Source organism: Cheilinus undulatus, linkage group 15 (genome assembly GCF_018320785.1).
Source record: "Cheilinus undulatus linkage group 15, ASM1832078v1, whole genome shotgun sequence".
In the NCBI taxonomy this organism is placed as follows: Eukaryota; Metazoa; Chordata; class Actinopteri; order Labriformes; family Labridae; genus Cheilinus; species Cheilinus undulatus.
Window position 1 is genome coordinate 42,961,765 of NC_054879.1, and position 134,449 is coordinate 43,096,213.

Genomic DNA, 134,449 nt, shown 5'->3' on the forward strand with positions numbered 1-134,449 from the left:
TGAAAACAGTGATTCTTTATGTTGTGAAGCAAGCATGTAATGCTGTGAAGGATATCAGAAAAATGTCTGTTAAACGACAGTTTATTTGCAGGGTAAGTAAGAGTTGCTCTCTGAGGAGGAGGTCCAGCTGAAGAAAATGTCTGACAAGTTTTCAGAAATGTTTTGGTAGTTTTTTACTACATCAAGTATTTGGCTTCTCTGTGAAATCATATCAGCACCATCAGTTAAAAGCTAAAAATAGAAAATTTGAAAATGTCCCAAAAGACCTCATGCAGCAAAAGCAAATATATGCATGATACAGCATCTCGGTTGTGTCCTACTTCAAAGCTGCAGTTTATAATTGTATTTCATTAAAGTTTTGGCTAGACTAGCACATTTTTAATGTCACTATTGAAGTGTTCCTTTAAATGATTAATCTGTGTCTGTCAGTGCTCTCCTGCCTTGTGTGCCTAATTTTGTTGTTGCTGATCATCAGGTCTTAATCAACAAAAAAACAAAAAAGCAATCAGGTTTGATATGCAAGTAACTTTCCAAATAACAGTGAAGTTTCAAATGGCAACATCAGGATTCTTTGAGTATATTAATGACCATGTCCTTGAGACTAAATGTGCAGTAAAATCAATCTTACTGTATTTAATATGAAAAATAATGGAACCACAACACAGACCTGACAGATGATTCTGCTTTTGGACCCTCAACAGACCCTGGAAAAAACTGCAGACTATATAAGACTGGATTTAAAGGGAAATACATTCTGAATCTGAATCGTACATCCTGGTATTCAGCACTCATTGTTTGGCTCACATATACCTTTTTTCCACAATAAAAAAATCTTACAAATCAACAAAAATGTATTTATGCAGCCCCTTTTTTAAATGTAAGCTCCTTTTCTTAAAAAAAAGAAAGAAAAAAAAAGACCTTTTTTGGTAATGTGAACAATGTGGATGGGTACACTAAACTAGACGATAGTAAAGTAATGTGAAACTTCAGAGCTAAGCCATAATGTGAACAATCATCAGGTGCCAGAAAATGAAGAAACTGATGCAGCTGAAATTGTGAAGAATGCAGTCATTGTGAAAAGTAGCAAATGTGGTAAAACAGGCATATAAAATGGCAAAATTGGGTGTAAGTGGCAAAAATGGGCTAAAAAGTCATGAAAATTGGACTAAAAGGTGACAAAAATGGGTTCAAAGAGGCAAGAAAGGGTGAAAAGTGGCAAAATTGTTTAAATGTGGGTTGAAAGTAGGATAGATAGAAATAATAGTGAAAAGGCGTTACGAACGACAAAATGGACAGAAATAGTGGTGAAAATGGGTTATAAAGTGGGAAAAATAGGTTAAAATAGGCAATAATGGTGAAAATGGGTTAAATAGTGGTTTTAGGGATGGGGAAAGAGATGAAAAGACATTAAAAAGTTTTAAAACTAGTTTAAAGAAGCAATAGTGATACAAATGTGGCAAAACTGGTTAAGTGCTGGTTGAAAGTAGCAAACGTGGATAGAAATAGGGGTGAAAATAAGTTGTAAAGTAACAAAAATAATGGCTAAAAAAGGCAATATTGAGTGAAAAGTGGTAAAAGATGGTTAAATATGGGTTGAAAGTGATAGAAATGGACAGAAATAGTGGTAAAAATGTGTTTAAAATATGGAAAAATTGGTTTAAACAGTCAAGAGAAAGTGAAAAGTGGTAAAATTAGTTAAACGTGGTAAAAATGGATGGAAATAGTGGGAAAAAAAGATTTAAGAAGTGGAAAAAGGGTGAGATATAGTGGTAAAATGAGGTTTAAAATTGGCCAAATTGATTTAAAAAGGCAATAATGGGTGAAAGGCAGCAAACTGGTTAAATATGGGTTGAAAGTGGTAAAAATGGCCAGAAATGGTGGTGAAAAGGGGCTAAAAAGTGGTGAAAATGTTTGTTAAAGAGGCAATAATGAATAATAAGTGACAAAATTGGTCTAATATGTGTTGAAAGTAATAAAATTGGTGAGAAATAGCAGTGAAAATTGGTTAAAAGTGTTAAAAATGGGCTAAAAGAAGCAATAATGAGACCAATGTTGCAAAAATGGTTAAATGCCAGTTGAAAGTGGTAGAAATAGACAGAAATACTGATGAAAATGGGTTAAAAAGATATGAAAATTGGTTCAAACAGTCAAGAAAAAGTGAAATATGACAAAACCGGTCAGACATGGTAAAAATGGATGGAAACAGTGGTAAAAAAGGGTTAAGAAGTTAGAAAATGGAAAGAAATAATGGTGAAAAGTGGTTTTAAAGTGGCTGAATTGGTGAAATAAAGGCAATAATGAGTGAAAGGTGGCAAAATTGGTTAAAAATACTTTGAAAGAGGTAAAAATGGCCAGAGGTGTTAAAAAAGATGGGAAAATCATGAAAAGTGGTTAAAAGGTGTTGAAAATAGGTTAAAAGAAGCAATAATGAGACCAATGTAGCAGAACTGGTTAATGCCAGTTGAAAGTAGTGAACATGAATAGAAATAGAGTAAAGGGGTTAAAAATTTACAAAAATGGGTTGAAAGTGGCAAAAATAAGTAATTTTAATATCAAAACCCCAAAATATTTTCACACATATTTCAGATCCAAAATGAGGTAACTATTAGACGGCACACGTGCTAGCATAGTTGTTTCTGTTACAATATACATGCATTGATATGAACTAGGGAGGCCTTTTACTTGGATTTTCAGGGGTCCAGACCATTCTTTGGGCAGGCCTGTGTATAATATTTAACCCTCGAAGTAGCCCATGTGTCACTTATATTTCAGACTCATATCATCATTATTTTTATGTTATTTAAGTGTTTCAACTGCCTGTGTATGATATGTGCTCTTTAACAGACTTTATTACTCTGGTTGTGTTTTTACAGATTAATGGAAACTGAAGGGACTCTTGAGAGAGGCTCTTCTTGACTTAATTGGCTTAACAGCAACAGTTTCCTTTTGAAGTTCTTTGAATAAAGTTAGGTTAGAAGGAAAAACCACTTGGGTGGATCTTATACAAGTTCACTGGAACTCCCCATACAAGTTCAAAACAGGGCAATGACTAGTGAGGGGTCACGACTGTTTAATTTTAGACAAAAGGGGAAGCCTGTCCATAGTCAGCCTACCATGGCATGTTTGTATTTGTTGGGCTGTTGTGCACTGTGACATGCTTAAATGACTTCTGTTAATTAATTAAGCAAAACCTATACTGGCCTGAGACTGCTGGATTCCTTTGTGCCAAGGACACTGTGTCAGTTGTGGTTTGCACACTTAACTTATAAAGTCTATGATAGTAGTGTTAAGAAACTTCTTTTCAGCGAAGTACATTTTCACTCAAGTAATTTGGTACTGATTTATAGTTGTGCAAGAGGCCTAATTTAGAAGAATGGTCAAATTTGTAGAGTTAGAGATGTTTATACAACTACAAAACATTTGATCCTACATTTTCCATGATTCAGCGCAATAGCATTTTTTATTATGTCTCTTCAATGACAACTGCTTTCAAACTCTACACTCCACATAACAAGGCAGGCTCTGTTTTAAGCCAAGATAAGCATGATGACATCACCAGGGCCCCATTCAGAGCCAAAGAAGACATTAAACATCTTTTTACAAGCTGTGTAGCTCTCTTTCTGTCAGGTAAACTCAACTTAATGTGTAAACTCCCTTCACAATATTGCAGCCATCACAGAGAACATTTGTAGAAAGGTTGTAAGTTAGGGCTTCTTTAGAGTACATGCCTATTTTAAAACATCTGAAGTTTTGCATAACTTAAAGAGAGTAAATTACGTGATGTGAGCTGTTTTTGTTGTCTATGTGTGGACTTTTGCCCTCTGTAGTTGTCTAGGTGAGCTTTACTGTACAGTGAGCTCTTTCCCACGCCTTTTTCCTACAACTCCTCGTGTATGTCTGCGCTGCGCTGGGGAGAAAAAGGGAATAGGAGGAGGAGTGAAGTGGAGTGGTGGGTTACAGTCCTGGAATGTGCGCGCGCTCCCGATTCTCTCTCTCTTTCTCTGTTCTCGTTGGTGGCGGCGCGCGGCAGAGAGAGCGCCTGTTGTGTGTGCGCGCGCAGCCCGCGACAGGTCTGGAAGTGCAAGGAGGAGGCAGGACAACGCTGCTGCTGGAGCGGGGAATGATGGCGGTGAGCAAAGACGAAGGGGCAAGTTTGATACTGTAGAACCGGGGCGTCGAGGGCGATATTTTGGTGCCTTACACGATAAAGCAAAGAAAGGTGAGAGTCTAACAAAGTTTTCTGCTTTCATGTGGTGTTGTGTGCGGAGTGGGAGTCCACATTTTCAACGGCTCGTACTTGAAATGCCACAATGAATTGTTCAAACAGGCAGTAACGTTCGAGTTGTATTGAAGTTTTAGCGCTATAAGTTTAACTTTAATGCGCATTTTTTCACAATATGTGGCGTTGTTAATTAAACTGACTCTTTAATCGACCGAAGTAGTGTAAAAAGCTCATTTGAGTTACTTTCATGCTTAACTAGTCTGGTTAAACGTTTGCTAGCGCATGAGTCAGACACTCATCGAATTCCATACCAACGGCTGTGCATGCTAACGTTAACGTTAAAGTTGTTTACAGTTGACGTTAGACTCACGTTCTTCAGGTACGAAAATGACTTTTGCTGCCATACTGTGATTTGCATGTAGACGGACATATTTGTGTAACTTAAATTGACGTATGTTAGGCATAGTGAGATAATGGTATCCGGTCTCTGTACTAACAGATACTACTGTCCCTTTTTCTCTTTAGATGACGCCGTTGTGAGTGTGAAGTTGAGACAGAAGTGCTCCAAAGAAACGCCGCCGGACCCATGGCACCACTTTCATAAAGTTGACTGAAAATATTTTATCAGCCTGAAGCAAGCGTCTTTCCAAACCCAACTTTTTCTAATTGGGCTACAGTCATTATCAAGCAAAAATGATCAAAGCGGAAAGCAAAGGAGGCGACAGGACCCTGAGGAGCGCGTCCCCTCACAGAAATGCATATAAGTCTGACTTTCACGCCATTAAGTGCTCCTTTGATGGGCCAAAATCCGATGGCTCTGCCAAATCATATGCAAATGGTTCCAGTGACACCAGGGAGGACTCAAGGGGGAGGCCCTTTGGGACTAGAGTGAACAAGATCAAGAACATTTTCCTACAGATGGATGGCCAACAACAAGAAAGCCAAGAAGGGAAAGTAACTGTAAAGTCTGATGCAACCCCTGTGTCACCAACAAAGGTGCAGTTTCCAGTCAACACTCACAGAGTTAACTTCAACAGTCCTGCAAGCCCAGAATCACACAATTTAGATAAAACACCCAAGGGGGAGGATGTTGAGATTGACAAAGTGGCTTTGGCGGAAAAGTTTTCTGTGACCAGAAAACTCTTTGAAAGGGGCATCAAAGAGCAGCCTGCAGCAGAAAAGCAGTCACCAAACAGAGTAGTAAACCGATTGTCCCTTGGAAGTGCTTCTGATGAGGGGAAAAACACAAGGAGAGTATCAGGATCCTCTGAGACCACTATAAAAACAGACCAGACTCCTACTTCAGCAGTTGAATGTCAAGTAGATGGGAACACAGATGGCGAGAAAAAGCATGCATCTAGAGTGTCATTAAATGCAGGACCCATGTCCAAAAGGTTAGAGAATTATATGGCTGAGAATGATTCGGAAGACGTGAACAAAGCCTCTGTGAAAGGAGGAACTGTGTCTGCTAAGCAGCAAAGTACCACTGAACACCTACTGCCTACGTCTCCAACAAAGGAAGGCTTGCACAAACCGCCTGTGAAAGAAGCCACTAACTCTATGCCTGTGACAGATGCCACTAAGAAAAACACATCACCAACTTGTCTCAAACCAACAACTTTGGGGTCCACCATTGGGCTCAAACCTACATTCCCAGCTACCAATGCAGCATACAAATCTGTTTCTCCAACAACAGATGCCACTCGGAAACCCCTCACACCAGAGCAAACAACCCCAGTTAGCCACGGGTACAAACGCTCATCATCATCTGGTGATGGATTTAGGACATCTGTTGGTGGGGATGAAGGCAAACCAGACAGTATGCCCCCAAGGGATGTGAAGCAGCCTCCAGCATCAGTTGGTGGGGTTCAAAACACCAACAGGTCTAAATACTCTGAAAAGGCCATGACAAGTGACAGCGTAATACAAAGTTCCACTAGGGACAAACCTCCCAGTCAGACCTCCTCTCTGGACTCCAGGGGGGTGGGTATGGTGCGGGCCGAGCTAGTAGTGGTACAGAATGAGTCATCAGAGAGTGAAGATGAGAATGTTGAAGACAGTGTGTTTGAAGAGAGGAAGGCCAAAAGCCCCACAGATCAGCCAGATGACCTAAAAACCTCTCCAACTGAAAAACAGAATTGCCACCAAGTTCATCAAGTCTTAACTAGAGATGTAGCAAAAGAGACACAAAGGATAGCAGAAACTGTGGGTGAAGGAAGAATCTTGGAGGACAATGATCAATTGGGGATGAAAGAGGAGATCTCATTTGTGAGTCAAGATGGTGATGCTAATTGTGAAGAAGATGAGGAGGTAGCAGAGGAGGAGAATGAGCTGGAGGAGCAGGTGGACCAGGGCATTCCGAATAGAGTCTCACCAGTGGTGTACGGTATAGAGAACGCAGCATTTGTAGATGACAGAGATGTAGAGCAGGTCCTCAGGGAAGAAGATGAGGAGGAGAATGAAGAAGAGGAGGAAGATGGAGTATGTGATGACCATTATGAAGCCCCTGGTCTGTCAGATGAAGAAGATCCACCCGCTAAGAGGAAAATCAAGTTCTCCACAGACCCCATTCAGGTAAGCATTTTTGGTGTTGTTTACATCTGAACTATTCTTGGTTAAATCTAGCACTTAAATTGTATTGCACAGCACTATTATTATAAACCACTGTCTCACTGACTCAGCAACTGTGTCTGACCCAGGTGGTTCCCAGCAGACATGCCACAAATTTGTGGTGGCTGAGAATTAATGCTTTTGTCAGGCATGCTGATGTCACAGCAGCTGCACTGCCATTAGATAAGCTTGTCATATTTTCTAAAGTCTCATTAGGGAAGTAGGTTGTTAAACAAACTAATTTCTTTTGGCCTAAACCGTGCAAGGACGGGAGAAGTTTGGGGATAAGAACGGACAGCATTTCCTGTGATATCTTTGGAAAGATTGATGATTGTTGTCATTGCTTAAGAGTTTGTGGAAGCAGGACCGCAGCTGAACAAGGGCAGCAGTGACACATAGATGTGTGTAACTTAAGACTTTACAGAAAAAAGCATGGGCACCCCTGAGTCACTGCATTGCATGGGTACTTTTTTTTTAAATCACCTAGAGTGGTTCCTATCTGTCCATGACTCAAGGATCCCACTCGTAAGGGACTTTTTACTTCTCTTTTGCAAGGATATGAGGAATACAGGCCTTTTATTCAACTATGATCTAGACTATTGCTGAGTTATTTTGTCACTGCTGGTTGCTCATATTTGCTATACTTCAGTTTTGTAGGGTTTTGAAACTTCTGTACTTTGGATTATCTTATATTGTTGGTATTTACTGTGTAGAGGTCTAATACTTGCTTCTTGAGGATGGAAGCTGAGGATATTTCTGTTTGTCTGTGTATGATGCCAATATATCCGCATAATGCAACCCAAATTCCTCAAAGCTGAGGCACTGTGTAAAATGTAATAAGAAACAGAATGCAATAATTTGCAAATCTCATAAACTCATATTTTATGCACAGTAGAACATAAACACATCATATTTTTGAAACTGAGACATTTTCCTATTTCAAAAATATTAGCTCTTTTTCAATTTGATGGTGGCAACACATCTCAAAAAAGTAGGGGCAGGTTTACCACTGTATAGCATCCCCTCTTCTTTTAACAACAGTCTGTAAATGGGTGAGAAGTGAGGAGACCAGCTGCAGGTTTTGGGAGAGGAATGCTGTCCCGTCTGATGTGGGATTCTGGCTGCTCAACAGTCCTGGGTCTTCTTTGCCTGACTTTTATTTTATGTTGTGCCAAATGTTTTCTCTTGGTGAAAAGTCTGGACTGCAGGTAGGCCAGTTCAGCACCCAAACTCCTCTGCCAAGCCATGCTGTTGTGATAGATGTGGTATGGGGTTTAGCATTGTCTTACTGAAATATGCAAGGCCTTCCTTGAAAGAAACATTGTCTGGATGAACTCATTTGTTGTTCTTAAACCTCTTTTTACTTTTCAGTATTGATAGTGCCTTTCCAGATGTGTAAGTTGTCCACGCCATAGGCACCAATGCAACCCCATACCACCAGAGATGCAGGCTTTTGAAGAGTGCACTGATAACAAGCTGGATGGTCCCTCTCCTCTATAGTAAACCTGATATGATGTCTGTGGTTTCCATAAAGAATTTCAATTTTTTTATCTGACCACAGAACAGTTTTCCAATTTGCTTCAGTTAATTTTAATGAGCCTTGGCCTATAGGAGATAGTAGTGTTTCTGGATCGTGTACTTACATGGCTTCTTCTCTGTGTGATTTAGCTTTAACATGCATTTGTGGAAATACTCTATTTATACCCAGTCATGTTACTAAACTGCTGCCAATTAACCATATTAGTTCCTAAATTCTCCTCCAGCTGTTTTTCATTAGCATCGCCTTCTTTTCCCACCTTTTGCCTGTCACTACTTTATGAGCCGTGTTGCTGCTATCAAATTCAAAATAAGCCAGTTTTTTTCCATGAAAGGGTGAAACATGGGTTTATAAGATCTGGACATCATTGCATTCTGTTTTTTTACATTAAACATAGCACTTCAACTTTTTGGGATCGGGGTGGTATACAATTGATCTTTATTTCATCCTCTGTTGAACCTTTACAGATTTAGCAGAGAACTCTATCAGAAAATGCCATTTAAATTACCTGGAATTACATCATTAAACTCCAGTTCTTGTAGAAATAGTTACTGAAGTCATGTGTTGTTATTAGGGCTTGGTATCATTTGGGGTTTTTCCAATACCTGAGCTAAATCGCTATTTTTTAAAAGGTGCTGGTGCCTAAAAAGTGCCTGAATTGGTACTTTTAAGAGAGAAAAAAGAATTTTGTGAGTTGGCAGCAGAAGAAACCTAATTCAGAAATAAACAGCCAATAGAAAATATAAGTTTAACAGGTGTTTAACTTCTTCGCCTAAAATACGTGCTTTTTGTTTGGATGACGGGTTGCATTGTGGTGACGAGTTACTAAAATGAATCACCGAAATCTGTTTTTTAATTTGGCACAGTAGATATGGGATGAGTTGGTACTGGTACTATTTTGATACCGGGTTTCGATACTCATCCCTCATTGTGATGGCCATTACATGCACTCTATACTTCTGTTATACTTTGTTTTTCCCCTTGTAAATAGTTTGCCCAGGTGGTGTAATCCCTTTTGGTATTGCCCAACATCTGGTGTAATCATTGCCAGTAGGTGTATAAAGGGTGTGGTGGAACTAGAGGTGATCTTCTACCATAAATGTTCCACCATTATCACATCTACACAACATTTAGTTAAATCTAGAGGAAGAAATCATTCCAATTCCATTCTCATTCCAGAAAGCTTGTGAACAGCTCACTGTTTATCCAGGCCATAAAATGCACTGTTATCTCTGGGTGTGGACCCCCCTCTATCCCAGTTATCCTGGCAGGGGGTCCTGGGAGAGGGGACCAGAAGCTGACCTGGAGCAGAGGACAATAACAACAGTGAGCCTCCCCTGCTCAGTGGAGCAGTGACAGTCAGAGATCAACACAGCTTTGTAGTTCACAACAGTATGCTAGACTGTGTCCTCTTGATAGCACTTCACACTTGTCATAACAACTGCTAGTATAATTTTACAACTCCTGGCCTAAAAGAAGCACACTTTCAGTGTCCTAAGTTTTTTTTTCATGTTCTTTAAATAGATGTGGATTGTGGATAATTGTGGATATAGTATGCATATTAAGTATGGAAATGAACATTTTATTGTTATATTTTTCATTTTATATCTCTTATATAACCAGATTATTAATCTATTGCCTTTGAACTCATTTGTAGGATTCTTTTCAGAACCATTTGGTTTACACAGTTGGACAGATTTTCCTGTAGAAGTATTAAAACTAAGATGTATATTTTTAAGCCTTTTTGCTAGCGAAATGTTTACATTCATAATTTTAATTAACTTGAAAATAAGGAGAATTTATGGGGTGCTGAATAACCTTGGTGTTTAAGGCATGTGTCCTGTGTTTTGGACGCTGTTTGAGTCTGACCTATTTGTCACATTTATTTCTCCCATCTCTTCTGCTGGTAATATCCATTTCTCTTCATTGTAATATCAGTAAATGTATAAAAATAGCCTGAAATATCCTTGTAAAATTATTTGGGTGTTAAGAATTAGGGGTACAGTTGAACTCAAAACTGAAGTTTTACATTGTTCAAAGATTCCTGACAGCAATGTGCAGAGCAAATTAGCAGCAAGTCCATTAATGCGCGAGTTCTCTTTTAAGTTTTCAATTAGCGTTTCATGTGATTGCATGACTGGTTGCATGCAATAGGCAGGTTGGAAAGACCACAGAAAGATTTGTCCAAACAATGACATGCACTGAGATTAAACCATGGGGTCCAGGTTACGAGGTATGTGCATTAGCCAATTAAGTCACACAAATGTCACTCAGCCAATCTTTCTACCTGTGGTCTGGCTAACAAAGGCCTCCCGCTAGCACTGCATCAGTCTCCACAGTCCACTAGTCAAAACTGGTACTGGAATGAAGCACACTTGAATGTAGCATACTGTGAGAGAGGAAGTGCTTTGTGCTTCCGGCTCTAAACAGGATTACGTCCCTACGTAACCTGAGTCTGTTTGATAGAGGAGGTGTCCTGTGTGGAAGAAAGGTTCTTTTGTGAATTTCCACAGATGTCTAGTTTCAACATGTATCGCTCTTATCAGGGTTGAAAGACGGTTTCTGTCAGGATTGGTACACAAGAGTTTAACTCCTAAAAGAGAGTGTCTTTGGTCCAGTTTGGGAAGTTTATAAGGAATAAATGTATACTGTTGATTTTTTGTGTTGTATTCTTGAGCAAATGTTTAATGTTCTTCAATCAGGGCCTGTGCCACACTCTATGTTTTGTGAGAAGATTCTTCAGTTTACCACAGAGTCACACTTTAGTGAGCTGTTGAGATGCTGCACTCCCATTGCTGCTGTGTCAGTGTTTAAGTTTGCAATACCCTCTGGCTGTATGAGCACAGTATAAATATTGCACCACTGCTTCAAATTATATCTTTGGTCTTTCTGAGGAGGGTTGTTTCCTTTATAACTGCAAATAAAAAACAGTCCTGTTAAAGTAGAATTGTGTGTCTGGGCTTGTCTTTATCCAGAGGAAGTGGTAAACTTTAGATCACTTGTGTTGAGCAGTTGGAGATGTTGGCTCTACTGGATTTCACTTCCATCTTAACCCCTATGTTTGGCAAAAAGCCAAGAGTAATTGAATGTCAGATGTTCCCTGCCTCAGGTATGTCATCTACTTGGGGACATTTCAGAGTAGATATGTGAGACACTTGGAACAAGACAGGGCCCATGTTTTGGCACAGGATTGCAGAATCTCACACAAAATATTAAATTCCCACAAGTGTGGCAGTTGTAGTGCAGGAAGATTCTGCATCAATTAACAAAGCCCCCACATGCATTCTTGCAGGTTTGCAGGCAGTACCTGAGGCGACTGTCTGATAGTCTAGTTACAGTTACATTTTTATAATTTTTTTTTATTGTTTCCCCCTTCAAATTTAACTATCACTACAAGCCTTGCTCACCTCGGAGGTGGTGCTAGCTGTAATCCTGTATGCACTGTTTATACATTTTATCATCTAAATAATTCCATCCCAACTTTTACTTCAGAGTTTTAATGGTATATAATACTGGGGCACATTGCGTCCAGTGTTTAGCTGGCAGTTGTTTGAGACCAGTTGTCTTACTGTTTTTGGCTAATCTGAGAAATTGTGTTGTATGGGTTATTTCAGTGTGCAGACTCTAAATTGCTGTCTCTTTGCTCACTCAGTCACGTTAATCATATATGTGCATGGGAACCTAGAAGATAAAAGTGTCCTACATACATTGGGATGGTTGTTGTGTGTATTATTAAATGAAATCCTGGTGGCCCCACTGGCTCAACCATGTAGTTTATATTTCTGGTCAGCCTTGGATATTTGCTGACCATTTAAGTGTGGTTTTACTTATCTGCAATGGATGAACTAGAGCGTTTTTTTTCCTGTTCTCCCTGTGTATGTGTTGTAGTAGTGCTGATACATTCTCTGCATCATGCATTGTTTGGATTTGATGTGTTAGGTGTCATTGTAAACCTTGTCCACAAGCAAATCAGTACAGACCTGCTTGAAACATCTCAAAACTTTATAAAACATTGAAGTATTATCATTAGATCGCACACACAAGCAACAACCCCCACACCCCTTGAAAAAAATCAGGTACTGCAAGAGTCAAAAACCAGTTGACTATAACTAACAGAAAATGTCTTGAACCAGGATCTGCACCTGCTGCTTTGCCCATCCCCCACAGAGTCGCAGGAAAAACCACCAGCAGTTGTTGGACAAGTGAACTAATTTCAAGCATACTTGCTCTGTAGATAATTACACTGAACACTCTGTTACTGAAGCTTGACGCATGCACATCCTCACACATCCTTTCCAGAAACTTTCAAGGATCATCAAATGATCATCAATTGGTCATCATTTGGGCTCAAGGTAGTGTAGGTAGTAGAATTTAATTTGCAGCAATATTCCTAGACTGTTATGAAGTATTGATACCCTGATGCACATTCTGACAGCCAATGGCTTTGTTATTTTTATTGATAGTGGAAATCTTTGGGAATCATGACTTAATTTCCTTTTGGTTCAAACATTTCTCTGAATTTTATAAATAAAATGGGATAATCAGAAGTAAGACTCTTACTCCATTAAAATGTTACATGAAAATTTAATTAAGCTTGCTGTTCATGACGACGATAACCTGGCAACATTTGGAGAAAATTATGCATGTGTGATACTGGTTTATAAGGTGAACTGCAATTAGATGAAGGTATTCATCATTCTGTGTTTGATAATAATGAAATGAAATTTTTTTACTCTACCAGCCATAATGACAAATGATTTTTTTAATGCTAGATTAGAAAATTGTGTTTATAGTGCTCCTCTGTGTTGTGAACTCTTTGGTAAGGATCGGCGTATCAATACTTTGATTTTTATGAAGTACTGTTTTGGTATTCAGGTTCTTTGAAAAAAATGATTGCATGAATACTTGAATAAAATCTCAGCCAGAGCTCTTCTTCTTACTGTTTTCAGTCATTTTCTGTAAATATAGTGACAAATCAGCAGTGCTTTCCATTAGGTCTGAGCAATTTGCTATATATAAACTAGGGATGTAAAATTTGGAAATTTTTTTTATTGCAAATATTTTGGCTCATATTGCAAATTTGATATCAATAGTAGCTATTATTATATCTGGATGATAACTTTTATGTCTCATATTGATTAACAAAAAGCATGCAAAAACACGAAAAGGATTTTTGTAGACTATTAGCTATATGTAGAGCATGAATTAAACCGCTATTCTGACACAGTTCAAGTTAAAGAAATATTTCACTGTCTGCAATTTGAAAATGATCACTCCATGTTGATCACAGTTAATTACGTATACAAGGACAGGCGGGTGAGATACTCTCTCCATGCAAATCGCTGTTTCATTGCAAACCAGGTATTTTACATATAACCTGTTCTGTATGCTGAATTGCATTTTTAGGCATGTTGATGTGCGTTTCACTGCTTTATCTCATAAAACATCCCAGTTGTTTTAGGCAGTGAGGCTTTTATTTTGGTAGCAAACATTAGTGTTTTTAATTTGTCCATATGAGCTTTTTGTATGCTACAGCATTCAACTTTACCTGCTGAGTCAAATGTAAGAGAATGATAATGTTTGACATACAAGAATAAGTCAGGTTACTTGCAGCAAGAGAAGAACAATTTCAGAATGCACCAACATTAACAGTGTACAATAACTGTCCAAGGACGACTTCTTTTTAATTTGCTTCCTGTTTTGACATAATGTTTACAAAATGTTGGGATATGTGATTAGTGGTTTTTATTTTGTGTTTTATTTTGAAATTAACCAGATATTCCTTGTGTTTCTGTGTCTGTCTTCCTGTTTGAGCCGATCTGTTCTGCTCAGTTCGACGTGTGCTGGCAGCAGCTCCTTGAAAAAAGACTTGGTGCGTTCGTATAGAGTGGAATTGGGCTTCTTGGCTATGCAAGTCACAGACTTTGGCATGTAATATGGGTATACCAAGCTTAAATACAAAAGATGAAGTTTGCTCTGGAGTGCGTATCACAGACAGATGGCTGCACTGACAGACTACAGAGACATTACAAGTTAGAATAACGGAATAAAACACACTTTAATCTAATGTTATTTCACACAAGACATTTAGACATTTCTCTAAGAACTTAACTTACATTTCTAAGGTGTCTTAGACAAGAAGATGCTGCTATAAAAAAAGTCTAATCTGCAACACTGTCTTTGAGTTTGAAGATGTTAGAGGTGAGATTTTAGTGAGCAAAAGCAACAGGCAATGCTGTTGGTAAGAAATACCAGTAGTGAAATAAGTTCTGTGTCCTACTCTGACTGCAAATATAAAGTCATTTTGATTTTTTTTTTTTTTTTTTTTTTCTTTTTGTAAGTTTTTTATCATAAGTCTTCTTGCTAAATATGCTTCTCTTAATTTCAGTAGGGAGTGCTGTATGCTAGTTTTATAAAACTGATTAGATCACAATTAGATTTTTTTCCCAAATCATTCAGCTCTAGTACATAGATTAATCAAATAACCAGAAATGGCCAAATTAGTAGCTGTAGGGTATAGAATACATGAAAATAAGTGCCACATTGTTACCGTACTTGTAAACAATTCAAGAACTAGTGAAATTATGACAGACATATGAAAGCACAACGGTCATAGTGGAAAGTTATAGATTGTCAGTAATATTATGACTTATGTGATTTGCCTTCGAGTTACTGAGTTTGTTTGTTTTTCATTAAAATGCATGATAATGAGAATTGCAAAGGAATTTTAAGAAATGTTTGGTATCAGTATGAGGAAAATCCAAACAACAGTAACAAATGCAATTTATTTTTAAGTTTTCTTGATTTAGGACTAGATTTTTCCACAGCAGCATGTAGGCAGATCTTTTGAAATTAAATGGTAAGCAGATGAAATTATGTCACTGTAATTGTTGTAATTTGGTGAAATGTATCTAAAAGTGCTGTTACATTATTTGTGTAACTGAAATGCCCACTGCAAAGTAACTATTCTGTAAAATCTTCAGGTGCTGTACTTGTTTAGACTAATTACAGCCAGACAGAATCCTTTTTTGTCTGTTTTTTATGTGACTGGAGAGAAACAATAGAAATATACTCTAAATTTGGACTCTGGCCTCTGAAGCCACCCCATCCCAAAGTGTTATGCTTTCCATTTCCTTTTTGAGATGGGTCTTCTGTTGGCCAGAGGAATGTGTCTGACAAGTCTCCACCCTCATCCAACCAGCAGACAGGCCCTCCCTTGTAGGATCCAAGTTCACCACAGCCACCTGGCTGAGTGAGTGACTATCCAACAGAACATGGCAGAATACTAATGCATGCAGCTCAGTGCTGTTCATTAAACTGCTCAGGATGGGATAAATCTCAGGCTGATTGTGATTGCTTTGAACAGTTTCACTGTGTGATAACAGATAAACACATTAACAGGTGCTGTGTATTTTCTCTGAAAGATAACACTAAATGTGTTCAAGCGTTCAGCAGCCTTCATATGACAAAAGTAGCTTTTTTATGGGCCATCTATATACAAACCTGTTTAACCTGTTTATGTTTGCACTCTTTTTGAAATCTGATTCCATGATCACACTCTGCTTCTGTTCGACTCCACCTCTTCCTGTGTTAGGTCATATGTTAACACCTAAAACATAAACAATGGAGTCTCTGTGACAGTCAATCAGTGTCTGCTGAACAAAGTGTTAATAATTCCAAAGACATGTACAAAGCACAAGATATATATTTTGGTCTTTCTCTCTGTATGTTTACACAGGATCTAAAAACTGGGCCCCATGCCTTCTATGATCTGCGGCAGGCACCTACCCCTGCCCCAGCTCGCTCTCACTGTGTGTTTGGATTTGTTGTCTTTTTGTAGGCCTACTTACATTACAATCTCCCCAATCCAGTGGTCAGCTCACATTTTGCACTGGCAAGAGATTTCTCTGGTTTGCTTTTCCTCACAGCTGCTGACTCATTTCCCACATTGGTATTCTGTTGTGGGGAGGGGGATGAGGGAAAATAGGGGTTTAGTTTTGGGTGTGGGCATATGTACATCTGTGCGTGTGAGCGCATGTACCCAGACAGACCGCTGTAGTGGTTGAAGATAGATGAAAGGCCCACACATACTGCTGGGAGCTGGGGTTTGGGAGAATGTGATCACGTGAAGATAGCAAAGACGTCTACCTACCCACATCGCTACCTCAGTGTCTGTCAGTGTAAATAAGGAGAGGAGAAGTGGATTAGAATGAAATGTCAGATATATTAAGTTCAAGATACTGCTTTTGTCCCTCTGTGTTGTTGGAGTCAGTCTGTCTAATCAACAGTTTACTGTTTTGGGGTTTGGCTGATCTTAGCCTAGGCATGTGCTGAACCATGAAAGAATGGCTATTTGGTCTGATAGCTGGAGACAGTGATAAAAGTGAGCTGTGTAAAAGCTTGTCTGTGTGAGAGAGAGGCTTATAAAGAGATTGATTTCTGTCTTTTTCACAAAAAAAACAGTGCTTGAGTGATTAGGTTTCAGCACAGAACAGAACATTGTTCGAAAAAGGCCTGGGAGTCCATGGCAACAGCAAGTCAGACATGGGAGATTTTGGGGGGGGGGGCTTTCTGAATGGTAGGAGCGGCTCAGATACTGCTGAGGCCGAGGATGCAGTGGGGATGCCTATTTTCTATTAGCCTACATTCAACCGTAGTCTTTTAACTCACATGCTTCTTTATTAAAATTTTAAAGTTGTAATCTTTGACATTCTTTTTAAGCTTGTACAGAGACTTTCAGAGGTGGTTATAAGATGCATGTCAAGCAGGACAAAATGCCCTCATGCTTGTTTGTTTTAAAAAGTGAAACTCTCCAGTGTTCTGTTCATTTATTTAAAAAATACAAGTTCTAACTTGTGAAAAAGTGCAATGCTTGGATCATGCTTATAAAAGTATGAAAATAAATTTAAATGAGTGTAAGAGGAAGGAGAAGTACTGGCTTGGGTTAAATCCCTGTGAACAGCATTCCTGCCTGTACCACAGTGCTGCAGTTGTGTCCACAGTCAAATTTGTAATCTTCTTTCATTTGAGTTGGGAGGCTGCGTGAGACAGATGTGTGCCAGAAAAACAAAACTGTGCTTGTACTGTATATCCTGCTTCTTAGATAACAAAGTGGGGTTGTACTTATTATGTGAGTGAAAATCAGCAGCCTGTAAAACAGAATTAGTTGCAATAATTTACTTGGAAAAATTGAGCAGAGTTTAGTGTTTCTGGCAACCCTGCTATCTGCACTGTTTGGGCTTTGTCCAAAAGCTACAAAGTGAAGAGACAGAGGGAGAGAGTGATTGTTGGTTCATCAAGTCCTGACACACTGTAGGATCCAAACCCCAGGCTCTTATATCTAGAGTTGAGATATTTACTTTATTACATCATGCTTCCTCATCCCAAGGTTTTATCATGTCCTACAATCCTAAAACGGGTCATTTTTTATTTGGTTATCATTAAACATTAAATATCGTTAAAGTTGTAAGTTTTAAGTCTGTCCATTTAAAGCACAGACAAAGTCATACTTTATTCTACATATGCATTTATGGAAATGAAATACTGAACATCTTAGTAGGCATCCAGGTAGATCCTAGTAAATTACTTTATGCCTAAGAAATCCATTGGGAGCAATTACACTGTAGCAATAGGATTGTGTAAATTGTGTATATGTTTGATTTTATGGCCTCAGCTTACTTAATGTTAAGTCAGTGTTAAAATAACAGTAACTCCATCAAGATTATGAGGTATTTTGGTGAACAATAAGTATTTGTCTAAGGCAAAAATTCAAGGGGTATCACTTAACTTTCAGCTCCTCTAACCCTGTTATTCTTTTATGATAAGTTTCATATTTTTGGTCACCTGTTTTAAGAGGAATTTGAGGCCTGTGAATTTGTCACCTTGGGCTCTGAGAAACATTTTTTTTCTGCTGTGATCCCCAGATGGACTCTCAACTAATATAATGGAATAACTGAGTGACAACAGGTGGACATTTTTATCCATTTTGAGAACTGGTATGCTCATATTTGCGTGACTCCAGGAGTGGATTACAAATACCAGTTCTGCCTGTTATCAGTGGTATCCAAGGTAAATAGCAGAGATTTGTTGTGCATATTGTCCCTCAAAGCTGGAGTTGAATACAGGGTCAGGCTCATTGACTGAAGGTTAAGGGATTAGTTTTTCTTTGTATTGTTCTTTATTTTGTTGGTTTTTTATAGTGATAATGACAACACCAGTTGCCTCTGAGCATTGATCTTTGCTTCATCCACTGCTTAGCTCTTCCCAGCTGTGCCCTACTTTCCACGCTGCTCATGTTCTGCCGCACAGTGTGTATTAGCTTTATAATTCCAACCAGACAACAGGCCCTGAGACACATCCAGTGTTTATGCTCGGCCTGCCTGCAGAGTTCACAACTTCTTAAAACTTGGTTGAGAGTAGTAAGAGTATGCATGCATGCATCGTCTGCACGGTGTTGTTGACACTTGATGTACATCAAGTAAAATTAATTTTTCATGCAAAAAGAAGGGAGCCTGCTGCCTTTACAGTTGTTCTGAGAACTTTTGGGCTCATTTCCTCTGACACTAAACTGAGAGTACTGGCCACAGCCTAGTTCTGCTGGCACCTTAATTCCAGGAGCAGCTGCCCTAAATATGAGAGTAACTCAACCTTTTAGATGTAATTCTCTCAAATGGAGAATTGTTTTATAGAAACCTTCTTCACCCCCTTTTAATACCTGGTAAAGACACAAAAGGTTGTGTGTTAATGTGATGCACTTTTAATATTTTACTGATGCAGGTCTTCAGTACTTTCTCCAATGAAGAATATGATCGGCGTAACGATGATGTGGACCCAGTTGCAGCATCTGCAGAGTATGAGCTGGAGAAGAGAGTGGAGAAGATGGACGTGTTCCCTGTGGAGATTGAGAAAGGTCAGTTTAGCATTATTTAAATGTATCTGCGTACACTTCCTAAAGATTCTAACAAAAATGGACTTCCTTATGTTTTTTTGTTTGCATGTTAGAGGGCTGTGAAATACATTTAAAAGCCACCACCTATTTTTATGCATTTCTCCATTTATCAAAGCATCCATATTTGCTCTGTAACAGGAGACAATGGACTTGGCATCAGCATCATAGGAATGGGAGTGGGAGCCGACCAGGGTTTGGAGAAGCTTGGCATTTTTGTGAAAACCATAACAGAGGGAGGAGCGGCTGAGAGTGATGGACGGTAAGTTGAAGCGCTGACTTTTTAGAAAAAGCAAATTCAAATCACATTTTAGTTCAAAATATATATACAGTGCCTATAAGAAGTATTCACCCCCCATGGATGTTTACCCTTTTATTGATTTTATAAATCAATTGTGGTCAATATATTTTCCACTTTTTTGACCAAAATAAGGCCAAAAAAACTCTTGTCAAAGGGAAAACATTTTTAATGTAACATAAGTGACTACATTAACATGCACCCCCTTCAAATTAGTATTTAGCACTGAAAGACTGTCACTGTTGTGACAGCACTGAGTCTGAGTGGATAGGTCTCAAACAGGCTTGCACATGTGGACACTGCAATTTTACTCTATTCTTCTTTGCAACACTTAAGCCCTCTCAAGCCCAATAAATCTTTGCCCAAGCCATTTTTTCTTGCATACTGAATAAGATTGCCCTCCAAAATTTTCCTATATTTTGTTACATTCATTTTGCAGCATCCCCACAGCATGATGCTGCCACCACTGTGCTTTACAGCACAGATTGTGTGTTTGTGATGATGTAAAGTGTTTGGCTAACAAAGCATCTTGTCTGATGGCCAAAAAGCACCATTTTGGTTTCATCAGACCAAAGAACTTTCTTCTCTCCCATGCCTTTTTGGTGAACTCTAGTCAAGATTAAAATGAGTTTTCTTCAACATTGGCTTTGCCACTCTCCCATAAAGCTTTGACTGGTGAAGAACCCAGGCAACAGTTGTTGTATGCAGAATCACTCCCATCTCAGCTGCCGAAGCTTGTAACTCCTTCAGAGTAGTCATAGATGTCTTGGTGGCCTCTCTCACTAGTCTCCTTCTTGCACAGTCACTTAGTTTGTGAGGAAGGCCTGATCTAGGCAGATTTACACATGTGCTATAATCCTCCACTTCTTGATGACGGATTTAACTGAATCCTAGGGGCTGTTCAGTGCCTTGGAATTTTTTATTGTATACATCTCCTATCTTATACTTTTCAATAACCTTTTCTCTGAGTTGCTTGGGGTTTTCTTTTGTCTTCATGGTGTAATGGTAGCTAGGAATACTGATTAACCAGTGACTGGACCTTTCAGACACAGTTGTCTATACTGCAGTCACTTGAGACACATTCACTGCACTCAGGTGATCCCCATTTCACTAATTGTGAGGCTACTGGCACCCATTGGCAGTCAGATAGGTCAGTCACTTTAAAGGGGGTGAATATTTAAGCAGGTGTTGATTTAATATTAGCCTACATATTTTGTTAATTGACATTACTTTGTGGAAGTCTGTTTTCACCTTGACATTAAAGAGTATTTCTGTAGCTTTTTAGTCAAAAAAGTCAAATTCTATTGATCATGAGTGATTTATAAAATCAATAAAAATGTAAAACACCCAAGGTGGTGAATACTTTTTCTAGGTACTGTATATAAGCAACGCCTACAATGTTTGTATAAAACCGGAAATACAGCACACATTCTCTGTAGACTGCACAACCACAACAAGTCTTAATGTCACACTCGAGGAATTACTCATCCCCTGAGGGCTCAGTGACACACAAGACACAAACAACTGGATTTATTTATAACTTCCCAAGGAAGCTTAAGAAAATAGTCCTCTACTTCTGTTTCCCAAGCATTTTTTTCCAGATTTATTTCATCACCAGCTGAATGGAGGATACTGTATTTTTTCCTTGGCGAGGATGTGTTACTCCACTGTATTTTTAGGATGTCTTTTTGTAATTTCTGTCTTCTGCATCTCCAGCATACAGGTGAATGACCAGATAGTAGAGGTGGATGGTATCAGTCTGGTGGGCGTTACCCAACTGTTTGCAGCTACAGTCCTGAAGAACACCAAAGGCACAGTGAGGTCAGCTCAGTCTGTTTAGTCCAAATTAGAACAACCATCTTGGACATACCTTGTTAGAGAACAAATCAATCACTGTTGTCCTATTTAAAAATCACTGGTAACATTAGACTTTGAGACTGACAAATTGATTTATTTTCCTTTGTATGGATTAGGTAATGGGAAGTATTGTTGCATGTCAATGCTTTACAATAGGGTAATTATTCACCTACTCATAATGGGAACAAGTCCAAACCTCATGACACAGGAAACCTGTAAAATGTTTCAGTATACCTCTCTTTTACACACTGCATCCTAAAAACAGGTTCCTGATTGGACGGGAGAAGCCAGGGACACAGAGTGAGGTAGCTCGCCTCATAAGTGAAACACTAGAGCAGGAGAAGAGTCAGCAACAACAACAACAACACCTGGATGACCCCTATGAACACTCAACAGAGGAGGTGAGTCATCTATGCAGGAAGTCACTGGAAAGCCCAGTCACTGCTCAGGCTCATGCTGTGTTCATGTCTTGTTGGGTAGTAGTCAATAATTATGATAAGATCTCAAATTAGCCATTTTTGAGTATGTCATTGTGGAGGTTGTATGAGTGCAAAATCACTCGTGAGGATTAAAACAACAGACTATGGCTGATGTGAGGCATCCATGATTATACCTTGAATGTTTCTGTGAATGCTCTTTACAAGTCAGAGACTCACAATTACGATAACTCTGACATGATATGAACATAGCATTACCCCCTTTGCCACACCTAGTTTGAATCCCACTCAGCTTAACCAGGAGCAGGGTGCAGCTGGCTGTGAGTAAGCCATGTGTCACAATTCTTCTGCTGTGTCGAAGGTGTTCTTTCAACTGCTGCTTGTCTGCAAGAGTTGTGAAATGTTTGCGTTCTGAAGTTCAGGCAGCCAGCCACAAGCCCCTGGTTTTACAGAATTGAGACTGGGCAGAGAGCACATATGTGGGATTTACTGGAGCAGAAAAAGGAATGTGGCTGAACTGAAAATGAGGAAGTGGTAACTGTCAGCATGAAAGGTGTGATTGTGGTGTCGTTCACTGAGAATAATGTTTACCGTAATGTCCGGGACATGCTGCAGTCAGTCAAACTGACCATCACTGTTTGATTATGATGTACTGATTATAATGTTTCCCCCAGACTGTCGGGATCAGTACTCCTGGGAGTGTTGTTGAAACATGCTGATCATGCTCTAAGCCTTGTAGGGGTGTGCTGTTGTTTGCACTGCATGATGCCATGTGTGATGCCATATTTTAGGAGGAGCGCTATGAAGAGGAGGACGGGGCAGATGAGAGGATTCTGTGCTCCAATTTCTCTCCAGGTCGGAACGTAGAAGTGTTTGAGCTGCCTGATTCAGAGGCTTTGTTTATGCCAAGCAACATGGACAGCTCTCAGATGGCCTTCAAGTTCAAAGAGGTATCACCTATACTCTGACTCCTGTGTGAAGAAAATAGAAATCAGAGCATTTAATTTTCTGTTTAGACCACTAAATCTAAATTTCACCAATTAAAAGATTTTGCCAAACTTAAATTTGCCTTTTTTCTTCATAGCTGCAGCTCAAACATGGCATTGCCACAGCAGAAATAAGTCAACTAAAGGAAAAGGTATGATGAAACTGAAATCACATTTTCTTCTGATTTTTTTTTTCATGATGTCAGAAATATCCGCTCATAATAGAACTAAATTAAATGTTAGATAAACTAAATGCCTACATTTATGTGAAATTTTGAGAATTAAATCAAATGAGCTTTATAGTTCTGTTAACATTAAAGTTAACGTTGATTGCTGACCTAAACAAATTCAGTTTAAGAGTACCAAGTAATGTCACCTTCTCTCTGCAGCTAAGAGCTTCTGAGGAAGACAGATCCCTGTGGGAAGCCAGGGAGTCTGCACTCGAGCAAAAGATAGAGGATAGCAACGAAAAAATCCTGAAGTTGGAGAGTTACTGGCTGGAGGCCCAGACTCTGTGCAAGAGTGTGAATGAACAATTAAGTGAGGTGCAGGCCCAGCATGAGACCCTGGACAAGAAGTACAACAAAGCAAAGAAAATGCTCAAGGACTACCAACAGAAGTAAGTTTTTCTCAAGTTACAAAAAGCTTCTCTGTTGCAGAGTTCTTTTGGATTTACTGGTTTAATCAAGGCAGTTTTATTTTGAATAAAAATGCTGTTAAAAAAGTATTTATTCCACTTATTCAGTTATCAGTCAACATAATATTATATTGTCAAGTCCAAGTACGTGAGAGAGTGATTTCAAATGATGTGAACTATGCTTGTTGTGTTTGGTAGCCATTTTATTGGTAAAAACTACAAGCAAGGAGCCAAAGACTAAGCTTACCCAAATACAAATGTCCCATACCCCTAGTCATTTATTCTGGTTTTATTTACTGAGGTTTTGAGATGCTGATCTCTGAGGTTTCTGCTGCCCCCAATACAAAGGCCTAAAAGAAAGTTTCTTTGTGGTGTCCAAAGTATTAAACATCAACAATTGAAAGCCTGTCCAAGAAACAATGATTTTGTTTCTATATATGCAGAAAAACAATGAATTTTTTTTTTTCAATCTCTGTAAACTGTGTCTGAAATGTTGTTTTGACAGTAATGTGAACCTCAGAATAAACTATGGGTTAACAATCATTCTGAATGATGAGAGTAAAGTCTCTCAAAATCCCCTTACACTGTGCTTAGGATATCTTTTTTTTAAGATTTATTTTGGGCATTTTTGTGCCTTTATTTGATAGAGGAAGACAGTGGATAGAGTTGGAAAAAGGGACGAGAGTGGGGTAGAGACATGCGGTAAAGGGCCTCAGTCTGGATTTGAACCCAGGCCGTACGCATACATGGGCTGGCCAAAAACCACTAGGCCACATAAGGATATACTTTTTTATTCGTGCAAGACACTAAAGCATGGAAAAGGAATCCAGAGTCTATAGATTTGAATATCCTGTCAGGCAAAAAGGATCTAGGACAATGATACTCAACGCTTGGCTCTGGAGCCACATGTGGCTCTTTTGTGGTGATTTGTGGCTCTTTTATGTCTCAATTTGAATATTATTCCCCCAGAAAACCAAGTCGCATTAATCAGTTTGTTTTCCACACTTATACAGTAAACTTTAATTGTCAAACTTAATTGTCAACCTTCTTTTTTTGTCTGTATACTTCTGTTGCCCTTATTTGCATTTTTTTGCCCCATTTTGCCACTTTTAAACCATGTTTGCTGTGTTTTGCCCTTTTTGCCACTTTCTACCAATTTTTGCCACTTTATCCTGTTTTACCCTTTTCACAAGTTTTATGCCTCATGCCACTCTGCTGCTTTTTGCCAATTTGATTCACTTTTCACTCATTTTGGCCTCATTTTTGTAACTTTTGGATGATTTTTGCCATCTATAACTCTTTTTTCTCTCTCTCTCTTCTCTCCCATTTTTTGTCACTTTTTACCAAGTTTTTGCCATTAAATGCTTATTTTGCCTCTTTTCACCCATTTTTTGCCACTTTTTGATCATTTTTCTCCACTTTTCACCAATTTGTTTGTGGCTCCTGCAAAGGTATTTTTCATCACTTTGGCTCTTTGGTTGAGAAGGGTTGAGAATAGGCCTGGGCGATATGGCCTAAAAATCATATCACGGTATTTTTCTTGCCTTTGACAATAACGTTATTATATCACGGTATTACAAAATTAAAAAGAGATAATGCTTTTTAATCCAAATTCAAGTGTTATTAACCCCCTTCTCCCCTTAAAACAAACCTTTTATGGCATACTCAATTTATTTCTAAGTATAGGAACACAGAAAACATGTTTATTTTTTTAAGTTTCTCTAGGTTTACTTCTGTCTAATTGCACTCCAAGTTTGACATTTCATCTCTAACCTGATGAGGTGTGTGAAGCTGCTAATGACTTGAACATATTTCCCAGTGAAGGCGTTCACAATAAAAGCGTTTCAGAAAAATAACAGCCGTGTACTTTTATTTTGAAGAGCTTGACGGAAGTATTGTGTTTAGCATAGTTAGCTTAGCTTTGGCTGCCGTACCGGGGAACACGACTAGTTTACAGCAGCTTTTCTGACCTCATTTAACATCGCAGCCTGTATCTTTGACTCACTGTGGACTTAGAAAAGAAAGTCATAAGTTAAAATAGACTTTTTGTTTAAGCTGTTGTAAGAGGAAGAGCTGCAGCACTAGGCTCTGGAACCAGCCAAAGCAGCACTTAGCTTGTGTTACAGGCCCAGGCAGGCTGACAGAGACAGCACACTGACTTAGTTGCGGCACAGCCGTCGGACTTTGAGAGGAAAAAACACTTGTTTTTGCCTGCTAACTCACACTGAGGCAGATACGATGACGTCATTAACAAGCATTATCGCGATTGGTCGGTAGAGTCCAAATCTCTACTGTAGGCCAAATTTATATCATATATACCGTCTACCGCATATACTGCGCACCCCTAGTTTAGAGACACTGATCTAGGATCTTAAGTAGTTACTAGGTGGTTTATCAGGATGAGTAGTAACTGTTCAGTCCTGAATGACTAAATCAACTTAATCTACATCATTCAATAATCTGATTTAAATGTTATTTAGCTCATCCTGTAGAACCAGATTCGAACCTAGAGCAGAACATATGTTCAAGATGAATGACTGATGGTTCACTGCTTTTCCTTGTTTCCTCCTCAGAGAGATCGACTTTGTGAAGAAAGAGGAGGAGCTGAAAAAGACACTTGATGAAAAGGAGAAGTGGTACATGGAGCAGCTGGAGAGCTTGCAGAACAGGGTAACCTCCAGCTCTTAGGCCACAGTCTTCAAGAATACACAATAACACAAACATTGCAATGAACCTTTAGTGTTGTCCACAGATAGCTGTTCTGGAGTCCAGTGGAGCCTCGGGTGCGGAGCCTCAGAGTGGTCAGGACTCTGCAACAGATGGGACGTTAAGCGTCACAGACTCAGTCAACAACTCACAATCTGTTGACTCACTGCTAGGTACAAGGAGTCACCAGAATGAAATTGATTTGATAGCGGAAACAAAAATATCATACTTGGATAGTATCATCTGTTAAACATTTACAAGTCCACATCATCAGCTCCAGTGACCCTTGTTAATGATTAAAATGGTGGTTGGTATGTGATGATTATTTTTGTTTTTCTCTTTTGCAGAGCAAGACTGGAGTGACTTGGTCCCTGAGACTGAGCGCTTGGACACCAGTGCACACAGAGCAAAGGGCCTGCTGGCTCAGAAAGCCAAACGTCAGCCCCCTTCTCGGAACAAACTGAAAGAGAGCCTTGCTGTGACTTCAAGTTACTCTCAGGTCAGCCAGGATACTGAGGCCACAGTTAAAGTATGAAACTGAAACACTTAAGCAGGTTTATGCTTAAAAAGTGATCCCAGATCAATTAAAAGGTGACAGTCTATGCCTCTCTTCTGAAGAGGAAACAGAGCAGCTGTTAACTTGAGTAATGTTTAACTTTGAAGATATGAGCTGACCTGTCACGTCAAACAAGGAGGGATTTTATGCAGGGAATGTAGTTGGCAGTTTGACCCTCACTGCTGCTGTTGCTCAGCTGTCTTCTTGTCATGTTTAATGGAAAAGTATAGAAAACTCAGATCTTTCAGCAAATAGAATTAGCACTGTGTGACCTGCTGTTGTGCAGCTGAAGCCTTAGTTTCCCTTGGAAAAAAATCTGAATTACTCACAGCTGTTCTTAACACAAAACAGGGATTGTTCCGAAGTGTCTCTTTCCTTTACAATAAAATGAAAAAAAAATATGTCTGTATTATAAAACAGGAACTTCTGACTCATTAACGTCTATAATGATCCTTAAAAATGTTGCTTTTGCACCAATAGGTATACTTTGAGCTTGATAGAATGATATAAGTGGCTGTTATACAGTTAGTGCGTACCAGACTGAGTTAATCAGAACTGAAGATCAGAGCTTTTATGTTTTATAAATAGTGTCCGTCTCCTCTTCCGTGGATTGTCCTCATAAATAATTAGCTTTGTCCCCACAGGAAACTGAAGAAGACGAGGAGGAGCAGGAATCTCCCAGGAGGAGGAGGTCTATCCAGGAGGCTCTATCCCTCCCAGTGCCTGTCTGCTATCCTGGGAATGGACAGAAAGATGATCCAGGAGAGACAAGAGATGTATCCAAGAGTAAAACAGAGCTGTCCAGCAGCCCGTCTTTGTCTCACTCACTGGGAGACAGTGTTGAAAGCAGCGGGAGCCCCTCTCTGTCCCCTCCAAAAGACACCTCATCACCACACTCTCCCTCTCAGTTCATGCGCAATGTCAAGAAGAGGGAGTCCAAAGGCAAGGGCAAAGAGCTCAAAGGTATGCAAGACCAAAACGTGATGGCTTCAGCACGGAGGCTCTCTGCTGCATTATTACTGAACCTTGTTATTAATGTTTGATTTCAGAGGAGCTAAATGAAGCTTCATCAGCAGGGAAACCTAAGAGAAGATTTCCAGACTTTGGGTGAGCCTCAGTAGTCATCGCTATCATGTATTTCCCTGTGAGCACAATTTCTCCATTTACTAACTACAAATATTTGTTTATCATCAGGGGGCTGCGAAAGTCTGGTGGAAAAGGAAAAAAACATGATAAGGAAGCAATGAGAGCATCACTGGACAGCAGGTATGTTATATTTTTATTCTTAATTAACAAACTTAAAGTTGACATGTTAGATTTCAGTTTTTTTCATTTTTGCAACTCTAGTTTGAATCTTTAAACATTAAATCCCAGAGTTTCAGCTGTAGTGCATCTGCCATGGAAGGGAGGGGGGATAGGACACTCCCACTCCCTCTTTCATGCTATCCCCTTATCATGTAAAACGTGATCTGGAGCTTTTCCACTGTGCCGATCCAAGCCAAGCCATGCTGATTTACTTTTCCATCTGTACTGGGCTACACTGAGCCGCATCCATGATGGCCCTGCTCTGGAGCAGGCCCCAAGTGCGGCCACCCCGCCTCCAAGCAAGCTGTGGTGATGTCTCAATGGTTTTTCATAGTTTAGGGATGCCTTGCAGACATGCTGCAGTATACTTTGAAATACCTCCCAGATAAGCAATACAAGAAGAAACTTTGGAGAAACAGTTGGTGCTTCTTCCTGTGGTGGAACAAAGCAGTGCTTACAGAAGCGCAGCTATTTAACAACATCAACTCAAAACGCTGCACCATCAGCTCGATGCGCCCTCAAAGAGTAGCTTGGTTGTGGTGAAAAAGCGAATCCCCAACGCACTGGACTACAGTGCTGAGTCGAACTAAGTATAGCCACGACCAGGGCTCTCACTGTTCTTGAGAAGCATTAAAATGTCTTAAATTGAACTTTTGAAATTAAAGGCCATAAAAAGTCGGACTAAGTTTTATTTTATTAGAAAAAGGTCGTTTAGATTTAAGAAGGCACTTTGACTAAGATGTGTTTTTATCCTTTTTTTATGTTTTAAATTTTAATCTTTTTTTTCACATTGTTTAGAATCAACTTAGCGGTCCTGCTAAATTATATTATGATAAATGTGGAAACAGTGTATGTCTATTAAATAGAGGTATTAAATGTGCCAAAGATGATCAAATTTGGGCATTTACGGCCTAAAAATGTCTTTGTCCCATAACATTTGACGTTTCATAAACCGTGTTTTTTGGGCCCTGGCCCAGTGTACCGAAAAATCTTGCATGCCTTTCATTTTTGGTTGGTACTGCTAACTAGTGACTTTAATGATCATTTTTTAATAAAGATGGTTCAAATTGGAAAATGGATGGAAGAGATATGATAATTTAGAGCAGTGGTTCTCAACTGGTCTAGCCTCAGGTCCCTCCAGTCTCTCTTACCACCAATCAGGACCCAAATTTCCCCCAAAATTTTAAGAACACATGTTTTGTTAATTTAATATGTTGCCGTTCTGAGCATGATTGGACCAAGTACATGATATGAAAAATGGGCAGAAAAAAATTGATAAGTTTTACACCCTCTTTCCCATCATTATGTGTAAATTTTTGCTAATTTTGTAGAGATCTGGAGAAATTACTCCATTATCATGAGAAAAGTAGCCTTATTCATTTCAAGAAAGGGAGATAAACTAGTTGAAATATTGACCAAACATTTAAATGTACCCAATTTCATGGTAAAACAGGGTAAAACAGAAGGTATCGATGCATGTCCATTAAGGACTTTAGGACTTTTTACCACCATTCTTTTTTTTTTACAGACACCTATATGCAACCCACTAAAAACGGCTCTGCAACCCACCTCTGGGTCCTGTCCCACAGTTTGAGAACCACTGATTTAGAGGACATAATGGAGTTTACTATCGACTTTCATTTAACTGTAACTGTTGAGCTCTGTGGTGACGACAGATGGTACAAGATACAGTTGAAGAGTTATACCAGACAGTTCAGTCCTGTAGAGGACAGTCATTATGCACAATTTTAACACAAATGATTGAAAAGATTTTGACTTTAATTGATCAACAGTACAGCTAAATCCCCATAATACATATGTCTTCGTCTAAAAAGGTGTTGTGATGGTTTAGTCACTCTTAAAGCATTCCTGCAGATGCTACATATCATCAACTAACTCTGTGTTGGTTTCAACGGCAGTACTGATGAATTCTGTGCTTCTGTTTGGATGTTAATATTTAGCTTTCTACTTTCTTGCTCACAAATCTTCATATATCCACATTTATCTAATGGTTATTGTTGAGTCGTTGTTAAAGGAACTTGTCCTACAATAAGCTGACTCATTTGTAATCTGTAGTGTTGTGTTGCTCTTTTTCTCCAATGTCTAGGGGATCAGCAGAGTTACTGGAGGAGTCTGGAGGGAACCTGTCTCCTGCAGATTCCATGACTTCCATCCCCACCTGTATGCCCTTCTCCTGGTTTGGAGACAAAGAGAGAGACAGGGATAGAGATCCCTCCTCTTCTAACAGCAGTCTGCCATACACTACTGAGACCAGCAGCGAGCAAAGCCAAGACCGCAGGAATAAGGTATGTTGGTGAAGCTGAAAACGGAGCGTAAAAGTAGCCACAGGTTTGTCCTATTCTGTATAGTATGAATAGAATTCAGATAAACCAAATGTGCAGGCTTGTGTCATCCTCACTGTAAGAGTAAAACTAGTAGACCCATGATTGGAAGCTGCTTACAGACACGTGCCTTTTTTTGGTTTGGTCTAAAAATGAGCTTCAGCATACATGAGCTACCATAACTGGATCCATATGTAAGCCTTCAGAGAGAGCAGGGATGATCTGGTGGCTTTTCAATGAGCTTGCAAGTAGTGACACATCAAAAGCATCCAGAGAAATGCACTTACATCCAGGCTGCGGTTGGGCCAAAGCTCCCATGATGCCATTTAATGAGTTCAAGACAGACCAAGCCCGGCGGGAAGATATGATCACTTAAAGAAAAGTTATTTTCTTAGTGCTGTTTATGTCAGGCTAATATTTGTAACACTTTCCTGCCTGGACATTAATCTGTGAACCGTGTTTCCTTCACACAGACAAATCTCTCCTGGTCCTCTTTATTCAGTCGATCAGTAGATTTGGTACAGTATAAACACATTTTTGCTTCACCTTTGATTCTAGATGACACTGTAGAGCACTAACAAATATGTTTGAGATGAATCATTTCTCACCTCAATACATCCTGCCTTATGTATTGAAATGTTCTCAATTTTTGTAGTTGGTATGTGGTGTCATAACTAATCACTCACAGACACAATAGAAAGATTTGTCTTGTATGACACGATGAAGCCTAAAGTAGTTTGTGCAGGCTCATTGCACCAGCTGATTAGAAGCTTGATTTGTGTTTCACATAACAATCACTGCTACACTGTAGCTAACTTGTGCTGTGCAGCTTGTTTTAATTCCTAAACCTGTTCTAGGATGTATGGCAACTTTCAAGATGCTGGTGCAACAGCCTGCAGTTCAGAAAAATATTCACTTTCTTATGATTCAGTTATTAGTGCCTTAATTCAATTGAATCACTTTCTCTGCTGCTTACTTGACTAAACCAGAAACATAACCTCATACCTGAAACGTGTGTGCTTGTTTCTACCAGTAGAGGTAGTGTGGTGGTAGTTGCTGTAGATTAGGAGTTGTTGATGTAGTTTGGTGGTGGATTGGTTTTGTCACTGCTGTAGTAAGTAGTTGATCTTTTGTCTTTTGCTCACGTTGACTATTAAAAGTCATTCACTGCTCACATAAATGACCAAGATTGCTGCCACTGCATTAACAGTTTTTATCATTAATCCTAATAATTCAAGTTTAACTCATCCCTTACGTCTGTTATTTTGTTTGCTGCTCCTTGGTGTTGTTTACTTCAGTAAATGCGTTCCTTGTTTCCACTTGTTCCAGAGTTTTTCAGTCATAGATGATTCTAACCCTGCCAGTCCCAGTTCAGACATCTCTGGGTTAGTCGCTGAACCCAATCTGTCTGGGCGCTCACACACTTTAATCTTCTCTTCCAGCGAGGTGAGTGCTCTCCTTGTTTCAGTTACAAAAGCCGTGTGGGACGCCTTGATGCAGCTGAAAGGGGACATTCTCAAGCATGCTCTTTGAGCCTCTCCCCGCTTCCATAGCTGAGATTAAACAGTGAATGCAGAAGGAGCAGAGCAGAGCTGCATGTGTGTGTCAAGGCTGTGTTAAAACAAGTGTTGTGGCTCAGCTTTTCTTTAGTCGGCTGTGATGTTCAGAGCTCGTCTCTGTTAGAAATGTCAACCAGTGCTTTATGTTCTTTACAAGCTTTGGCAGACCACAGAAAAATGTTGAGTGCCCTGCTGTCCGCTCGCTGGTGTTTCAGCATCTGCTCTTTTTTCAAATGCTAGTGTCAAGTGTCTCAGTCTTAGTAAAACAGTATACAGATGCACACAGAGCTGCAGCTGAGAATGGGTTTGGTATTTTGTTGTCATGCTTGCAAATTTATTTATTTATTTGTTGTGCCAGCTTGAGGCATTTGTACTTTTTTGCTCTGTGTAAGTATTTATTTTTGTACAGATCTACTGTTGTTGTCTTTACTTTTGTTTCTGGTCCTTTACCCCCTCCGTCCTCTTGTTTGTACTGCTTTTTAGGCTTTTGCTCCACCCATTGTGTCAAATATGAAAAAAATTATTGTACACCAGGAATTTAATTTAAGATTTATTTAAGCTTTTTTTTTTTTTTTAAATTTCCATTTTTTTATTAAGAACAGAGCCATAACATTCCCTATCACAACTCGGCCACAAGACTTCCTGTTCCCTTTTTTTTTTTTTTTTCAGAAAAACAAAACAAACTGAGCCAAAAAGGAGGTATACAACACAATAATAATGATAATAATAAATAATCAGTGAAGTCCTTGGCCCTTGGCACATTTTCATAAATAGCACACCAAATAAAGATATATAATAAATGAATAAATAAACAAAAATTGAAAAAATAATAATAAAACACAATTAAATTGAATGAAGGAAAAAAAAAGTTTTGACATCAGACAATTGTGTAAATATTTAAGCTTTTTTTTTACAGAATATTTTTTCTGAATTTCACCACCTGTCAGAAACTTAGCACATTGAGCAAGGAGTCCAAAATTATTAACAGTAATCACTTTTATATTTTTTGCGGATCAGGCTGATAAATTTTGGATAAACAAATAAAAGCCACAATTTAGTTGATGTCATGAAAAAGAAAATACACATTTAAATCTTTTTAACATTTACTATAAAATGGCTAAATATTTCAGTTAAGTATATTAATTATTAATGTTTTTGTAAATTAATTACCTAGTTTTGATTCAGTACAATAGTAGTATATTATCTGTTATCATTCTTTCATGATTCAGTGTTACTTTCCCAGGATATTAATAATATTTTGTCTTCTTATCAACTTTAACATGTTTTTTTGTTGTTTGTGTCCTCTGTAGACTCTGGATGATGAACCAGTAGCTTCAGGTAAAGAGTATCAGTGGCAGAACCGGCCTGTGTGGGAATGGACCAATCAGCAGGTCTGTCACTGGTTGATGGGCATGAATATGGACCAATACACACCTGAGTTCACAGCCAAGGGAGTGGACGGCCAGCAGCTTTTACATCTGGACAGTGACAAGTTAAAGGTAGAACAATCAAACCTCCTCTTAGTGTTACCATTTTAAAACGATGAACTCTGACCTTGTGCTGTAATACTTTAGTACTCAACAGATTTCATTTGTTTGGCTCTGCCAGCTTCTGACTGCCACCTTGTGGCTGGTGAGGTTTTCCTTTGGAAACATAAAGATGTAGATGATTCAATAATTCCCATTCTCTCTTTTATTAGAGAGAGAGGGAGTGTTGTCATGTCATGACTCAAACACATAAATAAGAGTGAAACTTAAGAAATTAGAGCATTTCTTATTAAACAAGAGCCTAGAGGGCTTTATATTTCATGTGTTTTGTGTTTTAGAAATTTCTACTACACTGACACATTCATCTATTCATGGTGCTAGTTTAGAACAGTGGAACCAATAGAGCTGCCTTTAACAGAGAATTATTTAGATCTGAAACTGCCAGCTGATCAAATAATAAGAAAAATCCATAAACTTTTATTGTTGATGATCTACAGGAGAGGATTAGGGCAAGGGGTGAAGGAAAATATTGCAGTGCACTTCAAGTTTAAAGATGAAGGGTCCAGAAAAAAGTTGAGATGTTGACAATAAAGTCAGATACAGTTTTGAGACAAAAGTTGAAATGAGAATAAAGTCAAAGCTTCTTACTAGAACTACAGCTGATCTTAGACTCTGTGTTTATAAGCTAGCAGAGACAAAACCTCTCAGTTCTTAAGGTTAGTTTCACATGTTCATCTGTACTAGGCTGTTTGTAGAGATGGTCAAGATTCCCTGTTTGTTGTTGTGTAATACTGTTCACATGATTAGTACTACCTGTTGACCTCTGATTATTTATGAATTACCCTGTGATGTCAGTGTTTGGTGCAATGCATTCACTTGATAAAAAATGCGATGTAAACAAATTTACTGATATTTCTGAAGGAAATTACTTTATTATTTGCAGCAAACAGTCCATTATCAATCTTCCTTTGCGCTCCCATTAAGTCAGGTCTGTCATCTGTGCATTTGTGCAGCTGATCAGACAGAAAGAGGAAAAGATAGATGAGCCCTGTTGTGTCCCAACTGCAGGGCCACATACAGAAATATATAGGAATGGTGGGGCCGCTTTCGCATACCAAACCTTGAGGATATTTAAATTAGTAAAACCAGTCTAATATAGGTAAAGACATTCGTAGTGATTGTGAGTCCTCATATCGGTAGTTAGTGGTTGATGAGGCAAATAGCGAATCAATTCAAGGCCTTTTGGGGAGGCCAATCAGATGTCAGGGGGCCTTGGTTGGCTACCACTGACTATGCTCCTGGAATGCTATTGGTGCTGCCGTTTCCTGTGGTGATCAATTAGGGCATTATAAATTAAGATATTTTTATTTTGGTTGCCAATATGTTTTACCATTTACAGTGTCGTCTTGGTTTAGTCACAAATTAAAAAACACATCAACAAATGCTTCTTGTCAAAATGTTTGTTTACAGAATTAGCATGTTATCACCGCCTTGTGCTGAAACAAAGAAGTATAATAGAGTCAAGCAAAAGCTTCATTTTCTAATGTGGGCCATATTCCAATATATTTTTTTCAATTTACTGCAGGCCAATCAAAAACAGATCATGGGCCACATTTGGCCCCCCAGCCATAGTTTGGATACCCTTGCCCTACTGTATAAAAGAAGTGAAATGTCTCATGCTAAATATAAAGGTTTTTTTGTCTTTTTTACTTTTATGCTGTTGATGTTATTATGTTCTTTAATTTTGCTTCCTCCTGTGCTTTATAGTTTATTTATTCTTTAAAGCAGAAATGCTAACAGAGATTTACCTGAAAACTTGAACTAATTTTAATCTTGGAATTTCACTGAATCTCTTTCTCCTCCAGGCACTCGGTGTGTCGAGTCAAAGCGACCGTTCAACCATCAAGAAGAAGCTAAAGGAGCTGCGTAAAGCGCAGGAGAAGCTGGAGAAACAGAGAGAGAAGAAGGAGAAGGAGGGTCGACGCAGCGGGAAACTGCCAGCCAGTACCGACTCGGTCTGCTGAGGAGGACGTAGCTCGACTTTAAATGATGCAGCTCATGAAGTTTATCGCTCACAGAAGCCTGAGCAACGTGGCTTATTCTGTTGCCATGACGTTTTTGACACATGGAGGCTGTCAGTGATGTTCCTGGGCTGACTGAGGTGCCAGATGTGATTTATGTTCAAACTGCAGCTCATTTTTCATCACTTCCAAATATTTATCTAGATTTCATATTATTTTAACTGGTTGTTTTAAAGTTGGATACGTGACCAAAAATTAACATTTTTACCACTATAAAGCTAGAGGCTGTTACTAGAAGACCGTTTAAGATCAGGTGTAGAGTTTGCAGATCATGCACGTGTTTACCTATGGAGGTCAGATGTATTCTGCTTTATCAGCATTTTATATTTTTGCTAGAGGAACGGTTATTGTACAGTCAGATAAAAGCACTATATTTGTCTTTTAAGCTTCAAAGGGCCACAAGGTTTTAAATGTATGAATACGTTTTATACATGTGCCTATTAACTGCATATCTTTTTTTTTTTTATACTTAAAGACCATTGTCCATTTTATATGATCTAATTTCTACTAAGTAGAATAGCCACGCTGTCGATTTGCTGAATGAAAAGCAACAAACAAATCACATAGGGACGATGTAAATGCTGCTCTCTCTGTCCCTGACACGGGCTGTGCGTCACTGAGACGGGACATTGAATTCACACAGCATGCAGGTCTGCTACACACACTCCTCACAGGTTTGTAAGACACGCCTACGACAAGGACTTGTGTGAGTCAGGAGCACAGCGCCACGTATGAAATGTGAGGCTGAAAGATGAAATATTAACAGCCAGACTTAAGTGCTTCTTCTTTTTCTTAAGCATGACTCCATGTCCTGTAAAGAGTACGACATGCTGGACGGCAAGAAAATCGTGTTTTCGCATCTTCAACCAGAAAGACATTCTTGGTACATACAGCATCAATAAACTAATTCTCACGTTGTGTTTGTTTCAGTTTCCTTTACTATCAAAACTATTAACAGATTATTGACATTAAGGACATAAGAAAATGTCTGCTTACTAAGATTGTTGAGATGTTTGATATTTTTCAATACCAGGTTTTAAAATTACACAATCTGATATCTCAATTATCATCAATATCAAAAAGTACTAAAGGTCTAACGAGACATCTTTGTCATACAACAGGTGATTAATAAAGGCATGAATCCTCCAAAAAATATTTGCTAGCAAACTCAGCCCATCTTTACTGCACAAATACACGAACAACATCTCAGCATCAAAACGTTACCATTGTTTTTGTCTTTGTTGACCATGCAGGAGTCTGCTTGCAATTTTTGATACTTAAAAATGAGAAATTACCCAAATTTGAGGTCCTAGGTTTTGTGTTATTATTGATTTATCAAAGCAGTTATTGATGCTGTTTGATTATTGTTCATATTGTACCGAAGTTTAAATGCTGGTCTCATGTCAAACCTGCTGACACGGTAGATTCATGATTTTCTGCTCTTGAGGCTGTGGCTAATTTTAGTGTAGATACAGTATAATACACGTGTTTGGTTTATTTTCTATCTTCCGTAATGTACTTATTCAAAATGAACACTACCTAGAAACACAGCCTCACTGGATATCAGAGACCTGCGTCAATAAGGAAGTCTACATTTTAGTTTAATGAGGATAAGTTTTAATCTTTATAGCACTTTTATATGACAGCAGTGTGTAAATTCAGCTCTGTTTATTTAAGTCTTACATTAATGTGGAAAATCCATGATCAGCTGTAAAAAATGCATTCACATGCCCTCCTATGATTCATCCTTTTGGATAAATACTGTAACACTCTTGCTATAATTGCAATTAAACACCTTCAAGTAAATGCTGTGAGCATTGACTTCAAACATTCGTCACCGCACATTTCAAACTTAAGACTGCAAAGTTTAAAATCAGCCCTTCCAGAGCCTTGGCTCTCAACTGTTGGGTTGGGACCCAAAAATTGAAAGCCATTTTCAGTAAGTCATGGATGTGTGCCTGGAAAACAATGTGGCAAAAAGTCTATGACGTGCTTTTATTTTGGAGGATATTTTTCCATCTCTTTGTTCAATCACATCTTTGTTGCAGTTCAAGTTCAAACTGCCCCATTTGTCATGAAAAACATTTGGTTGTGATTGAAATATTTAAGAAATTTGGGTCATGATTTGTAGTTGAGGAGGTTGTTGGTCCTGACGTCAGACCAGTTGGGAATGAGCGCTCCAGTTAAGTGAAGGCACACCTAAGATCAACCACAATCTTAAGGCACGCCATGTTTGTATCCACGCAAAAACTGCCTCTTTATCAAAATCCTTACTTGATGTTTAGGTCGAAGTTATCGTGCATGGTTGTTCAAATTCACAACGCACACCTTGACATGCCTTCAGCCGGGGACCTCCAGCAGGCATCGGGCAGTTTGTGGCCGAGTGCGAAGCGGTCAGGATGAGGGTCAGCACCTCCAAGTCCGAGGCCATGGTTCTCTGCCGGAAAATGGTAGGTCTCTCCCTCCAGGTGGGGAGGGCATTTTTGCCCCAAGGGAAGGAGTTCAAGTACCTCGGGGTCTTGTTCACAAGTGAGGGTAGAAGGGACCGTGAGATCGACAGGCGGATCAGTGCAGCATTTGTGGCATTGCAGACGTACCGCACTGTCATGGTGAAGAGGGAGCTGAGCCAGAAAGCAATACTCTCAATTTACCGGTCGATCTTTGTCCCAACCCTCACCTATGGTCATGAACTCTGGGTAATGACCAAAAGAACAAGATCGCAGGTTCAAGCGATCAAAATGAGATTCCTCAGGAGGGCTCAGCCTTAGAGATAGGGTGAGGAGCTCGGACATCCAGAAGGATTTTTAAGTAGATCTGCTGCTCTTTTGCGTCTAAAGGAACCAGTTGAGGTGGTTTGGGCATCTGATTAGGATGCCTACTGGTCGCCTCCCTTAGGAAGTCTTCGGGGCACGTCCAACTGGAAGGAGCCCCTGGGGTAGACCCAGAACTTGCTGGAGGGATTATATATCTCATCTGGCCTGGGAACGCCTTGGAATCTCCCAGGAAGAGCTGGAAAATGTTGCTGGGGAGAGAGATGTCGGGATTGACTTGCTTAGCCTGCTGCCATAGCGACACGTCCCCGGATATGTGAAAGAAAATGGATAGAATATTGATACAGATACATGCTAAAATTTCCTTTTTTTTCAACATACATTTTCAGCTGTATTAGTCTTACTTGCAGTTGTTGATTAAAGCAATCTGTTGTAGCAAATTCAAAACTTTTTGTACCTCTTATTTATCATTTTCTCACTTAATGATGAGAAACTTATGTAACAAAAGCCCAGATAGACAATACCAAAAATCCAGCAGAAAAAAAAAACAATTCTAAGAGGTCAAATTTATTGATCTTAAATATCAAAAATACCTGTGAAAACTCATGTCTCTTTTGTTTTTGTATTGTTGTAGTTATTATTATTATTATTGTTGTACAATTTCCCATGGCACACCAAGGCTTGCATTTACATTTGAGAACCACTGCTCTAAAGTTAACTGCTGTGATCCTTTGTCTTTATACGATACATAAGAGGAAAACTCTTAGCATGACTAACAGAGTGACAAAAAGTGCTGATCTTTTAACAAACAAAATCCACAAGGTTAATAGTCTGTTTTTATTGAACATGACGCATAAATGTAACTGTTAACATGGAACCATGAAAAATAGCTTATCAAACAGGATGAGTCCCAACCACATAAACCAGAAATACTACGGCTGTCAAAACATTAAAACTTAATCATGAATAATCTCAGAATTTCTGTAGTTAATTGTGATTAATCACACACTTTTATTGCATTTTAAAATTCAGTTATTTTGCATTTAAAACAGTTTTTTTTGTGTCTTTTTCTACTGTCCTAAACCAAGGTAAAAGACTTTCTGCATTTATAGGTAGATTGAAGATTTTAACATAACTTCCCCACAAAACAGGAACTTGTTATGGATTGAAAAGGAAATAAGGGCATGTCCGATAATACTAGGTGCAGATGACTTTTGAATGTCCATCGAGCTATCTGTGAGTTTTTAAAGGGAAATGAGAATTTAAGGAGCAGTGGCGGATTTAAGCCTTGTTCACACAACGTTATGCTTCGTTTTTCGTTTCCTTTTTCAAATAGTTCCATGTTTTGAAAATCTCTGTCTTCACAAGACCACAGGGAACACAAAAGCGCTGTAGTGAAGTGATTTACTGCACAATAAAACTCTCTACAAGGCCAGTAATGCACATTCACTGTTTTTCATGTGTTTTTGGCAGCGTCTAACATTTTTATTACACACGGTTGCATGAGAGTAATTTATCACTAAATCCTCCTCATCACCATTGTAGCATGGCAGCAAAATTTCATGGCTCACATAGACACTAAAATGCTTTGCTAGACCAGTAATGTTATGATGAAGATATCTTCTGAGACTGTTTATATTTTCCACAAACAAGTTTATCATCCACAGCCTTTCATTTCTGGTGGATTTTTTTTCAGATAGTGCAGCGCTTCTTGCTTAAAGCGCAGCAGGAAAATGATAGCCTTTTCTATTTCCCCTTTTTCAATTTTATCTGCTTCTTGGGAGTTGATACATTTTTTAAGATTTATTTTGGGGCTTTTTAGTGCCTTTTTTTGACAGAGGAGGACAGTGGATAGAGTTGAAAGTGGGACGAGACTGGGGAGAGACATGTGGCAAAGGGCCACAGGCCGGATTCGAACCTGGGTCACCCACATACATGCGTCTTAGACCGCTAGGCCATCTGCACGCCACAACTGTCTTTTTCAACCTTAACACAGAAGCTTCATTCCTGTCTCCTCCATGAGCTGCACATCAGATAGGAGAGGCTGAAGTTTCCGTGTTAAAGCTTTAAGAAAAAAAGTCTACATAATTCCAAGAAACAGATATATTTGAAAAATGGGAAAATAGAAATATAATTCTGAAAAGCCTCCAGCTGTGCTTATGAGCAGCGCTGCGCTTTATGAAAAAATCCACAAGAAATTAAAGGCTGTAGGAGCTTAATTTGTCTGTGGAAAATGAATTATTCTCAGTGGACAAAAATGATGTATGTAACAAAAATGATCTTGCAAAGCATTTTTTTGTGTTTATATGAGCTGTGAAATTTCTCTGCTGCGTTACAATGGTGATGAGTGATCATCATGATTGATAAAAGGGTAGATGTAATCATTTCCAAAATTAAAAGCATTTTTTACATGAGGGAGACACTGCAGTAATTCAACCGAAGCGTGCTGAAAGAGGCAATAAAGTGTGATTAATCACGATAGACAAATACTATTGCACTTATTGTGAACCATAATTAATCACGATTAAAGCAATGTATCTTGACAGCCCCAATAAATACTCTTACACTGTACTAATAATAGTCTTATGAGTTCAAACATTAATTTCTTAAATTCAAGCACCTGAATTGAGTTTAGAATTTAGGAGGAAATCTAAATATACTGCAAACCAGTCTACACCTATCAATCTAAATGCTTTATCCTCTGTAACAAACAAAAAAGGTTGTACTTTTTTCCTTTTTTCACATCCCAAATTTAACGTTTTGATCACATGCTTTTACCAAAAGTAAAGTCCCATTGCAGAAGAAATGCCCAAAATGAGAAAGTCTGTCCTGAAAGAATTTCCAGGCAAAAAACTCTCAGTAACACATACTGCGGCAGGTTTCCCTTTTCAGCATCAAACAGTATCACACTGAAAAATAAAGACCAGCTGTAACAGAGAAGACAAATCAATGCTATGTGACTATGAGAAGCCATAAAGACCAGGAGTGCAAACTGTAAACAACACTACGAAGGTTAAACCTTAACGGAAAAATTTACCCAAACCCCAAAAACATTTTCCTCTGACACTGTATGGAATTAAAAATATTAACAGTTTTGGTTAACGAGCAGACCTGTGCTGGTTTCCATAATTTAATAGGTCAATAAAAATATTGAAAATACAATTTAATTTGATAGTGTTACTGATAAAAATGTGTTGCTTGATACGTAATAGTGAAACAGAAAAGCCAGAATGATGGAGAGAAATATGAAATTTTAGTGTGGTTATATAGTTTGTCCACTAGAGGGTGCTGCTGGACAGAAACCTAGGGAAAGCTGCTGTGATTTCTTTGCTGGTTTATGAGAGATGAAAATCAATGATGAGGCCTCTTTGTGGCCTTAAAACAGCTACAGGATCAGCTGAGGATTTACGTTTGAAATGTTAAACACCATCTTGAGCTTGTGTTGTCCTTTTTCTGCTTCTTTAAGCACTATTTACACTGCAGGTATAAAATATTCACTCTACACACACAAACTGATAGCGAAAGCTACTATGCAGCAGGCCATCGATGAAGCATTTGGGATTACGTGTCATGTAGCTGCATGAGCTGGGGATAAAATCCCCAACCTTCCAGTTACAACCTTCCAGTAACTACATACTGAGCCACAGTCGCCCCCTTATTACCTGTAACTACTGCCACCATGTCTGTGATTTACAGCCTACTGTTAAAGTAGCAAGGTTTAAACATAAGTGAAATGTTTGTTAAAATCAGCAAAGCTCTTCACCTCTACAGGTCCCCCATCTGGCTTGGCCCAAGAAAGCTCTTCCCTGTATCCCCCCTTGTGGGCGGCCTTGTATCAGACAGAGCCTTCCTGTGTGGAGTTTGCATTTTTTGTGGGTATTCTGGCTTCCTAAAGTTCAGAGACTTGCTCAGTAGGCTCTAAATTGCCCGTTAGTGTGAGTGTGGCTGCTCATTTGCCTGTAAACGCGGCCTAAAGACGGCTGGGATTGGCTCCAGGCCCCTGCAACCCCAAACAGGAGAGTTATAGATAATAGATGGATAGAGCTAATGCCTGGTGGTTAAATGTCTGTGAGGTTTTCAAGTGGTTAACAGTATATACATGGAGGTTAACTCGGTTTATAGAGCAGGTGCCGGCTAATCTAGGTGCTGTTTTGGACTTGCCTTTACTCAAACTCTCTCCCATTAATACCTGTCTCTCTTCAGCAATCCCATTCTGATTGCAGCAAATGCCCAAAGCCATCTTAAAGGTGACGTATTTTACCCCTTTAAGACAAGTTTATATTGGTCTCAGAGGTCCCCAAAACATGCCTGTGAAGTTTATTGCTGAAAAACACTGCAGTATTGGATTTTTGCATGTCTAAAAAACCCCTCTGTTTCAGCCCTGCTCAGAACGAGCTGTTTCTGTGTCTGTTGCTTTAAATGTTACTAAGCTGTCTGACTCCGCCCCTCTCAGGAAATGGATGTGGCTCTTCTGATCCTCCTCTCAGCTGGCAGCTGAGAGGAGGATCAGGAGAGGAGGGCGGAACTTTCTTCCAAGTGGGGAGTGCCAACCAAACCTGAGGGCGGGGCTAACTCCCACATGACATCATGAGGGGAAAATCTGAGAACGGCTTGTTTCAGCACACATTTTCTGAAAGGTGGTGGTGGTGGTGGTGGGGGGGGGGGGGGGGCTGTAGCGGAATCGGGGGGGAACATATTTTTGCTACAAAAGCCTTGCATAATATGTGGCCCTTAAGACAAGGACGAGGGCTTAAATGGCTTTAAACCTTGGAGCTATAAAATGTTTTCAGTTCATCCATGCGTTCTTGAGTTGATATGTTGACAAGAATGGCCTGGATGGACGGACAATAGATGGACTCGTGCCACCAAAGATTGCAAAAATGCGTTCAAATACGTTTTTATCCTCTCAAATGTTAATAACACTACCAGCCTTGATGATGGCTGATATGTTGGGTCTTATTTTGGTAAATTTCAGTCTTTACTGTCAGTGGCGCTGGTGTGGGTTAGCAGGGAAAATGTTTTTGATTGAGGGTAACTTAGATGCAAACCTATATTTCTGTATGAAATGTATGGCACTAAGTCTTTGTTCTGTCTAGTCCGTTTTTTAAACTTTCTATTTACTGTAAAAACATCTGAAGAGACTACACACACACAAACCACCAGTCTTTAACAACATTTCTGCAGCTGTTTTCTAGAAACTGCGAAACGTGGTCATGTCCTTAGGCTCTTTGCTGGGGACGCACCAGTCGTCTGCCTCATGGATCGTCTTGTAGTGTTTCCAGGCAGACTTGTTGTACACAGGAAGCCTCTCAATGGACTCTGTGGAGAGTGCCTGTGAGACAATAAAGAGGGTAAAGTTAGAACAGAGTGACTTGTTGCTAGCATTTTTGTTAGCATGATAGTTTTAAAATCAGTTACCCGGATGTAGATGACAGCATCAGTCCCATAACCTTCCAGAGAGTAGAGCTTCAAGTCACCTTGGAAGTAACGAGCGTAGAGACGAGAGATGGGCAGACCGTAGCCGTAGCCAGCCTGGAGGGGAATAATAAACTCAGAGATGAGTGAAAAAAAAACACTCAAATAACAGCAGTTAGACCTATACCTAACCATAAAACATTTATTTACATATCTACATGTATCATCTGTTTAGCTCTAGAAGTGGCAGTTTTGACCTGAATAGCAGCAGACAGAGCAATTAGATTTAATTCCAACGTTTTAAGAATCCAAGGAACACCGGGTTTACTGACCAGAGGAGCGGCACGGCCGTCCAGGCTGGGTCGAGGAGCTGTGGAGTACGTGTATGTAAACAACCTGTCGATCTTACGCAGCGGCACGCCTCCTCCGCGATCGCACACCTGGAAAAGAACGCCCAATCTGAACTGTTTATTCATTCAATAACTCCAATTTCAAGATCCAACACTGAAGCCATGACAAATCCAGCTGGTCAGACTAAAAAAGCAGCAGTTAAGCTTCTACCTTGACTGTCAAATCCTCAGTTCCCAGAGCGACCTGTGCGTGGATTGGAGGATACTCCATGGCGTCGCCATATAACTCCATGGTGGCCCGCATGGCATTCTGTAACAATGAAATGACAACGACAAAAATCTAAATCTGCATCATAATAGTTGGCGAGATGTTTGGAAAGTCAGTCTTACCTTGAACAGTTCAAACACCATGTGGTATAAATGGGACGGCACATAAACCACTGTGATAGGTTTCTCCTTCTCTTTGACTGCTAAAACAAACAGATTTGATTCAGGATGATGATAGGGTTTTAAATCAAACATGTAGTGATGGCATATTGACTGATAATAAAAGTTAAATGCATTTAGGAAAAGCAGAAAACTACCATTGAATTCTTCTAGTACCAGCTCAGGAGAGTTCATGTAGTAGCGGTCACAGAGGTTTCTTGCATTTTCATATGCATCTACAAGAAAGAGGTTTATTTTTGGGGCAGAAATTTAATGGTGTATGGCTCAAAGAAACTCTTTAATTATTGTTAAAGACTCATTCTCACCTCTGATGACATCACTGACACGACAGTTTGGATCAATACTACCGATCTGTTTAGGATGGGCCGGGTTCACCTTCACCTTTCCACCAAAGAGGAGAGCTGGAATAACAACAGAGGACTGTTACTATGCACGACAGCATTGGTTCCCAATCTGGGGTCCAGGACCCCCCAGGGGGTTGCCAAAGATCTTAGGGGGGTGTAAGGCTGTCTGCTCTGAGGCTGCCAAAAATAGATTTGCAAATATTGATTAAAACCATGATAAAGCAGTTATTAAGTAGTTTATACAAAGGTCTTTTGATAAGAAAAGCATGCATAGACCTTTTCTGGGGTTTTATCAGCAAAACAATTAAAATCGGGGTGCCGCTTTTCTTAGGTACATGTAGGGGAAAGGTTGGGAAACATTATAGTACAGTACACATTTAAGTCCCTTGAACAGACCTTATTTTGTACACGACTAACAAACAGCATAAGTTTTACAATTATAAAGAGATATACTCACTGTGCTGGTTCAGTAACATCCGGATGGAAATCCTGCTCATGTAGAAACGATCTAAGAAATACTGAACATTCTGACTGACGACTGGATCTGTACCGTAAGTCTCCTTATACTCCACAACTCCCTGAGCCATGGTGGGAATGACGTCATTGTGACGGTTTCTGATCTTTATTACTGCATCAGTGAAACTAAACAAACAGATCAAGTCAAGAGGTTAAAACACAAACACATAACCAGACAAGTTGCTCCAAAGTTAACCAGTGTGTGCCTTAGTTTACTCACTCATATGTGACTTTTTCATCATCTGCATTTTTGTCTTTAAACTCAAGGATCTCCTGAAGACTCTGCACGTACCTGTACGAAGAAGACTAAAAGCATTACTTTAGATCAGAGTCAGAGGTAGCTAGTTAAGAGACAGCACAGAATCCACATACCAGCTCTGGACCAAACGGACTGAAGGAGTCCTCAGTAAGTTGTCTGGCAACAAGTTGATCTCTTTCATGATGTTGGCCAACCTCACAGGCAACTCCTGTCTGAGGAAGGTAAAGGAGGTTTTCTCACATGCATTTTCTGAACCTAAAGAGAAGAAACAGACACAGAAACCCATTCATTTCTTTCGTTTACAACAGTCTAGGACAGTGACTCTCATCTGGTGGGTACATGCATGTAATGGGAAATTCCTGCATGTTCTTAGTGCTTCTATAATGGTGTTTTCTGTCCTGTCTCTTTGTTCAGTCATACATTTTGTTCAATCTAAGGTCCAGAATCCATCATTTACATTAAATAAATACAAGAGGAGGATTTGCTCATATCCAAGTAAAGCTTGAATATTAGCATGTCTGACATGGAAGTCCTATATAACCTTACTCTCCTGAAAATAAAGAAACATTTAAAATTAAAACTTAGAGGTTTGAGGCCTGCATGAAAGTTGTCTTGCATGTTAGGTTGCACAAATAAAAAAACAAGAATAAGCTTTATTTATCCTTAGAGCTGGACAGTTCATATTACTAGGAACTTCTCAGAGCACGTCTATCATTCCTTTGAGGGCAGCCAACAGCTACACAGTACTGAGTAGTCAAATAACAGTTTATCTAGTGCTTTAAAATGCAACAACTGTGTTCATGAAGCTACCTGTGATGTAGCTTTTGATTATTCACTCACCAAAATCCAGAAACTGCTTCATTGACAGAGGGGAGGGAGAAAATTTAGAGTAGTAGTCGACGTCCTTTGCAATGGACACGCTACTCCTCAGAAACCTTAAAATCCTCATCCTGAAGGGTCCACGGCCAGCTCACGTAGAGAGTGGTGTATTTCCAAGACTGTCCCTGGCAGAAAAGCTGTCAATAAAGTGTAATCACGGGTGGCATCCCAGGAACAGCCGCGCATTTACTGCTAGCTCATACGTTGACATTAGCACGCGCTCTAACTTCAGGTGTTAGCAAAACACTCCTGTGTTGACGTCATGCTACGAAGGGCTGATTAGTAAAATTCGTGCCTCCATATACACGGGAAATACATGATTTATTTTAAATCCTCACACGCTTTAACAGCTCGGGGTTAAATCCTGGCAGCCAACTTTGAAATGTCAACATAGCAAAGAGGTTGGACCAGTAGAGCCACTTCTTCTTCTCGTGTTTAATAGCGCGTCGAAAACCGCTGTGAAAGCTGCACACCGCCACCTATGTCCGGGAGTAGAAGTGGCGTAACGATGTCCGATTATCGATATTTACAAAATATGGAGGATTTGAACTATTATATTTTATGGGTTTAAATAGAACTTTTAAAGTTAAATGAATTCAAGATTGTAATCAAACCCCTAACTCTTAACAAGTACATAGGTTGAAACCCACACACAATGTAATATTAAACATATATGCAGTTTATTTTGCAAAAAATAAAAAAATAACCCCGAAAGGAAAGTTTTTCTGGAACAATATAACTGAAGGTATTGACTGGAAAAGGGCATGGTTACTTTACAAAGTCTGCATTTACAACAAAATTAAAGAATTACATGTCAAAATACTGCACAACATATATCCCACCAATGTCTATCTTTCCAAATTTAAAGATATAGATGATAAATGCATGTTCTGTTGTGATGATATTGAATCTGTGGCACTTTTTAAACCATTGTACAATTTCTGTAATTCTGGGACGTATGTTGGGTATGTTGGGTAAAACTGAATTTAACACTATAACTGACTGTAAAAATGTAATAATGAATTACAAACATGAAAAATGTAACATTGAACTTACTGTCAGTGTAATGATACTGTATGACAAATCTATATTCACAAATGCAGAATAAGAAATGTACTCTAACTTTCCTGGATTCATAAATAAACTACAGCAGACAATAAGACTCTTAAACTTATAAACAGTTTAAAAAAAAAAGAACATTACAGTTTAAATCTTTAGTGAGACTCTTGTAAATGTGACTGGATCTGACACACAACACTGTAAAAATTAATTTATCCTTTATTATTGTCTTTTGATTATTTGTTTTCATAACACTTTTAAGCCTTGTCTCTTTGTGTATTGCTCAATAAAGCCTTCATTGAAAAAAAAGTAACCCTCCAACCCCACCCCCAAGGGCAGAAAAAAAATCATATTCCACAATCTAAACAAAAACAAAAACAAAAACAAAAACAAACTTTTTCTTGTCGTTATTCCATGAGGATTATTAGCGGTTTACAAAAACACAATGATAACTAACACACAAATAAATAAACAATAGCTATGCTTTTGTCAAAAACCGTTGTTTTAAATCTTTTTTTTTTCTATTTTATTTTATTTTTAATTTTAGGTCTAAGTAAAAACCGGCTGGTGGTTGGTTTTTGAAGTAACATTTTTCCCCCCGAAACCTTAAATAGGTTGCAGGTTAAAAATTGCCATTTATATGGAGCTAATTTTATTGATAATTTGTAAAAACAATCAATTTGTTGGCGTTTATGTGCAGTACACCGGTAACCCGGTAACTCGGTGCGGCTTTCAGTTGACTCAAGTCCCCATGAATTCTTTTCCCTGAAGCATGTTCTACAGGCTGTAAGTTGTACCAATCAAATTTCAGCTAGAGCCTCTCCAGGGTTATGGTTGGATATTAGACACGTCAATTATATGCAGGGGCGGGAATTACGTACTGGCAGACAAAACTGAGGGCGAATGTTGTTGTTTATCACCAACTGCCGTCACTTCCTTTAGACGGCTACAGAGATGCCTGCATGGAGAAATGCGAGGAAGCGGGCCACGTTTTGGTGAAGGATATGACGGTAATTTTTGAATGCTTCCTGGGCCAAGGTAACACCAACAAGTCTGTGATTTTGTGAATGAAGAACTAACGTCGTGAAGGGTAAAGTTAAAGTCGAACTGTCTCCTTGGTGGGTTCAGATAAACTACGCCTGACGTGACCCGCCAAAAGCTGTTTTCGGTTCAGCGAGGAAGTGACCATTTTGAACGTTAGCTTTTTTTCGTTAACGTTTGAATTCATCACCCAGCAGAAGAAATGAGCGGCGGATTTAACTTCGGGCAAGCCTCCACGGGCTTCACTTTCGGAACTCAGAAGACAACTGCCGCCCCCACAGCCACGGGCTTCGGGCTGACGAACTCAGCAACTCAACCTGCTGCCGCCGGAGGGGGCTTCACCTTTGGCACTCCGACTCAGGCCGCCACCAACCCCACTGGCTCTTTTAGCTTTGGCACCCCGGCCAAGAGCACAGCAGCCCCCGGTGGATTCTCCTTTGGGACCCCCACCACCACATTTGGCCTGGGTACGACACCTCAAACCACAGCTACAGGGCTGACTTTAGGCTCCGCAGCAGCTCCAGCAGCGGGGACAGGGTTTACCTTGGGTACGGCTCTGACTGCACAGACCACCGCTGCGGCTCCTGCAGGAGGGGGCTTCACCTTTGGGACTGCAGCTCCAGCTCAACCCCAACCTGCTGCCGCTGCAGCTCCTGCAGCAGCCGCTGCTGCACCTGCAACGACAGCAGCAGGTGGGCTTGCATTTGGGGGGTTCAGTTTTGGATCTACCAAAGTCCAGGTGACCTCAGCTCCAGCTTCTACTGCTGCTACAGGTGGAGGCTTCAGCTTTGGCGCCAGTGCTCCTCCCTCGCTCACTCTGGGCGCCCAGGTCCAGCCAGCCACTACATCTGCAGCTGCAACAACACAGGGTGGAGGATTTTCTTTTGGGATTAAACCCTCATCAACCCCTGCTCCTCCTGCATCCACCCAGGCAGCCCCAGCAGCTGCCCCATCTCTCTTTTCTACACCTGCCCCCACAGCAGCTGTCTCAGGTGCTTTAGCCGCCTCTACAGCTACTGCGACAGGTACCGGCTTCTCTTTGGGTGCAGCTCCAACGCCAGCAGCAAGCACTGCTGCCCCTGCAACAACCACAGCGGCAGCTGGAGGTCTGGCTTTCATGCTCAAACCTCTGGGGGCAGCCACCACCACCACCATCCCTGCCTCTACTGCAGCAACTGCAGCCTCTACAACAGGTGTTGCCACAGGCTTCGCCCTGGGACTTAAACCTGCGTCTGCCACTAGTGCTGCTACAACCGCTGCAGCTACGACCCTCACTACAACCGCTGCCCCACCTGTGATGACCTACGCTCAGTTAGAGGGTCTCATCAACAAGTGGAGTCTGGAGCTGGAGGACCAGGAAAGACATTTCCTGCAGCAGGCGACTCAGGTGAATGCATGGGACCGCATGCTGGTGGAGAATGGGGAGAAGATCACAGCACTGCATAAAGAGATGGAGAAGGTGAAGCTAGACCAGAGGAGGCTAAACCAGGAGCTGGATTTCATCCTGTCCCAGCAGAAGGAGCTGGAGGACTTACTCTGCCCGCTGGAGGAGTCTGTGAAAGAGCAGAGCGGAACCATCTACATGCAGAACGCAGACGAGGAGCGTGAAAGAACGTACAAGCTCGCTGAGAATGTGGACGCACAACTAAAGAGGATGTCACAGGACCTGAAGGAGATCATTGAGCACCTGAACACATCCAGCGGCCCTGCAGATACCAGTGACCCAGTAAGATCACACATCAGTTGAACCTTGAACCAAAATTTTTCTACTCATTATCTTTTTTTACAAAGCTTAACTTCTCTCTCTCTTTCTCCTCCTTAGCTTCAGCAGATCTGTAAAATCCTCAACACCCACATGGATTCACTTCAGTGGATCGACCAGAACTCAGTCCTCCTGCAGAGACGAGTAGAGGAAGTGTCCAAACTGTGTGACAACCAGCGCAAAGAGCAGGAGAAAACCTTTCGTTTAACATTTGACTGATGCACTAGAAATACATAGTCATGTAAAGTAACATAATTCTAATGTTGGATTTCATTGTTAGACATATATAAGAATCTCATTCAACAAAACTCACTTTTTCTCCTCAGCTGTTTGAGTTGTCAAGGGTTTGCAGAAAGATTCATATTTTCAACTTTTATATAGAGTAGTGACAGTTATCTATTCCAATGTAAATGCTTTGCTTGTTCTAAAAATACAATTAAATAAATCTTTTGATTAAGGCTCTGTTCTATTGGTTAGTTTTACTGCCATTTCTCTATTAGGAACTTTTTAGTCACAGATGTGCAAACATGCAATATGCAATAACTTAAAAGCTTTGACAAAATCTAATTATTAAAAGGATTATTCTTAAAAGACCCCTACTGACAGTTGTTGCTTTCATAAGTTTTTCAGTTGATTTATAATAATGAATCAAAACTATTTCACTTTTTGACTAAAGGGCCTTAATATTGAACCATTTTGTCTTTCAGAAAAGCTAAAAACAATGACCCATATCCACTTTCTCAATTGTTTAAGACAGGGGTGTCAAACTCAATCACAGCAGGGGCCGGATTCTGGATTCAGGTCTAACCTGAGGGTCACCTTTTTAACCATAAACTTAACCTTATTTCACTAGTAATAAAATATGAAAAAAATTGCATCGATGATAAATAATTTTGAGGTTAAAAAAGTTTTGAAAAAAGTTAAGTTTAAAGGCTCATAATCTGAGAAATCTAAATGTATTAGTTCATAAAGGTCAAATCATGAAATTGAAATGCAAAATTATGTTTCTTTAAAGGCAAATATATTAGAAAAGTCAAAATCATGAGTTTGAAAGGTCAACATATGAAATAAAATTTGTAATCATGAAATCAAAGGTCAAAATATTCAAAATTTTAAATTGTGTCTAAGGACAAACTGAGATTATGAAGTCAAGGTAAGGTGTTAAAAATATGAGATAAAATACAAAATAATTAGTTAATGAGGTTAAAGCATGACTAAAAATTTTAAATTATGTATCTAAAAACTCAAAATATTATATAAGAAGGATATCTCAAATCATCAAGGATAAGTTTACATTTTTGTACTTGAGGAAATCATACTGATGGGCCAGTTATAACAGAAATATCATATGATCATGTGGGCCAGATTTGGCCCCTGGGTCTTGAGTTTGACACCCGTGGTTTGAGATTCTGTAATTTCTCTGTCTTGTATGATGATTAACTGACAAACTTCAGTACGTCACATCGGGCTTCATTAACTGGTTATGGGACAATTTTAGGGATGTGTGATGTAAACAATTTTGCCAGTACTGATTTATCATAAAAAAAAAAAAGTTTCTCCTGTACTAGAATTCCCCTGTTCCGCTGATTGTGACATCGATAAAACCCTCTACCTTCCAAACGTGAGGCAATTGTGGCTCTTTTAATTCAGCTGAGACTTTACTGTTAGAATTAATTTTCCTTATTAATCAACAGATTTTAACATCAGTGTTCTTCACTGGGACAATCCTGACAAAGTTCTTGAAACATCAAAAACATTTTTTCCAAGTACATAAAATGAAAGTAGCTGTTCAGACCTAAAACTTCAGCCCATATAACACTTTAAATTTCGAGCAGGGGTTCTCTTTTAGCCTCAGGACACTACTATGTCTTGAATAAGCAACACCCAAATACCTCTAAAAATGTCACCACCTTAATTTTTATTTAATGAATTTTGCACATACTTGAACAGAGAAAGGACTGAAGCCCTTTTCTGACTGCATGTATACTTTGTATTTTATCCCATGATAAGGTGGAGATTTTGAGAAATTAACAGGTAAAGTGGGTAAATCATTTTTTTTCCTCAAGAAGAGGAAATAAAATGGTGAGACCTCAGGGGGATGCATGAAACCTACTTGCCATCAATGATAAACAATGTAAAATCTAAAATGTATGGATGTATGTCCACTTAGGGCCTCCATACCTAAAAGACTTTCGCCATAGGCACACGTTCACGACCCACTGAAAACAGCTCAGGGACCCACTTTTGTGTCCTGACCCAGCAGTTAAGGAACCACTGGTTTAGAGGACAGAGACATTTTATTATTTATTCATGGTGTCTGCCTCGTCTTCAAAAGAATTAAAAGTTGATCAACCAATTCAGCGACAATGAAGTCTTTTCAAAAGTACCAAAAAAGTCTTAAAAGCAAGACTCAAGCTTACAGAAGAGGATTAGGGCCAATGAAAAAATAATTTTTGAGATGCAAACTTTTTTTAGTCATGAGAAAAAAGTCTGAACTCTTAAGGTCAAATATTGATTAAAGTCAGAATTCTGAGATTAAAATCAGAAGACTTTTACCTCAGAATTCTGACTTTATCTTTTCTATATTTTCACATTTTTATCTTTCAGTCAACACAAATTACATTCTTACCTGCTAATGTACAGGTAAGGGATTAAAGAGAGCGCCTTCAAATGAATTAAGACAGTCTCCAAAAAGGTATTTAAACAATTAAAATTATTGTCAGATTTTCTGTATTATACCCTGTTAATTATTCATGTATCCTACAAAGTTGTTGCAGACTTATTGGCTGAAAATTCTCCCATCTGCCAATAGCGACTCTGCTGATAAAACTGTCACACTAGCGTGTGTTAGTACAGGAAACAGGCGACAGAAATGCAGATATTTGCTTAATTTATACAGGACAGTATCATATTTCCCTCTCCCATAATGATACATGACAGGGTATACGCAGGAATCTTGAAGTTAATTTTAATACCTTTTTTAGACTTTTTCAAGACCTTCTCAATATTTTTTAAATACCTCACCGCCACTTCAAGCTGTAACCATTTACATCAGTGATATTTTTAACTTAACAGTTTTAGTTTGTGATGAAGACTATAGACCACTATGACACAACAAAATTCAAATAGGCTGGGACAGCAAATCTTTGTGCTTCTAAATTTCCACCCGCCCGCTCGGGCTGGCACTCTCAGAGACAATTTACGAATGCACCCACAATAGCCTAGTTTTTTATGTACCTGTTCATCTTTGTTTTTTAATAAAAAATAAATTCACCCACTTTTACGATGTTTTTGGGACTCAAACTCTTGGACAGCTAATTCAGAAAAAAATACTTTCAAAATTCAAGACTTTGTAAAGTCATGATAAGACTTTTTAATACTTTTTAAGGGTCTTCATTTTCCCAAAATTGATTTGTCACCTTTTAATACTTTTCAAGACCCTGCGGATACCCTGCATGAATGTGTGAAATGAAGGCTGACAAATTAAAATCTTACACTAAAAATACACAATTTTAACATCAGTCAATAAACCAAAAGGCACTGCACTCTAAAACATCAATGGAGTGGAGGGATCAGCTACATGTAACGGTTTAGTTTTCTGAAACAACCCAGTTTGTGCTTCTCGAGTCTCTTCGAGGGGCTGTAAAGGCATCACATGGATAAGGAAGTTATGGCTAAAAATCTGCATGTCGGAAACTTTCCTTTCACTCCACAGAAAATTCCACAGAATTAATCCATTTTAAGCATTTTTTTATTACATTTGACAATTCATAAAAACATTCACTTTCTTTTTTTTCTATAAAGACATTTTTTGCTTGTCACGTCTTCCCTTTGGACTCCACACAGAACAAACATTTGATTTCAGTGATGACCTACAGTACAGTTGGTGCTACCTGAGTGCCACTACAGTGCAGCGCAGAGAAAAAACAGTGACATCTAGACTGAGCCATGCTGATTTATACAGCTTTAGTTATTGTAAAGTGATGATGTACCTAAAATGTATTCCAAAGATGATAGAAGCTGTTTTTTTGTTGTTTGAAAGTCCTGAAAAGACATAAAACACCTCACAAACAGGGTGATTTACATTCATATTAAAGTCAGCTATAGCTGTACCTTCCTTGCATAGACGTCAGCGCTTCTTTTAGACAGTATAGCTTCATACAAAGTTAACTTCAGCTTTAGGTCACACATAAGACTGAAAAACTCTTTGGCTGCATGACATTATTTATAAAAAATAAATATACAGTGTGTGAAAGCATTTAAATATGTACAAAATTTACAAAAAACATGTAATCATCTATACAGTGTACAAAAAAACTCAAATATAGGAACGTGACTAGTTCCTGAAATTCACAGACATGTTCACTAAAGGAACAAAAATTTAAGTTCAGTGTGTTCAGGTCTAGAAACTCATTAAAACTCTGGTCCTGTTTCTGTGAATCCTTCATGAGTAGCTTTCATTGTCAGTCCAAGTCGTCATCCACTGTTTTTTATCAAAAGGATCCAGTTTGACTTTTCCATCTTTGCACTCCGGGGTTTCCTTTTTGATCCGCACAGCATGATAGCGAGGGACGCTGTCCTCTTGTTTGGAGCGTTGGAAGAATCCACACTGAGAGGGGAGATTTGAAAAAACAAAATGCATACATTAAAAACTGAGGCTATCAGAATCGATTTTTGCAAACAAGAAGAGAAATGTGGAGGAGTGTTAAGCATGCTTTGCGGTTAAATTAGCCAGGCAGTGAAAGCGATGTCAGCAAAGCACCTGCAGATCACACTGTTAAGATAAAACATGAAGCCTGCTGAAAGAAAATGCATCCATTACTCCACAAACCTCAGAAGCACATACTGCAGAACTATCTGGATCCTTACATTACACTTTTTTAGTTTGTGTAATGGAAAGTTTCCCATGAGCTCAGCATGATATGTGTCTGAATGTTTGAGCGTTAAAGCAGCTGATTGAGCTTTAAAGTAAGTTCATGAGTGCAGGCTCTCACTCCATGCTGGCAGCTTGTTTTTACCCCTGATCAGAGGATAAATCAGGCCTCAGCAGAGAGTTTGTCTTTGTCAGAGGGCTGAACATGGATCTCTGCCTTGTGATACGCAGCATCGTAATCGTCTTTTGATGCTCTCTTGAAGAAACCGCACTGAGGGGAAGGAAGGGGGGAGTGGGTTGTTAAAGGTGACAAACTGAGAGTGAGGCCACAGTGAGTTCTTTCAGGAAAATATCAGAAAATATAAAAAAGGGACCCTTGGATTGATGCTAAAGTATCAACCACACTTTTGTAGATATCACCCTGAAATCCAGAATTTATCAGCCCCTATGTTTAATTTTCACACATAATAAACATCACCATAAAGATTCTCACCTTTAGTAGATTTAAAAGTGGCAATAATTCAAATCCCATAAGCAAATAAACACAAACTCCTGTAGTACTTTTACTAAATCTACATAAAACCAGTCAGTGCCTGTAAAAGTTCTACAAAGTAATGTCAATTGAATAAAAATATGTAATGTAAAATAAACGTTTGCAATATTAACTTTATCAAACCATTTCTGCAACTTTTTTGCCCTTTTCACCATTTTCTATCCATTTGTTTCCCCTGTTTTCTAATTTTTTTAATCTAATTTTTGACACTTTTAACCCTTTTTCAAAGTTTTCCACCAATCCACCAATTTTTGTCCCTGTTTGCAATTTTGTAACACATTTTTAACCATTTCAACCCATTTTAAAATTTCTTTCCCACCCATTTTTGGCCCCTTTTGCATTTTGTATCCATTGTTTGCCACTTTTAACCCAATTTTGCCACTTCTAACCACTTTTCACCGTGTTTTTCACCGTTTTTGTCCACTTTTTTGCATTTTTGATTCCATTTTTGCCACTTTAAACCCCTTTTCAAAAATTTCTCCACCAATTTTTGTATCGTGTTTTTTCAACCCATTTTTGGCCCCTTTTTACATTTTGTATCGATTGTTTGCCACATTTAACCTATTTTTGTCTACTTGAACCCAATTTTGCCACTTTTAACCGCTTTACCCAGGTTTTTACACCATTTTTGTTTTGTTTTTGCATTTTTGTAACCCATCAGTGCCACTCTTCACCCATTTTCTCCACCCATTTTTGTCACTTTTAAGCCATTTTCAACCCAATTTGGCCCTTTTTGCATTTCTGTATCCTTTGTTTGTACTTCTTTATCCATTTTTGCCCTTTTTAAAAAAAATTTCTCCAACCAATTATTGCTCCTTTTTTTGCATTTTGTAACCCATTTGTGCCACTTTTAATCCTTTTTCACAATTTTTCCATCCATTTTTGCTGCCCTTTTTTGCATTTTTATCCCATTTTTGCCACTTTAAACCCTATTTCAAAGATTGTTTCCACCACTTTTTGTCCCTGTTTGCATTTGTGTAACCCACTTTAAACCATTTTCAAATTTCTTTCCCACCCATTTTTGGCCCCTCTTGCATTTTGTATCCTTTGTTTGCCACTTTTTTCCAAAGTTTTCCCAACATTTTTGTCCTGTCCTTGTCCTTTTTTTTTCTTTACCATTTCCCCACTCATTTTTGCCCCTTCTCATTTTTGAACCAATTTAACCACTTTTATCACCAATTCTTTTAACCATTTTATGCCACTTAATCCAATTCATGCAGATTTTTGAAATTATTTAATCATTTTCCCCTTGAAGTTGTCTGAGTTCCTTGTACTTTATTTTCTGGTGTCCCAGTGTTTATGCACATCATGGCTTGGCAAGTCTGACTTGACTTTCCCATTGGTTTAGTCAATCCACATTAACATGAGCAAAAAATGTCATTCTGTTTGAAGAAAAGGGGTTTACATTTTTTGGGGAAAAAAACAAAACAAAAACAAACAAACAATCAAAAAACAAAATACTGTTCTTTGTTGCTCTGTGGTGATTATTCAGGTTAAACATAAAATATGGTTATCATAGATTTACTTAGACCATGATTATGCTGACCTCCATGGGCCTCACATTTTGCCTGGCCAAAATATTTGACTGTATTTAGCCTGTTCAAACACAGCTTTCGTTTCCTATTTCCCCCTATCTTCCAACATCCAAAACAGTTATTGGAAATCTGAAAATGAAATTATATGAAATAGCATCTGCCAGTCAACTATCACCCATGACGTTCCAAAGGAGATCTTTTTCTTTGCTACTTGTTGGTCTGAAGTGGAAAAAGTGTGGACAACTCTGTTCTTCAAGTAAATCTCCATAAAATGGGAAACTGTGTTTACATTTTTTTGTACAGGTAAGACTGGTATTCATTAAGATAAAACACTAAATCATTTCAAACAACTTATCAATTTTACTGTGCAAACTACTACATTTGTTTATATTTCTCATATTTTCTCTATTATTAATAAACATATTAGACATGAAGCTAGAAGAATCTGCCCTCACCTTCCACAGCAGAAGCACCAGCAAAGCCAAAATCAGTATTCCTGCGAGAACAGCAACCAGGATGATCCACCAGGGAACTCCACTGTGCTGAGCTACTTTGCTGTCTGGGGACACGGTCAGTGTCACCTAGGGTCAAAAAAGAGAAATAAATGATTTAGGATACAGATAATATAGGGTTAACAATCTGCTGTAGCTGTTCATTTACTCACATCAGTGTCAGGAGTTCTCAGGATGATGTTTTTAGCCTGAGTGTGGAGGACGAGAGAGGCCTTCACCACGATACGCAAATGTGAGAGAGAGGTGTAATCCTATGGAGAAAATAGGTCTCAGTTTAGTCAGGCATAAAGCATAAAGAAACATGAATCACTGATGATGTCAGCTAAAATACCTCGATGAAGGTTGAGTTCCAGAGACGAGACCTCAGTTCAACCGCAGTACCGTCCAAGCCCTGAAGGGGGCACTTGAGCACCACACATTTGATTTCACTGTCACACGTCTGGGAAAGAAAAGAGTCACATGGAGATATTTACCTGGTGTTAGTATGTACTTGGTTCTAAATAAAGAGCAACAACTTTAGTTTGGTATTCCTTACTTAGATCAGCTTTTGGATATTATTTTCTTTAGCTAATTATTTTCTTAGCATAATTAGATTTGCATTATTAGTGCTTTAGTTGAGTTTGATGATTGGGTAACACTGTAGAGACCTGAGGTGGTCATGATAGAAGGGTAAGTAAAGGACCAACATGCACCTGGGTAGGCCTATGGTTTTTCACGTTATTTTGTTTGTGTGATTTTTGGACAATAAATCATCAAAAAGGAAGACTTTTAGCATGGACAATGGACTTTGTCTGCCATCTGATATAAATGTATTTAGATGTGTTTGTTCACAGACAAACAGCCACAACATTACATTTCAAAGAAAGGTATTACAAAGCGAATAAATCTGTTCACTGACTCACCAGAACTTTACTTTTCCCAGACAGCGACAGCATTTTCCCAACACTTTTTCTTTCTCCAATTTCACGTTTTGCTCTGGACACAGACGACTCCTGAAAGAACATTTCCTCTCATCAATTCAAGATGAAATTTAGCAGATTCATTTATTATTATAAAATCCACTGTACATAAATAAACAGGCTTAAAAGAATGACCTTTATGTGTTTGAGAGAGCCGAATTCAGACTCTGGAAAGCAGTGGACGTCCTGTGGTCCTGTAGATGTGACCTTCACCAGGTACAGAAGCCATTTTCCATCTTTGTTGTATTTTGGCCACTGAATGTGAAGTGAGGCTTTGACTGAAGGTGTCAATGTCTTCCATAAGTTGTTTATCTGAGGGAGAAATTAACAGTCAGAAATTAACAACAGGCACTTTCAGGGTGCCTTTTAAAGCTTTTTCTGCACCTTACAGCAGTGGTAAATTCACCTCCTTATCATATTCACTATGCCAGTGTTTCTCAACATTTCTTTCTGTCAAGGCCCCCCTTAAAAAGAAATAAAAAACATTTAAATCCCTGTGATTGTTGAGGGATTTATGCAGTAAAATAATTTATACAATTAATCTCTAAGGCAGTGGTTCTCTACTGGTCAGGCATCAGGACCCTCCTCCTTAAGAGAAATGCCAGCACAAATAAAAAGAAAATATATCTTCATTTGTTTCAAGAATTCTGGCTAATCAGTAGTCACAGGTTAATCAGTATCCTTGGCTACTATTACACCATGAAGACAAAAGAACACTCCAAAAATGTTGATGTTTGGACCTTAAATAGAAAAACTTACTGAAGAAGGAGAGGACAAAACAAACACAAGCACAATCACATCAGTACAGAAGGATTTGCATGTATAAATCTTATTTTACTCCATTTTCCAGACATAACATGGAGGTTTGGTAATTTCTCTAAGAATTTCCCTGTTATCTTGGGTAAACCAGCTTTAATTCTCAACAAAAGGGAGATAAATAGGTAGAAATACATGTATGAAATTACAGTTTGTCCACTGAGGCTTTCTGTAGATGGAGTTTTTGCAACATTTCTTTCCTTAGCACACATTCCCGACCCACGAGAAAGAGCTTCGCAGCCCACTTTTGGGTCCCGATCCACCAGTCGAGAACCACTGCTCTATAGCACTCTCATATAATTATATAAATGCCTTGGATGAAAATGACCGTGGTCATGTTGATTAAAAAAACACACTTTAATGTGTTTCTCACCCTACAAACACTTGCTGAAGTGAGAACAAATGCATGACCCCAACATTCACGACATTTCAGGGACATATGAGGTGATTTTGATTACTTATGCTGGGATAGCTGATGATTTGTATATTCATGTTAATTCTTGATTACATGTTAAGTACTCTGAAGGCCGCCCTGCTGAGAAAAGCTGCATTATGCAATAAAACAGTGGTTTTTAACAGGTCTAGCCTCAAGAGTTTGGACCTGGGAAGGCAAAAATCATGTTGGCTAACACATGCAAAACAGTGATTCCTCAAGTTTATTTTGTAACTGCCTAATATTTTGCCCCAAAAAAATTTATTTTCTGTAACAATGTATTGTTTTAGCATTGTTTTATTTGATTTTTCAGTCTAATAAGTAAACTGTTCGGTCAGTTATTTTAATTATGATAGGCTTACAACTACAACTTTGACTATTTCAAGCATTTTATCCAAAATCCAAGCACTTCCCAATCTTTGAAACACTTACGTTCAAGCACCTGTACAAACCATGAAATACGCTGAGACTAAAGACAAAAGTGGTATTAAAATCAAATTTATATAGAGGCAGGTTAAACAAATGAGCTTACTTTGAACGTATAATTGATCAAACTTCCGATCTCTTCTTCCGTTTTCATCGCGCTTTCACCTTTCACCACACCTCCAAAAGAAACCTGATTTGGGCTGGCCTCCCTGACAAAAACCAAAAAAAGAAAGGTTTAAGATTCACCAATAGCTGAACAAAAAGTTTATCTTAAGTCAAAAAAGTTAAAATAAATGGTACTTGGTAACACTCTGACACTTACCCACTGACAGATAAAGGCAGTTCAATCATAACTCTGACCTTCACTCTAACAGGAACAATGTTTTCCTGCACACTTGTACTGATAGAAAAAAAAACATAATAAAATGAATTTATTTCAGTTAATAAAAATACACAAAGCCCTGTTTTAACAGATGCATACTGCATTAACATTCCCTTTCATGTGCCAAGCATAACTCACAGCAGTACTTACGTTTGGAGATGAAGGTCAACATCTACCTCAGTGGTGTCCAGAGTCATGCCCACTGTGCTCAGGATGATGTAAAATGTTGTCTGGTGGGAGTAAAAAACAAAACATCTCACATCACATTTGTCAAAGTACAGTTACGTTATATAAACAAGCAGAAAATACAAAAAGTCCATACTTGTGAGTCTCTTTTAAAAGGATTCCCCAAATCACAGTCTGCTTGAGAGCCGCTCTGATTGGCTGTGCAGATAATTGGCTTATCCACCTAGAAAAGGACATGAAAATTTGATTACCTGTGTGGTTTCTGAACTCCAAGCCAAAATCAACACTGATATAACAAAAGAACCTTTAGCACAACACTTATTTTTGAAATTCTTAATCTGATCTTAAAAGTATTTGTTTAAATCAGCTGATATCCATCAGCTATTATAAATAGTTCATGAAATCCCATACATGTATTCAACAATGCTAATTCTTTTAAAAGGTCACATATTATGCAAAATACACTTTTTCAGGCTTTTCTAGCAAAAGTATGTGCTCTGGCCTGCCCACAATCCCCCCAAGAATTGAAAAAAATCAATCGCCCCTCCACCCCTTTTCTCCTCCTTTCAGAAAATGTGTGCTGAAACAAGCTGTTCTCAGATTTTCCCCTCATGATGTCACGTGGAGGGTTAGCCCCGCCCCCAGGTTCGGTTGGCCTCCCCACTAGGATGAAAGTTTCGCCCTCCTCTCCCTGATCCTCCTCTCAGCTGGCAGCTGAGAGGAGGATCAGGAGAGCCACATCCATTTCCTGAGAGGGGTGGGGTCAGACAGCTTAGTAACATTTTAAGCTACAGACACAGAAACAGCTCGTTCTGAGCAGGGCTGAGACAGAGGGGTTTTAGGACATGCAAAAATCCAATAACGGAATATTTCTCTCAGCAACAAACTTCACACGCATGTTTTGAGGACCTCTGAGACCAAGATAAACTTGTCTTAAAGGGGTAAAATATGTGACCTTTAAGATTTTCTCAAAAATACGAACATGACAATGCTAAAACAAAACAAAGGCTGTTTTCTCACAGTTTTTACTATACTACAATTTATCTCACCTGCTGAAATCAATAGAAATAAACATAATAAGAAACTATAGAAATGTAAAATCAGATTCTAATACATAAGTGCAATAAAACAGGTGTAACAGTTCTACACATGTGGCCACTCATGGGTTTGTAGAGTTGATCGTTTTCTTTACCGTTGTTTGATATGACCGCACTCCAGAATATGAGAGTGTTTGTGGGAAAGTCCCCAGTAGCTTTGCCTCGTAAGCATCGTCTCCGTTTATGTTGTCGACCGTCACCCGCAGAGCCAGATCCTTCCTGTCATAGTTCAGATGAAACATGGGGACGCTGTTCTTCCTGTAGATATATTCACATAATACATCATCTCAGGCTGAGCTCTGAGCTTTCTTAAAACTTCTTGCTTCAAAGAGTTTAGATGTCAGAGCTTACATGGGTAATGGAGAGTAGACGTCCAGGTTGCTTTGTTTGTAGAATAACTTGTAGTCCATTTTCAAGTTACTCCGGCAGACATGATCCTTCCCACAACCCTCTTTGACAAAGTTTACCTGCATAAAAGTTTTAAAAAATCACTACAAACTTTCCACATCTGTCTGCACTTTGTCATAGCTGTATAATAAATGTATCCTAAAGTTAACCTGAATGATGTCTTTATTTGGTTGAGAGGAGTCTAGTATAGGCATGAGGTGAGGGAGGCTGTTCCTTGTCTGTCTTCTTTTAGTGCCCACGATTTCTGCAGACACCTCAATGGGAATGCTTCTCATTTTGTCCTTTATATTTTCCTGGGGGGAAAAAACAACAGCAGAAGTTATATGTAGTGTGGAAACTGCTTATGCACAGTTTTGTTTTACATAGGTGATGTCTTATGGAATTAATATTTACGTTTGATGTATTAATTTTGTTAAAAAAATACTTAAAAACACTTTGATGATAAATTGGAACATTATCCATCTCTACAAGGGCTTTCAAGTTTTTATCGTTCCTAAACATCCTCATAATTTTTTACCTTTTATGAACTAATTTTGTATTTTCATGTGATGTCTAACATATTGTAAGCCTTTCTGTTTGGTGTTTTTATATTAGCTACTGCTAGGCTATTACCACACACTCACACAGATATCTTATGTGTTTTTATTGCTCCTTGTACGCCAAAGTGAGTGAATAAATAAATAAATAAATAAACTGAGCAGGTATACCTAATGAATTGATTGGTTAGCATGTAAGTGATGGATTATGCATTTAATTGCAGAACCTGTCCTGCACAAATCTTTGTGCAATGCAATCAGTTTCATTATAGATAAATAAATAAATTATTTGGTCAATAAATGTGCATCACACATAACCATAGTAACATAGAGCATTACATTATGTTGTTTAATGAAAGGTCTGAAATTGAAAGATATTTAGTTTTCAATTCCATCAGAGAATCTGTAATCAGATCATGTTTGGGATTTTTATATCAAAAGATGATTAATGGATAAATCTTAATCTGATCAGTGTTTTTATCATATTGCTTTTCATCTGAGTTAAAGAAGCCAAGAGAAAATATTATTGTGAAGGCAGAAATCCTGCAAATGTAGTTTAAAAGTGAGGCAGTTATTCTCTACCTTCAGTCTGGCTACTAGCTTAGTGCACGTTTCCTGTTTTTGGTTGCGGAGATCTATGGTCCCATTGAACTGGTGCTCTCCCTCTGTACGAGATTTGTTTAGGAACGTCACTCTGGAGGGAAGCCCCTGTTTCCTGCGATCTCCATCTGCCTCCACTGAGTAACTGATGGCTGAAATGAAGAGAGAAACATCTGTAAGAACAACTAGACTGATCATAATCCTTTAAACTGTGTATATTTAATACCATTTCTCTTACTTAGTCTTGGGTTGTAGGATGCAGGGTTTGCTGTGTAGGTGAAGCAAGCGTCCACAGTGAAGCTAAAGGCAGGAAATGAAATTTGTTAACATTTATAGCAGGATGTTTTCAGTATGAGGCCATCTAAAATGTAAGAATGTTAGAATACCCACCAAATGCTGTTTCCACAGGTTTTTATTGAGAGGTCAATTTCCTGTGGAGATATTTTGACATTTCTCCTGATGCTGATGACTGGCCGTGCTCTGAAAGAAAGCTTAGTTAAGCCCTCATACCAAACAGAAGCATTTAAATATACTCATAATGTGAGGGAAAAAGCACCTGTAGATCAGAGCTGAGTCAGACAGAGAGCCTACAGCCAAGTCTGGATAAGAATTACTGTCCAAATCCATGTTCCCAGCCAGGGAGTATCCAAAGAGTTTCATGTGGTGTGGCTTTCCTGAAAGGATCTGCAATGAAGGGGATATTATTAATAATAACTGAAAATGAAAAAGCAATACGTTTAAGAAACATATAGATTAAATAAGACCAAAATGGCTTCTTTAGTCTATGGAGGACAATAAGGAGGCTAAGTCCTAATACACTCAATGCCACTATGTTTTGTGCATATAGGTAGGGTGTCCCGACTTAGTTGTAATGTAGGGGTAGGGTGAAGTGGTGCATAGCCCTTCAAATTAAGATTTTTCAGAAACACAGTCCCAACTGAGTGTTATGAGAAATAGCCAAGAATGCCATATAAATTATTCCTTATTGTTACCTCCGCCAAGGAGGTTATGTGATCGGCAGGGTTTGTTAAATTATAATAATAAGTTAGTTAGTTTGTTTGTTTGTTAGGAAACATAACTCAAAAAGTTATTGGCAGATTTTGATTAAATTTTCAGGAAATGTCAGAAATGGCATAAGGAAGAACTGATTAGATTTTGGGATTGATTCGGATCACAGTCTGATCCAGAATTTTTTAAAGGATTCGTTACTATTGGGAGTTAGGGCTAATGGCGGAGGTCGGCGCTCTCCGAGTGCTTTTCTAATTACTGAGGTGTCTGACTCCGCCCCTTTCAGGAAACGGATATGGCTTAATGGATGTGCTTCTCTTGATCAGGAGAGGAGGGTGGAACTTTCTCCCAAGTAGGGAGGGCCAACTGAACCCGGGGGCCGGGCTAACTCCCTACATGACATCATGAGGGGAAAATTTGAGAACAGCTTGTTTCAGCACAAATTTTCTGAAGGCTGGAGAAAGAGAGAGGGGAAGGGAATGGATTTTTCTGATTCTTGGGGGGGATTGTGGACAGGCCTTAGGCACATATTTTTGGTCACCCCATTTTGTAGGGGGAGATTTCAGCACCATCTCTTGAAAAGCTGTTTTGAGGAGCAGAGGGGCACTCAAAAGTGTTAGAGGTAGAGGTGGGGGTAAAAATCAGAAAAAGACTTGCACTCTAGCAACATTATTCATCTGCTTGTTCCTCGTGTCAGGGCTGCATGGAATACTCTCCAGACTTGAACTTATTTTACTTGGAGCCTTTCTTTCTGTCTTTAATGACCGACAACGTGAGACCATGGAACAGTGCCTGTGTTTTTAAATTTGTTACTGTGAGTAATTTTCCAGCACTTTATCAGCAATAACATATGCACTTTGAAAAAGTACTATTTGTTTTAATTTATTGTTGTATTCTGTCACTGAAATGTATTATTTTGTGACATGTGCTGCTGACCTCTTGGCCAGGTCAGCCTTGTAAAAGAGACCTTGATCTCAGTGGGTTTTATCTGGTTAAATAAAAAATAAAGAAATGGGATGATGCCAGGTCTTTAAAGCGTGAGTAATTTCATTACTCCAGGCTCAAGAGCAAAACTATGATCTTTATTTAATGAGATGATGATAGTGAGGTGCTTTTTGACAAGCACCGAGAGAATGTCCCTCTAAAAAAGATCTTGAATTCCAACCAGAAAGCTGTTTTATGAATGGTTTCCTTCAGAGCTCATACAGGCAATATTTGTCTCTTTAGCACGTTAGAGGCTACAAACACAACAACCACAGTTTCAGCTTTCAAATGAGTAATACAGCGTTTGTTTTTTTCAATATTTTACTTTACTGTCACAAATAATATATATATATTGTCTGTTTTAAAATTCAAACAAAGAGCTTTTTCCCAGGCTGAGTAGTTCTACCCAGTACAAGCAAATCGGTTTGATTAAATAAGAAACCTTGGAGGAATTCCCCTTTAAATTTATAAAGATATGTAAGCTAATATTTGCTTATTTACACATCCAGCTGTAATAGGGAAAAAAACTTTTCCAGGGACATGGATACCATTAACAAGTCTGCTTTTGACTTTGTTTTGGTCTCCATAAAAACCTCTGGCAGGGAACACACTACAAGATAATCAGGCGATTTTTGAAGATTATCTGACGGTTCTAATGATTATCCTGCATAATCTTCCTGTTCAGAAGATGATCTGACAGGTTTAGGGGTTGCTCCAACTTTGAATGGTAGATGTTAAACATACTCAGTGTTTATGGTCAGAAATACAAAAAGGAAATCAGAGCATTCGCTCTGTGGATTGTCAACTGGAACGGGAAAAGAGCTGATCAGGAAGCAAGCTGACTGAAGAAGAAAGTAGAACAAACACAACCATGGTGATGATAGTAAACATGGTACATAAACTTTAGATGGACATGAGAAAAGGAGGACCAGCATGTTGGTTTGTGGCAACAGGATACACCATGTCCTGCAAAACATACTGTAATTAAACTGACAAGGAGAGGAGCTGGACTGAATCTACCACCACAGTAGGTGTACCACATAGCTAGCAGCTAGCCACATTTAGCTTTTTTACTCTAAAGTCAATGACCAAAGGAGTTTTTTAAGTCTTGAGAGTGGACATTCTAGATTTTTGTGAATAAAATCTGTCAGTATGTGGTTTGTTTTGTCATCTTGTTGTACACCACACACTATAAAAACAAAACTATCATTCTCTCTCTCACGTGTTTCTCACATTTTCTACATTTGTAAAGATATTTAAAACTTTTAGTGGGTAAAAGGCTATCTTGCTTTAAAATGCACCAAAATGTTCACCAGATAACTTTGACATTTAGTGCCTGAAGGGAGTGGACAGATTAAAGAAAATCTGCAGCAAAAAAAAAGCACCAACAAATCTTTGAACTTAAAAAATAAAATAGTTGTGGGGAAAATCGAAAGAATGAAGTCATTAGAGCAAAGGTAAACAGCAGAGTAGGGTGACAATTGTCCGACGAACACTACAACAAATAGCCAATATATTTCTGGACAATGAATAAGTAGCCATGTCATCTGTGTTAAAGGGGAAATGACTAATTATAGCTATTTTACATGTAATCAACACTTTCCACAAAACTCACCTGTGCAGGTGTGGTTTTGATTCCTTGTGCACTGCCGTGATAAATGTAGACTTTTCCTGCCCCGCCGTCTTCATAAGGAGCTCCAACAGCAATATCTGAATGAAAATGGCAACCAGTTTACTTGGGATCAACTGGTTAACAAAAATAACTATGCATAGAGATGGCAGCTAAATACCTTGGAATGAGTCTTGATTGAGATCTCCAATGCTTTCCACGGCCAGTCCGAACATGGAGTCTTTGGTCCCGTTTAGACGAATAGGGGTGACCCTCTCCCACCTTCCTGCCTGGTTGATGTAAACAAAAACTGCTCCTCCGATGTCCCTGTCCTTCATGTAGAACTGAGGGGCTCCTACGACCACATCCTGCCATCTAAATTAAAGATGGAACGTTAAAAATCACCACAAAGAGTATTGATTTAGTATAGTATACTTAAAATATGAAATACCATTTTCCACTAGGATTAAAATATCTATAATCTAAAGCACATTAAAGTCAGTTTTTCTTACCCATCACCATTCAGGTCAACCACAGCCAAGTCATATCCAAAAGAAGATCCAAGTCCAGGTCCCTGCAGAGTGTGCTCCACCACAAGTCTGCCTGAGGCTTCATTTTCTTTCCTCAGAAACACCACAGCTCCACTGTGATTGGCTCTGGGTGCTCCAGCCACCACCGTCAGGCCACGACTCCTAGTGATTTTGTGCCCCGAATCAAGAGAAAACCCTAGAGTGGGATAAATATAGGGCATTAATTTGATATTTTACACCAAGGACCAGGCTTAACGGCATTCACCATGCACCCTTACGTCATGTAGTTGCACTAAGTGACCTGTAGGGGTCACTTGTGCAGCAATAAGGACCATATGCTTTCCTGTCATTTTTCTCCAGCAGCTGGTAACAATGATGGGAAAACTGCTTACAATATGAGTCTGTTTCTTATACACACAATTGATTCTTTTATTTGTTTAAGATGTGCAGTTGTGTAAATGAAGAAATTGTTTTCATAAACAACACACAAGGCTCCTACTACTATATCACTGAATTTAAGGAGACAATTCAGTTATTTCCTGAGAGATAAGAGCTGTTTTTAGCTTTTGCGACCACTTTAAAACATGCTGATTTAATCCTGTAACCAGCCATCATTCTTTTAAAATAAACATTTCTAACCTGGATTCTAATTGCATTGCTACTATTACCTTAATCTAGGAGATTTAAAGACAATTGCCATGACTAATATTCAGACAAAATTGGAACTACAATTTACTGATGGCTGTGTTACACGTATTTTTGGATAGACACTCACCAAGGTAGCTGTTAGCAGGTAGAGGCACAAGCTCAGGGTTTGAGAGATGCTCATCTCCGATCTCATACGGGCCGTCATCATATACTCCCATCTCCAGCAGAGTATTGTTCTTCTGCTCCACTCGTACAATACCTGCAGAGGATGTTTAATTTAGGTGTTTTTAAAAATTAAAAAAGCATTAACATCACATAAATTGTTTAAATGTAGTGATTATGAAAAAGTTTTCACCCCCTTGAATATTTTACTCTTTTATTGATGATATAAATCAATCATGGTCAATTTGATTTGGCTTTTTTAACAAAAAAAACTATTTAATGTCAAAGTGAAAACAGTTTCTACAAAATAATTTCAATTAAATAAAAATATGTAAGGTAAATAAGAGATTGCAAAAATCTGTTTGTAAAGTCCAGTCACTGGTCAATAAGTATTCCTGGCTATCATTACACCATGATGACAAAAGAACACTCCATCATAAAGAAATGGAAGGAATATGGTACATGTGTAAACTGCTTAGATCAGGCCATCCTCTCAAATTTAGGTAGCATGCAAGGAGACTAAGACACCTATGACTACTCTGAAGGAGTTTCAAGCTTCAGCAGCTGAGATGGGAGAGACTCTGCATATACCTGCGGCTGTCCTTCATCAGTCAGAGCTTTATGGAAGAGGGGCAGAGAGAAAGCCACTGTTGAAGAAAACCCATATCATATCAGGACTAGAGTTCACCAAAAGGCATGTGGGAGACTCCATGGTCAAGTTGGAGAAAGTTCTTTGGTCTGATGAGACCAAAATGTTGCTTTTTGGCCATCAGACAAGACGCCAAACACTGACATCACCACAAACACACCATCTCCACTGTGAAGCATGGTGGTGGCGGCATTATGCTGTGGGGATGCTTCTCAGCAGCCAGCCCTGGAAGGCTTGTAAACATAGAGGGTAAAATATCCAGCAAATATACATGGAAATCCTGGAGGACAATCTTATTCAGTCTGCACAAGAACTACAGCTTGGGAGATGTATTTTCCAGCAAGACAATGACCTGAAGCATCCAGCAAAAACTACAGAGAAATGCTTTTAAAGACTACAAGGTGAATATTCTGGATCCACCTATTGACACAGACTCAGTGCTGTGACTGCAGCCAAAGGTGCATCTACTAAATACCGACTTGGAGGGGAAGAATATTGATGCATTCACTTATTTTACCGTATATTTTTATTTAATTGACGTTACTTTGTAGATTTCTTTTTCACTTTGACATTAAAGCGTTTTTTTTGGTAAATATTTTTTTCAAAAAAAGCCAGATTACATTGACCATGGTTGATGTATAAAACCAATAAAAGGGTAAAACATCCAAGGGGGTGAATACTTCTCATAGCCACTGTGGAGACTATAAAGCTCTAATTTGTGTTTACCTTTCCAGTTGTAAGCCCCTGGTGCTCCAAACACCACATAATGGTAGTCTTTGGTGAATGTGGCAGCCAAACCCTGCTGACAAGATCCAAACATCTCATGACCTCTGGTTCTGCCTTCACAGAAGTTCCAGTTTCCTCCGTCCTCATCAGAGGAAGAGTCGATGGTCAGGTCCTGACTCAGCACATAACAGCGGCCGGTGATGTCCCGGGACTCCTGAGGCGTGTTAACAAACAGACGCCTCTGATAGCGATGAGCACAGGTCTAAAAAAAAAACCCCACAGGTTTAGGTTGATGTATGGACATAGTAAGAGCAAACACAGGCGGGAAATAATGGTTCATATGATCAGTCTGACTTACCACAATCTTTCCTCCAGGTCCCTGACTCTGAACCGTCACCCCCATCCACTGATTCTCCTTGTTCTCAACTCGTATGTTCTCTTTAAAACAGGAGAGAAAAATGTGAGCATGGTAACAGTTCTTTATAAGCCAGATGAATGATTGCAGTAGGCAGGTAACTCACCTTCACTGTCAAACACAACACGCTCACAGTCATTGGTCTGGGTGATTTCACATTTATAGAGGCCTCCTGTGATGTTGGCAGTCTGTTTCCCCAAGGCTCGGGCTCTGGGTGCCCCTATCAACAGCCTGACGAAGAACACAAAACAATAATTGAGTCAGTTTGTGGTGGATTCAAAGATCAAGGGAGAAACAGAGATTTATTTTCATAAAGCTACCCGTAGATGCCTTGACTATCTGTGACTCCATGTATATCAGATGACCAATTGTGACATCACTGGCATAGCAACGACAAGAGTGCAAGTTCTGGGTCGTCTGGGAAGAGGATGCAACATGTCTGGCGGGTTTCAAAACACTGATGTTTTTGCCTTGTTGGCAGAGGAATTAGTTTCACTTCTTTATGAAAATTGGTCATAATGAAAGCCACATAAGCAAATCCCGTCTGGTTCATCTCAGGCCAGGGCATTTGTTATCACTAACCTGCCTGTCTACAGACTTCAGAATATAGGGGTTACAATGAAATTCTGTATCTTGTTGAGATGGCGACAGATCTGTTATATTAATTAGAATAAAACTTGCTCAAGCAAATAGCAATAGTGTATTTCCAGTGTGATCTCAAGCGACAACCTCCAGTCCTGAAAAATGAAGCCAATGCAGAAGTGCAAAAACACTGCAGTATCGCAAGTGTCCACTTGAGGCATAGCTGCAGAAACACTGGAAGTCACGCACACAACACATGTTAAAAAGCTGTTTATTACACTAGGAATAAACTGGTTTACAGCCTGGTTCAAAAAACCAGACATGTCTCAATAGCTAATGTCTTCATGTGCTCTCACTGTACGGGGGGTGAATTTACTTGTACCACAACCGTTTCAGTTATATTTAGGAAAAATCTCACTGCACTCTGATTGGTGCGTCTCATTTGATTGACAGATAGCTTGACAGGCAGAAGCTATCTATCTGTCAACCAGAATGCTAGCTAGCTAGTTGACAGGAAGTTGAGCTCAGTGGGCACGCTCTTATCTGCCATTAGGTTGATCCAAAGTTTGGTTGAGATGGCAATTTCAATATGGAAGCCGCCGCAGATTGGCTTCAAAAGCTGCTTGAGTCCGCCTAATAAATTGGGTAAATTGCCTGGTTGCCGGGAAACCAGAGCAGTTGGCAGCAAGAAAAATGCACTCTTAAGTTATATCTTGGACTTGTAGTGTTTTTCACAATGAAGTTGACAACATATGTTGAAACCTGTGAAAACAAAGAAGATGGATGGTCCAGGACACCTTTGAGAGAAAGAACGGGAAGTTTCCAACAAGAAAAACCCCAAAAAGGTGAAAAGAAGACCTAAGTCTCAACTACAATCCTGGCTAGCTTAAAAGCTAACAACAACTGCCAGTAACTGCCAAGGAACACAGCCTGATCAACAGGAGATTACTGGATGCTACCTACTGAGGTTGCATGGGGCGGCGCGTACGAACACAGCGGCCGGACGCTCCATCACTAGCAGCAAAACAAAGCCCTACACTTAGCCTACACCACAACTGACAGCATGCCAACGGAGTTTACATCTTTCCTGATGGAGATTATCTGGAGAATGGGGTGCTTGGAGGTTGACAGGAGGAGGACGTGGAGCAGCACGACACCTACAGCCAGTGGGGAGGAGGCAGCGACAGCATTGTGCGAAAAGGAGAAAGCGGGGCAAACAAGCCGGGCTGGAGGCTAGGCTAATGGCAGCCCCACACAAACCTGCCCTACCAAGCATCTTTCTCCCAGATGCCTGCTCCCTCGCCAGCAGGATGGATGACATGAGGCTGCGGGTTTCTAACTACCGCTTGGACCACTGTGTTTGCTGCTACAGAGAAGACTGCCAACGTAATTTTGTTGCATTTTTACAATGCAATAACAATAAATGACTATCTGTCTATTGCAGTCAAAAGACTGATGTCACGCAGGCTTTGTCCAAGTCTTTTTACAGTCTATGTGTGATCTATGTACCCATATTTGGTTATGGTTCACTATTATTTTGTTACAGTTATTGTTACTAGTAAAAGAATTTCAAAAGTAACCTAAAAATACCTGAATCTAGTTCATGTCAGCTCCAGGAAGATAAACAAACAAACTCCCTCTTTTGTGATATTATTAACTAATGTTAAACATTTACTGGCTGTTTTATTTAAGTTGCTAGTTGAATATTTTTCGGGACGAATGATTGACTGAATTCAGGCGGTTAAATGCCAGTTGTGCTCAATCATTCTGTCAAAGAGAAGATGTTCTGATAAGAGACAAACCAGAAAATGTCAGTGCGAGACAGTGGAGCACTGTTCAGACATTCTGCAGAGGGCAGTGGAGCAGTGAGGCAGACAATTTGGAGCGTGTTCACTCCTCTGTTCAAACACAGTTCACTGACCACAGCCTCTCCTCTAAACCCACATTCTCACAGAGCCTGGACCAGTGTGAAAAGAGGATGTGTTTCGGGGATGACATTATCAGAAACACTTATCTGATGACAAGGATTTCTTTCACACATTGATTGTAGGAAATATGCCTGCTAAAAACAGAAAGTTGGAGCAAAGATTATTTCTAATGGTTAATATTTTCACATACTCTAAATGCTTTTTTGCTTGACTAAAAATAAACATGAATTGGGATAGCTAGTACATGACTGAGACCTGAACATGCTGTGCTTACATCAAGGTTAAGCATTGTTCTCAACCTCTTTGAAACATTTGCAACATGTTGGCTGCATCTGTAACCTTCTGCACACTGAGAAAATGCAAGCTTTGCTGTTGTAAGACAGAGACAAAGTAAAACTGTATATATTATTTCCTGTGTGGTGTAGCAGAGTCCATCCTGCTTTGAAAAGCATCCTAGAAAAATATTTGGTTGGTAACTATGTGGGTAAACTCAACATTATGCAATCTTAACAATCTAGCAAACAACTGAACAGCCAATCCTCTTTATTGTTGATTTGTCTGTAAAGACGTGTTTTATTAAGACCAAACAGCTTACACAAATAAAAAAAAACTGTATCATATTTGAAGTTCTTTATACATAGGGAAGGAGCTCCGACACCCGAGAAGAGCTAGAGCCATTGCTCCTTCAGTCAGATGAGCCTGTCAATGAGGCTTGGGTATCTGATTAGGATGCATCCTGGCAGCCCCCCTGTGGAAGTCTACCTGGCTGATCCAAAAGGGAGGAGTCCCCAGGTCAGATACAAAGAGGATTATATGTATAAGATGGGGTGAAAAAAAGTTGCTGAGAATAGGGTTGTTTGGGTTGACTGGATGGATGAATGCATGCATGGATGGATGGATGGATGGATGGATGGATGGATGGATGCATGCATGGATGGACAGACGGATGGACAGATGGCTGGGTGGGTGGTTGGGTGAGTGGATGGATGGATGGATAGATGGATGGATGGATAGGAGGGTTGGTGGGTGGATTGTTGGTTGATTGGTTGGTCTGTTGGTTGCATGCATGGATGGAGGGGTGGATGGATGGATGGATGGATGGATGGTTAGTTGCTTGTTTGGTTGGATGGATGGATGGATGGGTAGGTTGATGGATGGTTGGTTGGGTGGGTGGGTTGGTGAGTAGATGTGTGCTTGGTTGGTTGGATGGATGGTTGGTTGATTGGATTGATGGACTGCCCTTGGTATTAGAGAGAAGTAACCCTGCAGTAACCCAAAAGTTACTTGCATATTGGATTAACCATGCTAGCTTTTTAAAAAGCCAAAGTTATTTCAGAAATTGGCTTAAAACCATGCTTGGCACATTAGATATGCTATTTCATACATCCATGGCATGGGATATATTTCACATCCATCTGGACAATCTCCCATTGTCTGTGTTTGGGAAGACTTGAGCTACATCTGAGCTTATTGCTCCACAAGCCTGTAAGTAACTTCTGCTCTGGCATCTCCTATGATCAAATTCATACCTCTTATTCCTTTGCTAACCTTGCCCTCTAGGTGTATAAGTATTGTTTATAGTGAAAATAACTCATCCTACCTCCCTAAAACATTGAAATGATGACATATCATAAATCATTACTGTTGAAAATGTAAAAAGAGAGATTGTTTTGGTATGTAGTTATATGACAGCTACTCCATGGCAGAGCTTGCATGCATTAAAAATAGCCCTCTACTGATTTCAGTCTGTGTCAGCTCTTACAGTATTAATTTTGGCCTTAAAATAGTTTTACCATCTCTAAAAACTAGATCAGCTGACCTAAAACTATGGCATAAATATACAGTAAGTTTAGGCCTTCTATGGTTTCAGTATGGTTACATAATTATAACTGCCAAAACTAATTGAATAGGAGTCTTTAAGTACATGTTGGGATGGGAGGCTATACCATGTTTGAGGTGACCAGAGTGTGTAGGAATTTTCTCAAAGAACAGAGGAAATCCTGACATGAGGAAAATCTCTCCACCCTTTTCTCCTCCTCGTTACGCCGCTGTTCCCTCAGTGACACATCTACTGATCTGTGCCATAGCTCTGTGAATCATCTTCAGCCCAACAAAGAGTCTGCTTACAAAGGCCTTACATATTTCTGATTCTTCTGAGAATCAGTAAACTGAGTTGAAGTTAAGAACAATTGTCATACTTTTCTGCCAAGCTCAATACAATTTTTTCCCTGAATCAACAGGGATGTTGTTACAAGTTCAAATTATTAGGCACACATATGAAAAACAACAATAATCTACAGGAATAATCTCTCAGGAATTACATCTGAGCATTGTCAAGATTTCATGTGAATGGGAGACTATTACACAGACTAAGTGATGTTTATAAAATCAGTTTGAAAGTGTTTGACAGTAAACATAAGATCTTTGAGAATTTAAAATGATGTCCAACTCCAATCTAACGAGGTACCGCCACTCCAGTTACATAAATCTTTGGGCACTGTGTAAAATGTAAAAAAGCAATAATATGCAGATCTCATAAACCTACATTTTTGGCAACAGGTCAGTGATCTGAGTGGGTATAAAAAGGAGCATATCAGAGACATAGAGGTTCCCAAATCTGCAAGAATCTGCACCTAAAAACTGTGGAGCAATTTCAGAAAAATGTTACTTGATATAAAACTGTGAAGACTTTTTACATCCCACAATCAGCAGTGCATAATGTCATTGAAAGATTCATAGAATTTTGAGAAATTTTTGTGCGCAACTGACAAGGTCAAAGGTCAGAATGATCTTCAGTCCCTCTGGAACCACTGCGTTGAAAACAGGCATTAATCCGTACCAAAAATCACTACATGGGCTCAAGAACACTCAGAAATCCTTGTCTGTCAACACAGTTCCTGGGTCATCCACAGATGCAAGTTAAAGCTGGATCATGCAAAGAAGCCATATATGACTGATTCAGAAATGCAGCTGTCTCAGAAGTTCATTTAAAATGGACTGAGGCACAATGGAAAACTTTTCTGTGGTCAAATTAATAAAAATCTGAAATACTTCTTTGAAACCACAGACGTCGTGCCCTGTGGATTATAGGGGAGAGGGCAAATAGATCAAAAGCCTGCATCTCTGATGGTATGGGGTTACATTAGTGCCTATGGTGTGGGCATCTTACACATCTATAAAGGCTCTATCAATCACCAGTTACCAACAGAAAACATTTGGAGCATCAGAAAATAAAAGATCCAGCAGGTGACCCAGGACTTTGAGCAGCTACACTGTAAAAACAAATATGAGGGCCCAATGTAAAATAACTATATATAACAAGTTTCACAGCTTTTTGTGTTGAAGGACCCAACTTAAAACTTCATGTTGCAATTAAGTTGACATAACATACTGACAACTAAAGATTTAAAGTTGGCTGAGAATGGTTCCAAATAAAATGAAGAAGAAATAAACATTTCAATTGACTTAACTAAAGTAGTTAGCCATTTTTGTCCCCCTGAAAAGGGCAACCAATATGTTACAATTTGTTCACTCAACATTAAACAAGCTGGACTTTTTACTGTGTACATCAGACAAGAATGAGACAACATTCCTCTCCCAAACTCCAGCGATTTGCCCCCTCACTTCCCAGACATTTAAAGACTGTTGTTATAAGAAGATGGTAAGCCAGACACTGGTAAACATGGCCCCGTCCCTACTTTTTTGAGATGTGTTGCTGCCGTCAAATTTAAAATGAGGTAATATTTTTCATGAAATTGTTCAATATCTCAGCTTAAAAATCTGATTTGCTGTTTATGTTCTATTATGAATCAAATATGGGTTGATGAGATTTGCAAATCATTACATTTTGTTTTTGTTGCATTTTACACAGCGCCCCAACTTTTTGGGAATTGGGGTTGTATTAAAAGCCATTTTGAGAATCCTTGTGCAGAGTGTTGTTGCCAAAATGTTGTCTCCTGAATGTAGCATTGATTTAACACTAAAAACAAACTTTTTTTCAGTTTTCAGGGAATATCTTCAGTGTAAACATGGTAATTTAGCCCAACATAGCTCTAATTCTCATCACATTTGCAGCGACTTTTAATATGTAAAATATAAAATAAATATAGCGTGTTTACAGACCCATTTTAGATTTTGCCTCACAAGTATTCATCACTACTGATCTCCTCTGCTAAAAATAAGATTAAATGCATGACCCTGTCTGTAGTAAAACCCCAGATTTATGACAAAGCAGTGACATGTGTGAAGGAAAACTCCTTCAACATAACAGCAGAGCTTCTCAGGAAAGTGTCACATGTTGAATTTAGCAAGTATCTGACGGGCAACATTGACATTTACACGCAAGACTGGCTGACACATTACCTAGTTTTGAGTTTGGAAAGACGCTTTTGCAGCAGAGAAAGATGCAATGTCTACTTGAGATTCTTATGAAGGCCTAAAGAAGCTAGCAGTCAAAAACATTTAACTAAAAACATCAAACCGTGCAGATAAAAGAGATGTCTCCAGCTAAAGCTTCAGGCTTTACTGAAAAAACTTATTGGTAATACAAACACTGGACTGGAACCAGTTCGGTAGCTCATAACAGATGTTTTAGCTGTGACATATGGTACATGTTACACCATAGGTAACAGGAAATTGTACTACAGCACAGTAAAATGTTCAAGAATTTGTATTGCACCTGATATTACATTCTTAAAAACATCTGCACCAAAAAGGGTGACTAAAGTTCAGTTAACCAGCTTAAAAGATGGTATAGAAGTTTAGAATAGTTAAATTTTATCATTACTGTGCAAGGCTACAAAAATCATCATCCAGTATGCAGTGTGAGACCATGTCCCATCATGCAACTTGTCTTTCAGTGCAGTGTCAATGGGAATGCACAGCGAGAGCTGAGGGTTTGCAGAGTGATCTCACCAGCCTTTGTTAGCAGATGTGGGCCGGAGCTCATCCAGCTGTGCACTCAAAGCCACAAGAACTTCTGCAGCTGTTCTAACTGTTTCAGTTTACACAGACTCACACAGCTATTACTTTGATTGGTGCTGACCTGTGATTGGCTGGGCAGCACAGAATAGATCATGAGTAAAAAAAAAAATACAGATTTTTCATTTTTAGTTTTAACTGCATTTTTAATCATTTCTTAGCAAAATAATCTCTCTGCAAATGAGCCAAACTTCATGTTAAGTTGGAGAGGAATGTCTAGACTCATGATTCACTGATGCATTTCATCTATCAGGTTACATGAGCACAGATGGTCAGACATGTCCACTCAAATGGCCATTTTGCTCTGGTTTCTTTCACTTGGTGTTAAATCCACATCACTAACCTGTCACATTATTCATGGAAGAGTCATCCAGTTGCCTCTCTGCAAGACTGTGTTCAGCTATATTCATCAGAAACCAGTATGAGATATGATAAAACCATCGTGCTCTTAATGAGCTTGCCGGGAGAAAAGGCTGTAACAGACTGAATTAATCACCAGAGGGTTAGTTTAATCTCTACAGACCCATAGGATAAATCTAGCTTCTGCAAGAATGAACAGGCAGCTGAATTTAGTCTATCTCGTCACACATGTTGCTTTCCATCAGCGTTTCAAAAGAGGACCCTGTACATGAGCCAGCACCCTTCTCCTCACATCTGATTCATTCTAATGACTTTAATGTAAGCAGTGATTTCCAGTAGAGCTTCACAGCTGCTGGAGATCATCATCAAACACATGCTCCAATAAGAACAAAAGAGAGAGACAGATGCAGAGTGTGACACACTGCCGCTGCTTTCTGGTTTTGGACAGCGGTCAGTTTTAAGTCAGACGCTGCTGTTCGTTACCTGCTGCTGTGAGCTCTAATGTGCTTTCACTTGACTCGTTTGGCTGATTCTGGCAGGGTCACATGAGGATTTAGAGCTGAGATCATAGCAGAGAGGTGAGGGATATTTTCCAGTTATGATAAAGTAAAGGGAGGAGTGTTTATGGATGGTAAGATGGACCCCGAATGTTTCCAACAAGGATGTGAAGGGAGATGATGGGCTGCAACCAAAAAAAATTACTCAATTTTCTGCATAGTTTGTGTATTAAACAATTCATTTTCAGAGAAGCCTAACCAACATTTGCATTAACTAGTAACAGACAAAGACAGGACACTTGATCTTGGTTAAATGACTCATCGTTTGGGACACTTTTAAGAATAAATGAAAAATCTCTGATTCAAGCTTCTCAATATAACGCTGGTTTCTTGCAGGGTTTTTGATAGGATGATGGGATGTTACATGTTATTTCATGTGATACCACAACAGCAAAACAGAAGTCCTAGGTACACAATGTTGGGTCATTTATGGTTTTTGATTTGGATTTTGATCAGTGTATATGTGCAATGATCAAGACAGTCTGGTTGCAAACGCCAGATCTTAGACGCCAATTCTTGCAGACTGCTATTGTGAGGCACCGCCGTTGTCAGGATGGAAATACACGCTAAAACTTGCAAAATAAAACTGGATTTAGCTTCCTGTAAGGTAAGGATTAAGGCAAGAACTAAGATACCAAAGTCAAAAACCTAATGACTAGGGGTTGACTGATTATCGAGACAAATATTTGGTCTGTGGTTGATTATTGTATCAGTATTTTATTTTAATGATAATCGAAGAAGTAAATTATTCAAAAGGTGCACTGTTTGGTTCCAGTGCAAAATGTGTTTTCTTCTCTACCTTGACTTTCACTCTCCACAGTCTTAACAAATGTCCTTACTAAAAGACAATCTGATTGGCTAGATATCCCACAAATACTAGCCAATCAACACTTAAGCCTGGGTACTACTGACACAGTGAGCTGATGGCATCACTTCCTGATTTCCTGCTACTGCTGTGTTGCTTTGTGCCATTCTTCAGGCTGACAAAGCTAGGACTGAATTGGTTATTTGCCTTCATTTTTACCTCCACCAAGGAGTTTATGTGATCGGCAGGGTTTGTTAGTTTGTTAGTTAGTTAGTTAGTTTGTTAGTTTGTTTGTTAGCAACATAATTTAAAAAGTTGTGGACAGACTTTGATGAAATTTTCAGGAAATGTCAGAAATGGCATAAAGAAGAACTGATTAGATTTTGGGAGTGATCCGGATCACCGTCTGGATCCAGGATTTTTTTCAAAGGATTCTTTACTATTGGGAGATAGGGCTAATGGCGGAGGTCAGCGCTCTCTGATAATGCAGTTTAGCTTTGCCACATTAAGTAGGCTACATTGTACATCACAAAAAATGCATATCATTACCAAGTATTGATTATTGGTCTCCTGAACAACTAATAATCAGTATCTGTCCTTAAAAACAAATATCATTTGACCCCTACTTATTACAAAATGTTCAATAAAGCCGAGTAAGTAGTTTGCTTTCAGCAGTGCTTCCCAACTGGGGAGCTCTAGAGGAACTGTACGTGGGCTGTGAGAGGCCATTTACCAGAACTAAAAATCATAGAAATAAAACAAATAAAATATAAAATCCTATTTTACATGGTCATAAGATACTTGGGTACTCATTATTATTTTAAGTCAAAGAAATAACAAAGAACATTGAAAAGTTTCACTAATGCTAGCTTTTATCCTTTTTTTGTCTGATGTATACAACCGGTGTCATGGTTTAACTGGAGTTGGATTAACCTGTGACACCCTGCAAACATTCCACTATGCTGCTACGCTCCTGATTTTAAGAATTTATCATTGTCTTTAGAGACATTGGTGCTAACTGGGAAGAGTTAACTGTGCACAAAGTACGTCTGTGGAGATGAAGATGAGATAAAAGAAGTTACAAAAACTGTAGCCTTTTTTCAGCTTTAACTTTAATTAAAGCTAACACAGTTACATTGGCTTATGTAGCAACACTGACTATGTAAATAGCATAGCTACATTAGCTTTAGCTAAAGCACATTGCTACATTGGCTTATGTAGGAATGTTAACTATGTAAATAGCATAGCTACGTTAGCTTTAGCTAAAGCTTACATTGCTACATTGGCTTGTGTAAGAACTATGTAGCTCATGTCTTGTTCTTGTAACTACTTCTAAAATGGGTCTGAATAATTCAATCCTGAATTTAACCTCTGACCTTTGATTCTGTTTCTTTTATGAGATGCTGCTTTAATGTTTGCAATGTGGTAAATTTATGGACGTAACTGTTTTACTTTGTTAAGGAATAAAGTTGAATTTAGAAAAATAAAACTTCTAAAATATTACATCACCAGTTCTGACAGAGGTGACGTCTCAAAGTAGCAGTCTCGAGATATATCGAGATATGACTTTGGTCCATATTTCCAAGCCCTTTTTGTTGATACGGTTATGAAGCCTGTGATGTAAGGATCAGATAATAGGAAAAGGGGTCAAGTCAAGGTCTCAGACACCAAGTGAGTGTTTCAATAATTCTTGTTTTTTCCAGACAAAGGTACAAAACACAGATATACTCAGTAATATGGGGCAAACAGCAACACTGAAGATGTTGCAACAAAGATTTTCAAGTTATCCTTGGCATTTCTTTAACTATTTATCAAAACTGTTGAAATAAAACTCCTCTCTTTGAAAATAAATGGTGCCTTCAATCACTATTGGATTTCTACCTTCTCTCAGACGTTACCAAAAATAACAAACAGTGATAATGTATGTTTACGTTCTCAAAAGCTTTTTTCTCTCAGCCTGGCATGTCGAGTGAATCTTCACCTTCCTCTTACTTTTACTGGCTGCAAACCAACAATCAAGCCAGTGTGACATTTCAAGCCTCTGTTTGCCCAACAAATATTACATCCACTTTCATGACTTTCCCCCTCTTTACACTTATCAGCTCTGACAAAAGCAAACGTGCCTCATTTCAGGAAAGCACAAAGGAAGCCTTGCTGGAAAAAATATATTAAAGGGCTGCCTTTCCGTCAAAACACCAGGTAGATAAAATTCCTCAACTTAAGCCTAATCTATGTGATCTTAGGGGAAATCTCTCTAAATCCCGCTATCAGGAATTCTTATCCCTGCTCTCTGTGTCTCGACATGCTGCAGCAGGCTCCTGTGTCTGCTGTACAGTAGCTTTTGCATGCAGCCTCACCCAGACCACCCCACCCTGGATGCCTCCTCTCTTTACCCCCCTCACACTTTGCAGGGCAGGGGGGGTCACACTGCTGATGTCTTCTCTGACCCCTCAGGGCTGACCAGAGGAAATGATTCACTGCAGCGCATGTCAGCATCAGAGGGAGTCATTGTTACGCTACATTATGGAAACACTTTACCCATGAATGTGGCTATTTTATAGGAAAATCTGCCTGAAATGTGTAAACAGCTGATCAAGGGATTAAGATAAGGATGATTTTTGATTGATTTAACTTATAATTATTCTATAATAGCAAATAACTTAGGAAAGAGAGAGTAAAGTAGTGTGGAGTTAAGATCACTTGTTAAGTCTCAGTAGGCTACTAAATTACAATATATATAGATTAACATCTTGGTCTGGCATATTACCTTCATAGGTCAAAACTGTTCAAATTGCTATTTGTATTGAATAACTAATGGATTAATCGACCGACAGAGCCACATCAGACATCCCTCTTTACAAAGCTCCCTCAGTTTGACCTCGCAGGCACATTTGCATCACAGTCATAACCATTGTTTATCCACTTGTTGTCTTTCAGCTCCTTCCCCTTTTACATCCAAAGCACCACAGGGAGACACACAACCTCTAAAGAAAAGAAGAATAAAAAAACAGCCAAAATCTGACAAGGCTTTGGTGGATACACTTTCTATTTAAATAGGAGCTGACGTCACAACAAGTGAATGAAATGCCTTTTATTAGGAGGAGGAGGATGTTTTATGTAGGAGGATGTTTTAAGTCCAAGGTATTCAGCAATAATATTAGGCTAAATTAAACTAGCTTGAAGAATGGTAAAGTTCAGATTAAGCCCACGTCTCTACTAATTAAACTGAACCTGCTTCGTCAGGTGCATCTAAACGGAGACATACAGGAGGAAAGTACCAAGAGAAGAACGTTTAAGTTGAGAATAAACTTTCAGGAATCACTCACATCCGTTGGTCCGGGTTGAGCTGCCGGTGCATGGCGAGAGAGAACCCGAACAGGCTCCCCGGTTCTCCGTCTTTCCTGATGACATGACTGGTGTCGAGGTTGAAGGCAAGCACCGCACCTTGCTTCAGAGAAAAAAAATAAAACAAAAGTGCAGCTAAAGCAGCAGGAGCTCCTCCTCGTAGCAGCATTGCAGCGCTGTACAGATGTGCCCCGTTCAAACCAAAGCTAAGAGCCGCCGCTGACCCCGGTGCTCCTCTCTGATCAGCCGCTGCTGTTTGACTGAAAGCTGCCGTCGCGGCTCGTGCTGGCTCTGTGTGCGCTCGTGCTCCACTGCGCCCCTTCAGGTCAACAGGGCGAATGACACTGCTTAGAAAGAGCTGGTGGAAAGGACAGTATTCAAAGAAGTAAGCTTAACAAAAATACATCATGATGCAGTGTTGGACTCAGGTGTTTGAGGGACAGGACAGAGCATGATTAAGTGAACTAGTTAGAAATCTTAGTCGAGCTTTAAAGTTTATTTATATTCATATTTCTGTTATTATTGTAATTGTTATCAGTATTATACCTACTACTCCACTGTAAAACAGATGAACAATTATTAACCATTTAGCTGCTGATTTGACAAAAATACACAAAGAGGGCATTTGGTCCTGTTTTGCCAATTTGAGGGCAATTAAGGGGGCACTTTGTCAAATGTGTCTATTTTGAGGGCACTTTAGAGGGCATTTTGGCAAATTTTGTCTAGTATGTGGGCACTTATGAGGGCAAATTTGCCAAATTTTGCCTATTTAGAGGGCACTTAAGAGGGCACATTGCCAGATTTTGCTTTTTCAGAAGGCAATTTGCCAAATTTTGCCTAATTAGAGGGCATTTAAGAAGGCACAGTGCCAGGGTTTGCATATTTAGGGGGCACTTAAGAGGGCATTTGGTCAAATGTGTCTAACTTTAGGGCACTTAAGAAGGCACTTTGTTGAATTTATCTCTTTGGAGAGCACTTAAGAGGGTATTTGGTCAAATTGTGCCTATGTAGAGGGCACTTATGGGGGCACTTTGTTCAATTTGAATTTCAAGCATACATAAGAGGGCACCTTTTCAAACTTTGCCTATTTTGAGGGCACTTACGAGGGTACTTTGTCACATTTCGACTAATTAGAGGGCACTTAAGAGGGAACATTGCCAAATTTTGCATATTTAGAGAGCACTTAAGAGGGCACTTTGTCAAATTTGTCTATTTGAGGGTACTTAAGAGGGCATTTGGTCAAGTTTTGCCTATTTGGAGGGCACTTAAGGTGGCACTTTGTCAAATTTTGCTTATTTCATGGGGAAAAAGAGGGTGCTTTGTCGAATTTGTCTATTTGGAGGGCACTTAAGAGTGCATTTGGTCAAATTTGACCAATTTTGGGGAAAAAAGAGGGCAATTTGTTGATTTTGAGGGCACTTAATCCAATTTGCCACTGCATGGGCATCATATCATAGTTATCTAATATAGGCAGACACATGGGACTGTTGCTGTGATTTGTCAAACATTTGGGCACCAAGAGGGGCAATCCTTTAGTCTGGCTGTGTGGAATTTTACTATCATTTTCTAATGCTTTTTAATTCATTCATTAGGGTTATTATTTATCTAAAACATGAAATATGCATGTGTGACTGATGATTTCAATAACATCTCACTTACTTCTCCACTACAATGACACTGTCACAATGAGCAGAGGTTGTAATTATTTTGAGGCTGGGTAACCATATAAGCCCATCCTCTTATTTATCATCTATCTCGTATTTACATTCAAAATATATTTGTCTAATCACTGAAAGCATTTTCAGATATATACCTTATATACATAAATAAATACTACATCTTTAGTCCTTTTGGATTAGACGATTGCCATGACAATGACCCCGCATAAAAAACATGGAGCCTGTAACACCACAATTAGGCTGTTGTTAACTTTTATACACATTATATTTTTTACGTCAAATGATCTTTTAAACAACTGTATATTTTACATCTTTAACTACTGAGGTCTTTTTCTCTTTTCTTCTAACCGTCTTATTAAATGAGTTAAAAACATTAGTGATCTAACTTTATCATAAAACCTCTGGTTCCATGTTTAATAGCCTATATGATGGCCTATACAGTCATTGAGATAAGTGATCTGTCATATATCTTGTATGTATCAGTTTTAAAGATGCTAAAGATTGCTCATGACAGAGTGCAGCACACACTACTTATTGTTGTTTAGGCAGACAAACAACAAGTGTCTACAGTCAGCTGGACAAACAAACCTCCCAAACAGAGGGAGACAATAAGACAAGCTGCTGTAGGTCACTAAAGGCTGGACTATCTTTGGAAGAACTGGAATTTATTGTGCAGTTTGTGGAATATCTTTGAGTTTGGGGGGATTGATCAGTGAACCAGGAAAAAATTGCATGAAATATTAATGCACACTCTCATGAATACCACCTGCTTAGGAGTATATCCATGAAAAATTAATCACATTAATGATAAGAATGATGGTTTGCAGTTCATAAAAGAGATGTTTAGTTTATTAGCTCATGTTTCCCCTGTGATGAAGACGAGTTCAATAAAATTTTTGACAATAGCTACAGAAACTTCAGGGTCACAGACTGCAGCAGCTCTAATAGAGCCTGTAGATTTCTTAACATGCCTGGAAAATAAAACAGTTTCAGTGAATCACCCACTCACTTGTCTCAGTGTATAGGCCGGTGTTTTAATGATGGTGTGAATTTTGAACCAGCCAGGACAACAATCACACAGCAGAACACCAAACAATGAGAGCATTGTTGATGTTACAAAGCTCTCTACGTGTCTGTGTCTGCGAGTAAGTGGGTTTTTGTATGAGTCTGTGTTGGCAAGATGAAGCCGGGGGGGCTTCTGGGTCTTAACCACATTCCTAATTGCAGCAAATGACTTTGGACATTCTGGCAGATGATATGTGAATGGCATCTCTGTTGCTGTGGGTTTAATAACAGTTGCATCATCACTTAACACGTTTGCCAGAAAACCAGTCCAGTGTTAGGAGGAGGGGGCTCTCTGGTGTCTACGGGCAAAAGCTTCTTTTACTCAAATTCTCCACAGCTATAACACTTCAAAGATCTTTCCCACATTTCTTTAGTTTTAACATTTTATAAATATTGATACTTCTATGCAAATATATATATGTATATATACAGTGCTTAACAAATTTATTAGACCACCCTAACCAAAGTAACGTTCATGCCACAGCTGCCCTAAATTAACAGCATTGGTACTTACCAAAATCATTTTTGATGTTTCTGCAATGGTTAATACACCAATATATAGAAGCTGTTTAACTCAAGTGATATTTTTAATGCTTATAATTTAATAATTATTGTTACCCATGAATTTTCAAATTTACTGATTTACAAAAAAACTGAAAAAAATAGTAAAGCACATTATTATTTCTTGATTAATATGTCAAATTATAGTTATTTATTTGCTTTCCTGAAGAGAAAAATGAGTTTCAGTGGTTGAATGTTATGCTTGATTCATTTCTGACTTCTCAGAGAAGCCCAGTGAGCCGGCTCAAATTTGGGTGAATTCAGTTTGAAATTCCTCATTCCTGTTCAAAATGGTAAAACGTGGAGAGCTCACTGAAAATGAAAGAGTCCACATGACAGCACTTCATGATGCTGGATGGTCTTTGAGACAAATATGACAGGTGGTCTAATAAATTTGTTGAGCACTATATATATATATATATATATATATATATATATATATATATATATATAAAATCCCTTGTATGAAAATGACTACCTTTGCTAACATTTTTAAAGCTCATGTTGCTAACTTAGCTACATTAGCTCACATAATGTTTGGATTGACACCCAAAAATAATTAAGTTTAAAGTTAATTTTGCCCACAAAGTATTACTTTTTTTGTGTTGGTCCTGGGGGGGCTCAAAGGAAAAAAGGTCTGGAATCACTGATCTAATGGGTTGGGAATCTCTCCATTGTAGTTTGGAAAACTAGGGGCCTGAAACAGCATCTTTACATAGGACCCAGGCTACAAACAGCCCGTTGTACATAGTTTAATCTCACTCAAACTTTCCATCAAGATGGTTCATACCTGCACACATTTGTTTTCTAATATTTCATTCATATCATAGCGCCTCCTACTGGTGACGGGTGATGACACAGTTTGCAGTTAAAACTACTGTTTCCAGTGGGTTTTGGATATTCAAGTTAAAATGTGTCAGGAAAGCCCAATAATGTTATTTCACTACTGGACAAAAATCTGACTTTTCATAAGAGGGCGTGGCGTTGGCGGCTGATGAACAAAAAAGCTCTTATGTCTTACCATAATAGTATAAGCCCCCATAACTCAGCTGTAAATTGACTGGGGCTGTTAACATTAACGCATTAACGCTTGTGATTAGACTTGAAACCTTAACGTGTTAAAGTAAAATAACACAATTTAATCATCTGACAAAGTTTGACCACAGCTTGTTCCCATAGTCCTCCAGCGCGGATGTTTACGTGCCTGGAGGTGAAGAGGTGAGAGGGTCAGAGTGAGACCCCGGTCTGCTTAAGACAATTTTAAAAAGCTGGAGAATGTTAGTTAAGATAAAACCAAAACTGTGGGTACATGCTGCAGTGATGAAGTGTCTTTACGTCGAAGTCGAGTCTTAACAGGGTATATGCAGGACTCTTGAAGTTAATTTTAATACCTGTTTAAGACTTTTTCAAGACCTTCTCAATATTTTTTAATACCTCACCACCACTTCAAGCTGTAACCATTTACATCAGTGATATTTTTAACTTAACAGTTTTAGTTTGTGATGAAGACTATAGACCACTATGATACAACAAAATTCAAATAGGCTGGGATAGTAAATCTTTGTGCTTCTGAATTTCCACCCGCCCGCTCGCTCTGGCACTCTCAGAGACAATTTACGAATGCACCCACAATAGCCTAGTTTTTTATGTACCTGTTCATCTTTGTTTTTTAATAAAAATGAATAAATTCACCCACTTTTACGATGTTTTTGGGACTCAAACTCTTGGACAGCTAATTCAGAAAAAAATACTTTCAAAATTTAAGACTTTATAAAGTCATGATAAGACTTTTTAATACTTTTTAAGGGTCTTCATTTTCCCAAAATTGATTTATCAAGTTTTAATACTTTTCAAGACCCCGCGGATACCCTGCTTAAGTTCCACCTTCAGGCAAAGCACATCTTTGCTAATGTTAGCAAAGACACTAACAACAACACGGGATCAAGCCATGGTCATATCGCTCTCTTCAGCCGCTTCAGGACAGTTTTCTTCTTCAGCTGCTCAGATAAATGCTGAAAAGTGCTCCAAAACTTTGAGACAGTCCTGTTTGATAACAATATTAATCCAGTGTAGAAATCTGTGGTGGAATTGGCAAAGCTGAAGTTAACAAGTGAGTCAACTTTAGAGCTGAAGATGTAAAATATGATGTGTTCAGGTAACCTCAGTAAATTAGAACGCTGTATTCTATATGTTATGCTGTGTTTAAATGTCACATGAAAAGGGGAAAATTTAGTTTTTTATGATAAAATACAGTGTGAAAATGTGTTTATATTTGAGGGATATACAATAGATGTGACAGACTGAATCATAGCTTTTTAACTCAAGCACTACTCAGCTAAGACCACTTGTAGTTTAAATGTTTGCCCCTTTTTTACTTTTCCACCAAACTATACAAAATAGCGATAAGGGCTCAGATCAGCACTTTTAATGTAATGTACAAAGAATTAAAAGAATAAAAATAAAACACTTGACAATAACAACCTTTAAAAATCTAAAAACACAAAAATGTACTTAAACTATTTAAAAATGCTGTGACCAATCATGATTAATAACAGCGTATGGATGTAATTAACTTGTTAATTATTCTAATTAACTAACAGCACTAAAACTAAAAAAGCACTCAGACAGTGCAGACCTCCGCTATGAGCCCTATCTCCCAATAATGAAGACTCCTTTTAAAATTCCTGGATCCATCCCCATGTGCCCCCCACCATAGCGTTCACCGATCACTCCCTCTTCGGTGGGGTGGACATGTGGTGAGGTAAAGCATTGGCTTTGCTACAGGTGGACTGTCATGGTGATTGCCTGCCAGTGCCAACAGATAAACTGACGTTCTGACCCATGGTCTCACTGGACAACTTGAAGTCATGGCAGAGAGAGTGAATATTCCTCTATTCCTCCCAGCATTGTGAGTATTCTGGCTACAACTGCTGTCTTTCTCTCTGTTACACTCCGACTTGTCTCCTGGACTGGGCGCGCATCTTTCAAACTCCAAAAACTCCAACACTCTGAATAGAAGCACATCCAAAAATGCTGCTGGGATTGAAGTTGCTTATGTCCGCCATCTCCTGGTGTAAAGTGGTAACAGCGCAGACCTCCGCCATTAGCCCTATCTCCCAATGGTACAGAATCCTTACAAAAATGCCTGGATCCAGACGGTGATCCAGATCACTTCCAAAATCTAATCAGTTCTTCCTTGAACCATTTCTGATATTTCCTGAAAATGTCATCAAAATCCATCCACAACTTTTTGACTTATGTTGCCAACAAATGAACAAACTAACTAACAAACAAACCCACCCGATCACATAACCTCCTTGGCGGAGGTAATTAACGGATCTTGAATACATTAAATGTGCTAAATAAAAGTCCTGGCCCAAGCATGTTTTTATGTGATTTTCTAAAGAATTAAAATTAGCAGTGTCACACTCTAGTAAGTCACAGATTCTGAGTTTTCACACATAATTCCTGCTTGGTTGGCCAAATCCCTCTCAAATTAATCCCATGATACTTGCTGAAGCAGCTTGAACTGCCAGCATTTTCCTTGAAAGATGACCCACTCTGCCTTTGTGCCACAGCTGCCTCCAGGTCATGCACTGGAAATGAGTCAGATTATTTCAGTGCATTTATTTTATTTGTGAAGGAATGGATACACAGTAAGGAGGAAAGTGATTTGCCATTTGTCCACCAGTTGTCTCAGTTTTTACCTCAGTGTGGTCAGTGAGTGCAAAGATTTAAATCAGTCATCCAAACATCACTTTCATGTCCTTTATGCCCTGGGTGGTTGTGTAATCTGAGCTATGAGGGGAGGTGAATCTGCCCAGCCTCGTATTGTCTCAGGTCAGTGGGAACAGAGAAACTAAAGAGTTGGTGCAGGGCGAGCAGGTAGAGCCCTAAAGGTGACGAAGCCTTTCTTCACAGATTAGCCGCAGTGTTGAGAACAAAATGAACTCTGGCACTGAAGAGGCTGGTCAAATCACTGTGAAGAGATTGGGTTACATGGTGAGTCGACAATCACAGCACCTTTTTAGTCAGCTATGTTGTCTGCAAATGTACCTATCTATAACCTATTTCTCGATTCTATTGTCTTCCTGGTTTTCAAATCAGTAACTTTACGTATGGTGAAAATAATTTTATTAGCTACAGCCAAATGGTAGCCATTATGATCTATAAAAGCATAGCCTGACATTTTAATCTGATGTGTTAACACTGTATTTGTGAAGGTTTTGTAGAGCTGCATGGTGTATTAGTAAAGTTAATGCTTTGACTTTGTCCAATGTATGCAAAACTAGGAATTTCCCCCTGAAACTGAAACCTTTGTGAGACAGATGGGCCAGCTCCTCCAGTTTCACAGAAGTCAAGTCAACATAAGTGACACTGGTGGAGGAAACCAAACCCCAAAGTTATCAGAGACTCAAGGAAGTATGCCCAAAATGCACAGCTGGTATTGGGTAATTTAGCTGTGGTCCGAAGCATAAAACCACAGTGATGATTATAAAACGGTGCAGACGTTTGGGTGTTGTTTAATTCTCAATGAGGGGCTTTAGTAATACTTTTACAATGGACAAATTGTATTCATAATAATATCAGTATGACTGACTGAATTATGTTGAATACATTTAATTTCATGCTCATTTTATAATCAGGGGTTTGCAAACTTGCAGCATCTTTGGAACAGATGTTGAGCATTGTTCCGACAATAATGATCGTATTTCAGTGATACTATGCCTTCATGTTGAAATGCTGAAGATTTAGATACTTATAACTCAAACCCTAGGGAGACAGAAGGGGCAGCTCCTTAAATTTCACAGCAATAAAGTAAACATCACAGAAGCTTATGGAGGAAACCAAACCCAAAAGTTATGGGAGAGGCTAGCAAACATGCCCAAAATGAACAGTTGGCCCAGACATTTTTTTGGCTGGTGAGCCAAGACATGAGACCACACTAATGACGACAATGCAAAGTAAAAACAGATGGCTGTTGTTGCCTTCAATTAATTACTTCTGATAGACTGAAGTCAGTGCTCAACCCTGTAGAGAAGGCACTTAAACAGGATGCAGAAGCATTTAAAGTGATTACTGAGATTTTCGTTCTATCTGATTATACTTTGATTATGAATTCAAAAGCATTATCAGTGAGGAGAATGAAGAGGAAAGGAGATTTAAACTGGACCCTGGAATGGATAACATGAAAAAATACCCTGGAAGTGATGACAGCAATGAAATTAGCCACACCTCCCCATCCTTCACACACTGTAGGAGTGTTACTGATAGGATACAATAAGAAACAATCCATAAGGACTCATAAAGCTGAATGTTAAGCTTTATAACACAATACTATTCTTTATGAAAAGATAATATTCAGTACAATATGATATCATATAATAGAAGATAACAGGATGCTAATCAGAGTGATGTGATACAGTCTAATTTGAACTCATAGAATACATCACAATCCATGCAATGTGATGCAATGCAATTTGATACACTGGGGTTTCATGCATTGCATTGTGTATGTTACAATGCTGCATGGTACCATGGTTTACAGAATATTATGCTGCAATGTCTTATGTCAGGATAAGTTATTTTAAGAAAGGATGATATAATGTGTGATGCAATTTGATGTGATACAACACAATGCAGTGTTAATTTCGTTGACTAGAACTATGACTAAAAATGTTCATCGACAGTCTTTTTATCCATGACAAAAACTGGACTAAAACTAACAAAAATAGATCTGAGATGACTAAAACTGACAAAAACTAAGTTTAGTTTAGACTAAAATGTAATGCAGTTTTCATCAGACATTCAAAATTTGTAATATTTCTCCAGCGTAAATCTGTCCAAAAAAAAAAATGCGACTATAGCTATTCTGCCTCTCAGCTGTAGAAAGCAGGGACCTCAGGTTTGGCAGAGTGTATAGAACACACTACCATGATTTGGTACCAGATTTGAGCAAGAAAATAAATGCTTTGACTAAAAGTAAAGACTAAAATGTGAGGACTTTTTACGGGCTAAAGCTAGACTAAAATGTTTTGAGTTTTCGTCAACTAAAACTATAGTTTAAAAACTAGAAAGGATAGAAATGACTAAAATGTGACTAAAACTTAAATGCATTTCATTTAAAGACTAAAACTACAACTAAAATTTAAAAATAGCTACCAAAACTAACACTGATACAATACAGTGCAAAACAGTGGGATATGAAGCAGCGTGATGTGATATGATACAGTAAGATACGATATAAGATATGAGACACAACACAAAACGATAAGATACAAAGTGATACAATACAATAAGACACAACAGGACAAGATACAACAAGATACAATACCACACAAAATGATACAATGTGACGCGACAGCATGATACGATACAATACAAAATGGTATGAAACAATATGACATGACACAACACAATTTTGACACAAGATACGATAAGAAGTAGCACAACACGATACAAACTGGTACAATATGACACAATACAACACGGCATGATGGGATACGATATAAAATGGTACAATACGATACAATGCAGTACAATTCCACATGATAAGGCGATATCATACGATGATATGATACGTTTGATTTAAGTTTACTTTGTGTATGTTTTTTGCTAAATACAAATACTGAACCATTTTTTTGTCTCCAAACTTTGATGCACAAATCATGTTCTCTCAGGGGTGAGTGTCTGCAGAGGATGTGATGCAATAGACATACAGTGCTTAACAAATTTATTAGACCACCCTAACCCTAACCAAAGTAAGGTTTATCCCACAGCTGCCCTAAATTAACAGCATTGGTAATTACCAAAATCATTTTTGATGTTTCTGCAATGGTTAACACACCAATACGTAGAAGCTCTTTAACCCAAATTATATTTTTAATGCTAAAATATCATTATTGTTATTATCCATGAATTTTCAAATTTATTGATTTACAAAAAAACTGAAAAAATAGTAAAGCACATTATCATTTCTTGATTAATATGTCAAATTATACTTATTTACTTGCATTCCTGAATAGAAAAATGAGTTTTTTTGGTTGAATGTTATGCTTGATTCATTTCTGACCTCTCAGAGAAGCCCAGTGAGCCGGCTCAAATTTGGGTGGAAAAAGGTGAATTCAGTTTGAAATCCCTCATTCCTGTGAAAATGGTAAAACGTGGAGAGCTAACTGAAAATGAAAGAGTCCGCATGAAAGCACTTCATGATGCTGGATGGTCTTTGAGACAAATATGACAGGTGGTCTAATAAATTTGTTAAGCACTGTCAATAAGGTGGTGCAGATGGTCAAGTGGTTTAAGGCGCTATCCATGTATGCGGGCGGCGCGGGTTAGAATCCGGCCTGTGCCCCCTCACCGCATGTCTCTCCCCACTCTCTTCCCTGTTTCCAAATCTATCCTCTGTCCTTCTTCTATCAAATAAAGACACGAAAAGCCCCCCCCCCCCCCAAAAAAGCACTGTATATAAGAAAAACAGAATGTTCTAAGTTACAGTACAGCACAATGCAATGCCATGTGATACACTGCCATACAAAAAGATAGGATAGATCAGTGGTTCTCAGCTGGTTGAGTAATGGGACCTACCATCAACTCCTCAAGGAGAATTGGGACCCAAATCTTGGAGATTTTTTTGATCAATCAGAAGATTTTAATAAGAAATAGTAGAGCATGGGCCTAAGACAGTACAAAATGTGTAACAAAACAATGAAACAGGACAAATCATGTATGTTTTATGGAGTCTCATAGACAATTTGGCACCATTTTTTTCCCAGACACACAACCACGACCCACTGAAAGGGCGTTGTGACCAACTTTTGGGTCCTGAACCACCAGTATGATACAATACCATAGACCCGTGGTTCTCAAACTGGGGTACGGGGACACCTGGGGGTCTGCGAGCCACAGCTTGGGGGTCCTTGAAATAATTCCAAGTAAATTATTGAAGTAATGCCATGTCATTAAAAAGCAAATAAATGCATATGAGACCACAGTGCCATAAAACAACCACACTAAACCACTGACTCCCTCATATGTCAGTTTTGGGCCAATAAAAACTCAGATATGATTGTGACATATACATAAATCTATCACTCATCACCCATCAGTCACATTTGGTGTGCAGCTCCAGCTGGCAACAATGGATAAATATTTAAACGTGTCTACTTCATCAAATGATGGCAAATGTCTTCATGTGTTATCAAATGAAGCCAGCCAAGCTAAAGTGTCATCTGATAACAGCATGCAGAGTTTAAGGACAAAACTAAAGCTTTCTGTGTCGAAAGGGTGAGGACTACATCCTCCAGAAGACATGAAAGGTGAACCTGACCACAACCTTAGAAAAAGCACACAGGACTTCTTGTTTGGCTGCTCAAAGGATTGAAAAAGTAAGAAGCCACACTCAATAGGACAAGAGCTCGTATTTAGGTTGAAGAGTTTAAAATACAGCATCTAGGAGTACAAATGGCAGTTAACATGTTCAACCAGCTTGAGGGTTATGTGGGGGTCCTTGGAAATGTTCTGCCTTGTAAGGGGTTCCTAGCCCTGAAAAGTTTGAGAATCCCTGCCATAGACTGCGATAGGAAACAATGCAATAGGGTCATTATGATACCAATGACTGCCTTTCTACACATTATGATTCAATGCAATAGACTGCCATATGATAATAGAAGAAGCAATGCGATAGACTGCCACATAAGACGCCCATACAATACCCTATCATGCAATGTGAGGCAGAAGATTGTTTTACCATAGGATACCATATATTGTTTACTGTTTGTGATTGTATGAATGGTCTGGGTAGACTGCAAAAACTGAATTGCCCTTTGGGATAAATAAAGTTGTCTGAATCTGAATATAAAACTAGAAAAGCACTCAGAGAGTGCAGACCTTCACCATTAGCCCTATCTCCCAATAATTAAGAATCCTTTAAAAAAACACAATCCTGGATCCATCCCCATGTGACCCCCGCCACAGCCTTCCCGCTTACTCCCTCCCCGGTGGGTGGAAACATGGTGAGACAAAACATCAGCTTTGCTACAGATGGACGATCATGGTGTAAGCGTTGCCTGCCGATGCCAACAGATGCACTGACAGTCTCACCCATGGTCTCACTGGACAACTGGAAGTCATGGCAGAGGGTGAATATTCCTCTATTCCTCCCAGCATTGTGAGTATTCTTGCTACAATTTGCTGTCTTTCTCTCTGTTACGCTCCAACTCATCTCCTCGACCGGGCGTGCGTCTTTCAAACTCCATAAACTCCAACACTCTGAATAGAAACACACCCAAAACGATGCTGGGATTGAAGTTACTCTTGTCCACCATCTGCTGGTGTAAAGTGGTGACAGCGCAGACCTCCGCCATTAGCCATATCTCCCAATAGTACAGAATCCTTTGAAAAATTCCTGGATCCAGACAGTGATCTGGATCACTCCCAAAATCTAATCAGTTCTTCCTTATACCATTTCTGACATTTCCTGAAAATGTCATCAAAATCCATCCACAACTTTTTGAGTTATGTTGCTAACAAGCCAACGAACAAACCTACCTGATCACATAACCTTCTTGGCGGAGGTAACAATAAGATACAGTATGATATGATTGACAGCCATACAGTGTGATGTGATGAGATACAATGCAATGCAAAATGATTTAATACTGTCTTATGCAAAGTCATAAAATATGATTCAATACATCACAATGCCGTACAATAAGTGTATGCAAGGATGCAATACAGTGATCGGAATCAACTGATAGAAGGTCACAGGAAGTCAGTTTTATCCTGAATACAAATATTTTTAAAAAATGGTCTCTTTAGCAATCTTAAAAGCAAACGTAATGTAATCTTAAGGACGCCTTTATCCAGAGACGGTGTCCACAAACTTCTTGCTGCTTTACCATTGATAAACATGGATGCTGAGTGACTGCGGGAGCTGCGTCTGCATCAGTGGCTCTGTGAAGCAGCTCAGCGTTAAATCACACTGTGTGAAAGTGGGAGCAGCTGATCCTGGTCCTGTTGTGACAGCGCTGAGGTCCTTTGTAGGGAGACCATCCACAGTAAATCTGCTCCACTCCCCACACACAAAGGACTGCTTCCTTTTATGGGTCCTGGGTGGGGGGTGTGCCGCTGAATCAACAATGGAGGGAGCAGGACCTCTCAGACCTCTCTGAATTCTTTCTCAGGCTGGCCGTGCCGATTACACAGGGAATTCTGGGGATTCCTTTGTGAAACTTGCAACATTAAAGTATCTTTTTTTTTTTTTACATATTTTTGTCCACAAAAGAATTCTTATTGTGTCATGGCAATCATGTTATGATGCACGTCGGAATTCACCTGAGTGTGGAATTTCAATTTACCAGAGACTCCTTTAAAAAAAAGTCTTGTTGAGGAAATGAGAGCTGTGTCGGGTGTTTTCACATGAGCCATCATGCATTTTTTAATTTCCTTCAGTGAGTTTTCATGTTTTGTTTTCATAAGAAAAAAAGGTTGTTAATGTTTTCCAACCTGCTGAGGATGATGCAAACACTTAAATCTGATAGATGCATAAAAATAATATTCCTTAGCAACTGATTGAGTGTGACTTCCTTCCTATAAGTTAACTAAAGATCGTATTGTGAAGTAGACCTCATTAGTTTATAGATATATGACATAAAAGTGTAAGTAGGTCAGTATGTCCTGTACTGGAGCATCAAATATGAGACGTACATCTCATAAGTGCCCAAACTGAACACTTCCTTCCAATTGTTATTGTCTGGCTGTGCTCGTCATTACAGCTTTTGTTGTTAAAAATAACTTCTCTTTGGGGGGAAAAGACCCCATGACTAATTCTAAGGAAACACATGCTCAATCACCAACGTCACATTGAGGGTCTCCAACTTCTGCTCCTCTCATGTCCGGTGTGGTGCAGCACAGGCTCAACCTTTAAGACAAGAAGGTCAAGAAACACTCGCTGAACCATTTCCATGTTTGCACATTTAGCCAATGTATACTCATACTGCAGAAGTTTTATTTGCTGACTCAGTATCTTTGGATAATGCTCAAAAACACTTAGTAAAACAATGGATGGATAAACCCCTCAACACCTGCATGAAAGCATTTCATGGAGGTATTTAAACTTTTAAGCCGGGCTGAAAAATCTTGCAGTAATGTGATTTGACTGAAAGGGTGAGTTGCCAAGGTGATGAATGCTCCAATAGACCCAGCAGGAGATCAGCGGAGAGAATCTACCAACAGCCAAATCACTCTGCTGAGCGAGAAACCTGCCTGCATTAACACAACAGAGCCATTACTGCCTCTGGGGGCCAAGAGTAGGCCTTCATGGAAAAACACATCAGACCCATTTACCACATCCAAGTCCATTTACGCAGGAACACAAGACATCCTGTTATATTATAATGGTGTTATTTTTGTGGAGTGTTCATGTAGTCAAACTTATGACACATCAGAATGGGGGACCCCTTCCCTTTCTTCAGATTTTTTATGCTGAAACCTGATGCTACATTGGGTTAAATCCATTCGTTCTCATTTCTACATTTAATACCCCATAATGACAAAGTGAAAACTGAATTTTAGAAATGTTTGCAGATGTAACAAAAACACGATTTGGAAAGGTACCTCTATATAGAAGGCCTCACAGCTGACCGTGCATATCAGAGCAAAAACCAAGCCATGAGGTCAAAGGACTGCATGCACAGATCTGGGAAGTCTACACAAAAAGTTCTGCCGCACTGAAGGTTCCTAAGAGCAAATTGCCCTTCATAATTCTCAGATGAAAGAAGTTTGGCACAAGCAGGACTTTCAAGAGCTGGTCACCTGGCCAAACTGAGCAAGTCAGGGAAGAAGGGCCTTAGTAAGAGGTGACCAAGAACTCAATAGTCACTGTGACTGAGATGGAGATGGGACAAAGTTTGGGAAGGACAACCATCACTGCAGCCTTCCACCAGTCTGAGCTCTGCAAAAAGCACCTAAAGAATTCTCTGATCCACTGAAACCAAGATTGAACTGTTTGGCCTCAATTCTGAATGTCATGTCTGGAGGAAACCAGGCACCCCTCATCACCTGCCCAATACCATCCCGACAGCGAAGCATGGTGGTGGCAGCATCATGCTGTGGGGATGTTTTTCAGCGGGAGGGACTGAGAGACTGACTAGGCACATTAAAATGAGTAAAAAAACAAACATCATTAGAGAGTTTCCTTGCAAGTAGACAAGAGTAGAGCCTATGACTTCCAAAAAAAGAAAGCTGCATTTAAAAGACAATGGCAGGATTCATATTCAAAATAAGGGACAACTGTGAAAGGTGATTCTCACAATTCTCACTTAGTCTGCATTGAGTTGTATTTTTTCGCACTTATGCTGTTTGAATCATTTTAGTACCTCCGCCAAGGAGGTTATGTGATCGGGTGGGTTTGTTCATTTGTTCGTTTGTTAGTTTGTTTGTTAGCAACATAACTCAAAAAGTTGTAGACGGATTTTGACGATATTTTCAGGAAATGTCATAAATGGTATAAGGAAGAACTGATTAGATTTTGGGAGTGATCCAGATCACTGTCTGGATCCAGGAATTTTTTTGAGGATTCCGTACTATTGGGAGACAAGGCTAATGGTGGAGGTTTGAGCTGTCACCACTTTACACCAGGAGATGGCGGACATAAGCAACTTCAATCTCACTGGCATTTTGGGTGTGTTTCTATTCAAAGTTTTGGAGTTTATAGAATTTGAAAGACGCACGCTCGGTCGAGGAGACGAGTCGGAGCATAACAGAGAAAGACACACAATGCTGGGAGGAATAGAGGAATATTCACCCTCTGCCATGATTTCCAGTTGTCCAGTGAGACCATGGGTGAGACTGTCAGTGCATCTGTTGGCACCAGCAGGCAACGCTTACGACATGACAGCCCACCCGTAGCAAAGCCAATGATTTACCCCACTGCGTGCCTACCCCACCGGGGAGGGAGTCATCAGCAAATGCTATGGTGGGGGGTACATGGGGGATAGATCCAGGACTTTGTAAAAGGAGTGTACACTACTAGGAGGTAGGACTAATGTTGGAGGTCTGCGCTCTCCGAGTGCTTTTCTAGTTTTGGTATATTTATCTCCCACACATAATCCCTGGGCTGCACAGTGGCACACAGCAAGCAAGAAGGTCCCTGGTTCGCTTCCTGGTCAGGGCCTTTCTGTGCGGAGTTTGCATGTTCTCCCCGTGCACGCATGGGTTCTCTCAGGGTACTCCGGTTCCCTCCCACCACTAAAATCATGCTTGTTAGGTTAATTGATTACTCTTAATTGGCTGTAGGTGTCAGTGTGAGCATGCCTGGTTGTCTGTCTCTATATGTCAGCCCTGTGATTGACAGGCAACCAGTCCAGGGTGTACCCTGCCTCTTACCTAATGACAGCTGGGATAGGCTCCAGCCCCCACGCGACCCCAAATGGGATAAGCAGTATAGAGAATGGATGGATGGACATTAATCCCTGGTCCATGAAAATGTTTTCTTTCATGAAACCAGTCCTTGGCTGGGGACCTCTGTCCAAGAGAGGCCCAACAGGAGGCCTGACTTGAACCCTATCAAACATCTCAAAAGAGACCTGAAAATGCTTGTCCACCAGCAGTACCCACTCAACCTTACTGAGAATATTTGAAAAGAATAATGGCAGAAAATCTCCAAATCCAGGTGCCAAAGCTTGTTGTGGCATATACAAAATGACTAGGGGGCAGTAACTGCTGGCTAAGGGGCTTCAACTGCACACTGAGTAACAGGTCTGAATACTTACATCAATGTGATATTTTTCTTTTTTTATAAATTACAAAGAAAAAAAACTGTTTTCACTTTATCTTTATGGAACGTCAAAAGGAGATTAGATTCCCACCAGACAAAACAAGAACCAACTAGACTCTCACAACAAAACGCAAAAGTTGCAGAACAGTCTTTGTGGTGAACCTCAGCAGGGTGTCGAGTGGTACAACGTGTTTCCTTTGTCTGTTGCCGCAGTGTGTGTTTTGTCAACTTCCTGACCACATCTGTTGCCTTCCCTGCAAAGATGATTTGAACATTGTTGTCTCTGTTTACTAGAGACTGAGGACTACTTTACTTTTTCATTAAAATAGGCTGTTTCATTAATATCAAACCCAGTCTTAGTCATTTATTTCCTTTCTATGTGCACCTGAATAAAAAAGTGTCATTTTTCCAGTGTTTCCACTGCAGACTGTAAACACTGTATATTCATGGCACTATAGTATGTTGATGTCCTGCTATGTCTCTATTGAGCCCTGACTTCTGTTCGCATTTCTGAAGCCTCGACTCATGGTGTGCTAATGGTGCGCCTCTGAAAAGATCTCAGCTTTTGTTTGCTTTCTGCAACGCACAAAAAAACCCCAGAAGATAACAGATGCTCAGGATCAATAGCGTCTCATAATGTCAGGGTTGTTATGTTTCACAATGACTTCCTATTTGGTGCACTTCGATTCCTAAAGACTAAATGTCAATATCAGCCAGCTATTATCGTTTTTTTCTTCACAACCTCTCTAATGGAAACAAAGGGGCTGGAATGATGAAACAGGCTGCACTGTCATTATATGGACTGGACTGTACAGTAATGTACTGCATGTACAGAGAATATCCTCGGTGTAAGATCCCAAAACATGTGCCTTGTTCAGAGTTGGACACATCACAGCCTCTCCTGTTTATCTTATTCTAGACATGACAGTTAAAAGTTAAAGCTCAGGATACTAAAAGCCTGCTATACTTAGAATAAGGAATGGTCAGCTTTCAATAATGTATAGGAGCTTTTGCATTTAATATCAAAGTAAATCCGTGATTTCTGACTAATAAAAACACTGTGTTTTATTATTTTACAGGGTAGTGTTTTGTTATATACTAGAAAACTATATAAAACATTGCCTGAACAAAAAAAGATGCGAAAACATACAAAAAATGTTCTTCTGTGTTGAAAGCCAAGTTGGGCGGGGGCTGTGCTCAATTTAAAATCTATGATAAAAGCTGTAACCATCTGTGATGTCATTAATGATCATTTCTGGGTCATTGAACACCCCGTGGATCCCCTTTACCAGCTGCTCAGCTACAGTGGAGAAAATATCGGCATTAAAAACAGCTATTTGGGTATGATCATCAAGCTGGTGAGTAGAAATAACTGTTTTTCAACTATTTAATTGGGCGCTGAATGAAAATATAACAGCTGTGTTGTCATGTATCTAAAACACTGAGTCTGTGCTGTTGGCTGAAGGGATGTTTATCTTTTTAGTCAATTTTGAACAGGCTCAAAGTGAAGTTAAAAGTCATAAGACAATACTCACTGGTCACTTTATTAGGTACAACTTGCTAGCACTGGGTTGGACCCTTTTTTGCCTTCAGAACGTGGTCAAGACGACTTCAGCAAGTCGTCTTGACCACGTAATCATGCCTAAATGCATTGAGTTGCTGCCATGTGATTGGCTGATTAGCTATTTGTGTTAAGCAATTGCACAGGTGTACCTAATAAAAAGGCCAGTAAGTGTATATTGATTTATTTTATTAAAATCATGGCGTATATTATTTTTTTATCCAAAAAAAAAAAAAAAAAAAACACACAAGTGCATATTCCTTGTCTACTAGTGTTGCTGCATAACTGACCTGCCTCTGGCAATATGGCAGCCACGTCACCATACGGCCAGCCAGTCAATCTGGCATTGCATATTAGTCCATGCTAAGTGTATAAATCAACCCATTAGAATAATTTAATGTGATTGTTTTGCTTTTTATTTCATAAACTCAAATATTCTCAAATACTCCAAGTATTTTCAAACCGGAAGTATGATAATGAAATTGGATTATTTATTACAGGATTACCAATTTTATTTTTAATTTGTATTTTTTACATTTATTTTTGCTCTATTTCTACATTTTTATTGTAACATGTTTTAATTATCCAGCATTTTCTATGCTTAATAAGTCAAATCACATTCATTTTCATTACCCTAATTTTTACCAGTAACTTTTTGTTACTTTCACCCGTGACGCCTCTTTCCTTAAATGATTTGTGAAAATGTTTGTGCTGTTAATTATGAATGAAAAACAATAAAAATGATCAAATTTGCCTCTATTTTTATCAAATTGCATCAATTTCATCAAATCAACCTCAAATCCATCAAATCAATTCATAATTTATCGCTTCAATTTTAATTCACATGGGTTTTTATCACCTCCACTTTTTTCCATTTAATTTGTACTAACTTTAACCCTTTATAGTCTTGGACTAGGATATAAAAAGGCCATTATTAATAATGTGACTGCAATAAGAGTTTTCTTAGATATAGAAGAAGCATAGACTCCATGTGGAGGAAGGGTATGTTACTTAAGCGCAGTAATGCTGTCTGACAGAATGTTTATTGGATTAAGTATTTCCTGAATCATTGATCTCTTCAGGTGAAACAGGGGGAACTGACTCTGAAGTTACACTGACAATGTTACACCACAAGGTTCAGCCATCAGCCTGGTCTTTTTAATGTTATGATTAATGACACCTTTCAAAATGTTCAACAAAGAGTTGGGAAATCCCTATTTGTGGATGATGGCGCCCTCTGCAGGAGAGGGAAAAAACATGCATCTCATACTCAACAGGCCTTAGATCAGGCTGTGAAGAGGGCAGACAAGTGGGGATTTTAAAATCTCCTCATCTAAAGGTAAATATGTGATATCTGGTTTAACAAAGAAGGAACCTTACTAAAATTAAAAACAATGTTAATGATTTATCCAACATTAAAAAAATCTCAAATAAAAGATACAGTTGACCTGAGAGTGTTTTTAGGGGAACCTGAATGCTTTTGCATTTGTAAAGAAAAAAGAGAGGAGCTAAAAAAGTGGACAGAGGAACAGTGTGGAAGGCATTAGTTCTCTATGCAGCCTTCTGTCAAAGGAAGGAGGCTGAAGTTAAAGTCTGGTTGGAAGGATGATGCTGTTCTGCTGTTGAACTCAGATTGTGAAATCCTCCCTAAAATATCTGACAACTTGTGCGTTTTTCAGAGGATGCTCCTTGTTTTTTAGCCATGGAAGCTTTTTAAATTCACCCACTGAAGTATGTGAATATTTTACCCTTGGTTTATCTCCGTTAAGTCTTCAGAAACATGAAAGGCTATGATTACTGTAATTGGTGTGACTTACTCATGTTTACAGTTAAGAAAAAGGACTCCTTCAAGGTGTCACAGAAAAAATCAACAGTGCAAACAATCACATCCCTACTGTACATATTTGTAATGTAATGTGTCTAGCTGTTCATCTGTTCAGCAGGGTTTGGCTGCAGACTGTACATTTCTGACAGTCACTCTCACAGATAGTTCATCTAAGACAGTGTATATCAGAGAGGGAGTGCTGTAATTTGCCGGCGCAACATATTTCAAATTTAAAAAAAAAAAAAAAAAGCAACTTTAGTCATAAACAACCTCTCACAATTACATTCATTAAAAAAAACACTTTGCAAACATTGCAGCCTAAGAAACATTTTATAAACAGAAGATCAGGGGTTGAATCCAGTTACACGAACAGTGGCTCGCTTTAGCTTTTCTAGCTTTAACTAAAGTTAACATAGCGACATTAGCTATGTTATTAAAGTTACTACATAAACCTGTGTAGGTAGCTACATTTGCTAAAGCTCACCTTGCTACAGCTAATGTAGCTACATAAATAGCCTACATGGCCTACATAACTGCTTTGTGAGCTCAGCTAGCAACGACAGCCTGAGCAAATGTAGCTAAAAGTTAATTTAACTATGCAAATAATGTAGATATGTAGCTTACCTAGCTGCATTTTGAGTTTAGCTTGAGCTATGTTCGCTTCTTAGTTCCATTATCTACATAGCTTACGCAGCTAATGGAGCTACATAAGCTACACTGGTCCTGTTAGAATGTTTTCACATAGGACAAGATTTTTCCTTTGAGCAGACTGTTTACTCTGCTTTATTAGAGAACAGAAATCTCCAGCAACATTTGTAGTTTAGAGAACAACTTTATTAGCCGACGTGTTTCAGAACGTGGCCTTCATCAGGGTCATCCATCCTCTGCTTTATTAGGCATTTGGAATGAGGTTTTGTAATCAGGTTTTTGGCGTTTAACTTCTGGTATGCTGACCCTGACCTTGAAGCTATATGTAAGGTTGATCAGATTTCATTTTGAAAGTTTTGGCGTGCATTTCCATTCTGAAAGTGATGGTGTCTCAGATGAACTGTCAGTGAGATTGGCGGTCGGAGCTGAACAGTATGCAGCTAGACTGTTTGGCATTTGTTGGCTTCAAATGACTGTTAATCAAAATTTAGTTCCACTGGATTGAAAGTTTGAGATTTGCCTTGAATAGATGATCATCAGCTTTCCATCCAAAAGACTGGTAATTATTAAACACACAAATAAAAATATGGAATGTGTGTTATACAGCCATGCACCAAAGGGCTTTTTGAAATACTATTGTTTTTGGGCACTGTCTTTGTGGCCTTAGTTGCCATTTACATTAGATGTTATTTAAAATATTAAGAACATTTTAACAAAGATCAACCTTTTTGTCACCAAAGCCCTTCATGTGGTTGATAGGTTTGATTTTAAAAAGTATTTGCTTCATACAGTGGCTCATGTTTTATTGTAGGGCAGTGTAACTCAACCCTGCTCAACTGAAGAGCCAAATTGTTTTAAAAATGCCTTTGCAAGCCACAATCTAAGTGGCGAAAAGTGGCAAAAACGGGTTAAAGTGGTGGTAAAATAGTTAAAGTGCTGAAATGGTCAAAATACAATAAAGAAGTGGCAAAAAATGTGTGAAAGTTGGTAAAAATGGGGAGAAAAATTTGCAAAAATTGGTTAAAAAAAAGTTACAGGTGGCAAAAATGGTTAAAAAAATAAATAAATAAAAGAACAGTAAAATGTGGTCAAAATGAATAACTAAAATGGGCAAAAGTGGCATTCAATGGCAAAAGGCAGCTTAAATGTGCAAGAAGAGGCAAAAAAATGGCAAAAAGGGGGGTAATTTTGAAAATAACAAAATGCTAGCTAAGGGAAGCAGAAACTGGTGAAAAATGGCAACAAAATGATAACAAAAAAAAACAAGTTACAGGTGGCAAAATTGGTCAAAATGGTAAAAACTTCGCAAACATGAGTTAAAAATGAATGAAAATGGTCAAAAACTGCCAAAGAAGTTGCAAAAAATAGGTGAAAATTGGCAAAAAAAAAATTGGGAGAAAGAGTGGCAAAATTGTTTAAAAAATGAGTTACAGGTGGCAAACATGGTCAAAAAACTGTAAACATATGACAAAAAATGACAAAAAACGGGAAAGAAAAAGTGGCATTCAATGGAAAAAAAATTGCAAATAGCAAAAAGCAGGACCAAAAAGGAAAAAAAAACCTGGTGAAAATGGGCAAAAGAAGTGGCAAACTTAGGCTTGGGGGGGGGGGGGGGGGTGCAAATAGTTGACATTTTAAATCAACTGTACAAGACTGGGAAACAAACAGATTAATGCTACTTTCATTGTATAATTTCCGAGGTTAAAGTTGACCTCTTATAAGGTTTTCTGGGGGGAAATTATTTCAAATAAAGACATAAAAGAGCCACAGATTAGTACAAAAGAGCCACGTGTGGCTCAAGGGCCACACGCTGAGTGTCACTGTTGTAGGGGTTTTCCTTATCAAGCTGTACCCATGACATTATGTGAGGCACTTTCCTGGTCAGATCAGTGCAGTGGTGCTACAAGTTGTGTTAATAAAAGGAGCTCTGCTGCCACCTTGTGGTGATTAAAAGAACATGTGGAAATCCCTCACAAACACATGAACTTCATTAGCTTTTGAGAACTTAAAGTAGGGGGAAATAACGGCTTGGACTCCTTGTGAAGCTTAGTTTATAAACAACAGCCCAGTGAGCTTATTGGCATAGTTTTGAGTTAATGATTTTGTTACCCTGAAGTTGCTCACCAAAAGCAGACAAAGAGGTATTCAAAGGCAAAAATAGTGTGTTTGAGCTCCACCCCCTGGGGGCGCTGTAGCTATTCCCTTTTGTTACCCAAGAGTAAATTCAGCATGAGCATGACCCACAGGCTTTTATTTTGTACAAGCATCCAGAATAACCCCCATGATGGTGTATCCTTGTTTTTCCTTTAAGGCTCGGCCTTATTTTTGTATGAGCTGCAAATATTTTAAGACTTAAACTGTGATCATTAAAACGCCTGAGGTGCCTCTGAACATATAATTGTGCTGATATAAATCTGCTTATGACAAGCGTGAAATCCAATAAAGGGGAAACCACAGAGCTACTAAAAGACCAATTTGTTGCTGATTTTATAGCGTCTTTGTTCTGGTCTGTAGCGCATGCTGTCCATGAGTTGCAGTCACATTTTAAGTTCCATACATGGGGCCTATTGCACATTTAGAGATTCGTCAATCTGTGTTTAAGTTAACAGTGCAGACTGATGGGCCTGCAGGTTTGGCCACTGTAGCTTTCTCTGGTCCTTTTTAGATGCACTGATGAAAAACTCAGTGCAACCGAGGCAGACAGACCTGAACAAATAATGGAGGGTGGACGCGGTGGGGAGTAGTCAGTCGTGCAGCCCTTACTCATTGGTCGCCTCAGACACAGTAGCGCTCCCTCTCACCCTCTCTCATAAATGCGCGCCCACCACCGAGCGTGGCAGATAATCACAGGCCACTGTGAGGGGGACACACCTTCAACGGCTCATTTTTGCCTCACTTGACACGGGGGATGCGTTTCGATTCACGAAAAGGTGTCATCAGCCCAAGATTTCAGTCGTTTTTTGCAGCTTGCAGTTCCGCAATTTCGCCGTTTTCGCGCATAGGTTTCGAGGCTCCTCCGCTCCAACTCGAAGATGACTGGGGTTTTTGAGAACTTAAATACTGATATGCATTCCAACCAGATTACCTCAAGCAGTTACCACAGCTTGCACAAGTCGCAGGAGTCCCCAACTCTGCCTGTGTCCACGGCGACGGACAGCAGCTACTACAACAGCCAACAGCCGGGCCATTGCGCTGGCTCTCCTTTCAGCCAGCTCGGTTCTTACCAGTACCACGGCAGCGCCACGAGCACTCTGCCATATAACGCAAAGGCTTATGACCTCGGGTTTAACTCATCTTACAGTGCATACAGCTCCTATGGCTCCAACCCCTCTCCTACTCCTGCAGAAACAGGTAAGAGAACGATCGTTTAAGAAATACTTGGGTTCTTTTGTTTATGTTTATGTTAACTAAACTAGATAAATCTGAGGCCAGAAAATACAGGAACTCATTGTCTCGCAAATAGAAAGTGGGCATTGAAAATAAACGCTGAATCCACATTATTTTTATATTAAAAAAATAAAAGATGCATGTAACCTCTAAAAATATTATTCCGAGTATAACCATCGTAAAATTTATGATGCATTATAAGAAGAATGGATGATACTGAATGCGTAATATAAAAATAAAATATCCTACATGTGTAACATGGATTGTATTTGAATGTTCCTGCAGAAAAAGAGGAGAGCGAGCCAGAAATCCGGATGGTTAATGGAAAACCAAAGAAGGTCAGGAAACCTCGAACCATTTATTCCAGCTTTCAACTGGCAGCACTTCAACGGAGGTTTCAAAAGACGCAGTATTTGGCTCTACCAGAACGGGCCGAGCTGGCAGCCTCACTGGGCCTTACTCAAACACAGGTGCGTACATCTAACACGTCTGTCATATGTCTGCTTCATTTCTCTGATGTGCAGAACATCAAAACTGACGTAGATGGATTTGACACGTAGAATATTGGACCATCAATTTTATGCTTGCATCCGTTTCTTCGTCAGGTTAAAATCTGGTTCCAAAACCGCCGCTCCAAGTTCAAGAAGTTGTGGAAAAGTGGAGAAATCCCCCCAGAGCAACATGTTGCTTCCAGTGAATCTCCCCCCTGCACTTCTCCGCCAACTACTGCCTGGGACTTTCCACAGACTCAAAGAATGAACAGTGTCAACTCCAGTTTACCTCAGAGCAGCAGCCCTCCCAACACGACTGCGCCTTCATCGTTTTTGGCAAACTATTCCTGGTACTCAGCCACGAACTCTACTACGCATCTGCAGCCTCCTCTGGTCCAGCACCACCACAACTCCGCCATAAGCGCTGGGACGATATTCTGAAACAAAAACAACATCGGGTTTAAATCGGACAATACTGGTGAAAAATGAAAAATGCCAATACCTTTATTTAGCAGACCTCGTTTGTGCGCAATGCGAACTTTACGCGCAAAAAATATAGCCTAGAAGTTAATGGAACCAGACAGGTTCATGGACCTTGCCAGTTTTCGCAAATGGTAGACACAGATTTCTACAGTTATTTTTGTATTTATTTATTTTGTTTATGTCGAGGAGTGAATGAACCACTATTACCCAAAGCAATCACAGCCTGGGCGCAAGCCTACTTTTACGCGGATGTCACTTTTTTGCCATTTTCAGAGAATCAAACACATTCATCACGGGACAACCTGTCACTAATGTAGCACAAGTTAACTGTATCGTGCCTTTTTCAATATGACCTCATTTTGTTGTACGGAAAATAGCTTATTTTTATCCATTCCATTCCATGTCATTAGCTGAGTTGAATAAAGTGGGGGACGTGTGTCTGACTCAATCCACGTTTGTAAATATTTTATCACAGCTTTTGTTTGATAGCCCATGTTGCTTTGGCTTATTTTTAGGCTATTGGTGCAAATTCATAATTATCCACCATGAGCTACTGATTGTCACACCCTCTGATTTTCTTGTATCACATTTAATTTGTAATTTTGTCTTATTTATTTTAGCAGTGTTCTATATATGGCCAGACGTTATTTAAATAAAAAATGTTTCTGTGCAAATGTATTCCTGCTTTCCTTTGCTAAACCATCACTGTATCAATGAAGGACACGGAGGAAGGTGTCCTATCTCACTTGCTTTAAAATAATTTAAATGTCTGTTTTGGTATTCTTTAATTATACAACCTCTTAGTGTGCATGTAAATTCAGCACAATTCTTATCGCTTATTTTAAAAATACAGGACGTCAAGCTAGCTTAGCAGCTTTCTACTACGGTATCTCTTAAGGAAAATCTTCATTTTAACCCGTAACTGAACCGTTGTAATAATTATGTCACAATTGTTTAAAAAAAAAACGTTATTGTAAATATTATAAGCATTCGTTTTATTTTTAATGGCTTAAAACAGTTTAATAATTACAACGCAAAAAGGTGCAGTTTACACAGTTATAGCCTAGCTTATGCTAACCTTATTTGGCAACCGTTGATTAGCTGTTAACAAGAACTAACGGTTGAACTTTAAGCTAGTTGGACGTTCACTTTTCAGACACGTTACAACAATTAAAAACGTTATATTAGACGATGAAAAAAATGTAATTTGTAATTGATAGCATTCATCTGCTTTCATAAAGATGTGCAGGTGTGAGATAACGCAGAAGCTCTCCCTGCTTTAATATATTTTATCAGCTTCGTCAAGAGATGATCAGAAGCTTGTTCAGAGGCTTAAACCCGGGGCGCAGACTGGCAGGCTCAGCGGAGGCTGAGGCCACACAACACAAAAACACGCCTTGGCATGAGAAAGGGAAAGACGAGGGTGGCAGTGAGTTTTCACAAGCTCCTCAGACTCTGTGGAGTCAGAAAGCCGCTTTCCAGACGTTTTATGAACTCTGTCTAACAAGAGAAAAAGAGTGTTACAGGGTCCAAGATAGCCTGAAGCTACAACATCATGGAAACATTTCTCACGTCTCAGAAAGAGAGTCTCTGATCTCTGAAGACGAGCACACTGACCTACATTATTTATGTGGCTCGTGTGGGGGCCTGTAAGCTACATGGAAAACATGCACTCGACTAAAATAAATCCCTATTATAATATCAGTTATTTATTGCAAACAATATATTATAAAGTCGTTCAGTGTTGTTATTTTTGGGTATATTTTGGCTCACAGGGATGAATAGACAGATAGAGTGGGGGGATTATTATTAGTACAAAGTCATGATTATCACTGTCTGTCCCACACGCTTCCCTTCAAACGACCACGAGCCATAAAGTGGGATCGTTTCCTTGTACATAATTAGGACTGGAGCTTGTCAGCGGTTGCCATATCTCCATGATGGAGCCTCCTCCCTGGAGCTGACAAGATAAGATCCTGGACATGCTGCAGAATTACATCTATGTAAGCTATACAGGCCCATTTATGTGGACGTTGTTAGATTAAATACTACACAGTATGTAAGAGAATTCATTATTGCAAGCATGCACATTATAGGCAAAATAACAGTTTTATTTAAGCTTGTTTTTTCCCCTTAAAAAATTCAAACCTGTCTGCCTTCTCTCTCCATGTGACTGCCTCCACAGATTAGTGCTGCTGTTATTTATTTTAGACTTTAGCATTTTTCTAGGCAACTTGTAAATGCCATACCCCCTATCCTAATTTATACCCTGATCTGTAATTTCATCCACATTTGCTTCGGTTTGAGCATTCCGGCTTTCAAATCTGAAAGCCTGCAATTACTATATAATTCTTCGCAATTTTAGATGTCCTAATATGGGGTGTTATTTTTTTACACAAGACAATTTCCCGCTATTTCAAGCACCAACATTGTCAAAGTCGCATGTACATAATAAATGGGAATATCAATGCATAGTTTTTAGCCTAACATCTTGACTCAACGATAATTATATCCGTGTGGAGCCTACGCAGAATTAGCCTGAATTGCATGGTAACTGCTGCTTTAAATTTTAAAAAATTACTCATAATTTCCCCCCAAAGATTACCAAGATCTCGAGTGCACAATGTCATCAGCGTAATGAGGAGTAAACATTTATGCTAATAATCTACATTTTTTCTCCCCTATCAGCTATAAAGAGGGGAAATAAAGCAGACATTTTCAGTCATATTCTGAACTCTGCTGCTGGTGAAGCTTGCACCGACACATGGGACATGTTTTGTGGGATTTAAGCGCTCGGTTTGGTGTTTGCTGCAGGATGCTGCTGCTCAGACAGAATGCTGCATGCTTTCTGACCATCTGAGGGAGCTTTGTCTCTTCAATTTCAAGCCTTAAAGGTGGGTATTGTTGATTTTTATTTCTTGAATATCAACTGAAAGGACCAGGACGTCTGAATGCATTTAGATAGATGCAATTTTTATCATGTTTACACGCTCTGTTCTCAGCCAGATCATTGAATGTTGGGTAAAACGTAAAGCATTAGCTATTTTACCTTACATCTTCAGTTTAAGGTACATTTTTGATGTGCAGCCTATTTCTTTAATGTGCAAAATGTCTGATAGCTAAGAAAGGTGCACAGCAGAAGGAAATGTAAGGAAAAGCAAGCACACAAATGTGCTTTAATCCAGCCTCTGCTCTCATTACTCTTATTGTGCTCTGCTAATTTTGAAGCCTCCTCTCCGCATTGACAGAAAACTCCGTGATGTTGTGTACACCTGCAAGCAATTTGCCAGCCTTAGACATAAGTCTAAGTCTAAGAGGAACGGTGACGAAATGACAGCTCACCTATTTCGCTTATTTTTTTTCGCTTCTTTTGCTGCTGCAAATTTTCTTTCAGAGCACTATCTCCTTTGTGAACGCAGAAAGATCCTCCGTGCGAAAAAAGGGCTCATAATTACCTCAGAGATAGGAAACTGCATTAGAATAAATAAGGGCGAAATTACTGTAATTATGCTGGGTTTGATGGGCTCAGCTCGTATAATCAAGGGGAGAATACAGCGAAATAACACTGACCCTCTTGGATGTGCAGCTGCGCCTTTTCTAAGGCTTAGGTAGGCACATTTATGTGTGCTAGAGCTGCAGCACCATTCATATTACATCTTAATGCTATCGAAATATACATACAGGCTGCCTGCCTGCGTAGGCTTGCTCACAAAGGGCTGCATATGTTGGGAGTTTGAATTTAAACAACAATGGGGGCTGAATGGTGTTCTACAAGGGTAACACAATGTAAACAAACTAGGGCAGATTATTTCTTTATGAAGCTGCTGTGCAGGTTTTTAAAAATAAAATACAGAAGAATACATCAGATGTAATATAATGGTTTCATTGGGATAAGCAGGGAACGAATGAATGTGCTTTTTTTTTAGTTTATGTACTTCTTTGGAATAATACGGGGGTGATAAATTGATGCTGTGCATGCCGCGTAAATTGAGCTTTATTTTATTATCACTGCAAAAAAATAAATAATTTAAAAAATAAATAAAAATTCGTGTTTGGAGTTGCGGTTGCAGGGGAGCGAGTTGACGCATCTTTTTTTTTTTTTTTCCTATTAGACCATTTTTGGTTTCTCAATGACAGTCAGGGATGTAAAAAACCAACAAAAGTATTATTTTATATATTTTCATATTTTCTATAATGTTATGTTTTTTTGAATTCCATTTTCTGTGTATTTTTCCATTTATATATATTTTTTTTCTGTCGTGGTATATTTTTCTCTAATATTTCAAATATATATTATATAATAACATAAATACATCTTCTCTACTTTTTAAAAAATGTATCTATTTTTTGTTGTTTTTCATTCGTCAATTTTAAAACTCTCTGAAGGACAGGTTTTCGCATTTTCACCCTCGTAATGATGAATTTCTTGGCTGTGTAGTTACATTTCCAGCATAGTCACAAAACGCCGTCTTAAAATGTTTATCCTCATTTAATCAAAAGCCAACAGGCCTTCATATAGGCCGCGTGTTAAAAACAAAATGAAAGGCTCGCGGCCGTATTGCGTAACTTTTGTCGTAAATGAATAAAGTGTGAAGCCTAAACAACAAAGCCTTTGAACTTTCCGCCCTCTGATCTCCTGTGATCCGCGCGCCTCAAGTGCTCATCCAGACTTTTCTTCAGCACCTGCCTCGTGCGCAATTATTCACTTAACACACACACAGTTGATCTCTCCCATTCACGGCAGGAAAAATGGGGGATTGTGGGAAGACAAGTAGAAATAAGGTTATCTTCCATAAAGGCTTACAAGAACGAAGCGATGTTGCTGAAAGGTCTCCCGCATTGCTTTGTTACATAACGTTGATTATTCGTTCTTAAAGCGTTTAAATGAAAGTATATCCGCGCGCAGAGGGATTGCTTGTCATGTTTTAGGGGAATTTTTTTAGACGCGACGTCAGATTTCTGATTCACGAGGTCACTCCAGAGGTTTGACAACATCTGCAACCACAAACCCACGTTAGGCTGAACGCTAAACTCCACCACGATTCTAAACGACGAGCCTTTTTGCAGCTCACCCTCACATGGTGTCTGCTACAATAACCGACATGATACTGCTTTGTGTCAGCTCCCATTAAAGCTGCACCACGCTGAAGCCTTTTCTTTTCACGCGCGAGGAGGAGGAGGGTGGGAGGGTGGATGTAGGAATAAAGATGGAGAGAGGATGGGTGGTGGATTTCAATCAGACACCTTTCTTGACATAATTTAAATCATTCTTTTACTGCTTTTGAAACTTTGCACATTCTGTACATAGACTTTCAGAAACAGATCAATAAATTAAAATGATCAATACAAAACTAAATATTTTCTATGTGGACTAAACACATCTGGACGAATACAGAAAGCCTAAAACCCTGTTTCACAGCGTACCCAGTACAGCACAAAACAAATCCGGAAATTATGTACAAAATACAGTGACAAATCAGCTGCTCAGCCTCACAATAGTTTTTTCTTTTTCTTAAGCAGCAAAAATTGTCAGGCCGTTTACATTTTTTCACATAACAAGGGGGCAGAGACGGCATAGAAAAGCTTTGCTTGCGTTAGTGCAGCAGGAACAACACAGTGTTGTTGTTTTTGAAACACGCGCACAGAATGAACACAGGCAGACCTCAACATGTCCGAATAATTTAAATTAAATAACAAACACATAGAAACAACATTTGAGGCTCTGCACAGTCTGCTGTGGTTGAATGTGCTGTAAGCGTTAAATGGCCTGATGGTGCTCATTTATTCTTCATCATTATTTGGTCAAAGAAACGCCTCTCTGGTCTGATCCACCTTTAACTGGTTTTTGATCATCACCGTGGGCCTGGTGTAAACAAACACGTGTTTCTTACAAACAGAACGAATCACACAAATATGTTTTTTTAAAAAAGAAGTGGACACAACAGTGGTAAACAGCAGCCAAAAGGGATCCATCCGTTGAAGTTTCCGCTCGCTGTCAGGGAATTGTCGCCCTTGGGCTCATTGCGCGCCTTTTCAGTCTTTCGATCCTTTCTTCGCTCTTTCCGGGCGTGAGGAGACCACTGTGTCAGCTGGCTGCACGCGGCAGCAGACTCCGGGATTCTTGTTGTTGTTCTTGTGTAGTATCAAAGCCGAGCCGCGCGTTTACGGCTGCAGGCCCCCCCTTTTCAACATCCGGATCCAGGAGCCATGCGGGGCGGAGAGGAGGGCTTTGAGGTGTGTGTTCACATGAGCTGTGACTGTTGCATAGACTCTTGGTGTGTGGTGGGGTACCACGAGGTGTAGCTGGGAATGTAAGATCCGGTTGATCCCACTGAAGTCTTCACGGTGGTCGGTGAGCTCCAGACAGGTGCCACCGAGGGAGAGCCGCTCGACAGTCCGCGGCCGGTGGCCAAAGCGTTTGTGTCAATTGTGCCACCGCCTTGCTTCATTAGCTTCTTAAATTTAGAGCGTTTATTCTGGAACCAGATCTTCACCTGGAGAGACAAAGAAAGTCACCTGGGTCAGACAATGAAAAAGGCTGTGCAACTATAGATATAGAGATAGCTATAAACAATTGGGCATGTTTTACGCACGCTTTACGCACGAAGCTGGTTCCAAAATACAAGGTCAAAAGCAAAAAAAATCATTTATATTTTTAGAATTACAGCATCTTAACTCTATCAAGACATAATTAGGTTAATATCAATCTGTTAGTGACAGATTGATGATCAGAAAAAATAAAAATAAGCGTAACGTCAGTGGAAAATAGAGCTACTAATCAACTGTAAAATTAAACATGTTTTAATTATGTGCCTAATTGTTTATAAATAATAATAATAGTGTCCAAATGTTGCTGCTACAGTGATGCTATGTGTGACTGAGGATGGACTTGCCTGTGTCTGAGTGAGACCCAGCGATGCTGCCAGCTCGGCTCTCTCTGGTAGCGCCAAATATTGCGTCTGTTGAAATCTCCTGTTCAGAGCTTGTAGCTGTAAACTGGAATAGATAGTCCTTGGTTTCCTAATCTTTTTCCCTTTCCCGTTGAACCGAACCTCTCCACCCTCCACCACTGTGTTTTTCTCTGTTTCTGGCGCTGAGGGGAAGAAAAGAGCAGAGACGAGGTTAAAAACGAGCAGGCAGTTGTAGCCAAGAGTGCTGCGCTGCTATGAATACTCCAGCTCCAAGTTTTACAGGCTGTACTTTAGGTATAATTACCCTTAATTGCATACATTGTTTATAGCGTTACGCAATAAATAATTACCAAGCCTAATTCCAACATCTGGCTCGTCTTTTCTCTGCAGCGAGGACTGTAAACATTAGAAAGCGTTGCCAACACAGAACGTGGATATTTCGGATCCAAAGATGCCGTGGCACACTTACCCGCGTCGTCTAACCGCGTCTGTGAGAGCGCCGAGCTGTTTTGGTAGCTCTGTACTGTGCTCAGATATGGACTGGTGGAATGGCTGCCGACCGAGTTGACGTATGGATAAGCCAAAGATCTGGGGAAGGACGAGGCTGGGCTGTAGCTCTCGTGCTGGGTATGACCTGCAGAATGTAAACAGTGCATGGGATAGTGTCCGTGAGTCATGGAGGAAGGCGACATTTGCTGACTCGGGGGTCCAAACTCCATGAAAACGGTTTTTCCTGAGGCAGGGCTATTAAGACTTTCTGGGATTGTAGTCATTGTCATCTCTTCTCGCGGTCCCCCTTGTCTCGCTTTTGTTGTTTTCCTTCTATGATCTCAGTGAAGGATGGGTCCCAATTTAAGCCGAACTGATTTTTTCTCTTTCCATTCATAAGAAAATGTAGTTTGTGCCTGTGAAAAGTCCCAGGTATGATGCTGTGGACCAAGACAAACTCGCTCAAAGGTTTGAATCTCGGACTCATGAATATTCATCGAAGACGGGCGCTGATTGGTCCACTCGCTCCAAGAGGGAAGCCGATTGGCGACGCTGGGGCTGGGTCCGAAGAAGATGATAAAGTCAAGGAAAACCACAAAACCACAATATTTCCTCCTGATGTGTCGAGATATAATATTTTTATCATTTTAATCGAAATTACAAACACATATTTGGCCACTTAATATTAAAAATAAAGAGTGCTGGCATCTCACCTTCCTCAAGTGATCCACTCCTAATAATAGTAATGGAATAATGACTATTTGTTTAATATTATTAGACTGTATTAAAAGTTTAAACGTCATTAATGGATTTTAAATCACACCACAGCCTCGTTAAAGCTTCTCTTTCTAGTTTGATTAAAGCTTTTTATGATTAAATCTCTATCTGCTGTATTAGCATAACACTAGTGTTCAATTTTCATAAGTAGCTCTGTAATTAGTCATGTGTTTAACACTTACAGTGGCTTGAGGTCTCAGTTACACCTGGCAGCAGAGAGGACGGTGATGCTCTGATGTCAAATGAGGTTTGTTGGCTCAGGTTTCAGCTTCAGAATGTTTGATAACACCTGAAAACACACAGCAACGTCACTAAAGTGCAGATTTGGAGGTTGGGGGAGTCAGGAATTTAAAGGCAGTGAATTGTAATCAATCAAAGTTGGATATAATTCCAACACTTATTATAGGAGTTCTTGCATGAATAAAGAATATAATGGAGATTAAATATAGTGTGATGACACTTCCGGCAGCTATTTCTAATTTTAGTCTTAGTCTTTAGTCACATTTTAGTCATTTCTATCCTTTTTAGTTTTAGTCCATAAAAAGTCCTCACAGCAGCATTTATTTTCTTGCCTAAATCTGGTGCCAAATCATGTTAGTGTGCCAAACCTGGGGTCCCTGCTTTCTACAGCTGAGAGGCAGAATAGCTACAGCTGCTTTGCAATTTGACAGATTTACCCACAGTGGAGAAATATCATGGATTATGAATATCAAAACAAAAACTCCATTACATATTAGTCTAGTTTGAGTCGTCTTGATGAAAACTTAACTGACTTTTTGTCAGTTTTAGTCATCACAGATCTATTTTTGTTAGTCTTAGTCTAGTTTTTGACGTGGAAAAACGAACAGTTTCAGTCAAAGTTTTTAGTCGACGAAATGAACACTGGCACACAGGCCTTTTTTCTTATCACGTTTACGCACGATCAATGAATGGTCACAGTTGTGTTAAACAGTGGCACCTTTGATTAGAGTGAGCATGCCGGCCTCCCACAGCTCCAACAAGAACAATTATCCACGGACATTTGATTTAATTGAACTGACTAAGCAGTGATATTTCTAACACGGCTGACGCTGCTGTGCGTAAAAGTCAAACCAGGCTCTATTTTCAAAATTTCAATCCAAAAACAGAGCACTTACTTTGAAAAATCCGGTGATGTAAAAGCAGCAGATAAATCGGCGTCCCCCCCCCCCCTGGGGTCAGAGATCCTGAAAGCAGACGCAGAAAGTCTCCAGTAACTCTTCCTCCTCTGCAGGCTGCAGCTCTTCTTCTGCTGCCTGCTCAGAGCACAGACACAGCCCGGCTGCTGCTCCATCCGCAGTCCCCTCCATCTCCACCTGAATAACAAATTAAAGGCAGTTAAATTCCGTCACTGTGATTATCAGTGTAATTACATAATTGAACTCAAAACAGAACTAGCAAGTTGAGGAGAGGAAAAAAAAATGTGGTATCAAAAAATGCAGGCGCTGACATCACGGCACGTGCGCCACAGTGATGCCAGGCTGCTGCGGATGGCTGGATTTAAAGATTTCTGTGAAATATTAGGCTATAACGAAAAAAGCTGGTCCCTTGTCCCCCCTGAAATAGGCCAATTTGAAGTGATTTCTCCGGAATTACTTTGGAAAAATGCTTCAAGATTTCCTCTATCAACAACGACAATGATAATGGCAGTACAACCAATAATTATCATCTTCCAGAACAGAGGACAGATTTTTATGGGTACTTGGTGGGTGCGACTGATAACTGTCATTATTTTCCCACGATTATAGTATCTGCAAACTGCCACGCGGCTGCGAGCAAAACCATTAACAGAATAGAGGCAGAAAAAATGTAAAATAATACCACGAGTGTACCTCAAATAATAGCAATAATAATTACAGGCTTTTATTTGAAGTCAGTGTAATTCAGAGCTGAGTGAGGAGACTTAGACTTGCTGCATAAATCATTTTATTAATACCTTTGACTCAATCAAACATTTACAAAGTGTTGATTCGCACACAAGCCCGAGCATTAACTATTTAGATGAGGGTTTTTCTCAAGCTATCCTCAGGGGCATTAAGCGAGCAGGCGTGCGATAATATTACCACTTTAATTTCTAATTTGACTCCTGCAGGAGGGCAGCGGAGGCCACAGCGGCCCTCCTTCCTGCAGCACGGCTCTAACTAGCCCCACACTAAAAATAAAGTCCTCCATGCATGGATGAAGCGCGGAGGCAGGCCTCATTAAGAGTGAGTAGCTCTGTGGCTGAGGGTGTTTTAACACCTGCTGCTCTTCACCTGAGGGTGAGTGCAGAGGTGGAGAGACAGAAACAGAGGGAGGAGGGAAGAGGGGGGGTAAAACGGGCCAAGATGTCACAGACTTCATCTCAGTCCGGTGATAGAAAGCCCTCCTCAGCTGACACGACAACCCACATTTTCGCAGCTACCAAATATTATCCAAACCACCGGTGTATTGGTAAACTGTGCGTCCGTGTTGTGTGGTGGCGCAGCTCCACGTGCAGCCTGTACGCCGATCACAGCAGCGAGGATTAATCGTTGTCACCGAAGGAGAAGCAAACACTTTTATGAGCATTTCCTTTAAAGAAAGAAGCTACAAATATATACAGATTTATATTCCTTACTTTTTAAAAATCTGTCATAAAACTTTCTTTATTTCTGCTGTTTTTGTGTCTGCCCCCAGAGCTACTTTTAACAGCTATTTTTAATTTTAGTTTTAGTCTTTAGACCACAGGTGTCAAACTCAAGGTCCGGGGGCCAAATCCGGCCGTGAAGCAGTTAAATCCGGCCCCAAAGATGATCTCATATTTCTGTTATAACCGTCCCATCAGTGTGAGGTCTGCAGATTTCCTCAAGTATAAAAACGTGAACTTAACCTGATGATTTAAGAAATCCTTAAGTCCTAAAATCTGAAAAAGTATGGAGCAAAAATATTTAGATAAGAAGTCAGGAATGTGGGAAAAGAAACTTATTTGTGTTTTAACTTCATATTTTCAATTTTGCGTCTCACAATTACGACTCAAATTTGGGATTTTGACTTTTAATTTCATACTTTGAGCACAATTTTGACTTCTCATATATTTTGAGCTTTAACATTCATAATTCTAATTTTTAAGTGATAGTTTGACATTTTTTAACCAATTATTTTGTATTTTAACTCATATTTTCAACTCCAAACTTTGACGTCATAATCCCATAGTTTGACCTTTTAGACTCGCAATTTAAAATTTTGAATCATATTTTGACTTTTAATATGATTACACATTTCATTTCATATTTTGACCTTTTAAACTCATGATTTTGACTTCTTTCTACAACATTTGCCTTTAAAAAACATTATTTTTCAATTTCAATTTCATGTTTTTACCTTTTTGAACTAATAAATTTACTTTCCTCAGATTGTGAACCTTTAAACTTAACTTAACTTTTTAAATGTCAAAATTGTTTATCATCAGAGCTAAGATTTTTTTTTCTTCCATATTTTATTACCAGTGAAACAAGGTTGACAGGTTCTGGTTAAAAAGATGACCCTGTTAGGCCCTCAGGTTAGACCTGAATCCAGAATCCGGTCCCTGCTGTGACTGAGTGTGACACTCCTGCTTTAGATGAAATGTTTTTTAGTTGTAGCACCCTATAATGTAATAATTTCCTGAAAATGTAATAATGCCTGAAAATGTAATAAAATTTGCACTTACCTCAATCAATAATGTAATAAAACCCAATAATGTAATAACTTCACCAATAATGTAATAAAATATCCTGACTGAAATTGTAATACCTTATTACATTATTGGGTTTTATTACATTTTCAATCGAGGTAAGTACAAATTGTAGCACATTTTCAGGCGTTATCATATTTTCAGGAAATTATTACATTATAGGGTGCTACAGTTAGTCCCATTTTAGTCATTTCTACCCTTTTTAGTTTTAGTCTAGTTTTAGTCCATAAAAAGTCCTCACATTTTAGTCTTTACTTTTAGTCCAGTCATTTATTTTCCTGCCTAAATCTGGTGCCAAACCATGCTAGTGTGTTCTCTGCACCCTGCCAAACCTGGAGTCCCTCCTTTCTACAGCTGAGAGACAGAATAGATACAGCTGCATTGTTTTTTGACATATTCACCCACAGTGGAGAAATATCTTTGGTTTTGAATGTCAGACGAAAACTAAATTACATTTTAGTCTAGTTTTAGTCATTTTGATGAAAAATAAACTTGGTTTTTGTCAGTTTTAGTTATCACAGATCTATTTTTGTTAGTTTTAGTCTAGTTTTTGTTGTGGAAAACAGGCTGTAGCCGAACATTTTTAGTCATAGTTTTAGTTGATGAAATTAACACTGTCTGCACCATGAAAAAATTATTTTTGTGTGAGACAAATCAAATTATATTTTTTAAATTATATTAAAAATACACAAGGAAGATAACTTTACTCCAGTGGGTACATTTTTAATCAAACTGACCTTTTTTCAAATAATATTGTTTGGAATACAAACACATTTAATGAACTTTACCCAAAAACATTTGGTATTTACTGCCACTGCCTAATGCTCTGCTCGGGCAGTTTTCCCAGCATGCCCTGGGGCATTGTGCTTTTGGACTAAAAGTCAGAGGAAACTATTCTGATGCAGAAATCACTGCTAAGGTTATTTTGACCATGCTGCTGGTCTCTGCACCATGAGTGAAGTTGCCCACTCAGTGGACAGTGGACATGGCTGTTACTTTAACATGACAGGTGTGCTTTATTCACCTGAGGTCAGAGCGTGCTTGACTGCCTCCTCCTTACATTGAAGCACCCAGGCTTCAAACAATGACATGGCTGTTCCTAATTTAAGTATAAAAAAAAAAGAGTACAATTATTATTACTGTGTAAATTAATTTTTAAAAAATGCATACAATGAAATATTCCTTATGTTACAATGAAGAGCAAATATTAATTATTTTCATTTAATTTTTCAGTTTATATTAACGTAGTTTTTTTGGTTCTATTGCAGGTGCTTATTTACTAGTGAAACCTCAACTTTATTAAGTAGATTTACTCAGATGTTTTTGGTGTGCGATGAAACTTTGATCCATTTCACAGATATTTTGAATGCCACATTTGTGCATAAAAATTCATAAATATTAACTTCACATGCACCAAAAATATCTTGCTTTTGCATTGGTGTTGTTTAGGTCTAAACTGGCCCATCCTGGAGTCACAGTCCCTCTGATAAAAATTCACATATACTTTGGTGTATGACTTCCACTGTGTATCACAGAATAAACAGTAATTTCACATTTTAAACCACAGATGAAACAAGTAAAAATTGTCTTTTGTTCTGCTTCCTCAACAGCTTTGCTGCTTGATGCCATCCTGTAATTTGCAGCGTCAGTGAACACAGCACAACATGCACCACAATTAACCGGATTGTCTATTTTCATGTTCCATGAGGCATCAAAATGTGAAATGATTTTTTTTACTTAATTATACATAAATAAAAAGAGTCATGATACCTGAGAAACATGGTTATTATTGGTTGACTGATTGTGTTATTGTGGGGATCAGGGGAGGAAAAGGTTTTATTGTTTCAAGAAAATAAAAAAGAAAATGTGTTTTATGAGCTCAAAATTAAGGCGTACATTCTGTTGTCTGAAATAAAAGTGTAATTAATGCTGTGATGAAAAAATAGTGTCATACATATATGGGAAAAAAACAATTTCTTTTGTGCATATAAATTAAGGTCTATTATCATAAATTTTAAACATTTTTATGCCTTTTATGTAATATTAAAATGTAAGAATCAAATAGCTTTCAATTGTAGTTTATCAATTGTGTTGTGAGAGTAGTATCAATGCTTCTGGGACTCCAAAGCTGAGACCAGCTTGTTTAAAAATAGTCAGTAAATAAAATATAAAATCTAATGATTATGAATATTTTTCCACCATTTTTCTTCTTTACAAACCAGAATTTTTTATTTACCAGAACATAAGAGCATCATTGAAATGAAGCTCCTTTTTATTCCACCTAAATTTAATCTGTTAAAGCTAAAAAAAAAAAAAGTAATCTAGTAATAAAAAGTCTGTCTCTTTAATTACCTTGTGTGAAACAGAACTTAAATCTGGTCACTGCAGAAGTCCCATTTCACCTCTCTCCCCCCTCTTTCATGTTCACAGCCGCTCTCTCCCTTCAGAGAGAGCTGGATGGGGGTCACAGTGCAGAAAAGCCCCCAGCTGAACTGGTAGAAACGCCGTCCCCCATTACAGCAGCAGCAGGGGTCAGTCCATGGCAGCAAGCATCCAACCTGCCTGAAATTGGCTGCAAAATGACCAATTACCTGAGTGAAGGCTGGGGGAGAAAAGACTTGGCAAAATATGGCTTTTACTTAATTCAGCTAAACTGTAAAAGAAACTAGTGACATGTTGACGCCTCCAACTTGGTGCCGAATGACGCCTGTTAAGCCAAGAATGGAAGCATCAAATAACCTGAAGATAGAGCAAAGAGGATTGAGGATTAATAATGGTTTTAAAACAATGCAGCATAAACAGGGGAAATATTTCTTCAACACTAAAACAGCGATTGATTATCTTTACATGTTGGTCTTATTGAATTAATTCCCCTGCAAATGGAAAACATGCAAATTCGCCAATTAAGTCATTTGCCCATGGAGAGCCGGGCTGCTTGACGTTCAGCTGCCACTGTGCCTTTCGCCTGAAACCCCCTTTTTAGTTTTTGTAAAGAGTTAAGTCTCACACAAAGACAGGAAGGAGGTCAGCACTCAGCCAACACCTGAATGCGCCTCTCCTTTTTTGTGCTCCCCTTGATCCCCACAGTCTGTGCCTGTCATTAGTCTTAATGATGGAAAATTGTCATGTTGATACAAGTCTTGCTCTCCCCCCTCTCTCTTCTTTTGTATAAGTAGAAGGTGGAAGCTCCATTTGTGACAAAGTTCTAAGCCGTGGACGTTGCATTTGTGCCGGGCGGGGGAGAATAAAGCCTGTAGATGCTCTTTCCATAGCTGGGATAATTATTCCTACTGTGACCTTAATGATTCGCTCTGTTCATCCTGCATCTCATCCACGCGCCGGGCCCTCAGCAGAGCCCCGTGTCAGGGAATATGAAAAACCCATATAATGAAACCATTTTGGCTGATGGAAAAAAGGGGGCTACTGAGGCTGCACTTGCTACAAAGACGGCTCAATTATATGAGTAATTGTGATAATTTTCCCTCCATTCACTGCTTTCTCTGAAAGGTAAAAAACACAGATGCTGAAAGGGAAATTACTTGGACAATATATAATCTGTGAAATGGTCACAACAGAAAAAAAGATGACTGTAAGAAAGTGTAGCACTATAAATAGGTATGTTAATGCAGGCCACATAAATACACCCTCAGACATAAAAAAACAGCACTATACCCTGTGCATGTGAAAAGGAGAAAAAAAACCCCACAACAAATGACCAGAGAGAAAAAACATGATAAAAGTAGACATGCAGCTGCCAGAAAATTAAACCTCCTTCTCCTTCCAATTGACAAATTTCAGCTCCTGAAAATGCACCCCCATAGCCGGCTATCATTTGTTGTTCTCTGACAGGAAAAGGATAATTACCTCTCTCAGAGGCAGGAGGACTGACATGCCCTCTAGACTTTGCCATGAATGCAGAAGCTTGATAGACAGTTTGAGGAATAATTTTGTTCTTCGCCCTTTTTCCCCCCTTTATGTTCAAGAGCAGAACATGTTTTGTTCGGGGTTAGAACTTAGGAGATGGCAGTATTGTAGAGTGCATTAAACCATGGGTGTTCATACTATAAATATGACATCCTAGTGTCTATCAGCTTCTCCATTGAGGGGGAAAAACCCTGAAATGCATTAAAATTTCAATTTCAGCTCACTGGGAGACAGGCAAGAAAGTGAGATATGCATTACTTTTTCCTTTCACAGTGGGTGTTGGATTAAACATTTCGTCTTCCTTGCTGGAAATAAGAATAAAAGCGTATTTCCAGCAAGAGCTCAGCTTTGTGGGAGACTGGATTCCTTTGTATTTGAGGGAATGTCCAACATGTAGATATGCATGAAAGCAAACACTGAATTAACTCCTCAAACTGTCTCCAAGTCATCTCAATGTTCAGCACTAGTCTAGTTTCTAATACATGTTCTCCTGCCACAGTCTGATTCTTTCACTATGTCCACAAGTGATTTTTTTCCTGCAGAAACCTCCCACATGCTCGGCCACTGACCTCTCCGGCCCCTGCAATCTGGAATAAATCTCTCCAGACAAGCCGAGCAACATTACAGCCTTGCAAGCTCAAATACTTGTATCACACTCAAATGATGAGTCTCTGTCACACACCATGTCATCAGCTTCACCCCCACAAACCCCCACCGATAACTTCCGTCCCATTGAGCAGCCTTGTGTGTTACGGAGGCCAAGACAGCCAGAGACCCCCTGGTCCTACCTGATTGATCCTCCTGTAACACGGAGGAGCAGCCCGGTCCGAGCACCAGCCCTATACTCAGCACGGCTTTTTGTGTATAGCGCACAAATACACACAAACCACCAATCTCAATGCTGTGCACCCCACTGAGCACTTCCTGACAGCCTCCAGAAATGTTTTCAAGTTGTCAAGCCTCTGCAGTACGTCAGTGAGCAGGGAATACAATGCAGCAATAATCATATGATCAGAAATATTTACTGATGTACAGACTGTTTGAAAAAAGATGTTTGGGTTACTACATACAGGCCTTTTCATTTGTTGTTTTCCATCTGATTCACACTGAAATACAGAATTATATTTGAAATATTCTTTAAATTGGCTCCTTACAGTTGGTTAAATTGCAGCCACTGTTATCATATTTAAGCCAAAGCTATTTTTTAAACCGGTCTCTTTGGTGTAACAGTGGAAAGGGTCTATGTTAAAAATAATAAAGGAATAAGGAGGATTTTTCATGATTAACAGGGAAGAATCACATAAAAGCTGTGATGTTCTGCTCACCATATAACCTATAATGTGTTAAACTTTCAACAGATGATTGAACTATTTCTGTACAGTAGTTCATTATATCAAATAAACAGATTCTACTAAAATACATTTGAACATATTTGCTATTTTCAAAGTCAAGGAAGGGATTTTAAGAAAACAAAACATTTGCCTTCTTTATAAGTGATACCTAACTGTCAGCCTCCCATTCTGCTTTTACTACAGTCCCTAGAGTTGACATGTTCTGCTTAAACTGCACTAAAATAACTGTATTATCATTTCATTTAGAATGCCTGCTGTTCTGTTGGTCACCTAATGTTGTTGCATTGCCTACACCAGGCCTTTTCAATTTGCGGCCCAATTGGCCCAGCATGTGGTGATGCCAGAGATGGAGGGCAACCTGTTTCGCAAGTTTTCATAAATTCCCAGAGTATTTCAGACTGTGAATGCAACACTCTGCATAACATAGCAACAGTCTACCTACAATGCACTGCGTTGTGTTGAAGTGTGGTTAGCGATGCTGACAAAAGTAGCCCCAAGATACTTAGTAAAACACATAAAACATGTCCTTTTCAACTGTAGCTACAACTGTGCAAATTTAGTTTTTATGCACTTTAATCTGCAGTGAAGTTACTTACATAACAGACAGCACACTGAACATGATAGAAGAGGACTTCCTGGTTCAGTGGGCACCGTTCAGTGATCGTCACTTAACTCGGCCTACCTTGAGTGGCATACATGATCAAGATTTAAGTCTGTGACAGAGGATACACTCAAATTGGCTCTTAAACTCTTAAAATAATCAATATTAAACTTGTATTTCATGCTTAAAGTAGTTAATTTAAAACAAATTCAGAACACTTAAAAAAATTAAGTTAACATCAGTATTTAATACTCAGAGATATGAAGTTGATGTAATTGCAGTGCAAAAATAAAGTTATTCAATCTCACAAAAGTTGAGTTTAATTTACTCATTTTTGAGTTTCCGCAATTTATTTTACAGTGTAATCCTTGTTGTTTGTTGTGGAAATTTAAAACAGGATTCCTACACACTTTCAAAAATCAATTTTAAGACTCATCAAGACCTGGACAGAGAAAAATTAGTACCACTTTATGCATGGCTAAGCTTAAAAAACAAGAGGTATGAGATTTCTCTGGACAGTGGGCAAGGACTGAATTTATTGCACTGTTTACGAAATGTGAAGTGGTATAGGGCAAAATAAATGTTTGGGTCATAAACGCCTGAATTTCATGATTTCTGCCACATTAAACGCCTCTATTCTATCAATATACAAAATATTGATATTTATCATGACACATTTTTGGTGCTAAGCAGGTGTGCTGAGATGGTTCAAAACAGTTTAACTATTAAAAAGTAGAATGACACTGATTGTCAGGGAAGACCTGTTAAAATAAGGGTGGGCAACCTGCTGACCCAGATGTTAGAGCACTGGGCCGAGTTTATTAAATCATAGTGAGTCAGACATGGGCTTTGTTCACATTGTAGGCCTTAATGCTTAATTCTGATTTTGTTTGTTTGCCTGTTCACACTGCAGTCAAATTCCAAAAGATCAGATATGTATCTGATTTAGAACCACATACAAAAGGCTACGTTCACATTGCAGTTAAAAGTGACCTGAATCAGATTTTTTTTTGCTCACATGTGACTCGTACCTGATTTTTTTCTGACAGTGTGAACAACACAAGTCAGATTGAATATGACCTTTTCAAATCAGATTCTTCTGTATGTGGTTCTCAGATACGTGTCTGATCTCTTGGAAGTTGACTGCAGTGTGAACAGGCAAACAAACAAAAGCTGATCTGAGAAAAGATGAGAATTGAGCATTAAGGCCTGCAGTGTAAACGTAGCCAAAGTGGCCTGAATCTGATTCCAAACGGTCAGATTCAAAGCAGTGTTAATTTTGACAGCTATTTTTAATTTTAGTCTTAGTCTTTAGACGAAATGTCTTTTAGTTTCAGTCACATTTTAGTCATTTCTGCCCTTTTTAGTTTTAGTCTAGTTTTAGTCATTTTGACGAAAACTAAACTGACTTTTTACCAGTTTTAGCCATCAAAGATCTATTTTTGTTAGTCTTAGTCTAGATTTTGTTATGGAAAAAAAGGCAGTCAATGAATAGTTTTAGTCATAGTTTTAGTAGATGAAATTAACACTGATTCAATGAGACTTGCGCTGTTCACACAGTAAGAAAAAATCAGATATGAGCCACATTTGAGCAAAAAAAATCAGATTAAGGTCACTTTTAACTGCAGTGTGAATGCAGTCACAGAGAGAGGGGTTCTGGGGACCTGCTCCAGGTAATTGATAAAATCTGACACTGAAATCCCTGAATTATGGAGAATATGTATGCAACACTTTGTGTGGGAAGATGATTAGTTAGAGAATAGATGAAGATGAGTACATCTTGCTCAAAGACTTGCTCTCACTAGTAAAATCAGACCTTTTTGAAACTTTTTATGCCTTTACATTTAAAATCTGCATTTTAAGACTGTTCAAGGATCTGTAGGAATCCTGTTTAAAGCCAGACAAAAAAAATATGAATTTTTATGAATAAATAGAATAGCTTTAGCTGCATGATGGCCAAGCCAGAGTAAAACATGGCTGCTCTTCCTACAGGGACTGTATGAAATTAAGAAAGGCAGTGCCTTAAATTATAAAGATTTTCTCTGCATATTAGCCTTGTTTAACCAAAACAATAGAACATCTGCCCCACAAATGCCTAAAAAAAATCTGCATATTTTATAAGTTAAAATCTAAGTGGACGGGAATTTTAGAATGGTATCAAAGTTAGACCTAAAAGAATCCTGATTTTTGCATAAATCCTAAATCCTGGGCTTATTTTACATCATTGTACATGTGACACTTTATGTGGGAGTTTCTTTAAGTCTGTTCCTGTTAAAGTTTAGAATAAAGAGGCACTATTCAACAACTATGATGAGGAAAGTTAATTTCTAGTAAGGGGATAAGGGCCTTTCTCCTTTCAGTTTTCAAACTGGCCCTTACGTCACTCTCTGAAATAGGAAATGTGCCTAGAGTGTACAAAATAATACATAAATAATGCCTCGATGGAAGAATAAAAGTAGGTTCCACCAACAAAAACAGACAGACCCTCAGACAGAGGTGTTCTGATTTTGTTCGTCATAGCCGCCAGACTGATGTAAACCAGTCTGACCTACAGCTGTACCTCACAGATATTACAAGCCAGGGACAGAAAGCCTCGTCTTCCAATTACACCACTGCACCGCTGCCTGAAGCTCAGCCATCTATGGAGAAAGCAAAGACAAGGCTGTCAGAGATTTTAATAAATGTAGGGAACACTGCATGGGAAAAGTGTTGCTGTCTCAATAGAGTGACACAGACAGGCCAAGGCTGTCAATGGAGCCCCTAATGACAGAGTAAGATAATGACAGACCCCAGTTAGAATCAGCAGGAAGAGGAAGATCAATCTGCAGCCAGAGAGGGAGGGATGTGAGGAGGGGAGGGGGACAAAACTGTGGGCTCTTTCTTTTCTATTTTCTCCGTTTTAGCTCATCTCATACATATATCTGTGTGCTGCAGCTGGCTCGCGTCGTGGCGTGGCAGCTCTGCATTAAGCGCACAGTGGATCAATAGCCATTACAACTCCCTCACAGCCTGACACATTGCAGGGCCGCAGTTGACATTTCACTCAGGGCCACATTGATCCCCAGTGCACAATATTCCAGCCCACAGTTAGTAGCCGAGCCCAGGGTCTGGCTGGAATTGAAAAGCGAGGGAGGGGGTGTAAAACACGGTGTGGGGGGGTGGCTAACCAGCTGCCCGCGCTGCTACAAGTAAACAGCACACCCCTTGATGCATTCCTCGTTTTCAATCTACTGGTTTTCCTGCCTCGACTGGTGATCCAAGAGGCTGTGTGCAAGGATCAAAGTTTGACCTTTGTGAATTATTTATTCATGCACCAGATCAGAGTGTTTGTGTTTGTGTGCAAGGCAGAAATAGACACACTGACATCATTGTTGATAGCATCTTTTGCGTTTAGCAGACCAGAGGAACAGCAGAATGGCAAAAAACTAAAATAAGCTTTTAGGGCAATTAAAAAGTGGGAGTTTCCAAGAGGTATTTCTCAAAATAAACACGGAAAAGTAGCAGACAACACAAGATTGCACACAGTTTAAGCTAATCACTTTTTAATTGCCTGCTGAGACTTTAGATGCTATCTTTGTGGTCAGTTTAACTGGAAAATGTTAAATTCATCCTTACAGTCTGGCCAATAATAGTCATGGCACCTCTGCATTCATATTAGAAACAAGGTACATATTACAGCATAAAACCTATTAAAAGAATACTATTTCTGCAAGTGTGCACTTGAATAGGAAAGAAAACTTTGTAATATAAAAACTTAGGATATGTCCAAACTATGGCCCGGGGATCAAATGCGGCCCACTATCCATTTTTGATTGGCCCACAGCAAATTCCAGAATTAAATTGAATATGGCCCAAAATTAGATACGACCCACACAGTAAAGACCCAGATCCAGCTCAAAGCTGGCACTGATCTGTCCCAGCTTCAGCACAAGCTGATGCTACCATGCTAACTCTGTAAACAAAGATTTTGACAAGAAGAATTTTATTTATTTAGTGTTTTTTGGGACTAAATACAGCTAACACTGTAAATGGTAAATATATTGGCAAGCAAAATAATAAAAATATCTTTATTATAACTCATTGATGGATTACGGCAGCAAATAGCAGTGCCAGTAACATTTCAGGAGTGGAGCCAGTGGTGCACAGGGCTGGACAGGGCCTCCTGAAATCTGATTGGCCACCATAAAATCCTGAAAATGATTTTCTGTTTGCCTGTTAGATTTAACCTTTCATTAGGGCATGCTCAATCACTAAACATATCTTAACCTACATTAGATTGGTTTTAGTATCCTCAAAGTGAGGTACATTAAAGTGGCCCCACCATCCTTACATATTTCTGTATGTGGCCCTCTGTGGAAACATTTGGACTCCCCTGTTTTAGGATAATGTCGTTCACAACCAGGGTATAAATGTAAAGGTTAGGGGGCGCAGGTGGCCTAGTGGTTTAAGGCATGCCCCACAAACGCGGGTGAGCAGGGTTCAAATCTGGACCATGGCCCTTTCCCACGTCTCTCTCCACTCTATCGCCCCTGTTTCCACCTCTTATCCACTGTCCTCCCCTATCAAATAAAGGCACATAAAGCACAAAATAAATCATAAAAGAACATACCTTTCAATACACTTTAAGACCCCCTTGTATCTCTGTGTCTATGATAATAAAGCCTTATCTTATCTTATTTTATTTTAACCACTTACATTGATGAGACAGTTACGGCCATGTTATGCCCAGATTCTATGATAAAAAAGTGACAACAGACAAGATAATAGTTGTCATTGTATAAATCAAATCAGCTTTTTGTGAGATGCTAGTGATGCTAACATCAACAGACTCTGTGCTAGCCTTAAACATAGCAAATACTGAACCGCAAAGCTGCTTGTTATTTGCAATATTCTATAAAATGATAACAAGTACAGGTGTTGGAAAAAAATCAATTCACATCAGAATCCCATAATTTAATGTCTACAATTCTGAATCGATTAAATATTTCCAAAAATGTAATTTCTAAACGTACTTTGTTATATCCTGGGTGTATTCTTAACTGCAGACCAGCTGCAGGTCACTTCCTTCGTGGGCCGTTTCAGACACCGATACCACAGGAGGTGTAGGGCATGTTAGCTGTGCTGTTAGCATTAGCAGCACTGTTAGCATTAGCAGCACTAGCTTTGAGTGTTGGTAATGTTTACAATGCTGCGTCAACACACCCATGTACTGCCTGCACTGTCTATGGTGCCTTGAGTTCTTTAGTTTTTCCTGTTTCCCAAAGAAAAAATGGCTCACTGTGGATTCTACAATCCCAAACATAACACCTGCTCACCTACATCGTTTACAGTGAAGGGTCTAGATCAGGCCTCTTCAATTAGTTTGGAACGGGGGCCACTTCCTGAAGAAGCATCCATAAGAAGGGCCTGAGAGACATTGCATGATGCTGTGAATAAGTATTCACCCCCGTCCTAATTTTTTGGGAAAAGTCACTGCCCCTTAAACTTAATAAGTGTTTGTTCCACCTTTGGTGGCAGCAACAGCAAGCAAGCATTGTGATAAATGTCAACAAGTCTTTCACATCACTGTGGAGGAATTTTGGCCCACTCTTCTTTGCAAAATTGTTTTAATCCAGTCACATTGGAGGGTTTCCCAGCATGCTTTGGCTACTGGCTACATGCCCTTACACTGTAAAATAGTGATAAAAACAGTCTTTCTGGGTTGACACTTTAAAAAATTTTGATAGTGTATTAATTTGAGGCAATATTATTTTGTTGCCCATTTTTATCAAAAACTCGCTCAATTCCGGGGAGAAACTGAACCCATCTGTTACGCTGTATAGCCAGTACAACCAGTGAGTCCTGCGTTAATGGAACAATGCTCAGAACTAGAATAGAGAAGGAGGTTTAGGAAATATCTGAGATACTGCAAGACCTCAGTTTAAAATGACATAATATAGGAATGTTCAATTTTTAAATCAATATAGATTTTAGGGGCACAAATTCTACATACTGGATCTTTAAAGGGCCACTAAAAATGACCTTGGGGGCCTGATCTGGCCCCAGAGCCTCCAACTGAATAGCCTGGGTTTAGATCTATGAGTTTTTTTTTCCATAGACAAGTTTCTGATAAATAAGTTCTTGCTTAAGTTCACTGTAAGTTTATCATAATTGGTTGATTAAAAGAACACAGCAAAGCATTTTAATATGCTTTTTAATGTCAAATAATAATTTGCAGCCCCTTAATGCACAGAAGACTGGAGCAGATGCTGAACTGATCACCTCTTTATGAGAAATAGGGAATGTGTTTAGAATCAGAAATCAGTTCCATTCTGAATCGAATCGTGACCCTCAGAATTAGAATTGAATCGAATCTTGAGATAATTAGATCCACATCTTTATCGCCCCTCGCCTCAGCTCCAACACCCTCTTCTCCAACCACTTCTCAGTAAACCTGCATTTATCTCTTATTTATATATGCACACATCCCTCAATCATACAGTTAACTTGCTAGCTAGAGACAAACTGAAGCTTTAAGGATGCCCAGATAGCTCAATGGACCAGAATATAAACAATGACGTCGGATCTGAAGGATTGTGATTAGAACTAAAATCAGAAGCGGAAAAAGTAGGCTACAGCCTCTTTTGACAAATGCAAAGATTGGAAAACAGCTGCAAAATTAAAAACGGTATGGTCCTGAGTTAAAGCCTTCTTAATACTTTCTAAATCAGGGTTACTCAACCCTGCTCAACCAAAGAGCCAAATTGTTAAAAAATACCTTTGCAAGAGCCACAATCTAAGTGGTGAAAAGTGGCAAAAATAGGTTAAAGTGGCAATAAAAATAAGTTAAAGGGGGCAAAATGGTCAAAAAAGCAGCAAAGAAAAGGGTGAAAAGGGGCAAAACTGTCATAAAAGCCAAATACTGGGTGAAAAGTGACAAAATGGGGGAGAAAAAGTGGCAGAAAAAGACAGGAAGTGGCAAAATGTAGGTGAGAGGTGACAAAAAATGTGGCAAGGTGGCAAAAATGGTCAAAAGTGATAAAAACATGACAAAAAATGAGTGGAAAGTGAGTAAAATGTGCAAAAGGCAGCCAAAGGTGAGGGAATGGGCAAAAAACAGCAGAGTGGCAAAAATTTGGGGGGAAAAAATGGCATTTAATGGCAAAAGGTAGCTTAAATGAGTGGAAATTGGCAAAAATGGGGAAACAATTGCAAATAGTAAAAAGCAGCATGAAAGAGTCAAAAACAGGACAAAAAGATGTGACAAAAGTGGGCATAAAACAGTAAAAAAAATTGATTCAAGTGGCAAAAAATGCAAATAAGGGAAATGAAAATATACAGACAAATTTAAAGTTAAAGACAATTAAAGTGTACTGTACTGTAGTGTGGTAAACAAACTGATTAGTGTGACTTGCAATGGATAATTTCTGAGGTAAAAGTTTCCCTTTATTTAACGTTTTCTGGGGGAATAATATTTCAAATTAAGACGTTAAAGAGCCACAATCATCACAAAAGAGCCACATGTGGCTCAAGAGGCACACGTTGAGTATCACTGTTCTAAAGCCTCAATTTTTTCTGAATTGATTTATTAGATTTTTAAGATCCTGCAGGCCCCCCTGACAGAGATCACATATTATCTTTGCGAGTCCTCTCACTGTGAAACAAACCCACGTCAGATCTCATGACGACTCCTCTGCCAGTGAACACTGCTCCTGGGTTTGATTTCTCAATTGCACTTCATAAATGAAAGAGAGGGAGATCCCCAGATAAAATGACTAGGAGAGATTAAATACCTGTCAGGTGTAGTGTGGCTGCATTGTTCACTGGTGGAGGAACATTTCTGTAAGGATAAAAACATAAAGCGTTATCTGAACCATTTAAATCTTAATAAATGATGCAGATGGTTTAAAGTGTGTCTAACCAGCTGTTTAGAAAATAACCATCCAAACCATGTAGCTACAACTCTGATAGTGGTAGTCATTCATTCACTCTGCACCGCCTCCTTAAATGTCTTAAATTACATGACTAACTCAAATTATTGTCATTCATACAACACATATATCAGAACCACAATTGTTTAACACAGTTCTACATGTGATGGAACAAATGCATTAGATTACAGCTCTAATACCATAATTGAATTCTAGCTCTGGGCAGAAATTTGATTTAATCAATTGTTACCACCTGGTTTGATGTTTAAAAGACCACACACAGG

The 134,449-nt window shown here is 39.1% G+C and overlaps 6 protein-coding genes across 13 annotated transcripts; 3 read left to right on the forward strand and 3 right to left on the reverse strand.

Moving 5' to 3' along the window:
* The first annotated feature begins 4,067 nt into the window (after nucleotides 1-4,067).
* On the forward strand, nucleotides 4,068-36,483 carry ppp1r9ala (protein phosphatase 1 regulatory subunit 9A-like A). Of its 4 annotated transcripts, XM_041807009.1 has the most exons (20): nucleotides 4,068-4,219; nucleotides 4,748-6,796; nucleotides 19,146-19,278; nucleotides 19,456-19,576; nucleotides 21,329-21,433; nucleotides 21,735-21,870; nucleotides 22,698-22,856; nucleotides 22,991-23,044; nucleotides 23,282-23,511; nucleotides 26,103-26,199; nucleotides 26,282-26,408; nucleotides 26,583-26,734; nucleotides 27,436-27,754; nucleotides 27,841-27,898; nucleotides 27,986-28,057; nucleotides 30,204-30,402; nucleotides 30,912-30,956; nucleotides 31,768-31,884; nucleotides 33,308-33,496; nucleotides 35,350-36,483. In XM_041807009.1, exons 2-20 carry the CDS (start codon nucleotides 4,916-4,918, stop codon nucleotides 35,506-35,508), a joined length of 4,353 nt encoding a protein of 1,450 aa, XP_041662943.1. In that variant the 5' UTR covers nucleotides 4,068-4,219; nucleotides 4,748-4,915; the 3' UTR covers nucleotides 35,509-36,483. The 4 variants fall into 4 exon arrangements, with proteins under 4 accessions (XP_041662943.1, XP_041662945.1, XP_041662944.1 ...); XM_041807011.1 differs by lacking the exon at nucleotides 31,768-31,884; XM_041807010.1 differs by lacking the exon at nucleotides 30,912-30,956.
* A 6,524-nt stretch (nucleotides 36,484-43,007) lies between these two features.
* pdk1 (pyruvate dehydrogenase kinase, isozyme 1) lies at nucleotides 43,008-46,966 on the reverse strand. Of its 3 annotated transcripts, none has more exons than XM_041807067.1 (11): nucleotides 46,508-46,966; nucleotides 45,781-45,922; nucleotides 45,629-45,700; nucleotides 45,350-45,534; nucleotides 44,854-44,949; nucleotides 44,686-44,763; nucleotides 44,492-44,568; nucleotides 44,313-44,411; nucleotides 44,084-44,191; nucleotides 43,755-43,868; nucleotides 43,008-43,668 (listed from the first exon to the last, which is right to left on the reverse strand). In XM_041807067.1, the coding sequence occupies exons 1-11, from the start codon at nucleotides 46,614-46,616 to the stop codon at nucleotides 43,528-43,530; spliced, it is 1,221 nt and encodes a 406-aa protein (XP_041663001.1). In that variant the 5' UTR covers nucleotides 46,617-46,966; the 3' UTR covers nucleotides 43,008-43,527. The 3 variants fall into 3 exon arrangements, with proteins under 3 accessions (XP_041663001.1, XP_041663000.1, XP_041663002.1); XM_041807066.1 differs by having other exon boundaries at nucleotides 44,492-44,571; XM_041807068.1 differs by having other exon boundaries at nucleotides 44,492-44,571; nucleotides 45,781-45,879; nucleotides 46,508-46,610.
* A 1,581-nt stretch (nucleotides 46,967-48,547) lies between these two features.
* On the forward strand, nucleotides 48,548-50,866 carry nup62l (nucleoporin 62 like). The gene is made up of 2 exons (XM_041807854.1): nucleotides 48,548-50,372; nucleotides 50,469-50,866. The coding sequence occupies exons 1-2, from the start codon at nucleotides 48,849-48,851 to the stop codon at nucleotides 50,625-50,627; spliced, it is 1,683 nt and encodes a 560-aa protein (XP_041663788.1). The 5' UTR covers nucleotides 48,548-48,848; the 3' UTR covers nucleotides 50,628-50,866.
* A 3,278-nt stretch (nucleotides 50,867-54,144) lies between these two features.
* On the reverse strand, nucleotides 54,145-83,252 carry itga6a (integrin, alpha 6a). Of its 3 annotated transcripts, none has more exons than XM_041807045.1 (26): nucleotides 82,994-83,252; nucleotides 70,562-70,686; nucleotides 70,399-70,478; nucleotides 70,041-70,302; nucleotides 68,631-68,762; nucleotides 67,838-68,051; nucleotides 67,507-67,700; nucleotides 67,332-67,426; nucleotides 64,281-64,408; nucleotides 64,115-64,204; nucleotides 63,963-64,024; nucleotides 63,707-63,876; nucleotides 62,738-62,881; nucleotides 62,532-62,647; nucleotides 62,276-62,438; nucleotides 61,220-61,306; nucleotides 61,048-61,127; nucleotides 60,838-60,915; nucleotides 60,622-60,724; nucleotides 58,976-59,152; nucleotides 58,784-58,873; nucleotides 58,213-58,320; nucleotides 58,034-58,132; nucleotides 57,825-57,950; nucleotides 55,427-55,552; nucleotides 54,880-55,017 (listed from the first exon to the last, which is right to left on the reverse strand). In XM_041807045.1, exons 1-25 carry the CDS (start codon nucleotides 83,179-83,181, stop codon nucleotides 55,445-55,447), a joined length of 3,219 nt encoding a protein of 1,072 aa, XP_041662979.1. In that variant the 5' UTR covers nucleotides 83,182-83,252; the 3' UTR covers nucleotides 54,880-55,017; nucleotides 55,427-55,444. The 3 variants fall into 3 exon arrangements, with proteins under 3 accessions (XP_041662978.1, XP_041662979.1, XP_041662980.1); XM_041807046.1 differs by having other exon boundaries at nucleotides 54,882-55,017; nucleotides 55,403-55,552; XM_041807044.1 differs by lacking the exon at nucleotides 55,427-55,552 and having other exon boundaries at nucleotides 54,145-55,017.
* A 23,743-nt stretch (nucleotides 83,253-106,995) lies between these two features.
* dlx2a (distal-less homeobox 2a) lies at nucleotides 106,996-109,039 on the forward strand. The gene is made up of 3 exons (XM_041807476.1): nucleotides 106,996-107,479; nucleotides 107,801-107,985; nucleotides 108,121-109,039. Exons 1-3 carry the CDS (start codon nucleotides 107,161-107,163, stop codon nucleotides 108,445-108,447), a joined length of 831 nt encoding a protein of 276 aa, XP_041663410.1. The 5' UTR covers nucleotides 106,996-107,160; the 3' UTR covers nucleotides 108,448-109,039.
* Nucleotides 109,040-113,907: 4,868 nt separating this feature from the next.
* Nucleotides 113,908-116,179, reverse strand: dlx1a (distal-less homeobox 1a). Its single transcript, XM_041807519.1, has 3 exons — nucleotides 115,870-116,179; nucleotides 115,383-115,582; nucleotides 113,908-114,983 (listed from the first exon to the last, which is right to left on the reverse strand). Exons 1-3 carry the CDS (start codon nucleotides 116,177-116,179, stop codon nucleotides 114,732-114,734), a joined length of 762 nt encoding a protein of 253 aa, XP_041663453.1. The 3' UTR covers nucleotides 113,908-114,731.
* Nucleotides 116,180-134,449: the final 18,270 nt, after the last annotated feature.

Excerpts from the sequence above, each read along its gene's own strand:
- dlx2a (XM_041807476.1), top strand. The coding sequence starts at position 107,161 with ATGACTGGGGTTTTTGAGAACTTAAATACTGATATGCATTCCAACCAG. Across the intron at positions 107,480-107,800 it reads TCCTACTCCTGCAGAAACAG|AAAAAGAGGAGAGCGAGCCA; the intron begins GTAAGAGAACGA and ends ATGTTCCTGCAG. Across the intron at positions 107,986-108,120 it reads TGGGCCTTACTCAAACACAG|GTTAAAATCTGGTTCCAAAA; the intron begins GTGCGTACATCT and ends TTTCTTCGTCAG.
- itga6a (XM_041807044.1), bottom strand. The coding sequence starts at position 83,181 with ATGCTGCTACGAGGAGGAGCTCCTGCTGCTTTAGCTGCACTTTTGTTT. Across the intron at positions 59,153-60,621 it reads TGATCAATTATACGTTCAAA|ATAAACAACTTATGGAAGAC; the intron begins GTAAGCTCATTT and ends TTTCTCCCTCAG. Across the intron at positions 58,874-58,975 it reads GCTCTCTCAAACACATAAAG|GAGTCGTCTGTGTCCAGAGC; the intron begins GTCATTCTTTTA and ends ATGTTCTTTCAG.
- ppp1r9ala (XM_041807009.1), top strand. The coding sequence starts at position 4,916 with ATGATCAAAGCGGAAAGCAAAGGAGGCGACAGGACCCTGAGGAGCGCG. Across the intron at positions 21,871-22,697 it reads ATGAACACTCAACAGAGGAG|GAGGAGCGCTATGAAGAGGA; the intron begins GTGAGTCATCTA and ends GCCATATTTTAG. Across the intron at positions 33,497-35,349 it reads TGGACAGTGACAAGTTAAAG|GCACTCGGTGTGTCGAGTCA; the intron begins GTAGAACAATCA and ends TTTCTCCTCCAG.
- dlx1a (XM_041807519.1), bottom strand. The coding sequence starts at position 116,179 with ATGACAATGACTACAATCCCAGAAAGTCTTAATAGCCCTGCCTCAGGA. Across the intron at positions 115,583-115,869 it reads GACGCGGTTAGACGACGCGG|CGCCAGAAACAGAGAAAAAC; the intron begins GTAAGTGTGCCA and ends TCTTCCCCTCAG. Across the intron at positions 114,984-115,382 it reads TGGGTCTCACTCAGACACAG|GTGAAGATCTGGTTCCAGAA; the intron begins GCAAGTCCATCC and ends TTGTCTCTCCAG.
- pdk1 (XM_041807066.1), bottom strand. The coding sequence starts at position 46,616 with ATGAGGATTTTAAGGTTTCTGAGGAGTAGCGTGTCCATTGCAAAGGAC. Across the intron at positions 45,535-45,628 it reads GATGAAAAAGTCACATATGA|TTTCACTGATGCAGTAATAA; the intron begins GTGAGTAAACTA and ends CTGTTTGTTTAG. Across the intron at positions 44,950-45,349 it reads GATGTTACTGAACCAGCACA|CTCTCCTCTTTGGTGGAAAG; the intron begins GTGAGTATATCT and ends TTGTTATTCCAG.
- nup62l (XM_041807854.1), top strand. The coding sequence starts at position 48,849 with ATGAGCGGCGGATTTAACTTCGGGCAAGCCTCCACGGGCTTCACTTTC. Across the intron at positions 50,373-50,468 it reads CTGCAGATACCAGTGACCCA|CTTCAGCAGATCTGTAAAAT; the intron begins GTAAGATCACAC and ends TCTCCTCCTTAG.